General features: G+C 44.9%; 2 protein-coding genes across 8 annotated transcripts; one reads left to right on the forward strand and one right to left on the reverse strand.

The window, feature by feature from the left end:
* Positions 1 to 51736: 51736 nt before the first annotated feature.
* Positions 51737 to 59054, forward strand: LOC134539413 (presequence protease, mitochondrial). 7 transcript variants are annotated; one of them, XM_063381430.1, is made up of 3 exons: positions 51737 to 51859; positions 53147 to 53227; positions 54629 to 59054. In XM_063381430.1, exon 3 carries the CDS (start codon positions 54641 to 54643, stop codon positions 57704 to 57706), a length of 3066 nt encoding a protein of 1021 aa, XP_063237500.1. In that variant the 5' UTR covers positions 51737 to 51859; positions 53147 to 53227; positions 54629 to 54640; the 3' UTR covers positions 57707 to 59054. The 7 variants fall into 7 exon arrangements, with proteins under 7 accessions (XP_063237500.1, XP_063237502.1, XP_063237505.1 ...); XM_063381432.1 differs by having other exon boundaries at positions 53147 to 53222; XM_063381433.1 differs by having other exon boundaries at positions 51742 to 51838.
* A 4269-nt stretch (positions 59055 to 63323) lies between these two features.
* LOC134539414 (uncharacterized protein C19orf47-like) lies at positions 63324 to 114144 on the reverse strand. The gene is made up of 12 exons (XM_063381437.1): positions 113894 to 114144; positions 109180 to 109376; positions 107680 to 107773; positions 104776 to 104850; positions 101254 to 101325; positions 95587 to 95784; positions 92523 to 92665; positions 91229 to 91382; positions 78802 to 78936; positions 77490 to 77651; positions 69634 to 69740; positions 63324 to 63630 (listed from the first exon to the last, which is right to left on the reverse strand). Exons 1-12 carry the CDS (start codon positions 113919 to 113921, stop codon positions 63466 to 63468), a joined length of 1530 nt encoding a protein of 509 aa, XP_063237507.1. The 5' UTR covers positions 113922 to 114144; the 3' UTR covers positions 63324 to 63465.
* Between the last annotated feature and the right edge of the window lie 30035 nt (positions 114145 to 144179).

The raw sequence follows: 144179 nt of genomic DNA on the forward strand, positions 1-144179 counted from the left end.
ATCTTGTCGCAGTAACAGCACCGATGTTCGCTAGTTGTCAAATCAGCATCCATTGAAGTCTCCATCGAGGTCGTATCGTCGATCGTCGTGGTTTCCTGCACATCCAGCTCAGTAGTCATTAAGCTCTCTTCTGCTGGTGGTATCACATCTGTTGAAAACTCCTCCAATGTTGACGTCGTCGTTGCCAACGGGATCTGCACCTTCTCCATCGTAGCTGTCGTCAAGGTCCCCGTAGACGATGGTACAACCTCCGAGTTCGTCGTTAAAGACGGTAAAGATGCCATCGAGGTCTCAAGAACAGCTAATTGACACGACTTATGCACCAGAAGAAACAAACTAGGTGATCCTTACACCGCCGACGACAGTAACAAACTGAGCGTTCTGCTGTCTAGGACTCGCTTATATACATGCACCGTATGGAACAATACGCTAGTCAAATCAAGAACCATTTACAATAATACTAGAGTCAAATCTACAAATTAAAAAATAGGATCATTTGATCGAAAAAAATATCGATCTCTCCAATATACGCCAGGTTCCAAGAGCTACAATTCACGTCATCAGATCCATCTACATTTTGCTCCTATGCTTCAATTGACCATTAGCTGCAAGTGCTCCAACAGCTCCATCAGCTTCAACACGTAATGTACGCAATGTACACGCAATACATGCAATTTACACGCAATAAATGTAATGATTACACAGTACACACAGGAAACGGAATGTACACACAGTACACACAGGAAACTTAACGTACACACAGTACACACAGGAAACTGAACGTACACACAGTACACACAGGAAACTAAACGTACACACAGTACACACAGGAAACAGAACGTACACACAGTACACACAGGAAATGGGACGTACACACAGGAAACGGAACATACAGTACACACAGGAAACGGGACGTACACACAGTACACACAGGAAACGGGACGTACACACAGTACACACAGGAAACGGAACATACACACAGTACACACAGGAAACGGGATGTACACACAGTACACACAGGAAACGGGACGTACACACAGGAAATCGAAACGTACACACAGTACACACACAGGAAACGGGACGTACACACAGTACACACAGGAAACTGAACGTACACACAGTACACACAGGAAACGGAACGTACATACAGTACACACAGGAAACGGGACGTACACACAGTACAACCAGGAAACGGAACGTACACACAGTACACACAGGAAACGGAACGTACACACAGTACACACAGAAAACGGAACGTACACACAGTGCACACAGGAAACTAAACGTACACACAGTGCACACAGGAAACTGAACGTACACACAGTACACACAGGAAACGTAATGATCACACATACAGTAGCGGAAACACTCACAGGCTTAGTTGGAAATCAGAATACAAAAAATAAAAACATTAAATTTTTACTTTCAATATTTTATTACTTCTCAACATTACACAAATACAAGTAAAAGAAGCCATTATTGTATGTAGCCAGCTTTCCTCAGTTCTTTGAGTATGAAGGATATTTCTTTGATGCACGGATAGTTTCCTGCACAAAGCGAGCCATGTAGAAGTCTTAGCCGGTCAACCAATATGTTTGGATCTTTCCATGATGTGTAATCAATCTCTTATACCACCATCTTACTTGCTTGTTTATTATAAATACTTTTAATATCACAATCATCCCAGTGATCATAATAAGCATTATCAGATTTATTTATTATAACACGACGTTTCCATCGTTTCGGTCTCAGGACATCGCCACATTCTTCGATCTTGTCAGCTCTAGGTGCTTCATCACAGTCTATGCCTTTGTCAACAGCCTCAGAGTCACTGTAACAATCACTGTAGAAGACATCCTCTTCACCCAGATTACCGTATGAATTCGCTATCGATGATGTCGAAGTGTCTTCATCGTCTTCATGCTTCCTTTTTAGGAGTCCATCATTTTTACAAAGAATGGAGGATCTACTGAATATAGGCTTGAATATATTCTCACTTTTCACAGTGTTGATACTTCCATTAGTTTCAGTCTTCCCGAAGCCATTAGCATCCTTCAATTTATGTTCTTCCTCACGATCGGGTGAGCTAATACCATCACGCTCAGGACAAGGAAAATTATTGTCATAATGCAGATCACTCTTCTTTAGTCTAGTGGATCCATCGGTGTCCTCTATGCCGTAAGTAGTCTTGACTTTACATGTTCTACCATGTCTTTTTAAGCTGTCAATTCGTGTTAACAACCTGCTACAACGATTACAGCTTAACATGTTGCGTAGTGGGTTTCTAGCACAATCATTCTTCTCATGACGTCTTGCATTCCTTCTCATGACAAAATCCTTGCCACAGTATCTACAGCGGCTTCCTTCCGATTCAGCTATAGATAACAAACCACGATCCATGGTAGCTTCTGTGACTAATGTTAGATACAGTCAGTTTTCTCCAATTGGAACCATTTCTTAAATAGAGTTTTTGAAATATTTCATCAGCGAGAGTTAAGTTATCTAATGCAAAGCAAATTGATGCAAGTAGTTCCGGCTGTCGTCAACAGATGGCGCCACGTGTTGCTTGCAGGTAAATAATATATATTTCATTAATGTGGGATGCGGAACGCTCACTATCGATCGCAAAGGGAGGTTGGCTTCGATAGTATCCAAGGAGAAAAAAGTTCGTCCTTCCTGCTAGTGCTTCTCAGATTTCTCACGGTCCACAATCTTGGATTACGACGTCACAGCGGCCATATTGGATGGGTGTGACCTTGACCTTTGACCGAAACCGCAGGAATGATCGCAAGCACGCGGATTAACCATCAAAATATAGATAAGAATAAACAGGAGCACACAGAGAAAACCATCATAATATTGGCAAGAATAATCAGGAGCACACGGAGAAAACCGCCACAAGTTTTCTTTGATATCATTAAAATAAAAAAAATTAATAAAAAATAAAAACGAAAAAAAATTCAAACATTCTGCTAGCTTGTGAACTTCTCATTGATGAGCAAAGATAGAGTTCTAGTACAAGCCAGAATGTTTATTTTTTTTTCGTTTTTATTTTTTATTAATTTTTTTTATTTTAATGATATCAAAGAAAACTTGTGGCGGTTTTCTCCGTGTGCTCCTGATTATTCTTGCCAATATTATGATGGTTTTCTCTGTGTGCTCCTGTTTATTCTTATCTATATTTTGATGGTTAATCCGCGTGCTTGCGATCATTCCTGCGGTTTCGGTCAAAGGTCAAGGTCACACCCATCCAATATGGCCGCTGTGACGTCGTAATCCAAGATTGTGGACCGTGAGAAATCTGAGAAGCACTAGCAGGAAGGACGAACTTTTTTCTCCTTGGATACTATCGAAGCCAACCTCCCTTTGCGATCGATAGTGAGCGTTCCGCATCCCACATTAATGAAATATATATTATTTACCTGCAAGCAACACGTGGCGCCATCTGTTGACGACAGCCGGAACTACTTGCATCAATTTGCTTTGCATTAGATAACTTAACTCTCGCTGATGAAATATTTCAAAAACTCTATTTAAGAAATGGTTCCAATTGGAGAAAACTGACAGTTTGTATCTAACATTAGTCACAGAAGCTACCATGGATCGTGGTTTGTTATCTATAGCTGAATCGGAAGGAAGCCGCTGTAGATACTGTGGCAAGGATTTTGTCATGAGAAGGAATGCTAGACGTCATGAGAAGAATGATTGTGCTAGAAACCCACTACGCAACATGTTAAGCTGTAATCGTTGTAGCAGGTTGTTAACACGAATTGACAGCTTAAAAAGACATGGTAGAACATGTAAAGTCAAGACTACTTACGGCATAGAGGACACCGATGGATCCACTAGACTAAAGAAGAGTGATCTGCATTATGACAATAATTTTCCTTGTCCTGAGCGTGATGGTATTAGCTCACCCGATCGTGAGGAAGAACATAAATTGAAGGATGCTAATGGCTTCGGGAAGACTGAAACTAATGGAAGTATCAACACCGTGAAAAGTGAGAATATATTCAAGCCTATATTCAGTAGATCCTCCATTCTTTGTAAAAATGATGGACTCCTAAAAAGGAAGCATGAAGACGATGAAGACACTTCGACATCATCGATAGCGAATTCATACGGTAATCTGGGTGAAGAGGATGTCTTCTACAGTGATTGTTACAGTGACTCTGAGGCTGTTGACAAAGGCATAGACTGTGATGAAGCACCTAGAGCTGACAAGATCGAAGAATGTGGCGATGTCCTGAGACCGAAACGATGGAAACGTCGTGTTATAATAAATAAATCTGATAATGCTTATTATGATCACTGGGATGATTGTAATATTAAAAGTATTTATAATAAACAAGCAAGTAAGATGGTGGTAGAAGAGATTGATTACACATCATGGAAAGATCCAAACATATTGGTTGACCGGCTAAGACTTCTACATGGCTCGCTTTGTGCAGGAAACTATCCGTGCATCAAAGAAATATCCTTCATACTCAAAGAACTGAGGAAAGCTGGCTACATACAATAATGGCTTCTTTTACTTGTATTTGTGTAATGTTGAGAAGTAATAAAATATTGAAAGTAAAAATTTAATGTTTTTATTTTTTGTATTCTGATTTCCAACTAAGCCTGTGAGTGTTTCCGCTACTGTATGTGTGATCATTACGTTTCCTGTGTGTACTGTGTGTACGTTCAGTTTCCTGTGTGCACTGTGTGTACGTTTAGTTTCCTGTGTGCACTGTGTGTACGTTCCGTTTTCTGTGTGTACTGTGTGTACGTTCCGTTTCCTGTGTGTACTGTGTGTACGTTCCGTTTCCTGGTTGTACTGTGTGTACGTCCCGTTTCCTGTGTGTACTGTATGTACGTTCCGTTTCCTGTGTGTACTGTGTGTACGTTCAGTTTCCTGTGTGTACTGTGTGTACGTCCCGTTTCCTGTGTGTGTACTGTGTGTACGTTTCGATTTCCTGTGTGTACGTCCCGTTTCCTGTGTGTACTGTGTGTACATCCCGTTTCCTGTGTGTACTGTGTGTATGTTCCGTTTCCTGTGTGTACTGTGTGTACGTCCCGTTTCCTGTGTGTACTGTGTGTACGTCCCGTTTCCTGTGTGTACTGTATGTTCCGTTTCCTGTGTGTACGTCCCATTTCCTGTGTGTACTGTGTGTACGTTCTGTTTCCTGTGTGTACTGTGTGTACGTTTAGTTTCCTGTGTGTACTGTGTGTACGTTCAGTTTCCTGTGTGTACTGTGTGTACGTTAAGTTTCCTGTGTGTACTGTGTGTACATTCCGTTTCCTGTGTGTACTGTGTAATCATTACATTTATTGCGTGTAAATTGCATGTATTGCGTGTACATTGCGTACATTACGTGTTGAAGCTGATGGAGCTGTTGGAGCACTTGCAGCTAATGGTCAATTGAAGCATAGGAGCAAAATGTAGATGGATCTGATGACGTGAATTGTAGCTCTTGGAACCTGGCGTATATTGGAGAGATCGATATTTTTTTCGATCAAATGATCCTATTTTTTAATTTGTAGATTTGACTCTAGTATTATTGTAAATGGTTCTTGATTTGACTAGCGTATTGTTCCATACGGTGCATGTATATAAGCGAGTCCTAGACAGCAGAACGCTCAGTTTGTTACTGTCGTCGGCGGTGTAAGGATCACCTAGTTTGTTTCTTCTGGTGCATAAGTCGTGTCAATTAGCTGTTCTTGAGACCTCGATGGCATCTTTACCGTCTTTAACGACGAACTCGGAGGTTGTACCATCGTCTACGGGGACCTTGACGACAGCTACGATGGAGAAGGTGCAGATCCCGTTGGCAACGACGACGTCAACATTGGAGGAGTTTTCAACAGATGTGATACCACCAGCAGAAGAGAGCTTAATGACTACTGAGCTGGATGTGCAGGAAACCACGACGATCGACGATACGACCTCGATGGAGACTTCAATGGATGCTGATTTGACAACTAGCGAACATCGGTGCTGTTACTGCGACAAGATTTTCTCAAACAACAGCAATGCTCGGCTACACGAGAGGAGCGAATGTGTCAAGAACCTATATCGTAAAATGTTTGTTTGTGAGAAATGTCATAAGCAGTTTGCCAGAAAAGATAATATGAAAACGCACATGAAGGCATGCAAAGGTCCTGCTGTGCGGCAGAAAGTAAAGGTTTCGGCGCAACAACGATGCATTGATGTTCATAAGAGTATGCCTGGAAATGGTACTATTGTTGCAACGCCTGTATCTGGATCGGGTCTGAAAGGATCGTCTTCATCACCACGGTATCCTTGCAGCTACTGTGATACGTCGTTCGCATTTTCCCATGATGCACGAAGACATGAGCGGAGCAAATGCACGAAGAATCCTTCTCGCATGAAGTTACGATGTGATGAGTGTCATGAATGGTTTACTCGAATTGATAATTTGCGACGACATGCGAAAAACTGTAAAGGTGAAGTCCGTGTGCCTACTGCTGAACTACCTGTAGAAATTTCGACTCCTCGGTTTAGGTTGAAGGCTCGTGAGCGTACAAGCAAGAAAACCGATGTGCAGCAACCGATTGGTATGACGTCTGAACAGGAAAATAAACCTAAGACTGTGTTCGGCGCATTACAAGTGAACGATAATGGCTTCTACTTGGCGCAGTCTGCATTTCGTGGAACATTGAAGGACTACTATTATTTAAATACGTTAGGTGAGTCGAAAGACATTTGTAATTTTCTTGATGATATTAGAGAGGACATAATCAATCAGCTTACTGATGATGTAGCAACAAACGGACCTTTGAAATATAACTTGTGGTTGGACTGTATATATGGAAAGCCATATCCGTTCGATGACAAAGTGAAGAAGTGTGCATTCAAGACATCGGCTGCTGTAATTTACAGTTCTAACGATGTGAAGCAAACTGTTAAAGACGGTATCCAGAAACTCTGTCAAGAAGAGGTGGACTATGTCTGTAAAGGTTCTGGCTGGACTCTGTCTAGTATAAACCGATTGGAGCTAAGAATTAGTCATTTCACACCGCTGCGGAACTAAATGATTATAAGATTGCTGGCTTTCGCAAATGATCCTGTAGTAGAATAGAAATTATGTAATAAATATTATATTTGTAAAAAAACTTGTGGTGTTTAATTCCTCGAACCTGTTACTATTATGTTAAATTGATGTTATATTTAATTTTTTTTGCATCGTCCTAGATCGTACCAAGGACCTTAGTCTACCTAATCAATCAGTATATAGATTACAAATTTATTTAATAAATTTTGGAATTTTTCCTGAATTTCTAGCTAAATAATTACGGATTTTCAAGATGGCGGCCAAATGACAAGATGTCGGGTGTCACAGCAATAATAAATGATTACTGCACTCTAGCGGATAATAATTAAACTAACATGGCGTCAGCGCACAAACCCGACGATACACTGATGATGGCTTCCAGCAAACGAGGATAAGATGGCGGACATGACGTCATACTACCTGAAGATATATATGCTTTGAAAAAAAAAGTGGTGGGAGTCAGTATGCCTGCAGCCACCGCGGGGGAAGGATCGGTCGCCACTTTTATTTTTTTGCACTCGTCGGGTTTGAACCGAGGACTCCGAGCTCCGTGTCGTAAATGTTTGTTTTTTAAATATTTTTTAAAAATTTTATTATTTAATTTTTTTATAATTTTTAAATTTTTTTTCATTAAAATCGGATAATAAATTTAAAGATGGCGGCCGTAACGGAAATTGCAACGGTGACGTCATAATTCAAAATGGCCGATAACACAATGCCGGAATTTTCTAGAAAACAAAATGACGTCATCCAAAATGGGGGATCCAAGATGGCCGTCGGGGTCAAGGTCAAAGGTCAAGGTCACATCCTGATAGAGGCTTAACTGAGGCTTGAGTTAAGGATGCTTAAGCCTCTATCAGGACATTTCTAGCCGCTGGGATTTTTAAGGAATAAAACGGGAAATTTTCCCTCGAAACGGGAATTTTTCCCTCGAAAACGGGAAATTTTTTCTTAAAACGGGAAATTTTGATTCATTTTGAGTCATTTTTGAGGAATTTTGAGGAATTTTTGCCGTCGTGACGTCACAAATCCAAGATGGCGGACGCCGACACCACCACCACAGCCTGAAGCCTGATCTCGGATGCCCTATTATATACTACTGTGAACATGTAGTCTCTGCTCCTGCAGCGAAAGTCCGCCAAGTAACCTTTAATACCAGTTTTGAACTACCGCGAACATCGACGAATAGGGACCTAAATAAGAGAGAAACCACCGAAGGTGCTAGCGCCTTAGGCCTAACCTCTGCACAGCTCTGTGCAGAGGCTGTGGGTGGATCTCTCCCTTCTTTTGTTAGGAGAACCGTAATTGCCCCTCAGGCACCCCCTTCCCTCCCCGCCATGCACCCGGGCCCTGAACAGGCCCAGGCGGGGTTGTACGACCCTGAGAGCGCCAATATGGACACAACAGCTGATCCACACGCGCACAAGCGTAAGAACTCAGATGACACACAGGCGCACGAATGCAAACGCCTCCTACAGCATTCAGACGACTCGCAAACAAGCGCGCATGCCACAGCACACGACGCGAGCGGCCCGAGCGACGACAATAGCGGGCAGGACCAGCACCTCCCCCCGCCCTTCCGCTCCGCGCCAATCACGGTGCGCCACGACAGAGACCGCCCCTACGAGGGGCTCTATGACGCGCTACAGGCAGCCAACATTGCCTTCACGGCCCACGACACAGCTCGGGGCACGCAATACACGATGCAATCTATCCCAGACTATCATGCTGCACTGCGCATTATTAAACAGGCTCCGTACGAGCATTTCCTGACGCGACTTAGCTCAGAAAAGCCGCTGAAATATGTTATCAAAGACATACCAGCAGGTACCTACACCAGGCGAATTGAAGCCAACCTAAAACAACAACAAGTCCCAGTCATTGTCATTCATCAAATGCATGATCGGTACAGACAGCCTCTCAAAATGTACCAGCTTGACGTACCGCGGGACTACGAATCGGCGCACGCCATTACGCATATCCTTGGCCTGAAAGTGCGTATTGAAGAGTACCGACATCCCAGGGCCCCCTGCTGTGCGGCAACTGCTGTAGGATAGGCCATATTACTCCACAATGCGGTTTCCAATCTGTCTGCTGCTACTGCGCAGGACCACACAAAACAACAAATTGCAAAGCTAAAGAGCCTCAGTGTGCTAACTGTAAGGCTGCACACACTGCAACCTACAGGGGATGTCCCGCCTACATTGCTGCACTGCGCCAGCGTTTCCCGCAGCAACCCAATACACACTATCAGCAGCAACAGCAGCCGCGTGCAGCACAGCCGCGTAGGCAAGCTGCACCGCGGACCCAAGAGCCAGGAGAATGGCAAATTGCGACAGGCAGGCGCCGCAACAAGCCCTGGCAGCAGCATCAGGCAAACGCAGCACAACATCATGACTATCACGCACAGCTAAACTACAGCAACAGATTCGAGTCCCTATCAGCGGAGGACTACGAGACAAACTTTCCCCACGCCGACGACCCGCGGCAACGCCGCCCCCCGCGGGGAGGGACAAGACCGCCACTGCAGCAAGCACAACCGCGGCTGCAGCAACAGCCGCAGCATGCACCAGCCCAGCTACGAGCGCCAACCAAACAGTGGCAGAATCATCAACCGCAACGCCAGCAATGGCAGGAACAGGCGCAACCACGTGCCCCCGCACAGCCACAACGCACGCAGCTGCAGCAACGGCTCGCGACAATTCAAAACGATACACGCCCCCTGGCCCCCAAAAATGGAATAATGATGCAACAATCTGCAGCCATGGAAACTGTGACTGCAGCAGGGGAAGCAGAACAAGCAGCCACACAGGCTGCAGCAACTGCTCCGCAGCCTAACGCAGCAGCGACCCATAAAATCTCACTCCCACTTCCCCCCCCCCCCTCCAACAAGCAACCTGGAGGATGCGGCGAGTGCAGTGAACAACAGTAACATCTTGTACAACACGCTCCGTGCGCAAAAAGAAATTAATATGTCAGAGGCAGGTAATCGTTTCGCCATCGAACTTTGCAACCTCCTAGCAGCCTGGGCAGATCCCAAAGTGCAGCAAGTTCATAAAATCAAACTGGCAGCCGAACTGGCCATGACCATGTTTGGTATCATTGAAAATGCCAGCACGCACCAATGAACACCATCCTAGACTACAACTACACAAGATGGCCACGTGGAATGCCAGAAGCATCCGCCCCAAACTCACGGAACTCAAAGATTTCATCCGAAAACACGAAATACAAATCCTTGCAGTCCAAGAAACTCACCTCACACCGACCGCGAAACTCACCATACCTGGATACGACATCTACAGGAAGGATCGGCCTGCCCCTCTGCCCCCCCCCCCCCCCCCGCCACCCCACATGCCCACTTGCAAAACGGTGGTGGCGTGGCCTTAATCGTAAACCGGCGCATAAAACACCACGAAATACAGCTCCCAGTAATGGGCAAAATTGAGGCTGTGGGCGTCTCAACATGTATAAATGGCAAGCCCTGTACCATCCTCTCCCTCTACGCCCCTCCTGGCAAAACAATCACAACCTCTGACCTAGATTCACTCACTAAAAGTTCCCACACTTTCCTCGCACTTGGCGACCTGAACGCAAAACACCCGTCCTGGAATTGCGTCAGAACAACCCAGAACGGCCGCACCCTATATAAGCATCAAGAAAATAATCCCTATATGGTCTGCGCACCATACCACCCCACCCACATCCCCGATGCTGCGCACCAACAACCAGATATTCTCGACCTCACCATCTACCAAAATACATCCTTCATCTATGAGCTAGAAGTCCTTAACGAACTCCACTCCGACCACCTCCCTGTCCTAATTCTCCTAGAAAATGCCCACTCTGCAGCTACAGAAACATCACCGCAGCTTAACTACAGCAAAGCCAACTGGAATAAACTCAATACACACCTAAACCACCACCTCCGGATTCAAGAACAGCCTAACACACCGCGATCTGTCAATCAATCTATAGAACACTTCACCTCCTCCCTACAGGCTGCCATTCAACACGCAATCCCCCACATCAAACCAGCGACAAACACAGGCCAAGAGATACCGCAGCACATCGCCGTGCTCATTACTGCCCGCAACCACGCACGCCGCCTATGGCAAAACCACCAGATACCAGCCTATAAAACGGAAACCAACAGACTCCAGAAAAAAATTAAACAAGAAATCGCAAAACACAAAATCAAGACCTGGGACACAAAAATACAAGACCTTAGTGCAGCATCCAACAGCCTCTGGACCACAACAAAAGGTCTCATGCGAAAGCCAGTCGTAGTACCACCGCTCAATACAGGTACACCTACCACCCCAATAGCCTTCACACCACAGGCCAAAGCAGACCTACTGGCAGCTACTCTGGAACAGGCATTCCGCCCAAATGAAGCACCTTCATCGCCGAATCACACTGCCACTGTGCACCAGCGCCTGCGACAGCTACTCATGCGCCCCTTGCGGGACCAACCAGCCCCAACCACAAACTGGGAAGTTGTCAAGGAAATTGGCAAACTGAAGCCGAAGAAAGCCCCAGGCGCCGACGGAATACAGGCCATCGTGCTGAAGAACCTGGGACCCACAGCGATTGACGCACTTACACACTGTATAAATGGCATCCTCCACACCTGCAGCTGGCCCACGACCTGGAAGCCTGCAAAAGTGATCCTGTTCCCGAAGCCAGGCAAGGATGCCACAGACCCGCAAAACTACCGCCCCATCAGTCTGCTGAGCACAATATCAAAAGTGGCGGAAAAAATAATTATTACAAGACTCAACACACACCTAGACCAAAGCAACACTCTACCAGACGCACAGTTTGGTTTCAGACCGCGCCACTCCACAACACACCAACTGGTCAGGATAACAGAACACATAACTACAGGTTTCAACAAGAAACAATACACAGCAGCAGTCTTCCTAGACATAGCAAAGGCTTTCGATCGTGTGTGGCACGAAGGTCTGCTATACAAGCTCCACACCATCAACCTACCAGACTGCTACACGCGCCTGCTGGCTTCCTACCTGCAAGACAGAAAATTCCACACGAGTCTTCTAGGAGCCCAATCAGCAAGCAGGCCTATTCAAGCTGGGGTCCCACAAGGCAGCATCTTGGGCCCCACTCTCTTCAACATCTACGTATACGACCTACCTACACCAACACGAGCGCACACGGCCTGCTATGCCGACGACACCATGGTCTTCGCAAGCTCCACCAGGCCCTACCTTGCAGTACGAAAGGTGCAAGAGGCCCTTAACAAACTCGAAAAATGGCTCACTGACTGGAAAACAGCAGTGAATATTTCAAAGACAGAAGCTATTATATTCTCTCGCCGACTTGTCCCTGACAACCTACAACGACTACAGCTGTTCGACGAGAAAATTGCGTACACCAAAAGTGTTAAATACCTCGGAATACATATGGACTCGAAACTCACATGGAGCACAAACACACAGAAGAAGACAGCAGCAGCCTACTCCCGGATGGCGCAGCTCTACCCACTACTGAACATGAACAGCTTACTCTCCCACAAAAACGGCACACTGCTGTACACGACATGCATCAAGCCAATCCTCACGTACGCAGCACCAGCTTGGGGATACGCAGCAAAAACACACACTGCAAAACTCCAAGTTGCACAGAACAAGGCGATCAGGCGCATTGCGCAAGTGCCTAGATATTTTCCTACCAAGCCACTACACAACGAACTTCACATAGCCACAATCAGCGACACCATATACAAACAAGCAGTGAAATTCTACAAGACCACCCAGGGCCATGAAAATCCACTCAACCGCGCCCTAGGACAATACGACGAAACAATTCGAAGGAAATATAAGAGACCAAAATACATGCTTGTGCCTAAGCCACCATAGAAGCACTATGAAGACACAATAACACTCGCGTCTCCAGACAACTCAACTGAGCCGCGCAATCGAACTATATCTACTCCAAACAACCACGATTTAAATTATTAATTAATCAACAACTCACCCACAGCAACACATCTACTCGCCAAGGAACTTCCAGAACCACTCACACCGACACATCGCACAACACACCAGCACAACACGAGCCCGCAGCCCACGCAGGAAGGAAGGAAGCTGTGCAGCGAGCAGCGAGGACACCATCCACAGTGCGCGCCAGCCCTCACAGCTGTCCCCCCCCCCCCCCCCTCACCAACACACGACCTAGCCCGCGAGTGCACCGAGTGATTTCAGTGATAAACTCGCAATAAATCCCTATCAGTGCTAAAGCCTAGTCATTCACAACATAACATTTTATATCCCCTTTGAGTTCTCTCCACACCCACAATAATTACTCCCACCATCGCAGCCCAGAGACGCCCCCCACAGTGACTGGAGCACTCGTGGCAAATAAAAAAAAAAAATATAGTTTTTAAGTTTTTAGCGATTTTTATGTATTCTCTTCTGTTGCAGGAAGCGGCGGCTCGCCCCGCACAACATTACAACAGGCGCGCCTGCCGCCCCTACTGGCAGACTGGCCACAACTCATGCCTCTGCGACCCAAGTCCGCGTCGCAGGGGCACCACAACCCACCCATCTAACTCCCCGCTCCTATCATCCCACGGACTGATCGGGCGCGGTAACATCGCTGCATTCGGGCTACAGGTTTCCTCCAGTGCGTCGCTGGTTTACTGTAGCCATCCCACTTTGCTACAACCCCTAGACTGCCGGGGCGCTAATTGCCGCGCCCCTGCAGTCTCATAGGTCTCGCACTAGATGCTCGCGGGTCGCTGTGGCCTCTCCCGCGCGAGCGGGGGAGGCTACTGACCAATTTTACGATATTACGAAAAGCGTATAGGCCTTCCGCCTGGCACGTATTAAGAACCTCCCTTAAACTCACCCCCATCTTGAGGACCCACTCCTTCACAGGTTGTGTGGGACTGACTTCAGCGTGGAGGGGCTGTTGTCCTAAAAAAAAAAAAAAAAAAAAAAAAAAAAAAGTCCAGGCGCTTCCGTCCTGGGTGTCGAGTCTTGCGATTTTTGTTTCCCACTGGCTGCTTCACCAGAGTGAAATTTCATCGGATATTACTGTTTGTAATTCATTTATTCGGCGTTTCGTCTGCTGTGTGCGACGCCGTGTGTATTCACGCCGCAGTCGATTTTTTTATGAAATCAAGCTGCGGATGTATTCTGGCAGCTCGTCGTGTGCTAACCTAACCTCCTTTTCCGGGATGCACTGGCTTATACCATCCTGGATTTTGTTTGTTAACTCTAGGAACCGGAATTTAAACTATCGCCATTTTCAATGTTATTTTCGGTCGCATCAGGGAGATTTATTGTAAGGTAGTTTTTAAATCCTTGCCAATCCGCATTTCTGTAATCCCTGATTTTTCGTGGTGGGTTGGAATTTACGTTGGCGCCATCGAATATCAAATGAACTGGAAAATGATCCGATGACATGTCGTGTACAACCTCGAGTACGAATCCCGTGTTGACACGTTTGTTTAGGGCGATATCTAAAATATCAGGCATGCTATTCAGTCTGCTGGTGTCATGTGTGGGCTCAGAGGGAGCATGTACATGGTAATTTCTATTAAGTTGGTGGGTGTAGAGTAGTCTGCCATTCGCTGTAGTGCTCCTGCAGTTCCACTCTATGTGTTTTGCGTTGATGTCACCTACAGCGAGGAGGCTCGGGGCCGCCCCATACAGAGCGTCCAGATCCGCCACGCTGAGGGACCTACCAGGTGGAGCATACATAGAGACTAGTTTAATCGGTTGTCTATTTATGTTTAGATTGATTCCTACTGCCTCGAGGTGTTGGAAGTCGGGGAGCTGGCAAACAGAGTGTTGTACACTTGTGTGGACAGCAACATCCACTCCGCCGCCTCGCGCATCGCGGTCGCGCCTGTATATTACATAATTCAGTATAGTCAGCCTATCTGTCGGCTTTAGGTGCGTTTCATTTATCGCAGCTATTTTTATTTTATATTTATCCAGATGGTTTATTAGTTCCGGTATTTTATTTTTAATGCCGCGTGCATTCCAGAATAGGAGGGAATGTAACTTAAGACTATTGGCCAGAGTTGTGTGACAGCTCGGGTCCAGATTAGTTACTGCCATTGAGCTTGGCAGCAAGGGTTTGGACGAAGCCCATTATGGCTTGTATTTTGTCCGCCAGAGGGACAGATTGGTCGCACCAGATTACCATGAGCTGACACATGGGTATTATGGTCGCTGCAAGGTTTGAGTCGGTGGTGAAAGTCTTGGATTGCTCCAGGACTTTCATGAAGTCCGCGAGACCTAATTGCGGGGCCAGCTGTTCGCGGGGCGCGGGCGGGGCAGTTGGCTTCACTGGGGCCTCTTCAACCGCCATGGTTTCCACAGGCGCAGGAGCTGCCTGTGGCTGTGCAGGCGCGGGCGTGTGCCTTGTCGGGGCTGCTGGGGCAGTCTTGGCTGCCAGCAGTTTGTCCTGGGCAGGCTGGTGGGGCCTGTCCTCCGTGGGCTGGGGGTATTTTCCCTTGCCATTTTTGTGGCCAGTGGCATTTTTTTTGTATGTCCTGGGCTGGGGCTGTTTCTTCCCGCGCTGCCAGGGGTTGTTTGCCAGCACCGGGTAGTCCAGCTCGTTGTAGCAGGGCTCCCAGTGCTGCTCCTGCTGCAGGGGTGCAAACCTGTTGTCATTCATCAGCAGGTACTGACCTAGTGTCGGGGGCGGGGGGTGCCTTGGGGGCCCCCATGGGTTCGGTCTCGGTGGGCCGAAGTGTCCAGGAGGCGCTGGTCGCTGCTGCTGCGGGGCCTGCGCTGCCGCTTGCCTGTTGGCCCGCATGTCGCGGCGAGACTGCTGCTCGCGCGCCTTGCGGAACTGGGGGGAAGTTGCCTGCGACTCGCCCTCTTGTACTCCTCGCAGCCCTTATAGTTAGCGCAGTGCTGCAGCTTGCAGTGAGCGCACCGCTTGTGGTCTGCCACCCCCCCCTCATCTCGTGGGCAGTCGGGAGCGCGGTGGGGGCCGCTGCACCACCTTCAAACTGGGCTGGCATTGCAGCCCTTCCCTACGTGGCCAAAACGCTGGCAGTTACTGCACTGGTTTGGGCCGGAGGTGCGCTTGTAGTCGTCAACTCGGATTAACATGCCTGCGAATTCGCGCAGCGCATAGATTTTCGTGCTGTCGCAGGACTGCGGCACCTCGATTACGAGCGCGTCGCACTTTTCGCGCTTGTGATGGTTCTCTAAGAACCAGCAGTTCTGGATGGGTAGGTCGTTCGCGGCAAACTCCTGCTGAAGGAAGTCATGTGGAGTAAAACGGTGCACGCCGCGGAGCACGAATTTTTTTTTGGAATTTATCCACTCTGCAGGAGTACCGAGAGCTGAGCACCAATGGCCTGAAGGGCCTTAATCCCTCGGTGGTACTCCGCGATGCTAGCAGTGTTGACCTGCATCTCATCACGGCCGCGGTGTTGGCACGTGAATTTCTCATTGAGCGTGCCCTTCAGTGCAGAGTACACTGAGGGGTATTGATGTCCCTGATCTAGGAACACGAACAGGGGTTTCATTCGTGGAGCCTTGGTCGGGGCCGCGGGAGTCTGCGGTTGTTGCGGAGGGGGGGGGGGGGGGGGGCGGATCCCACCTCATCGTCACTGCTCGCACGACACCTCCACGTGCGAGCGCTTAGCCCTTTTTGAGGTGGCTAGTGTCCAGCCAGTTTCGTCCATGCCTGTTCCTGCGTGGTCCTCGCTGTCAGGGATGTCGTTCGTCATGGTCACCTCACATCTGGGTGCACCCACTGATCTTCCCCCGGGGCTAAGTTGGCCGGGTACGGGCTAGGCTGTAGGAGAACTAATCTCCGGGTGTCGCCAGGCTTTTCACACTTACACAGAAATACCTCTGCTTAACCTTTACCGCCTGTGCGCATGTAGCACACAGGCACCTTTCAAAAATCGCTGGGTAGCACTAATAAGTGCTATCCACAGCTTGGGCGGTGAGCGAAGGGCAGCACTAGGTGCTAGAGGTGGGTCGAAAAGTATCAACCTGATACTTTGTCAATGATACGCGCCTGTATCAGGAACGGCAAACGAGTACACTTAAAAATATCAAGTACTTTAGTATCAGTTAAGAATTCGCCTGGAACAACACCACGGCCAATGTGCGCGTGCGCAGAACCCGATCGCAGAATATGACGGTCACTTGGGCGGAGCTTGTGAAAGGGGAGGGAGCAGGAACGACGAATAAGGGATAAAGAAGGGAAATAATGTAGGGGAGGAAGTGCAGGGGAAGGCGTTGAAGGAGAGGCGCAAAGCGAAATTGTTACGAGTCGTTTGGTTATTGTTCCACATCAAAGTACGCTCAGTGCGCAGTGCGTGCACAGTCTCGTTCAATAATAAAACTAATGAAATTTTAATATTAAAAAGTACATTAATACAAGATATAATATTTATATTTGTGCACCTAACAGCTATGAAAATGCAAATAAATTCTCAGTTGACACTAATAACAGATGTAATCAACATATGGACTTTTTTTCCGAAAACAATTAGTAACTAGTGTTTTCATACATTAAAAGATTACGATTTTATCAAAAATTAAAAATATAAAAAAACAGATACGTACATTAGTGAGCATACTATATCAATGTTTACGTTTCAAATGTTTCTTCAGATTAGTCGATGATGATTTATAACTCAGTTTTTGTTTACAAAATTACAATTAGCAAACTCATTATTTTCCGTAAAAAAATTCCACACAAATGAAGTCTTTTTCCTGCACTTATCCATTCCTTATTTCACTATAAAGATACTAACTACAAAGCATGACAGCCCGCAACAATGTAGCCTACATGGTGGTAATTATTAATACACGGCCAGGACGAACTGCAGTGAATGTTGAACTGATTGATACTGGCTGTATCAGGCAGGCATGAGAGTAACAGAGGTAGAGAATTACCGGGCGTGATAAATACTGTATCAGAGACACCGATACCTTTTTACGCTGGTGATGACGGCACGGAGGATGTGTACCCTGTAACGAGAATGCTGATACCTTGTCGCTTCCTGGGACCGCTACTACTCTGATACAAAAATATCAGAGACTTGTAACTAGGTACATTACTGTATCAGTATTAGGTTGGAACAGATACCGAAAATTGCTGTAACAACCCACCTCTACTAGGTGCTAGCCACAGCTGATGCGTAGATCTGGAAGTTCTCGTAGAGCATAGGGATGGGTAGTTCGCGAACTACCAGTTCATTTTGAACTGTTCTGACGAGCGAACTAGGTGACTAGTTCGCTGTTACCAAAAACAATCGTTCTTTCGTTCTTTGCGTGTTTCTCATCTCCTTCTCTGTTTGGTCCTTACTGCGCATGCGCGAAAGATACCCCCCCCCCCCCCCCAATCCATGTCACCCAACATGCCACGTCTTTCTTTCTTCCTTTCTTCCCTCTCTTACGTTTGTTCTTTATTTGGTCTCATCCCCCCCCCCCTTTTTTTTATATTTCCCCATCACTTCTTCAGTTCCAAGTACTGATCTGAACTACGAAGACCGAAGAGAAAGGGAGTACATATACACACTGAACTAGCTAGTTCAAAAGTTTATTTATTTGCGTAGTTAGGCTGCCGGTCATTATTTTCGTTTCCTTCTTTCTTGCGAAATGATGTATCGTTTAACGATCGTGAACTCTTAATTTTTATCTAATATTCTTTAGACATTTACATTACATATTGGCATTAAAAAACGTGTCACGTAAATAAGTGTAATTACGTTAAATTTCAGATAGCCTATACAATCTGAAATTAAACTTTAATTACACATAGACCACACATTACAAAACTACACTAAAATTTAAAGAAACATAATAAAACTTACCTAATACGAAAAAAATCAGCTTAGGTTGTCACAGATGAGAAAACACTATACCATTATTTTGTTTTGTACACATGTGAAAATAAGCACTTTACTTGCAGAAAATAAATTAATACACATTCAAAAATGTAAGAAGTGTGTGAAAGAAAAACAATATGATAGTCGTTCATTTGTAATGGGAGATATTGTTTACAAGCATCGGATTACTGTGTGCCTCTTTTATTTATAGAAAAAGAAATGCCCATATAACAAAAAGTCCGTAACGATTGTGTTGGTGTCATGTATGGAATATTTTGTTTAAACATTGGAAACCACGATACAGTCCGCGACCGATGTAGTTCAATAGAATGGAACGAACTAGTTCTTTCCAAAGAACTATATTTCCCATCCCTAGTAGAGCAGCTCCGGGACACGTCCGTCCTCCCCTCGATAAACCAGTCTTTTTTGTTTTTGGTTTTCCTAACCTAACTAATTAAACATTGCTGGATGGTTATATGCCCCAGCTTTACAAATTGATCAGTGAGAAACCATTATAATATACGGTTATACATCATATCACAGCACCCTGCATATTATTCACTGAATATTTATAACCCTTATATAATACATATGACGAATAATTAGTGCTAGAGTTCCATTGCGGCAAAGGCACAATAATTATTTAGTCTGCTTGTTCATTCCTCGGTTGTCGCCATCTATGGGCGCTTGCTACACTAATGTCCAATAGAGGTGCCAGTTAGGAGATATGTATAATGTCTTTCAGACGGGGGTCTGTTCCTAAAAGGGGCGGGTTTACTGGCCGAGGTCAAAATAAGGGATAAGACAATTCGCCCCCCTCCCTCTGTGGCCTCGGCCGGTACTCTTGGTATCGTTGCACTTGCCTGGAGTCAGCACGCTGGGCTTCAGTCCCAGGACTGACTCCTCTACACAGGCCACTGCACTGGACTGTTCTCTTAGCTGATGTCTTGAGGTTCTCTGGGGGTTTGGCGGTCTTGGACAGTTCTGTTTTCTTTCTCCATGGCTGCAGGTGAATCCTGTTTGGGCAAATCCATGTTCCTCAATATTGAAAGGACTCTTTATCCCGGTTGCATCTTGCCTTTATGGAGGAGCCGCTCAGCGGCTGTCTCCATGACTGCATGGTCGATTTCCCCTTTGGGGTTCCTCCTTTCTGGCACCACTGAAAACCACTGCCTGAGTTAGTTTGGCTCAGCTTGGTTGTGGCAGAGCGTGGGGAAGAAGTTTCTTGGGGGCGCTGGTCCCCTTGCGCCAACACAACCATAGCGAGGTCTCTTTGTTGTTCCGTGCAGCTTCTACGATTAGGGTTAACACCACTTGGATTAGGAGCGTTCGATTCACACATTCCTGTGGTGCCCCAGTTAAGAGTTCGGCGGGACGTTCGTCCAAAGCGTATAGTTTTATCTTTGAAGTCCAATGTCGCCTGCTGCTGTGTGAGCCAATCTTGGCCCAGTACGAGTTCTTTTTGAAGGTCCTTTGCGACCAGACATGGGATCTCCACATCGGCTATGCAGCATTGTACCACAGCATTGCCCAGTAAGGTCATGGTGGATCCCTGGGTGGCAAGCTGGGCCATTTGGGATTAGGACTTAATAGGGGTCCCTGTTCTCTGCACAACACTCTCGCGCACAAAATTAGCGGTGGCGGCCGAGTCGATAAGGGCCTGAATGGGCTGTGAGTCCAGTTGCACCTTGACTCTTGGCAGTTCTTGTTGTGGGTGGTGCTGTATGCACAGAATGCCTGGGGTCGGTCTACTTTCGAGCCGAGCTTCGGAGTTGAGGTCTTCTGCCTTGGGTGTAGGGGTAGGGCTCGTTGGCACCACTTTTTCCCTCCAGGGGCCCACTGTGTTGAGGCTGTTACTTTCAGACTGTTTGTAGCAGAGCACTGGGTAGTCTTGATGAAAGTGTTGTTCAGGACAGTGCCAACATTTAGGGGTCTCCTGGCGGCTGGAAGGCTTCTCCTTCTCCTGGATACGAGGGGCACTTATTCTGCTTGCGGAGGTGTTTCGGGTCTCTTGGCAGTCATGCTGGACAGGCGTAGCTCGGACCAATCTTGGGGAGGTAGGTGTCTCAGGAATGGTCGCAGGTTGGGCCTTACCAGTTCTAATACTGTAGAAAGGTATTCCTTGGCATTCCGATCGGGGTGAAGGCGCTTGAATAACTTCTTGCCGATGAGGAAGATTTCTATTTCTTCGCCCTCCTTTTGCTTCTGGCCGAACAATTGGGCAGTGAGCGCAGCTACATGTTGTGGGCTACCAAAGTAGTTCGCAAAGCTAAAGGCGAAGTCTTCCCAGGTATCATATAAGCCCTCATAGTTCTTCCACCATCTAGCAGCCTTCCCCAGTAGTAGCCCTCCCATGTGGTCGACCCATTCGGCCTGGGGAGTACCCTGTGATCGCAGGGCCTGTTCCCAGTGTCGCAGCTGCTGGACGGGGTCCTCATGGTCCTGTCCTCGGAAGGGTCTTGGGCTATCTTGCTTTCGGTAGTTCGGGGTGGCTCCTGTGGGTGCCTACACAACCCACACTTAAAGGAGGAGGTTCAGTGGGGTGTCCTCCCAGCCAAGGCAGGACAGATGATACTCCCGACTGCAGCTCTGGCAGGTAGTGAGGGCTATGGTCCGGGGCGAAGCAGCGCCGAGGTTCCAATATGGGTTGGCTTCTTCTCCACCAGCTGCTGTCGGCAGGGATGGCAGATGTGGATAAATGCCTCTCGTTCAATTATTTGTTCAACCAGCCCCAGGCATTGTAGGTGGAACTGGGCATGGCAACATGCACAGCTGATACTTGGTCCCTCCAGGTTACTGCAGCGTGGTGCCATGCAGGTTCCGGAAGCCACCAGGTAAGTTGGTGTGGGCGCCACCAGGTTTTGTCTTCACTCTTGGAAGTAGGTGCTCCAGCAAGATCAGGTTGTGGTCCTCAGCTTCTCCAAACTGAATGGCCCCACGATGGAGGTGGTGAGCTCAGGTGTTGCCGAAGAGCTCCCATAGTCGAACAGCGAGTCGGGCTGAGGTGGGCTGCTGGCGAGGGTCTTGAGTCAGAAAAGGGGAGGGTAATTGCAATAAGAGAGAGCCTAGAGCATAATCCCCGAGTGCTAGAGGTGGGTCGCAGAGTATCAACCTGATACTTTGTTACTGATACACACCTGTATCAGGAACGCAAACGAGTACACTATTCAAGTATCAAGTACTTTAGTATCAGTGTAGAATTCGCCTTGAACAACACCACGGCCAATGTGCGCAGAACCCGATCGCAGATGATGATCACTTGGGTGGAGCTTGTAAAAAGGGGAGGGAGAGGCACGACGAATAAGGAATAAAGAAGGGAAAGAATGTAGGGGAGGAAGCGCAGGGGAAGGCGTTGAAGGAGAGGCGCAGAGCGAAATTGTTACAAGTCGTTTTGTTTATTGTCCTACTTCAAAGTACGTTCAGTGCGCAGTGCATGCTTCTTGCGAAGACTGAAGACTCTAGTTAGTACGCTAATAGCGATACAAGACCAAGGACACTGGTTCTAGATCCATCATCCTTAGGTGATAGATATGTGGATCCACGATCTAGGGAGCAAAGCTAAAACACCGTCTCGTTCAATAATAAAACTGATGAAATTTTGATATTAAAAAGTACATTAATAAAATATATAATATTTATATTTGTGCACTTAACAACTATGAAAATGCAAATAAAATGTCATTTGACCCTAATAACAGATGTAATCAACATATGGACTTTATTTTTTTGAAAACAATTAGTAACTAGTGTTTTCATACATTAAAAATTTACGATTTTATTAAAAATTAAAAATAAAAAAACAGATAGGTACATTAGTGAGAATACTATATCAATAGACATTTGAGTTACATCAGGCAGATAGCAGTGCCAATATCGATAAAAAAAACACTTTGCAAGTTCAGTCACTATTTAACAAATAGTATTGCATTATCACTCAGTTTTTGTTTACACAAATTACACTTAGCTAACTCATTATTTTCCGTGAAAAAATTCCACGCAAATGAAGTCTTTTTCCTGCACTTCTCCATTCCTTATTTCACTATAAAGATACTAACTACAGAGCATGACAGCCCGCAACAATGTACGTGGTAATAGACGGCCAGGACGAACTGCAGTGTATGTTGAACTGATTGATACTGGCTGTATTTAGGTGGGCATGAGCGTTACTGAGGTCGAGAATTACAGGGCGTGATAAATAATGTATCAGAGACACTGATACCTTTTTACGCTGGTGATGACGGCACGGAGGATGTGTAACCTGTAACGAGAATGCTGATTATCTTTTTACTTCCTGGGACCGCTATTGCTCTATCTGATACAAAAGTATCAGATATTTGTAACTTGTACATTACTGTATCAGTTTCAGGTTGGAACTGATAACGAAAATTGTTATAATAACCCACCTCTACCGTGTGCCATTCCAGGGAGAGGAAGGAGCCTAGAGTATTTTCCCCGAGAGGCCACTTCAAGAAGAATGTCCTAGAGCATAACTCTCAAGAGTTTGCTCCTGAAGATAAAGGATTCCAACTAAAACAAAATTTAATATGTTACATTAATTTCCCAAAAATATTCTGGGATAAGGATCTCTGACTGGTCAATTTTTATTTTTTCCTAACCTAACTAAAAACTAAGTGTATTTTGTTTGGGAGGGTCTGGGTTAGGGAAGACTCTAGGTGCGTTTCAGGCCGAAGCCTTTACGCCTATTCATGCTGGGTTTAAGCCATGCAGACAAGGGAGCATGCATCGTGTGCTTGTTCGGGGATTGGCCAGCCATGGCTGCAATTAGCACCATGACTAACTCCCCTTCTTAATACTAGACTATAACTAGATAAGTTGGGCCCAGGTAAAACCTCCATAGACAGAGGGAAAACCCTGGGCACTTTCATGCGGGATGCAAAATTTCATGCATTAATTACGAGTAGGTTGGTTACAGGAAACAGAAGGATGGTTCAGGAAGAAGAGTTGGTCAGAGTAGAAAGAGTCTACCATGCGGGGTTTGGGCGCTTGGACTGTTGTGTCCGCTTGTGTGGTTTAGTGGCACTGGTTTTTTGGGGGCGACTTAGTCATTTCCCCCCAGCTGCCAGCCAGCTGAAACTTAAGACTAAGTTGTATTCTAAATCTAAGTGACATGTGTTTTGCGCATGTGTGGGCATTAAATGTTTTAATTACGTGTATTATCCGCGAGCTGAGACATGGGCCTTACTCCGGAGAAACTATAGCTTCAGGTCGCCTGTCGCCTGTCAATGGCTGTCGGCACTTAGAGAAATTAGTTCGTCCGTCATTGCTTAACCCATTATCACAGCATCTACGCATCCAGAGCTACGAATAATTTATTTAAACAGTGTATCCGCGAGTTGGCGCGTCAGGAATCACTCAGGAAGAGGACACAGCGCTTGTCGCCTGTCGCCAGTAAGGGCAGTCGTTCGGTCGCGAAACTATCCAATTCCCTCATTGCGAGCCCTTTAGCCCCAACTTCTATGCTTAATTTTCTACGAGTTTGTGTGCGTGTAGTATTAACTGTAAATGTGTGTAAGAGCTGCCAGCATACTTGTGTGAAGTGCGCTATGATAACTGTGTATTTTAAAAACACGCCTGCCCTCGCTATGTTAAAGTATAGGGCAGAATTTTCTCGCCAGTCCGCATCCGTTTGCTCGGGGTCTGGCTTTTTCGGTTAAGCTGCGTCGAGCGTGGCCGGGTGGCCACGTAGGCGCGCTGTGATTGGCCGCAGGGTCCAGTCAATGAAAGGTCACTACGGTGGTCGGTGCGCGAGTACCATTTTCGGTCGCTTAAACTTAATTATTTCATCCGGGTCATATTGTCCAAGGGATGAAACAAGTTGGTTTTGGTTTGTTGCACATTTATCGTAAAATGTTTGTGTAGTTCGGATGTAGAAATCGTGTAATGTCTCCATGTCCGTTTCTCTATGGAGAGCCTCAACTGGGCAGTATCTGGGGGCGTCTGTAGCGATACGAATGCATCTGTTTTTTATTCGCTGCAGTTTTAGTAAATGTGTCTTGGCTGCTGTAGCCCACACGGGGGCTGCATATGTAATTATGGGTCTGATGAGGGCAATATACAGGGCCAAGCCATTGTAAATAGTGCCCCCCAGGCGCCTACTCATTATTGGGTAGAGGGAGCTCATTCGTCCATATGCTTGGCCGCGCTTGACGTCTATATGGTTTCGCCATAGTAGTTTGCGATCCATAATGACTTATAAGTATTTATCTGCGTCCTTGTGCGGTATATTTTCGCCAAATAAAGTAAGCTGTGGCCTATTGTTTGGTTGTGGCAGATTTTTGCGTGTAAATATTACTACTTCAGACTTAGTGGTGTTAATTTTAGTGTGCCATTTTGTGCACCACTGTTGCATTCTGTCTAGCGCGGTTTGCAGTCTAGTCGTAGCTAGGCGTAGATTATGTGATCTGCTATACAGAACCGTGTCGTCTGCATAGCAGCCTAGTTTCACGAGGCGGTGCTCTGGCTTGGGTATGTCACTTACATACACATTAAATAAGACTGGGCCTAAAATGCTGCCTTGTGGTACGCCAGCATTTATGTGTTTAAGTGTAGATTTAGTGCCTTCCGCAGTGATTCTAAACGTTCTATTGGCCAGGTATGATGCTATTAATTTTACATAACAGTCAGGGAAACCTGTTTCGTACAGTTTGTATATTAAGCCTGCGTGAAAGACTCTGTCGAATGCTTTTTCAACATATAGGAATGTAGCAATTACATAATCCTCGACATTGTATGCGCTAGTTATTTCCGCTGTGAGGCGGACTAGTGGCTGTATTGTAGAGTGCGCTGCGCGAAAACCAAACTGCTCGTTGGGCAGAATGTTATGTTCACGTATGTGTATATTTAACCTGTGTAATATAATACATTCGGCTACTTTTGACAGTGTACTTAATAGACTTATTGGTCTGTAGTTTTGCGGGAGGGATTTGTCTTTCCCTGGTTTATGAAAGACTATTACATTTGCCTCTTTCCATTGCGTAGGGAAGTGCTGTAATACTAATATGGCATTAATACACGCAGCTAAGTATTCCAGTGTTTCGTCTGGGAGTTGTTTTAAAACTATAGCTTGGATGCTATCGTTTACGGGGGCTTTTCTGGGTTTCATACGCTTTAGGACCCTTTTAATTTCTTGTGCAAATGTGGGAGCCGGTTCCACTACTACTGGTTGGTGTAATTTAGTGTGGTGTTCCCTGTATATGTGGGCAGTGAATTGCCTATCGCAAGGCTGGTTGTGCGGCTGGAATGCGGTTTCCAGTGTTTTTACAAAGGCTTCTGCCTTGTCCGCTGGTTTGAAAGCTATTCCTGTGTCAGTTTGGAGGGGAGGAATTTTCTGTGATTTATTGAGTATGCGTTTCGTCATAGTCCAGGCGCTATTGTCCCGGATTTTAAGTTTATAAATTTTGTGTTCCCATGTGCGGGCGCGCCAGAGGTCTATTTCTTCAGATATTACCGTCTGTAATTCATTTATTCGGCGTTTGGTTTCGGCCTGTCTGTGTCTCGTGTACCGTCTACGTAGGCGGCTTTTTTGTGCTATTAATTGTGAGATGTATGCTGGCAGCTCGTCATGCTCTAACCTAATCTCCTTTTCTGGTATGCACGCAGTTATCCCGTCCTGTATTTTTGTTGTGAGGTCAGCTATCGCTGCCTCCAATTCATTGCCTGTTGTGATATTAAGCTCTGTCGCGTCAGGCAAGGCATGTATTAAATGATTTTGGAAGCCCCTCCAATCGGCGCGGTGTTTTGCGGGGCGTGTTGGTTTCTGTGTTCGCATTGTCAAATATAATGTGAACTGGGAAGTGGTCTGAGGACATTTCATGTACCACTTCAAGTTCGAAACCTGTGTTAAAATGCTTGTTAATAACTATGTCCAGAATGTCAGGAAAACTATTTATTCGGCCTGTGTCATGAGTAGGCTCTGAGGGAGCATACACATGATAATTTCTGTTAAGTTGATGCGTATAGAGCAGTCTACCGTTCGCAGTAGTGCGCCTGCAGTTCCACTCTATATGCTTAGCATTTATGTCCCCGACAGCCAGGAAACACGGACCTATATTGTATTAAGCCTCCAGGTCTGCCACTGTAAGTGATCGGCCTGGTTTAGCATATATGGATACAATTTTTACTTGCTGTCTATTGATGACTAGGTTAATGCCTACAGCTTCTAAGTTAGTGAACTGTGGGAGCTGGCATTCTGTATGTTTAATGCGCCTATGCACAGCTAAAGCAACGCCTCCTCGTCTGGCGCCATTATCCCTATCGTGTCTATATATGACATAATTTAATATAGTTAGTCGGTCTGCCTGTTGCAAAAATGTTTCGTTAATTGCCGCGATATCAATTTTAAAGTTATTTAAGTGATAAATAAATGCTGATATTTTATTTTTAATTCCACGTGCATTCCAGAAAAGGATTTTGTATAGACTATTATTATTGCCGGCCGATTGTGTTTGGTTATGACCGGAATTATTTGCTGCCATTGAGGCGAGCAGTGGGGAGTTTTACGAAGCCCATTGTGGCCTGTATTTTATCTGGCAGCTCCGTTTGCGGGTTGCACCATATGGCCATGAGTTGGCACATTGGCATGATGGTCGCGACCAGGTTAGGGTCTGACTTGAAGGTCTCAGATTTCTCCAAGACCTGCAGAAAGTCCTCCAGCACTGGTGGTTGCTGTGGTGCGGGCGCGGGGGTGGGCTGGGGCGCCGATGACGGCCCAGGGGTGGCGTAAACTGCCATTGTGTCGGCAGGTGCAGGTGAGGCCTGCTGCGGCTGAGCAGGAGGGGCCTTCTGCGGCTCGCTGCGAGTTTTGGTCGGTGGCTGCGGTGCGGGTGGCGCAGGTGTGTTGCGTGGCTGGCGTGAAGAACCCTTGCCATTTTTGTGGCCGCTCGGGTGCTTTTTATCTGCGGTTTTGGCTGGCCCTGGTACTGTCGGCGTGGCCGGTAGTCGTTGGCATAGACTGGCCATTCCGTTTCACGGTAGGTCGGCTCCTGCGCGAGGGGCGCAAACCTATTTTGCACTGGTTGGGGAAAGTATTGTCCCTGGTGAGGGGGCGCTGGGGGGCCCCAGGCACGGTGCCTGGGTGGTCCCGGTGGGCCCGAGTGCTTGCGCGGGTTGCCAGGTTGCTGGCCTGAGGGGCCTTGTGGCTGGGGCGGTGTTTGCGCTGCCGCTGCAGCACGCCGATTTGCGCGCATGTCAAATTTGGATTGGCGCTCTCGCTCGCGTCGTTTGTTGGGGCCGTAGGTGTCGGCGTGACTCGGCCTTGTATACCGGGCAGCCCAGGTAGTTGGCCTCATGCTGCCCTTTACAGTTGGCGCAGCGAACATACTCGCGGCTGCCCCCGTGCGGGCAGTCTGGAGCGCGGTGCGGACCGCTGTACCAGCGGCAGACAGGCTTTGAGTTGCAGCCCTTGCCCACGTGGTTGAAATGCTGGCAATTGCTGCATTGATTAGGTCCTTCCGGATGGCGGTAGCTCTCGACGCGAATTCCCTGATGGCAAGAATTTGATCGCTGTCGCAAGTCTGAGGTACTTCGACTACAAGCTTATCGCATTTCTGGCGCGTGTGCCTGTTTTCCAGGAACCAGAACGACTGCACAGGCAGCCGCATGTCCTGGAAGGTTTCGGTCACGAATTCGGTTGGGGTCTCCCTGTGGACTCCCCTAAACACGAACTTGTTCGGTATTTCGTCCTTTTGCAGTAGGAAGGAGAACTGGGCACCGATGGCCTTAAGGGCCATAATCGCTGTTTCATATTCGGGCACGCTCGCGGTCTGGATCTGGAGCTGGTCGCGGCCACGGTTGTTACCGTGAACTTGTCCTGAAGGGACCCCTTCAGGGCGCAGTAAATTGCCGGGTAGTTGTGGGTGGCGTCCACAATCGCATACAATGGCTTGATTTGGCTTCTGCCAGGTTTGGTCGCTGCCTGTGCGGGCTGGTCGGTCGCTGCCGCGGGCGCAGGGGGCGGAGGGCCCTCGTCCTAGCCGTCCATTGCCTCATGGTGCCGCTTAAGGCGCTTGTCCGGCACTGTTTGCCACTCGCCGTCGCCAGTGTCTCTCGGTTGGGCCGCTGATAGTGTAGCGTCCATGTCGTCAGATGTCAGTGTCAATGACAGCCTAACCACACTCGCCTCACCCACTGACCGCTTCCCTGGGACTCAGTTAGCCAGGGTCGCGGCTAGGCCAAAGGGTGCTGCACCCTGGGTGTAAGCAGTGCTGCTGATTGCTGTATAGTCATGTGTCAACAGTACAACTTTTACACCTGCATGCTTAGAAGCGCTCAGGTAGGCTTCGGCGGGCTGTGTAGCACTAAGAAGTGCTAATGCAGCTTGTAGCTCTCTTCGACGCTTCACTCCACGCTGTGACAATATGGTCTCGTAGAGCAGCTCCTCTGGACATCCTCTCTGCTCGGCAGCCAGGCGACGACCTTTACCTCTTGACAAACATTGCTGAATAATTATGTCCCCCAGCTTTACAAATTGACCAGTGAGAAACCATTATAATATACGGTTATAAATCATATCGCAGCACCCTGCATATTATTCACTGAATATTTATAACCATCATATAACATATGACGAATAATTAGTGCTATAGTTCCATTGTGGCAAAAACACAATAATTATTTAGTCTATTTGTTTATTCCTCGGTTGTCACCATCTATGGGCGCTTGCTGCACTAACGTCCCATAGAGGTGCCAGGTAGGAGATATGTATAATGTCTTTCAGACGGGGGACTGTTCCTAAAAGGGGCGGGTTTACTGGCCGAGGTCAAAATAAGGGATTAGGCAAGTTTTACAGTATTTTTATGTAGCTAACCTAACCGAACGTTCATAAATTTGAACAGCATTTTAATAGTAGCTTGACGTCGACCCAGGTGGCTCCCCGGCTCCTTCAGGCCGTTATGCCTCGCCAGCGCCATCTCTTGAGCGTGTTGTGCGACGCAAGTGACGGTGACATGCGACGTTTGTTTTCTTTACAGGATTTGACATATTATTTATTTTAAATATATTTTGTTTTACATTTTTGTACATATTTTTGCTTATATTTTATTTTAATTAATTTTGTTTTGAAGGGTTTTGTATTTTATAAGTTTTAATTGTTCACCGGGCGCCAAGGCCGCGGCTTCCGCCTGTAACCAATCAGCGTGTTCCGCGGGTTCGCAGAGAAGGGGGGAGACGCGGGCGCTCAGGCGCGGCAGTGGAGTGGGAGGGCAGTCGTTGACCCGGCACGAGAGGCGACGGACGTGTTGGTGACGCCGCTCCAGGACGGTGAGAGAAACGGGCGCGGTATTAACAGTGGTTCTAGACTTTGCCATGCGGAGACGTTTATTTTCAACTTTGCAGTCGAACCTGTTAATTTGCTATTCAGTCTCGAGCTCTCATCGTACTATTTTCACGTATGTGTGTTCGGCTCTCAATTTTGGCGAGTCGCGGTTCATTTTCAAACTGATCATTCGTCGTCATAGGTTCTGTGCTGTTCGTTTCTTTCAGGCCAGTGTGCTGCACCGTCAGACAGACATCCTTTCGCGCGCGGGTCATAAGAATTATATTTCTTACTGTGGGAGTAATAGTCGTCCCGTAATTTTCTTAATCATATTAGTGCGCGGAACCGGGTTTTGACCCACAGAGAAAAAGTCACAGGCGGAAACGCGGCAGCCCCATGTAAAGTGTTCAGCGTCTTGAGTATAAAGGACCATCAAACTTTGTTCGAGTTGTTCTCATTTCATCTCTGGAGACTAAGTCCCTCGGCCACGCGGCCCGAACCCCCCTTTACCGAACCCTGAGTAGCCGGCAGAACAGCAGCATTGTCAGGGACTAGTCGACCAGACCACGACAAGCTAACCTAACTAGGTACTTGTTAAATTGATCAAATACTGGTAAATTACTTTAAGTATGAAAATTACCTTTTATATAATTATTTACAAATATTTCAGGAATTGAAAAAATAAAAATAATTTTTAAATTTTTATTTCAATATTTTTAGAAAAGAATTCTTTATGCTAGTATAACCGCCTAAGTTAGTTGAAAAAACTGCAAAATTATATCCGCGAACACGAACTTGCTACTGGAGTAAGGATTTTTTTTTTTTAATTATTCAAACAAAAATTTTATTTTCAAAATTTACATACAATGATACATGGATCTGTGAGATAGCATCATCAAAAATTATAATCATGAAAATGTATCTCAGCATTAACAATTAAATTTAGTTACTACTGAACACCAATACACACACACCGATTGGCTTGTAAGAAGCAAATACGACTAATACGACTATTACGACTAATTTAATCGATTAATATTAAAATAGGCCCGCCGCACATGGTACAATATTCCTTACAATATTATATGCTAGGATCGTACTGGCTCTACTACTTGTTTCTTCACTCGAATTCAAACTGGATACTAGTAGCTGTACTAGCTGGGCTACTGGTATTGCGTAATAGACTGCGTCCTATTTTCGTTGCTTGCTGTGTTACAATATGTAAGGAGTGGCCAATCAGAACTCACGAAAACAGCACGAGGGATTGTTTACACTTTTAAGCGTGCATGTCGTAATAAACATGGACGGTAATAAGTCGAATAGTGACCAACTTCTCGTTTTAATAAATGCATACAAAGAAGAGCCTTGTTTGTATGCAGTAAAAAATGTGAATTATCATAATACAAATTTGTTGGTGAGAATATTCTCTTAACAAAACTAGTAAGGCAGCTAGAATCGTGTGCAGCAGAAACTTGTAGCGCACCTAGTGTTTCAGCTTGTAGCCTACACAGTACAGAAACCAGTAAGCATTCTAGTAAGCCAACTAGTAGAAAATATTGTACCGTGTGCGGTTGGCTATAGTCGCGACTAACGATATTTTCGTTATATCGATTTAGTCGATAGTTTTTATTCGATTGTTCTCACCACTACTTATTAACATGATGTAAAAATTAGAATTCTATAGCTGCCAACCCCTGAGAAATTCTAAATCTTGAGGATTTTTAATTTGTGAATTTTTGCTGTGGTTTCGTGAAAATGCTTAAATATATATAACAACATACTATATTATACACACTGATGTGTATAAATGCATATTTCACGTCAACCCTTTTAAAACTGTATCCAACAATTAAATAGGTTGACGTCGTACCGACCATGGCCTTTAAGCCCGTGCTCCGCACCGCCAGTACCGTATCCCGTTTTCGGAGCGCGCCCCTTGCCCAGCCGGATTGAGTCAGGCGAGCGCCTCGGGCGTGACCCCAATAGACAACAAACCAAATTAACAGTCACCGCGGCCACTGGCCTTAATTAAATTGCCCGTGAATGTTGGAATCGGAGAAGTCCCTCTAAAACAATTCACAGTGGGACAACATGGTAGTAAATTTACAGTCGCCAACTTGATGTCACATTTTAAATAATTAAATACATTAAAACTATTGTTAAGCCTTAAGCACCAATTACCAGGTGCTATATTTTAATTGAGCACCTGGAACATGTTTTAACTGGTAATATAGTAAATTAAATTAATATAAGTTTTTTGACGCCGACTCACAAAGAAGAGAAAGTTTCTCTTCCTTGCGAGGCGGCCATGTCCGGCAGTCTCGAACCACTCCGCGCCGGGAACAGACGTGTGTCCGTGGGCAGCATCCAAGTTTCTTTCATTTTATTACTTTTTATTCTGTACTAAATCTTTAAATTTAAAACCTTTTGTTAATTCACCGCTGCCCACGTCGACTCGGCGCGTATTTTGCGGAGCCGGGCCTATCCCGACCGTCTTCAGTGTGATACCGCGATACGTCTCGTAGCACAAAACGTACGGTACTGGCCGACTCCAGCGAAAGTGTTTTTACTTAAGGACGCCGTGCATATGCCTGCCGGCTGCACACACGTAAGTGTTTCGCCGAATTTAGGAGCCCGCTCATAGAGCACCCCCTGCACCCATTAATGTTCGGCGCTGGCCATCTCCAGCGAGCATCGACCCGCGTCCCGCGAGACTGCCGCGGTAACCATTAATGTCGCGTAGCGTTATGCTTTTTCTGTATTAATCGTGTAACGGCTAGACGTCGCCAAGTGTTGGTGAGAGTGTTTTGTAGCGGGACTAGATTAAAGGTAATTCTCACCAACTCGTGTATACTAATTTTCCGGAGTCTCCCGTCCTCCACACGGCCGAGCGGCCTTCACAGTCAAGAGAGAACCATTCAGGGTAGATTCAGGCCGTGTACCTGGCGGGGCACGCGGGGGCAGAGTACCCACGACCCAACATCAACGGCCTAGCAGTCCGCTAGCCTGGCGCCCCTCCGGACAACAAGAGCACCGTGACGCCCGTAGCGCCCGTCAGGTACCCCCCGGGCCTTTCACATAGGTCGGGTGACGGCAAGGTACAAATGCAAACAACTTACCTACATTATATCATAAAGGGAAACCTTCACAGTTCACACATAGGTCTGCACACAAAATAATGTTATTTTAACTTGGTTACATTTGAAGTTTGTTACAGTACACCTCTTATGTACAAACAATTATGTAACTTTAAACTAATTTTGATTTTGAAGTTGTAAATTGAGGTTGGGTTAGTATTTCAGCACATGTATGGGCCTACAAATTAAATGCAGATAATTTTCACTTCTTAAATTACATGCATGTTGAAGATTTAGCCTTCTTTAAACAATTGGCATCAAAATTCTGTTCATAACAAAGTACTCCCTGTGATGATTTCAGTTTGACCAGTTTTTCTAGAGTTTCATCACACATTGATACTCTGAATTGGTTTATTGTTTTCTTAATTTGACGTCGTACCGACGCTACCTTCAGCCGGTTCTCACCCGATCAGTGACCCTCCCGTTCGGAGCGCGCCCCAGCCACATCCGGACCGAGTCAAGTGAGGGATTCGCCACCTGACCTACGTAACAATTAAAACATAAGATGCTAATTACCAGGATATTTGTCAGTGCCATTAAATGAAATCCAGGATCTCATCAATGTTAATGCTTGTAAACAACAGTCTTCCATGTAACTATATTTTCAAACAGTTAATTATTAGTGATAGAAATATTAAGCCCTCAGCAAACAGTTTCCAGGTACTAATTTTTAATTAAGTACCTGGAAGGATGTATTATATAAAATTATAACTTTAAGATAAAATAAAGGTGTTGGCGCGCGGCCCGGGGGGGGGGGGGGGGGGACGAGTCCTCCCAACCCCGCGTGGTGGCCATCTTCGGCAGTCTTCGAACACTCGCGGCCCGGGTGGACGTGTGTCCCGTGAGTAGCTTACATTTTAAGTGCACCAATAAGTCTTTATGTTCAGTAAGTAAATATATCACAACCTCGCTTTACCGCTGCTCACGTGTCCCCGGACCATTTTCGGCAGAGCCGGGCCTATCCCGACCGCCTTAACAAACACCCCGCGCAACCGCGTCACGGGTTAACTCGCGGTACTGGCCGCCTCCGGTAAACATACCGACCCGCGAGACTGCCGCGGAGATTAGGGTAGTTTGAGTAACGTAATCATGTAGTGCTATGTAGTGATATGTCATAAACGTGTACCAGTGCTGTGTGTCATTCGTGCATAATGGCACATTATTAAAAAAATTCAGTCCAACACGTGTGTAATTTCAGTGTCACATGTATAGGTATGCAGTCTCCTACACTGCCTAGGGCGCATCCTGTATTCACTCAGTAAGCCAATCACCACCGTAAGCCGACGTACCTAGCGGGCACGCTGGGGCAGCGAACCCACGAACCTCCTCACGGTCTAGTTCTTCCAAGCTAGCCTGGCGCCCACCGGACAACCAATCTAAAGCTACGCCCTTAGCCCGCTAGGCATTCCCCGTAACTATTCCATAGGGAAGGGTGGCGGCAAATTTGTGAAAAAACCCTTTCACACACTGGATTGATGTGAGGGATATAGAGAACCGCAAGCATTGGCAAGACAAACCAAGGCATGTAAACATTAAATTCACTAAACTTTAATGAACCCGCCACTTTGAATTAATAACACCGTGCAACACAAGTGCGACGTAGGAGTGCCCGGGTCACTCACGTGTAGCTTTCTACTAAAACAGCTGTGAGTGCAAACCTTGCGGCCTTCAGCCTAAATTCAATAGTGTAATATGTGATGTAACTCAAACCGCCCCAAATTAGCATTATCATTCGCCACTGGAGTAGTTATCAAGAAACAGACAGTCTCCAGTATGACTCTAATAATTCAAACTTATTTTATACCAATTTATTAAATGTCATTTCTAAAACATATATAGGTATTAAGTTAATCATTAAGTTTTATTGTATGAATTGAGAGCCACTTGCTTTATATTATTAATGTAATTTTTTTTCCGAATAACGAAACTTTAGAAACTCTGGTGCGCCAGGGTCAGACGCCAGTACAGCGCGACTCGCGGACCGGGACGGTCACATGTCCCACGGGGAGCCATCATCTTGACGTCGTCTGGCCGACGACCACCCCAGAGCCCGACCTGCACCCGCCAGTATACGCTCCCGCTAACGGAACACACCCCTGGCCATGGCCCACCCGAGTCAGGCGACCCGAACAGCAATCAAAGACAAAGCCGCGGAAACCTGAGTAGACAAGAGAAGAACCGTACCCATTCCTCCTAAAACATTAAATTAGGATTTTAGCGACAATAAAATCTCTTCCAGACACACCCGTTTGGAGTCTAGCGTAATGAGGTCACGCCTGGCGCGAGAGAGGCCGAGCCTCCCTCGGACGCCATGCCAGTTCGGCAGTTCAGCGCAGCTCACGGGCCGGGGCGGACCTACGTCCCACGGAGAGGCAACATCCTTTGTCTACATCGAAAGTAACGTCCGGTAAATATAGTCACTAATTAACCAAACCCCTTTTATTACTTAACCTCTCCGTGAGTACCCGGTCCCCTTTTTTCGGTCCAGGACCTAATCCGGCCGCATCAACTTAAGGACACCCCGCACCACACTTGGTCAACGGGGCGGCTCTTCAGCATACGGCACGGGCCGTCTCCCGCAACGTACAGAACTTTATTTAAGGTCACGCGCACGGCGCTGACCACAAACCCGCAAGGGAACTTAGACAAACTTAATTGCGGTGCGTGTTTCACCACAGTGAGCACAACCCCCGCGCCGAGACATTTGCATACGGGATTGGCCGTCTCCAATCGTCCACCCCCTTAATTCAGTGTATTTTTGTATCCCGTATTTTGTATTGCTAACTTACGTTACCCGAGTAACGAGTGCCACGTAACTTGTGCGCGCCCCCTTAATTCAGTGTATTTTTGTGTCCCGTACTTTGTATTGCTAACTTACGTTACCCGAGTAACGAGTGCCACGTAATTTGTGCGCGCCCCCTTAATTCAGTGTATTTTTGTGTCCCGTACTTTGTATTGCTAACTTACGTTACCCGAGTAACGAGTGCAACGTAACTTGTGCGCACCCCCTTAATTCAGTGTATTTTGTGTCCCGCCTTTGTGTTACGAAATTACGTTACCTGTGTAACCAGTGAGACGTATGAGACGTAACAGCGTCCGAGGCCACGTAACGCGGAACACAAACCATACGGCGCCACGGAATAACGAGTAAACCCCCCCCGGGGACCTCTGTAGAGTGTTGTATTGTGTACGACTCGTTCCTATGAATAAAAGGTACGACACCACCACCTCAACTCCACGCCTCTTATTTAAAATCATCTCACGCAACACCGCCGCCGGCCCTAGTGGGCCACGCAGGGGCACATACATCCACGACCCCAAACTCACGACTAGAACCGAGCTAGTCTGGCGCCCACCCGGACAATACGTAGCAAGAACCGCCTTTTCCCACTAGGAGCCACACCGGGACTCGAGCCCGAGACCCCGGACGACGGCATTTGGCGCCCGCTGCGTGGGGCAGAAAATAACGTGAAAAAAATTTTTTTTTTCCCCCTTCTGGACATTTTCGAGATAAATTCACCAACAGGCGACAGCGGAGACACGAAACAGCCATTTTGGACACAGGAAGGGTCGAAGGCCAGACAGACCGGCGCGACGAGGCAAGCGGACAAAGGACACTCCAACCACCCTCACCCCCGCACGTCATCACGGCGAGGCGAGCAACGGAGCGACGTCACCACCCCCACTCCGCGCGGACCGTTTTCGCCTCCTCTTTGTGCGGCTGTCCGGGCACCTGCCCCCACCTCGCCACCCCTCTTCACGCTCTCCGCTTCGGGCAACCATCCTGATACCCCCACTCCGCGCGGACCGTTTTCGCCTCCGTTTTGTGCGGCTGTCCGGGCACCTGCCCAGCCGGAGAACGCGACCCCGCGCACAGACTTGCACAGCGCGCACAGAGCCGCGAGTGAAAAACACGCATCGACACAGCTGAACACGCACGATAACAGGAGCACCAAGTGCGCAGAGATGGATGCGGACAGATGCATCGGGTGTTACCACCCCTGCCCGAGTGGGTACTTATACGGCAGGACCGCCGCTGGGTACGAGTGCGGCTATTGTGAAGAGTACCGCACATACGGGATGACGATGTGTGGAAGCCGGTCGTGTCCCGGAGGAAGTAGCGGGGGCTACCACTGCGACGAATGTGACAGCCTGTGGCATCGTGACTGCACCAACGAGCGTGACGGGACTTTGAAGCACGAGTCCTTCACGTTCACGTGCACGCGATGTACCGCAGAACGAGCCACCCAGGTGCAGTACAGGGCAGCGACGCTAATAATTCCTCCCCGACGATACGCCGTGACGATCCACGACATTCGGACACCACCCACGCCGACGCACGACGTACCACGAACGCACGTCCCGACGACATCCGCACCGTCACGTACCATGTTCCCACCACCTACCGTCCCGACGCCGACGCTCGGCTACCTGACGCCAGCAATCCCGCTCCCACCGCCTCCTGTCCCGGAGCCACCAACCTCGACGTCCCTTGTAGACCTGACGCCTCCCGAACCAAGTCTGGAAACACCGTCACCAGCAGGTCCACGCTTCATCGACCTGACGCCACTCACGCCGACGCACTACGCCTCACCAAGGACGCCTTCCGTCCCGACGCCGACGCTCGTCAACCCCTCGCCGCCAATCCTGCTCCCTCCACCCCCGGGCCCAAAGCCACCAGCCTAAACACCCCTCGCAGACCAGACGCCACTCAACATGACTGTGACGACGCTGGACCCGCCGAAGCCGACCGAACGACGCATGACGCCGACCGTCCCACCGCAGTCTGTCACGACGTCACGAACCCGCCTCGTGTCGGAGACAACTCACGACGCCGGGATGGCCTCGCCACCGCACCTGACCACCGTCACCGTGCCGCGAAGGACCATTCCGACGCAACCCGCATCGTCTCCGACACACGCCTCATCCGGGACGCCACCAGACTCGACAACGACACGTCGCGCCACACCGTCGCCACCGCCTAGCTTCAACGTCATGCAGCCGGCCTCACTGCCACATGAGTACGCGGTCTCAAAACAGCAGCTGGACAAGGCAACGCCCAGGGCCACGACGCCGAGACGCCTGTGCGAGGCCCCGCCGCCTGGATTCGCCCCGCGGTGCCCGCCTGGCTTCGAGGCTCAGGCGCCACGACGCCGCCCCTCGGCCGGCCTGCCACAGCAGCCGCCGAGGCGACGCGCGCTCAAGTCGCCACGACGCCACACCTCGGCCGGCCTGCCACAGCAGCCGCCTAGGCGACGCGCGCTCAAGCCGCCAGAGGCGCCACGACGCCGCCCCTCGGTCAGCCTGCCACAGCAGCCGCCGAGGCGACGCGCGCTCAAGTCGCCAGAGGCGCCACGACGCCACCCCTCGGCCGGCCTGCCACAGCAGCCGCCGAGGCGACGCGCACTCTGCGCTCCAGAGGCGCCACGACGCCGCCCCTCGGTCAGCCTGCCACAGCAGCCGCCGAGGCGACGCGCGCTCAAGTCGCCACAGGCGCCGCGCCACAACACCGTGACGTCACCGCGGCTACCGGGTCGCCTGAGCTCCCTGCATCTGCCTGACGCAATGCAGGTCGACGCCACGGCACCTGGACGCCCGACCGCCCCACCACCGCACGTGACCGCCACTCGGCCGATGACACCTGTCATCCGTCTGGCACGACGGGCCGCGAAACGCCCGCATGTCAGCAAGGCTGAGCCGGGCCGTGCCGAGCGCCGCCCGCGCTTGCTGCCCGCCTGCCGAGAGCCACCTGACCTTGGTCGCCGCCGCCCCTGCCGGCCGGCACCCTGGCCACCACCGCACCGCCGCTCGCTGCGAGACACCGCAGCCACACTCGGGACCACTGTCAACCCCCGAGAACGAGTCCGGGGAGGTGCTTAGGGCACAACCGCACAACGACCACGCCGACACCACCCTCATGATGATGGAACTGGACGACGGGGACGAGGAGGCCTCTACTCCAAACCCGCCCGGCACACCGGAACGGGAGAGGAGGCTGTACCCATCCACGCCGTACCAGACGCTGAGGGCCAACGTCAACAGGCCACCTCGACGAGTCGACCCCGGATGTTCGGCGTGGGACGGCCCGGGACAGGTGCTCGGGCCCTACCAACTGCGGCCACCGAGAGCGCCACCCGGGTGGAGCTGTTGCCGGAGCTAGGAGGCGCCACGACGCCGCCCCCGGCACGCCTGCCACGACGGCAACCGGGGCGGCGCGCACGCTGGCCCAGTCGGCCACGTTCACCAGGTCCAGTGCGCTGACCCTATCAGCCGCTGACCCCGCCCAGGCGCCACGACGCCGCCCCCGGCACGCCTGCCACGACGGCAACCGGGGCGGCGCGCACGTTGGCCCAGTCGGCCACAATCACCAGGTCCAGTGCGCTGACCCTATCAGCCGCTGACCCCGCCCAGGCGCCACGACGCCGCCCCCGGCACGCCTGCCACGACGGCAACCGGGGCGGCGCGCACGTTGGCCCAATTGGTCCACAATCATTAGGTCCAGTGCGCTGACCCTATCAGCCGCTGACCCCGCCCAGGCGCCACGACGCCGCCCCCGGCACGCCTGCCACGACGGCAACCGGGGCGGCGCGCACGTTGGCCCAGTCGGCCACAATCACCAGGTCCAGTGCGCTGACCCTATCAGCCGCTGACCCCGCCCAGGCGCCACGATGCCGCCCCCGGCACGCCTGCCACGACGGCAACCGGGGCGGCGCGCACGCTGGCCCAGTCGGCCACGTTCACCAGGTCCAGTGCGCTGACCCTATCAGCCGCTGACCCCGCCCAGGCGCCACGACGCCGCCCCCGGCACGCCTGCCACGACGGCAACCGGGGCGACGCGCACGTTGGCCCAGTCGGCCACAATCACCAGGTCCAGTGCGCTGACCCTATCAGCCGCTGACCCCGCCCAGGCGCCACGACGCCGCCCCCGGCACGCCTGCCACGACGGCAACCGGGGCGGCGCGCACGTTGGCCCAGTCGGCCACAATCACCAGGTCCAGTGCGCTGACCCTATCAGCCGCTGACCCCGCCCAGGCGCCACGACGCCGCCCCCGGCACGCCTGCCACGACGGCAACCGGGGCGGCGCGCACGCTGGCCCAGTCGGCCTTGATCACCAGGTCCAGTACGCGGAGCCAACCAGCTGCTGAGCCGCGAACCACGCCGGGATGGAGTGGCCGGAGCTAGGGGTGGCCCCATGTTAGCGGGACCATAAGCGGCGCAAGGTCGGGCTTCACAGGGGGGGGGCGTTTGACGTCGTCTGGCCGACGACCACCCCAGAGCCCGACCTGCACCCGCCAGTATACGCTCCCGCTAACGGAACACACCCCTGGCCATGGCCCACCCGAGTCAGGCGACCCGAACAGCAATCAAAGACAAAGCCGCGGAAACCTGAGTAGACAAGAGAAGAACCGTACCCATTCCTCCTAAAACATTAAATTAGGATTTTAGCGACAATAAAATCTCTTCCAGACACACCCGTTTGGAGTCTAGCGTAATGAGGTCACGCCTGGCGCGAGAGAGGCCGAGCCTCCCTCGGACGCCATGCCAGTTCGGCAGTTCAGCGCAGCTCACGGGCCGGGGCGGACCTACGTCCCACGGAGAGGCAACATCCTTTGTCTACATCGAAAGTAACGTCCGGTAAATATAGTCACTAATTAACCAAACCCCTTTTATTACTTAACCTCTCCGTGAGTACCCGGTCCCCTTTTTTCGGTCCAGGACCTAATCCGGCCGCATCAACTTAAGGACACCCCGCACCACACTTGGTCAACGGGGCGGCTCTTCAGCATACGGCACGGGCCGTCTCCCGCAACGTACAGAACTTTATTTAAGGTCACGCGCACGGCGCTGACCACAAACCCGCAAGGGAACTTAGACAAACTTAATTGCGGTGCGTGTTTCACCACAGTGAGCACAACCCCCGCGCCGAGACATTTGCATACGGGATTGGCCGTCTCCAATCGTCCACCCCCTTAATTCAGTGTATTTTTGTATCCCGTATTTTGTATTGCTAACTTACGTTACCCGAGTAACGAGTGCCACGTAACTTGTGCGCGCCCCCTTAATTCAGTGTATTTTTGTGTCCCGTACTTTGTATTGCTAACTTACGTTACCCGAGTAACGAGTGCCACGTAATTTGTGCGCGCCCCCTTAATTCAGTGTATTTTTGTGTCCCGTACTTTGTATTGCTAACTTACGTTACCCGAGTAACGAGTGCAACGTAACTTGTGCGCACCCCCTTAATTCAGTGTATTTTGTGTCCCGCCTTTGTGTTACGAAATTACGTTACCTGTGTAACCAGTGAGACGTATGAGACGTAACAGCGTCCGAGGCCACGTAACGCGGAACACAAACCATACGGCGCCACGGAATAACGAGTAAACCCCCCCCGGGGACCTCTGTAGAGTGTTGTATTGTGTACGACTCGTTCCTATGAATAAAAGGTACGACACCACCACCTCAACTCCACGCCTCTTATTTAAAATCATCTCACGCAACACCGCCGCCGGCCCTAGTGGGCCACGCAGGGGCACATACATCCACGACCCCAAACTCACGACTAGAACCGAGCTAGTCTGGCGCCCACCCGGACAATACGTAGCAAGAACCGCCTTTTCCCACTAGGAGCCACACCGGGACTCGAGCCCGAGACCCCGGACGACGGCAATCTCTTTGTATTCATCGAACTTCAATCTGGTAATTATAGTCACAACCGAAACCTTTTTTTAATACTCCCCTGTGCGCCCGGTCCTTTTCTGGTGTAGGGCCTAACCCAGCCGCCTCAACTTAACACGCCCCACACAACGCATTACGTGGGGTCGTGCCATATACGGTACGGGCCGACTCCCGCCACGACAAAACCTTTAATTAATTGCCAAGTGCACAGGCACTTGCTACATCCAATCATAGACGTGTTCTTAATTTAATAGCGAGCCGCGGTCCACTCAGGTGGGCCTGCGTGTCGCAGTTTACCAATTACAGGATTAGCCGACTCTAATCAAACACTCTCCCTCAACTGCAACTAGCGTGAGGGCATAACGTTAGTGACGGCGCGTCAGAGCGCCTCGTGTGTAATTTACAATGTACTTTATGTTAGGGAATTCGTGTGATTGTAAGTGCCGTGTAATTTGCAATCGTAATTAAAAGTCCACTCCGTACACTCCGTGTGCGATGTGTGAACGACAGTGCAAAGCCGTGTATATTATTTCTGAACCTCACCAATCCAGTTAGGGATCAGCGTCCTATGCTGTGTAGGGCCAGTGAGGCAACAGGCATTAAGGATCCCTAGCATCATCACCACCGCTGCCGTTCCTAGCGGGCAACGCAGGGGCGTCCGAATTCACGACCCACTTCGTGGCTTACCACCGCGTTACACTGGCGCCCTCCCAGACATGTTTCCCTACAACAGAACGGCCTTCCCACTAGGAACACCGCCGAGTCTCGAACACGAAACCCGGGCGACGGCATTTGGCGCCCGCTGCGTGGGGCGACAACAGAAATTCAAGACTTCCTTCACGTTATTTATAGAAGAAAACTTTACCGAAAAACATTTTTTTAGACCATTATCTATTAATTTTTTTCTTTCCGGCCACAACGCGGACACAGGACGGCCATTTTGCACAGAAAAGAGGATTAGTGTCAGACAGGCTGGCGCGACGCAGCAAGGAGACAAAGGGGCTATGACAACCCCCCTCCTCCAGCGAACATTCCGGCCCAGCTGGTGACGCTGCCACCGACATAACCACCAGCACCCCACCACACCCTTCTGCCACTTCGCCCGTTTTCCATCCTCCGCTTTGTGCGATTGTCCGGGCGTTTTCGCCCGTTGCTGCGCGCGACTATCCGCACTCCCTCCACCCCCCTAAGTTCACCCGTTTCTGCCCTCCGCTTTGTGCGATTGTCTGGGCGCTCTCTGCCAGCTCCTTGCACGCCCATCCGCACCCAGCCCGCGACGCGGCCGTTATCGGACTCCGTTTTGTGCGGCTGATCGGGCACCTCTCCAGCCGCCGACCGCCATGCCGCGCGCACACTGACCAGCCCGAGTGAACAGTAAACAATAGGCCAGAACAACCGCAAAACCATGCAGGCACCACCGAGAAGCGTAGTGTGCGCACACTGCCTACTACCCAAAAATGTCGAACTGTTGACGGGATCACTGCCATGGTACCGAACGTGTCAGTGCACAGCCCACCTGAACGAAGCACCCGATCACACCTGGGTCAGACCATGGGACGAGGCACCACCAGAAAAATTTCAGGTACCATTACCATGGCAGTGGGTACCACTCAAAACGGAAACCACGACCCACGAGACATTGGTAGACACGCTACCAACGACATGCCAGATGTGTACACACACCCACCCGACCGCTATTTTTGCCCGCAAGCCATCGTCACTCGCCGTACCACACACCGGCGCGTACAGTAACAGCCCCTGCTACTCAGGGAAGCTGGTGCTACCCGAGTTCAGCGGAGTCGGGCACGAGGACCCGAAGGAGTTCTTAACACACTGCGAAGCGAGGCTAGCACGGTCCGGCATACCGGCAGACGAGTGGTCGAGACGCGTCAGCGAGCAGCTGAAGGGAACCACCCGCCAGTGGTGGGTCTCTGGGGACGGTTCGCCATGCCCTGGGAAGAATTCGCGACGTCACTCAGAAACCGGTTCGACATTAACCAAGCGCTAGTCCAGTGCACCTCCCGATTTTACGGCGAACACCAACGCGACGGCGAACCTGCCAAACATTTCGTAGCTCAGAAGATCCAGTTGTTCAAGCGAGTCGCACCCACCACCGAACCGATTGCCGCTCTCACTACAGTGATGGCCCTGATGCGAATCGAACTGCAACCCCTTGATGCGGTGTTGCTGATCCGAGTCCATAGAGGCCTACGTACAACAAGCCACAGAAACTGAACGTAACCTCCAGGGACTGTGGTGCCGCAATATGCCAAACACGGGATGCGGGAACACCAGCCTCGCACTAGAGCCAAGGTCGCCTGTCAAGCGTGACTCCGATACAGGCGGGTACCCACCAACCACGCGGCGCCACGCCATCGATGGCGCACCACCGCACTGCGAAGCAGCGACACCGGGTCGGTACGATGGGACACCACAGCGAGGTGACCCCCATCTACCACAGTGCCGATTAGGCTGCCCCACCGGCACATGTCATTGGCACAACGACTGCCCCACTCGCCAGCAAACCCACACACCCCCCACCACGAAGGGAAACGCAACCCCGGGGGCGTAGCGCTGAACACCATGCCTCCGAAAAATCACGACCCAGCCCTCGCAACACGCGGAGGAGACGCCACCCCAGCTGAACCAGCTGACTCGCGCTCGAGACGGACTACTGCGACTCCCGGTGGAGGTCAACCGACACCCCGCAGCGGCCCTGGTGGACACGGGCGCGAGTCACGTCTTCGTGGCACCCTACCTGGTACCGCCCGGCATGCTGCAGCCACACCAGGCCGAGCTGAGACTAGCAACCAGCACCCAACCAGGAGTGGCAGTGGGACAAGCAGAGCTTAAGTAAGCCTTCGGGACTTCACCACCACAGTGACTGCCCTTGTCGTGGAGAACTTGCATGAGGAGATCGTACTAGGCCAGCCATGGTTAGCAGAGCAGGAGGCGGTGATAGAAATGAGACCCACGCGAGTCCATATAGGTAACCGCGAACGCCTCATGGTGTACGCTATCGGGGCCACCCCTGAGACACACACGGAGAGCTTAACCTTGGAGCAATTATGCCTCAATGTCCCTCCCGAGTACCAGGCAGCCGTCAACCGCGTACTAGCAGAGAGACGAGACGTCTTCAGTGTCACCGACCCCCTCAGGCGCACCACTGTCACAGAGCATCATATCCCGACAACACACGACAACCCCGTGCACGAGTCCCCGAGAGGCTACGGATTTATTGAACAGTGTGCCATCCCTGAACAGGTGTCGGACATGCTCAAGGACGGGGTGATAGAGTCTTCAAGCAGCCATTATAACACATGCGTGGTTCTGGCCCCCAAGAAGGACGGCTCAATGCGTTTTTGCATCGACTTCCGTCTGTTAAATGCCATCACGATCAGTGCCCCTTCACCACAAATCAGCGTCGAGGCCGCCGTGGCCGGACTCGGTCGAACGAGGGTCTTCAGCACACTCGACCTGAAGGCCGGCTATTGGCAAGTGCCCATACAAGCTGAGGACAGGAAGAAAACGGCATTCATGATTCCTGACGGACGGAAATTCCAGTTTTGCGCCATGCCCTTTGGGTTAAAATGCGCCCCAGCCACATTTCAAGGGATGATGACCCGAGTGTTAAAGGGCTATCTAGGTCAATTCACAATCGCTTACCTAGATGACGTGATTTTATTCTCCGAGACGTGGGAGGACCACATTAGACACATCGCGCTGGTATTGGAACGCCTTGCCACTATACCTAACGGTCGCGCCCCAGAAGTGCCACATCGGGACACAAGAAGTGGAGTTCCTGGGACACCTCGTGAGCGTGGCAGGAAATCGGCCACAGCCAGAGCACTTGCGTAAGATCGCGGCGGCGGAACCCCCACGAACACGCAAGCAATTGTAACGGTTCATTGGCCTCGTGAACTGGCTCAGGAGCTACATACACAAGTTTTCACAGATAATAGTCCCACTGACCGATCTACTATCCCCTCAGTCGCGGTACCGATGGAGTAAACACGCGCAACGTGCCTTTGATGGGATAAAATCAGCCTTCACCTGCTGCCACATACTCACACAAGTAGACCCCGGGCTCCGCCTCTACCTACAGACGGACGCCAGCGCACGTGGCATGGGCGCGGTACTCTTTCATGTGGGCCAGAACGGCGACAGGAAGTTTGTCGACTACGCTAGCGCGAAGCTCGGGCCAGCCGAACTCCGGCACCATAGTAACGAGCAAGAGTGTCTAGCTGCAGTCTGGGCCATGAAGAGGTACCGGTCCCACCTGGAGGGGAAGAACTTCATGCTGAGGACTGACAATCGATGCCTCACATGGCTACATACCATGCAGGGGAGGAAGGGCAAGCTAATCCGGTGGGCCCTCTTCCTCCAGTGTTTCGATTTCGACATCGAACATATCCCTGGCACCGAAAACCAACTGCCGGACTTACTCTCACGAGAATCTGTTGAGCAGGCGGAACTGATGGACACCGACGACTGGGAGGGCATACTACCGCCGATCACAGCAGACGACAGGACACGACAAGACTCGGCGTGTACGCACATCACAGCAGACGTGGACGGGGACGAAGACCCGCCCAACACAATGGCCGATGTACAGCACCGGGTCAGCCGGGCCCAAGGGACCTCACAGGACGCCGACCGACGCCGCCAACAAGCGATCGCTGGAGACGAAGTGTGGCACGTACAACTGGGTGTGATTATGACACGAACACCGGGAGAACAGGGGGACTGGCGGACCGACGTTCCGCCGGAGGCTCGCGAGACGATGCTCCGGTTCTTCCATGACCACGACCTCGTCGGATACCCGGGGACCGACCAAACACGATGGGAGATTGGCCGACACTACCACTGGCCCCGTATCGCATACGACGTACCTGAGTACATGAGGGAGTGCGAGGTCTGCCAGGCGAGGAAGGCACGACGACGGGACGGCGAAGAGCAACAGCGTCCTCGAGAACCCACAACCGCCTTCCAGACGATAGCCCTGGACATGATAGGGCCATACCCCCGCTCGCCACGCGGAAAACGCTTCCTCCTCGTAGTGACGGACTTATTTACCCGGTGGACAGAAGCGTATCCATGCGGCAACGTGAGAACGCCCACGATCATCGCGATACTAACCTGAGAGTTCCTGTCACGCTGGGGCTACCCCCAATCAGTCCTGACGGACAACGCGAGCCAGTTCCTGGGACGCCTTTGGAAGGGTTGGTGCCACGACCAACAAATTAGGCACCATACCATGCCCACCTACCACGCCATGGTGAACCCAACAGAACGGCATAACCAGGAGCTGAAGGCGCAGCTCCGCATCCGATTGGGGGCGGACCACTCACAGTAGGACACACACGTAGCGGACGCACTCTTCTGCGTACGACGACACCGTAATGCCGCCACCTGACTCACGCCCACCAAAATGATCCAGGGACACAACCTGCCATTGCCAGGCGAATGGGACACAACCTGCCATTGCCAGGCGAATGGGCCACACATGGCACCCAACATCCCGACGAAACCACGGAAGGGCGTGACCAACTACGCATCGCCCTCCACGACGGGGCACGGTGGCGACAGGAAGACTACGTCGCCAAGATAACGCCAATCACCAACCACCCGCAGTGCAAGTTGGCGATCAAGTATTCGCACGCATGCACCCATTCTCAGGACCACCCTGCAACTATTGCGCGGGGCTGGCCCCACGCTAGAGTGGTCCGTACACCGTACGACGGCGACTGGGGAGGACAACATATCTAGTCCGCACCGAAGGACGGCGCCTGAAGAAGGTCCACTGGGACAACATCCGGCTCGCCTCCATATCGAGGGAAAGAGTGGCAGAGGAGGATACCCCCCCCCCAATCCCAGACGACGACGCGACATGCAGGGAGGACGACCCACCGAAACCAACACCCACACATCAGCCGGAAACACGACGACCCCGCACGCTGGTGTTCACTAACACCTCGTTCATCAGGACAAGGGCCACGCCCCACGAGGCACCTGGGTCAGACCCCACAGAAACGGACTCCGAAGACGAGGCGAGGTCACGACCTCATCGGCAACGGCGCCTCCCTCGACGACTGGAGACATACGTCCTGGCCACAACACCAGGGAGCACCGTTGACACATCCACGGGCAACGTACCCGATCAGTCAGAGGAAAACATTCCTCCTGGGGGGACACCGAACGACCAGGAAGAAGGACCGCAGGGAGAGCTCCAGGGCCCCCTCATCGAGTGGCCCGCCGAACCAGACACAGAGGAACCCGTGATACCACCAGAGCAACAGGGCGACAACCACTGCATACTCTCCATCAACGAGCTCTCCCACACCCCCGGCACACCGACGGGAGACGACGATGTCGACACCACCCCGTGGTGACAGAGCCGGACGACGAGGCCGGGAAAGCCTCCAATCCGAACCCGCCCGGCATACCGGAACGGGTGAGGAGGCTATACCAAGCCACGGATTGCCCAGCATCAGAGGACATGCGGCCGCAGGCACCCGAAACCCACAGCGAGTCCCCGCACCAGGGAGACAAACCCAGCGACCGACCCCAGAGGACCCGCTGCCCGCCAGGTTACCTGGCTAACTATGACCAGGGGAAGGCACCGAGGGACCACGCCACCCGGACAGCACCCGGGTGTTCGACATGGGACGACCTGGGACCGGAGCGCAGGGCCTACCAGCTGCGGCCACTGCGAGCACCACCTTGATGGAGCTGCTGCCGAATCTAGGGGTGCCCCCACGTGGCGGGGTCACTAGCAGCGCAAGGTCGGGCTTCTCGAGGGTGGTGGGGGGGCGTTTGAAGTCGTCCGATCGAAGGCCACCCTAAAGCCCGACCTTCAACCGCCAGTATCCGACCCCGCTAATGGTACGCACCACTAGCCATGGCCCACCCGAGTCAGGCGAGCGCCGCGGAACTTAGGTATTTCAATGCCCTTCATGAATTGGCAAGACAAACCAAGGCATGTACACAGTAAATTCACTAAACTTTAATGAACCCGCCACTTTGAATTAATAACATCGTGCAACAAGTGCGACGTAGGAGTGCCCGTGTCACTCACGTGTAGCTCTCTACTAAAACAGCTGTGAGTGCAAACCTTGCGGCCTTCAGCCTAAATTCAATAGTGTAATATGTGACGTAACTCAAACCGCCCCAAATTAGCATTATCATTCGCCACTGGAGTAGTTATCAAGAAACAGACAGTCTCCAGTATGACTCTAATAATTCAAACTTATTTTATACCAATTTATTAAATGTCATTTCTAAAACATATATAGGTATTAAGTTAATCATTAAGTTTTATTGTATGAATTGAGAGCCACTTGCTTTATATTATTAATGTAATTTTTTTTCCGAATAACGAAACTTTAGAAACTCTGGTGCGCCAGGGTCAGACGCCAGTACAGCGCGACTCGCGGACCGGGACGGTCACATGTCCCACGGGGAGCCATCATCTCTTTGTATTCATCGAACTTCAATCTGGTAATTATAGTCACAACCGAAACCTTTTTTTAATACTCCCCTGTGCGCCCGGTCCTTTTCTGGTGTAGAGCCTAACCCAGCCGCCTCAACTTAACACGCCCCACACAATGCATTACGTGGGGCCGTGCCATATACGGTACGGGCCGACTCCCGCCACCACAGACCTTTAATTAATTGCCAAGTGTACCGGCACTTGCTACATCCAATCATAGACGTGTTCTTAATTTAATAGCGAGCCGCGGTCCACACAGGTGGGCCTGCGTGTCGCAGTTTACCAATTACGGGATTAGCCGACTCTAATCAAACACTCTCCCTCAACTGCAACTAGCGTGAGGGCATAACGTTAGTGACGGCGCGTCAGAGCGCCTCGTGTGTAATTTACAATGTACTTTATATTAGGGAATTCGTGTGATTGTAAGTGCCGTGTAATTTGCCATCGTAATTAAAAGTCCACTCTGCACACTCCGTGAGCGACGTGTGAACGACAGTGCAAAGCCGTGTATATTATTTCTGAACCTCACCAATCCAGTTAGGGATCAGCGTCCTATGCTGTGTAGGGCCAGTGGGGCAACAGGCATTAAGGATTCCTAGCATCATCACCACCACCGCCGTTCCTAGCGGGCCACGCAGGGGCTTCCGATCCTCATGACCCACCTCGTGGCTAACCACCGCGTTAGCCTGGTGCCCTCCTGGACACGTTTCCCCGCACCAGAACAGCCTTCCCGCTAGGAACACCGCCGAGTCTCGAACACGAGAAAAAAAGGTGGCGTTCAACCTCGTGGCTGCAGGCAGGAGTGCGTCGTTATTTCAAACTACCCGGGTTGTTCAGTTTTTTTTTCTTTTTTTTCCTAACCTAACTAATTACTAAGTGTATTTGGGAGGGGTCTGGGTAGGGAAGACCTTAAGTGTGTCTCAGGCCGAAGCCTATACGCTCTAAGCATGCAGGTTATGAACCATGCAGGAGAGGAAGCATGCATCATGTGCTAGGAGGGGATTGGCCAGCCATGGCAATGTTTTAGCCATGACTAACTCCCCTCACTGACTATTCTAGACTATAACTAGATAAGATGGGCCCAGGTAAAACCTGCATAGACACTTATTTTAATCTAAGGGTCAGTAAATGTCAGGACACATGTGTGTAATTCATTAGAGCCCCGCTGGGCCAAAACGCGACTGGTTTCATTAGAGCCCCGCAGGTCCAAATCGCGACTGGTTTCATTAGAACCCCGCTGGGTCAAAAACACGACTAGATTCAGCGAGCGGCGCGACGAGTGTACTGGGGGGTTGTGGGGGCCTTAATTCCAACACATGATGCTGCCAGCCTGGGCATTTCCACCACAAGACGTGGTCAGTCACATGGTCAGAATCCTATTGATTAATACTTAATGCTATAATTTAATAACAATATTCTGGAAATAGTAATATTCTTAAAATTAAATTGGATGAGCTGCCAGAAATACGAGTGTCTCTGTGCGTGCTACAGCATAGGCAGAATTTTCTCGCCAGTCCGCAACCGCAGTGTTGGGGTCTGGCCTCGGCCGCGCGCGCGCTGCTCTGTGATTGGCCGGAGCCTCCAGCCAATCGCCGGCCACTACGATGGCCGTTGTGGTTGGCCTTTCGGGGGGGGGGGGGGGGGGGGGGGCTGTTCAGGCCACCCAGGATGCCTTGAAATAAAAGGAAACTGACTGAAAAGACACTGCACTTTATTAAGGTTTGATACACTTGCTGGTCCAACCCTGGCCGAGTCTGTTGTCAGACCGTCTTAATTAGTGTTATTTGATCAGCCATCGACCGGGGTTGAAAAATATGAAATTATATTAAAAATTAGGGGTTGGTGATAGAAGGGTATTAATTTAGGGTTGTATGTATTTTTTAATGCCACATTATAAAAAAATTAAAAAAAAAAAATTGTCAAAAAAATGTTAGGAGTAGACAACCCTTATCACTTAGGCGTATGAAAAATATATAGTAGCCGATTCTCAGACCTACTGAATATGCATACAAAATTTTATAATAATCGGTCAAGCTATTTCGGAGGAGTATGTTAACTAACACTGTGACACGAGAATTTTATATATATATATATATGATATTATATTAATATGTATTAATATGTGTGAGAGTGCGTTTGTGTGTGTGTGCATCTCATCCTTCAGTAGACTTTTACTGACCTGAAGATCTCATCTCTGAGTTATGGCTGTTTGAATTGTATTGTTGGCCACATATTTTTTGTTTATAGTTTAGCCCAAGGTCATTAGATTGACCTTGAGTTTAGCCTAGAGATTTTTGATTTAGGTTATGATTGTTTATGAAAGTTCTCTACATTTGATCGACGGGCCTGGACCACCAAGATAGGTAGTAATTAGTTCCTGTCAGGTAAAATACCGTTCTCCTCCCATTGTTTTGTTGCTTGGTCCCTTCACTACAGCGTGTTGAGCCTTGTGTGCATGTAGTGATGGTTGTGTGCGGAAGCCAATAACCATTCAACGAATTAAAAATAATTATTATGATAGTGCAGAAGAGACCTAAGGAAGGTAACGTTAAAATAAGTAGAAACGACTTAAAATATTATAGTTTGCTGAAACTACTGAAGTAAGAACACACGTGTTAAGTCACGAACAATATTTGCTAATGCGAAGTGTGATGAATACATATACACACATATACTTAAATGGATGTTGGTATGATGTATGGAATTGATAAATTCCGACACCGTTTGACTGATTTCCATGAAAGTTGGCACATCAAAGTGGTTTTTCATAGAGAAGTTTTATACTAGGCGTATCCATTTTGCTATAACTCGCATCGTAGATAGTGCAACAGCACATCAACTTGTAGGTATTTGAACTCTGAGAATATTCTTGTTGTATCTATTTTAATACAACTCGCTACTAGATAGTGCTGCAACAGAATGAAAATTGGTGTATTGTGATTTTTGCTTTCCTTAATCCTCAATAACAATAAGTATTGATTGTGACTGTGATTGGTATTTGGTGAGTAAATAAACACTGTGGTGTTCTAGTATGTACACCAATCCCTCACTTAGCATGACTTAAGCGTTCCTAAAAATGTTTTGTGTTTTTTGAAATTGCATGTTCTGAAGCATTAGTTTCCTTAAAAATCAAAGCTAATTTACTTCATGTGTTTCTTCATGTGTAGGGAAATATTTTTTATGTAATATAAATGCGTAGATTTAACACTCAACGATAAATATGTCACACCATTTATCTTTATAAGCCTACCATCGAATACTTAGTTACTCAGTGTGACAAATACGCACTCCGTAATGGGAGATAGGTGGTTATGTACTTATCGTCGGTCAGCTGGTTGGCTTGCTCGCCATTGGCTAGACTGAAGTTTGTCACGGCCCGGTCTGTGGCCGGGTGACAACAGTATTGTCCGGCGGCATACGCGCGGACATGAAACACTTTGTCCTTCACACTCCATAGCCGCAATTTAACTTGCCATAGCTGATGTTTGTACCACAGCTGATAGTGTAGTCAGACCTGCGCGCACATCTCTTCGCCCCCTCGTATGGCTAACTGTATGCACATCTGTTGTTTACCGAGTTGAAGCAGACTCCCTGGCATCATGCACAATGCTTAATAATGTTCGCAGGCTTTCACGGCCATTGTCTGAAGTAGCTTGGCTTCTGGGTTGCAGCCGCGTCCTTGGCGAATAATTCACCGACGTTTCTGGCCGACATTGCAGTCACCATCATCAGGGAGCAGTTGCCTAGGTAAGGTAGGTAACAGGACACGGCTACAACCCAGAAGCCAAGCTACTTATGCCCAATGTTTATTTTGCTTGTGACGATTTTGTGTTAACTGAAATTTGCAAATGTGCTATTCAAGACAGGTGCAGTAAAATTAACATTGCGCTAAATGAATTCAAGCTATCTGAAGACGTGCTAAGTGAGAGATTAGTGTGTATAAAATAGACACGTGTGGCAGCCACTACTACCCACCGGAGAGCGCTGGTGTTTGTGTGGGGTAGTAACCCCTAGTCCCCCATTATGCTCCATGGTGGTTGAAAGTGGTCAACCTCGGGCATTTTCATAATTTCGACAAAAATGTCCTACAAAATATTTGGAATGTCAAATGATGATCAGGTTGTATTCAGTTTGGTGTGTGGGTGTGTGGGCCTACCACGGACCACTTAATAACACCTGTCATTGACTGTACTAGAATTTTTTCAAATGTACTAGAATGAACTGCACAGATTTACCAAAAGGAAACCTTGAAGTTGGTGTCCTCAGCCTGTACCCTATAAAATTGTGTGAAAATGTTTGCTTACGTAATTTTTGTTTAGGTTTTCATATTTTCAACTTGGGCACCATTTTGATAAATTTATATTTGTTTTCTGGCAAATTATTTGAAATGTAAAATTGAGTTTTCTGAAATTGCAGTTGATTCCAAATACGTTTTCAATAAATGGATCAAAATTCCATCAGTATGCGTCTTCATTTAAATTATCTTGTATCGAGCCAATGAGAAAAATCAAGATAAGTATCCGATGTGATATACCAGGTATCTACTATGTATTATCACGTTGAACCACATGCATCGTGCTGCTGTAGAAAACACGTCTGACGGCATGGTTGAAAAGCCAGGTCGTCAGACAGATGTGAGTTGGTAATTTAGACTGGCCCTTGCAGGCTTTAGCTGTTCCCCAGTTTCCATGACTTTTAAGAAATTTAGAACTTTACACTGGCATTGCCAGCATCAAATTGTTTGGTTAGGGAGTTACTTAGCTATTATTCTGTACTAAATAAAGTCGGCTCACGGCATTTTAGTTGGCTCAGGCTGGTTTGAAGCAGATTAGCACAGAGTCACAAAGACCTTTACCCAATTTTTTTATAGATAAAAACTATACTGCCGGTCTTCTGAACGAAAACAAAAAAGACTGATATGCACTGGGAAGTGAGATTTCAGTTGATTCATCGCTAATTGCTTTGAAATTGCATTAACAGAATTTGTTAGTGTCACAAACATAATTTCAAGGTTCATACTTAATTTAATCTGTTTTACGTCTAATTTTAGGTAAGCAAATGTATTCATTAAACCATATATAACTTAAATTCTTACATCCATCATTAATGGGTTAGTTTACGTGGAAAAAAAAAGATTTTGCATTTTGTTTTAGGACTGTAGTACAATGCTTCGAATCAATCGGCTACTGCCGTCTGCAAGGAAGACCAGCCGTAATGGAGTGTGCAGACGCCACAGGAACAGAAAGCTGTCGTCGGTGGCTCCGAGCGTTGCAGCGAGTCGCGGAGTGCCGAGGGAAGGGGAGGAGCTGGAGGGCTTCATCGTCCGACAGGTGGCAGCCGTCCCAGAGTTCCGCCTGAGGGCGTACCGCCTGCTCCACGAGGCCTCCGGCGCTCAGTACCTGCACGTGGGTCGCGACGACGGCAACAACGCCTTCTCGGTGGGGTTCCGCACCACGCCCGGGGACTCCACGGGGCTCCCCCACATCCTGGAGCACACGACGCTGTGCGGGAGCGCCCGGTACCCCTGCCGAGACCCCTTCTTCAAGATGCTCCAGCGGTCCCTGGCCACCTTCATGAACGCCATGACGGGGCCCGACTACACCATGTACCCGTTCGCGACCCAGAACGAGAGGGACTACCGCAACCTGATGTCCGTCTACCTGGATGCCGTCTTCCGGCCGCAGCTTCGGGAGTCGGACTTTCGGCAGGAAGGCTGGCGGCTGGAACACGAGAACGTAGAGGACAAAAACTCGCCCATCGTGATCAAAGGTGTGGTGTTCAATGAGATGAAGGGTGTTTTTGCAGATAATCAAAACATATTTCAGCAAAGTTTTCTGAATGAAATTCTTCCTAGTCACACGTACCAGTATGTGTCCGGTGGGCATCCTCTTAGCATACCAAAACTCTCATACGAAGACTTGACGAATTTTCACACAAAGTACTACAATCCCAGTAATGCAAGATTTTTTTCATATGGCAATTTTCCTATAGCAGACCACTTAAACTTTATCAGTAACAATTATTTGAGAACTTGCGAGTCATTGACTCCAGACATAGCGAAAGAGACCGTGGTTCCTCCGGAGCGGAGATGGTCGTCACCTCGGCGGAAACACGTGGCCTGCAGGCTGGACCCCATGGTCGCGGACAGAGACAAGCAGTCGACGGTTGCAGTTGGCCTTCTGTGCTCGGACATAACTGACATCCAGGGCACGTTCGAGATGCAGGTGCTCTCCGAGCTACTGGTCAAGGGACCAAACTCCGCGTTCTACAAGTCGCTGGTGGAGCCGAACATCGGCGCGGGCTTCGCTCCGGTGACGGGCTACGATGCCCAGACCAAGGACACGATGTTCGCCGTGGGTCTTCAAGGAATCAGCGCGTCTGATTTTGGAACTGTGGTAGAAATATTTGATAACACTGTGGATTCAGTTATCAGTAAAGGTTTTGATGAGAAGCAGGTTGAAGGTGTGCTGCATAACATCGAGTTGAGCATGAAGCACCAGGTCTCTGATTTTGGTCTTGGTCTTCTGTTCAACTTGACGCCTCTTTGGAACCACGATGGTGACCTCGTTACGGCACTCAGAGTAGAAGATCAGGTGTCCCAACTGCGCCAGAATCTCAAGCGAAACCCACACTACCTCCAAGACAAAGTGAAGTTGTATCTCTGCGATAATACACATCGTTTGGTCTTGACAATGTCGCCCGATGAAAGTTACGAAGCGAACCTCATGCAAGCAGAAGAACAGCTTTTGAAAGATAAACTCTCATCACTTACAGAGGAAGACAAAAATAAGATTTATGTGCAAGGCATCGAGTTGAAGAAGGAACAAGAACGGGCCGTAGACACGTCATGTCTGCCCACTTTGCAAGTCGGAGACTTGAAACAGATCATAGATGCGACTCCTGTAAAACATTTAAAGTTTGCTTCAGTTCCCGTGCAGGTCTGTGCTCAACCCACGAATGGCGTGTCTTATTTTCGAGGCATTTTGAATTCAAGCAATCTTAATGATGAATTGAAAGCACTGGTGCCATTGTTTTGCTATGTTGCGACAAAGATGGGAACTCGCAGGCATGATTATCGTGAATTGGACAGTCTGGTGCAGTTAAAAACTGGAGGATTGAACTTGAGCTCACACGTAGCAGAGGATACCCGTGACCTGGGCTTGTACGAAGAAGGTGTTATTTTTTCTTCACACAGTCTCGACAGGAATACGAAGGACATGTTCGACTTGTGGTCGGAGATATTCCGCGAAGTGACGCTGGATGACGTGAAACGGTTCGACATGCTGGTGAAGGTTCTGGCAGCCAACTTGGGCAATGGTGTCGTGAGCACGGGGCACATGTACGCAGTGTCTTCAGCCGCGAGCCTCATCAGTCCGGCTGCTCTCCGGAAAGAACTTTCTTCCGGGCTGAGCTACGTGGCCAAGGTGAGGGACATCGCGCAGATGTTGGACCCTACTCCCGTGCTCAAACAGGTCAAGTCGATATCGGAATCACTTCTGAACAAGAGACGTTTGCGGTGTGCCGTTAATTTCGACGGGGCTGACGAGAGCAGAGTCCTGTCCGAGGTGGAGAGTCTGGTGGGTGCGTTGCCGGGAAGCTGTGACCGGCCCTTCGTCCAGACGCGAGCGGCGACGCCGACGAACGGAGCCGATGCCCCGGCGACCCACCACGTCCTCCCCATCCCCGTGAACTACGCGGCCAAGTGCACGGCCGCGGTGCCCTTCTCGCACGAGCACTTCGCGCCCCTGCGGGTTCTGGCCAGGCTGCTCTCGGCCAGGTACCTGCACCCCCTCGTCCGGGAGCAGGGGGGCGCGTACGGCTCGGGGGCGTCCGTGTCCCCGGCGGGGGTGTTCAGCTTCTTCTCGTACCGCGACCCCCACTCCTGCAGCACGCTGGACGCCTTCGACGCGGCGCCCGACTGGGTGTCGGCCGACCGCTTCACGGAGCAGGACGTGCGGGAGGCCAAGCTGGGCGTGTTCCAGCAGGTGGACGCCCCGGTGGCCCCCGGCTCGCGGGGCATGCTCGCCTTCTTGCAGGGCGTGGACGACGAGCTGTTGCAGCGGCACCGGGCGGCCCTGATGGCGGTCCGCCGGGAGGACCTGCACCTGGTGAGCGGGCGGTACCTGGGGCGTGCCGGCGGAGCGAGGAGCTCCCGGGCCCTGCTGGGGCCCCGCAACGAGCGGCTGGCCGCGAGGCCGGGCGAGGCCTGGAGGGTGGTCCAGCAGGAGTGAGCACCATGTTGACTCTGTCCTGTAGCGCCCCTGTGACTTCAGAAAGTAAAGTGCATCCTACAACAGGTTATGTCTTACGGCATATTTATTCAGTTCTAATGCACAGTAATTGTTTGAGCGTTTGAGTTCAGAAAATTGGTTGTAGCTTACCAAAGAAAGATACAGGACAATAGTGTTTAAAATAAGTTAAAAGTAATAATACTCTGCTCTAGAGGAAAAAAATACAGATGAACAGTACTGATTGTTAGAGACAAGATTTTTAGGTTTCATTTTCATGTTACCGTATTTACTCGCGTAAAGGCCCCCTTTTTCCCCCAAATTTTGACTCCAAAAAAGGGGAGGAGGCCTATACGCGAATTTGGAGGAAAAAATAGATTTTTCTTTTCAAGTCGTGCGTCTTTGTTCTAATGAGGAAGGGCGGGGGAGGCAGCGACGCGGCAAGAGGAAGAGAGAGGCAACGACTCCGCAGGAGGGAGAGGCAGTGCTAAGAAAGGGGGGGAGAGAGGCAGAGGCAGCGCTATGGCAGGAGGGGAGAGAGGCAGAGGTGTGGCTTAACCTCCCTCCTGCCAGTTAGCCAGCCAACCAGACAAAGGAGTGTTAGAATCCTTGACCCACTTCCCTTCCTCCTTCACTTCCCCTCTTCTTCTCTGACAACACTCCACATCAACACAGAGGCAGCGCGCTAGACCAGCTTTCTTTATCTTTATGTCGTTTGAGATAGAACTAACTGCTTACGTCTGGCATGCCTCACATCCGTCTTACTGAGAACGGACAAACTATAATACCAGTCTCTGTATCACTGCCGCTTACAAAATCACCTCCCGCCGCTCACAATACATGGCTTGTTGTTTGATGCATGCCAAGCTGCCCTGCCCTCAGATAAACCCAGAAAAACACGGTTATTAATTTTTTTCTCAAAAATGTTTACAAAACAAGGAGGGGAGCTTATATGCGGGCGGGGCCTTTACGCGAGTAAATACGGTAATTTCATTTTTAAGGATGAGATTTCAGTGTTTTTATTTTTTAGGTTTCATGAAATCTGTTTATTAAAAAAGGTAGCTTATTAATGATTAAATATGATACTTAAATGTCTCATGATGCTAATTTTTCTAAAACAATTTCATTTTGACTGATACACAATGCAATTTTTTTCATTATGAATTATAATGACCATATCTGTGGGAAAAAAGCTGTAATGCAAAATGAATGGCCCAAAAGAGAGAAAAATAGGTAATTATTTGCAATGCATCCGGACGTTACGCCTATTCAGGAAATTTTTTTAAGTATTTCTGTCTTTGAAAAATGTTCTAATGTAAAAACAGTTGCAAGATTAAAAAATTTAACTTTTGCAGATCTCTTTTTATTAAATTGTGGTACAAATGTCATGCTAAATAAATTACTTTCATTGAATTTAATATTTTAAAGATAAGGCATTTGTCATGAGTTAAGTTTTGATTGAAAATGCTGATTAGTTTCATGATTTTAATTGCATTTCAGTATTTTTTGGTGTATTAACTTGAATTTCTTTGTTGTATGGTGTATTTGACATGCCTTTTAGTGCCTTTTTTTTTATTCAGTTTTTACCCAGTTCCTTGTATAATCGTGTCTACAGTGATTAAATAATCTCTGCTATCAAATTGCATCCATAATTCAGATCTCGTCTTAAAAAAAAAATTACAGATATGTAATCCACTAGAAAACAGGAAACTACCGAAATAAAAATCGATAGTATTGATAAACTATGAGTGAACCAAAAACTCAGGCAGCAAAGTACCGGGAACTAGCAGCCTAGATCAACAGTCAGAATCCATCCTAGAAGAATCTGAACATGACCGGCTTGGTTGTAGCTGGATTACAGACCTTTCGCTGTAGTATTACCATCCCCTGTAACAAAGATATGTTACGTAAATGGATGTGCATCTTGTATTTGCAGCGGGCAGGTGTTCATCCACCCAGGGGAAGTGATTCGCAAAACTACCGCCAGGTGGCATAAGCATGTACTTTTTTGGGACTGGAGTGGTGGCCTTGGCCCTGGCCGGTCAGTGCTCTGGCCAGTGTTCCCAGGAAAACTTGGAGAAGGGTGGACACTGCTGATAGCGGGAAAGAGGCTCTACTGAACCCGGAGGCGTGACTGCACGTTGGTGAAAATGGCTTGCGTCAGGCGAGGTCTTAGAAGCAGCCTGCCCCGAGAGCTTGCAGGACATAGCAGTTCTTGTCACGGCTCAGAGGCGAATTACAGGTGACATTCGCGCGCCAAGGCGGGAATAAAAGGATACACAGTCTGACTCGCAAAAGGCTCGGCAAAATCGGATCTAGGGCTGGGAAAAATTGGGGAGGCAGGTCTGACAAAGATATAACTGGAGTGTACAGTAGGAGGATCAAGAGCAAGTTCTTCCAGCAAAAGAATGACTGGAGACTTTTTTTTTAAAATTCAAATTTAAAATTGTGGCAAAATACTAGTTGGCGGCACAAAGTGCTGTGGCAAGAGACTAAGCTGTGTGTGAGCAACCATGCCAATAGATCATTTTAACAGGGGGATGTGTTCAGTTCTTTATGACGCAAGAGATTTCCGGCAGCCTACAGGAGCCCACTCTTCCAGAGAGCGTGTCCAACGCTCTGAGCAGACCAGGTCTGGAGGGGTCGAGGACCACGTCACGACCCTGTCGAGTTGTCTCGGCCGGGTCTGTGTGCCCGATAACCATTCTGCAGTGCCCAGGCACACACTATCCCCGTGACCGTGCAGGCTGTGTAAGGCCCCATGACACCAAACTTACACTTGAAAACACACAAATTTAAGATTATTTTTGATATGTAACACATTAGCTCTCAGTGTACAGTATTTGGGAGTAATTTCGTGAATGGAACAGAAACATGTAACCAAGCACTGCACTGCCAACTGTGGCAGGTGGTGCAAGCCAAAGTTCACAAAGACAAAGGGAAACATAGTTCTAACGGTTAATGAATTTGAACACAATGGGCATGCATTAAATATAATTCCTTGTCGATAATCAGTAGGGACACCTGTATTTCGCGATTTTATTTCATGTCAAGGTATTTCACAAAACACTGTAGCTTTTTCTAAGAGTCATGGCAAATTGTGAGGGTGCAGCAGTACGGTGACCACATTCTCATTGGCCCCGTCAAGAGCGGGACGACACCTCTCACCGACGTCAGCCAATAACCACAGGAGAGAAGCTACAGTATTTTGTGAAATACCTTGACACGAAATGTATTCGCGAAATACAGGTGTCCCTAATAATCAGGTCCCAAGTCTGAGGTTTAGTATTGTTTCACGTCTTTTTCACTATTATTGGAACCTTTTCATTATATAGTTTAAAATTTCACTCTGTAAATAGAATATTTCTGTAATCAACGTAGCTATCCCGGCAGCGAATTCTAGCTTCGAGTATGGAAACTACATGTGTTAGATGTTTCACATCTCTGTCGAGTACTGGAAGACTGGCGCACATTTGAAAAGTATTTTTTTTTTTATAAATGCTACTGAATTCTTTGCTTTTAGAGTGCAAAGTTTAAAAATCATTCTTACCTCAAACAACATCTGTGAGCACTCATTCTCTGCAACTAAAGGCGACTAAAAGGAAGAATAACACTACCGCGGACTGAGTCTGGAGCTCTTACAACTCCGTCAAACTGCGAGCTTCCTTTTAATGTCACGAACTGCATTAAGCTGTACTCAAGAGAAAACTAATTTAAAATAGTTTCATTTCCTGCTAGAACTGTGAGATCATATTTTGTACAGACCTAGTCTAGATTTACGTAGGTAAACTGTAATGTAGTCTGACAGTCTGAGGTTATGTAATTTATTTCTCAAAGGTTTATTCAGCATTTTTTTGACACAGGACAATATAATGGACATGTCACAAATCACTAGTGGTTAGTGTGCAACTAATGAACTCTATATAATTTGACTGTAAAAACATTTTTTTTTGTTTAATTAATATGTTAGACACTATAAAAATTCAATCATGTAAAATACACATAATAGAAAAATTACAGTTTTTATAACTAACAAAGTATTAAAACAAATGTACAAATTAGCCTTCTTTAAATAATTTCTTTTGACAAAATAGAGCCACCCAAACACAAATATTTGTTATTGATGTATCATGAGAATTTTAATATTTAGTTCATTAAATCCAACATTATTTCTTAACTTCCCATAATTTTTACAAATACTTATATTCATTATACTGATGCCGCATTGATAGTTTCACAATAACTTTAAAAATGAGTGTACAGCAAAGAACGTGAGCCATTGATAGATGGAATGATATGACCCAAAACAACATGTACCATTTTAGAGTGCATGCCATTTGTCAATCATCTACATACTTACAATGTGTGTTTCAATCTCTCAATCTATCAATTTCAAGATTTAAAAACTAAGAATCCAAAACAATCTTTTTACATTTCAAAATATTAGCACTCAAGAAAAGCATTCTATCAAAATTAGTTGTGAAGTAATAACTTGGTACATAAACTTGTAGTATCTCAGTAATATGGTTTGAATATTGTCTTGTACACAAATTCACTTTTTAGTATAAGCTGTTAATTAACCCCATAATTTATTATAATTTATTTCTTCTAATTTACCATTTTATAACGATATTGTATAAATGTGTTGTTATACTCTTTCTGTTGAAGCTTTAAAAAGTTTTGAGCTTGTTATGGAGCAATTTTTATACAATTTTTGAGTATTTTGTAAAAAAACTGCAATTAATTAAATACTTTACGTCTACATTTATACCTTATTTTAAGTCTAAGGGATTTGTTTTTTCTCTCTCAATCCCTTTTTTTTTTGTAAATACAGGTCAAATATTTTACTCGGATTATTTAACAGAATGTAGAACTTTTTCCTTCAGATTATTTTATTTGGTTGGTAATATGTAATTACAAAATATTGAAACCCCAACTGATAAATTTTCAACAATTATTAAAAATATTTAATATTTCTTGTGCACAATAACTTAGAGTTACTGTTGGCCAATGACGTACAATCAACAATTCATTTCCTATCTCGAGTGTAGGCAGACTCCTCTATCAACTGTCCTCAATGTCAGTACATGTCCCAAAACTGGAAACAACATAGCACCAAGCTCAAAATAAGCAGGTCTGGTTTTAGTTTAATGTTTTATAAACTCTACACAATCCGAAAAATTCCATGCTTTACAACTATGTTGTATTCACCTGCATCTAAAGTGAAAACATTTTAGAACAGAATCTGACCATACCCTAAATTGCAATATGTTATTTTGAGATTTTCACAATATTTGTTGCATGTCAGACATCAAATTCCCAACTGTATGTAGGTAAGTTCATAATTCATCAAAATTCGATAAAAAATATAAATTAATGTAAGTAAATTTGACTAAGCATTGTTAAACATGAGAATTCCACATATTCTGAATATGCTTACAAGACATAAAACTTTAGCATCACGGACATGTCTGAAGAATTAAATCCATCATTTAAAAAAAAAACACACACACACTGGTCATATTGGAATAGGCCACATGTAAATTAATGTTTTTAAATATATTTGAATGTTCAATATTACCATGCAGCCTATTATTCTATTTAAAAAGAACTGTACATATAAAATTAATCAAGTTCATTTGAGTACTTTACAAAATTTGGAAAAGTAACTACATGTACATAATCCTTAATGTTAACAGTATCGTACTTCACTGTGTACAAAATACACTGCACTCGACTAGCCACGTTCAGACAAAAAAAAACTAGTCACGGTTCCTTCCCAAGCGGTGGAAAACACTGCTTTTGTAGTTGGACGATCCCCGACGCTCAATCCTCACAGGCTTCTGATAAAAAATAGTTCTCGGCTTTTCGTTCGACGGACCGGACTTCTCCGGCGCTCCTATGACGCTCACTTCCCGCTTCTCGAACTGCAACATTGTAACAGGAGTTAACTCACTGCATGTGCACAACACCAAATGTACGGTTCTCAGACCCCAAGCACGGCATACTTAAAAACATCAACTATAAATCGAGCATTAAACTAAACTATTTTCTCTGTGGCTATCCCAATGTTGGTTTGTTCTGTTCACTAGATGTACTGCATTCACCCAAAAAGAATGTGGCACTGATTATAATGTGACCCAAAACTTAATGATTGTGAGTTTATGAAATGACTTCGCAGAACTTGAAAATGATTAAAATTAGTAAATTAATCCATATTTAAGAGACCTTTTCTGGTGCCATTTTCGTCAGCAGAGTTGGTTTTCACGGTCTCCTTTGAAACACCAAGCCGCAGTTACAGATATAAATAGTGGTTTACGACTGTAGTTCAAAAGGGGTGCTGTTCAGAAAGCAAAGCATGAGGTGACACGCAGTGGTATGAGACGGTGATGGGTGCCTTCCCCAGCCGCCTCAGTGAGGAGAAGCAGAGAACCCAGTGACCACTCTCCTTCATCCTGCATCTCTCATCTGTCAGTCCTTGCAGAGGTTCACGAAGCCCCGGGCTAGAGTGGCACAAGTGAGGCAGTTTACAGGCAGAGCGTGCAGTTTTACAACCAAGCTGTTCCCAACGGCGAGATACATGCAACCCCCACTTTCAATTCCAGCTGTTTTGGTAACATTCCTCACATTATTTTCAAGTGAATACGGTACATTCCAACTGATGTGCCAAAACATTAAAAATTAAAATTTTTTTTCCATATTTCATTCAAATGTATCACTGCTATGCTGAAAAAAACCGGTTTCTCCATCTGTGTGTACCTGTCTGTCATCTTTCTTTCGACGGCAGCTGTTCAACCGGACCCACACCCACACACACACACAGCCATCAGCTGCCTGGGTTCTGCAGCTACAGTGTGTTGTAGCTAGTATGTATTTTTTTTTTAAATGATCTTCTCATGACTGCACAAAATTCAACCAACATAACCTACGTTTCCTTTGTTTCAACTTCACATGCAGTCAACTCCTGTTAAGAAGTTTTTTTCAAGGTAATCTTCTTAGCAATTTAAACTAACAAAGAAAACTTATTACAAGGGTAGAATTGTACCCAATTACAGGTCAAAAGCTATATTTTAAGTTTATAATGGAAGAAATATTTTTATATGGGATTTTCTTTAAATATATGTATTACCACTATCATTTTTCACTTTAAGTCCTTTTTAATTAAAGAAAAACCTTGTTCAGATCAGTTGTAACACACTATAGACTGATTACATCGCAGCTGTCTTGCAAAAGAATACTGTGCGATTCTGGTGTTAAAATGTGCAACATCAAAGTATTCTTTTCCACTCTTAAGCTCACCGGACAAAAAATTAGTCACCGTAGTGCACACGCCTGTACAGACGGTGCAGCGAACGAGTCTGGTGTTCAACCACACGCGTACTGCCTCTACGCGAGCACAAGGCAGTAGCGATCAGTGAGAGACAGTGTACGTCGACATGGGTGGATGTAAGGATGTGACAAAGCGGCAAAAAGGGGCAATCGTGTTTGGCCGTGCCCGTGGCCATACAGTGTGCTAATTTGCTGGATTTGTTGGTGTTTCGTAGCGAACTGTTCAAAGTGTCTACAAGCAATGGTGGAAAAAGATCCTGACCGAGAGGGATCGGAAATGTCCTGACAGGAATTGCTGCTGTCAGTGAATGAAAGTCCATACCAACCTGTTAGTTAGAGAACATTGCGATGGGAACTGGCTGCAATTGACATCATGAACCTGTACATCTTCAATGGGCTATAAATCATCGAAAGTGAACAGTAGCTGACTGGCAGAACGTAATGTGGTGTGACAAATCAATATTTTGCCTGTATGCCAATGATTCACGTCGTAGAGTGCAGCGAAGGCCAAGTGAAGCATATCCTAGATGTGTGCAACGTCAGGTTCAACCTGGAGATGGGTCTGTGATGTTGTTAGGGTGTTTTTCGTGTCATGGATTGGGCCCGCTTACTGTGGTGACCACTAACAATAACATAAACCAGCATGTTTATTTAAACATTCTGGATGATCAGGTGTTGCCTTTCATTCAACACCTGCAGGATGAGTATGCCAGTGATACCCCGATGTTTCGAGATGACAACTGCGAAGTTAATCAGGCTGGACACATGTGTGACTGGTTTTACGAACATCTCAAATGGCCTGCAGCACCACCTGACTTGAAGCCCATCGAAGACCTGTAGGACATGTCGGAACAGCGGGTAAAATGCAAACATCAGCATCCACACAATTTAGTGGAACTGCGCGATCAAAACCCTAGGTTGAAGATTGACATTAAACAAAGGTCTTGAAAAGTACATCCGACAGGGGGTGAAGAAAATTTTCAGCAGCACGCGAAGGCTCACAAAAAAACGGGGGGGGGGGGGGGGGAATAGAGGAAAATGCATTAGAGCTGCCATGTTTATGGTGAGACTGGCCACAAATATAACCTAACCAGAAAGTATAAACTGATTACGTTCACCACTGCGCATAAATTACCGTAGAGTATGTCAGCCAAGGTTAACCCCTAGTAGCTAGCTGCTGCGCTGGCTTTCGACTATAGGGGGAAATCTAAAAATAAACCAGCCCACACAGGATCGGAAGCCTTCGCACCACCCTTCTCGCACTTCTTTTATTTTCCTTTCTCCACTTATCTTACCTCCCCTCCACATCACGACCGTGGCCCCAGCTGCTATCTTAGCTGTGTTCTGTTGCTCCCTCATGCATCAGACCAATTCATTCCCCATTAAAACAAAAACCATTGCAGATACAAAAAAAACCATAGAGACCTTTTCAATTTGCAATTTAATTTGCTACAGCTTTTATTCAATGTGTTTTTCAATAAAGTGCACCGTTTTCAAGTTATGGTGTGAAATTACAGTGAAACCCCGTATTTACGTTAACGGTATTTACGTTTTCCCGTTATTTACCTCCTTTGTTTTTGGCCCAATTTATTTTCCATAAGGCGGTATATGTCGTTTTCACGCTTGTTACGTCGGAAAAGTTGCTTCATTCCCGTTATTAACGTCTCGTTCAGTGTTTACAAACACCAAAACATGGCTGCCATAGAAGAAAGATACATCAAAAGCTGCGTATGTGAATGCGTTCGCGTCGTGAACAGTGCAAGTAACCTTGCACTATTCACAGTACTTCTATTTCCACAGCTTTCCGCTACGAGCGCTGGTAGTATCATTGGCTTTAGCGGTAAATGTATTTGACACATCTTTAACTCTTTGTCGTTATTAATATCTGTGAGAAAATGGAGAAAGTGAAACAACGAAAAACTATTACCGTTGCCGATAAAATCAAAATAATTGCCAAATTCGACGAATATGTTGGATCACGTGTGGACCTTGCGAAAGAACTTTCAATCCCTGTGAGTACTCTTAACACCATCATCAAAAGCCGAGAAACCATCACTGCAAATGCCGCGCAATGTGGGCCAAGTGCTAAAAAACGTAAATATGTGAAGGACTCGAAATTCAAACAGCTGGAAGATATTCTTCTTGAGTGGTTTTCTGGTGCACGTGCCGCAAATTTACCAATAAATGGTACAATACTGAGAGAAAAAGCACGTGTTATTGCCTCTAGGCTGGGAATTCAAGATTTCTCAGCTTCCAATGGATGGATTGATCGGTTTAAGCAGCGTCACAATATTGTTTACAAGGTGGTTTGTGGCGAAAGCAAAAGTGTGGATGTGGAGACTGTGGAACATTGGAAGGAAATGCTACAGGAAAATATTGCTGGGTTCGACCCGAAAAATGTTTTCAATGCTGACGAAACAGGGTTGTTTTTCAATGTTCTACCAGACAAAACCTTTAGTTTTAAAGGGGAAACGTGTCACGGAGGTAAGCTCAGCAAGCAACGGATTACTGTGTTATTGCTTACCAATGCAGATGGAAGTGAAAAATTCCCCCTTTATGTCATTGGCAAAGTGAGGAAACCTCGATGTTTTAAAAACATCAAGTCACTCCCAACAAAGTATGAAGCAAACACCAAAGCCTGGATGACCAATGCTTTGTTTCAGAGCCAGTTGCATGCATTTGATTAAAAAATGGCTTTGCAAAATAGGAAAGTTATTCTTTTCATAGATCAGTGCTCTGCTCACAAAGCAACCATCCAACTTCGCAACACTGATATTGTCTTCTTCCCAGCAAACTGCACGAGTGAGCTACAGCCCCTTGACTTGGGTATCATTCAGGCATTCAAGTTTTTGTACCGCAGATACCTAGTTTCAAGGGCAGTAACAATGCTTGATGTTGGAAAAGACCCTTCTTTGATGAAGATAAATCTGCTGACTGCATTGCATTTTAGTGCAAGAGCCTGGAAAGAAGTGAAAACATCAACAATTCAAAACTGCTTTGCAAAAGCTGGATTTGTGTTCCCAGAAAAGCCTTACACTCTCAGTGAAGAAGATTACAGTGACATTGAAGATTTTGAAGGACATGAGAGGGTGTTGCAGGAGAAAATATTTCAAGATTACGTGGATGTGGACAGTCAGGTGATCACTTCGGAAGTGCAATGTATAGAAGATATTGTAGAAAGCCATGTCAGTACTTCTCAACAGGATACTGACGAAGATGATGATGATGATGAAGAAGTGACAGCACCCACGAGTAAAGATGCTCTTGCTGCTCTTCAAACTCTGCGAGACTACATTGGAGTATCTGCTGGTGAAAACTGTGATGGTGTTTTTGATAATTTTTATACTTTAGAGAAGCAGATCATGTGCATGAACACTCAAAGATGCAAGCAAACCAAGATTTATGATTATTTTACAAAGAAATAGACCTAAGTTAGGCATGAAAGTTTTTGCACATAAGCCTACAAAACATTTTTATGGTAACATTTTATCATGGCACACATTGCTTCAGTGTTGTATTCACACAATTTTATAAGTTATATGTTGTAAATTTATTTTGGTTTACATAGGCCTAATGAAGGATTTTTTAAGATATTTCGTTCACTGTGTCTTTTTTTGATGTCTCTGACTACTGAAGTAAAAGGAGTGCATTAAACCAGGTATGTTACATTTTAAAAATATGTTTCCCTCAATTTACACTTTCCTGGTATTTACACTTTTTGACTCTGTTCCCCTGAAAAGTGTAAATAAGGGGTTTCACTGTAATACATTTTTAGAAGGTTCAGGAATCTTAACTTTGACTTCAATTTCTATTATTCGGTTATTACAAGTTGTTACGTTATTACAAGTATTCGTAATTACGAGGATTTTTCCGCCATTATCAGCTCTCGTAGAACGAGGTTCCAATGTATTATTTTCCTTTGTAGTTTTTTGTTAGACAGTGCAATGGGGTGGGGAAGGAGATAGGAGAGACGAAGGACGGGTTAGACAATACGCAGACACACAGACCATCAAGACTACACTTGTATTCTACACGAGACAGATATATGGTACGACCCATATTCGAGGGTGACCCTTACGTTGAAAATTTTAGTTTATTATGCTCAAAATTATAGATGCAACCCATATGGAGGGACAACCCTTCTGCAGGTAAATACGGTACAAGTGCCGCATTCGGTACTACTGTTGTTTGGCTAGCTCTGAAAAAGCAATAGTATCATCTTGTTAACATAATTATAGCTAGGTTTTAAAAAGTGAAAAAAGTTATTGTTTCCTCCTAAAATTAATACTTTTCGTATATTTATCACGTTCTGCGTTATTTAAAAGAATACTACGTTGAATTAAGTGTCATAGTTTAGTATCATAAGATTAATTGCAGCATGATAACAGATGAAGTTGCTTATTACCGAGGTTAGATGTTTATACAAAATTGGCGAGTACTGAAAAACTGACATTTTTTTCCTGAAGCTCTACACACGGTATGTGTGTATATGACGCAACAGCGACGTGAGTACCTGTCTCATAAGCTGAGAACTTGCACACTTGCACATACGAACCACACACAGTGCTCCAGTACGAACGTCACGAGTGCAGTGCTCTCACCATGACTCGCTTCTTGTCCGGCCCCAGCTGCGACGAGCCGGCAGGCAGCGTGCAGCCAACACCCAGTCTGGCCTTCACACTTATCTTCTGGTTGTTCACAGGGGCAGCTGCACAACACATTCTTATATACGTCACTAATAACACTCATTTTTAAATTAATATCAATGTGTATTTATGAATAATACTTATTGTAGGCATTTAGATAGCATAAACAACAACAAAACAGAAACCCAAACCCAAACAAAAAAAATCAGGCATGTTATTTTAAAAATATAAAGTGAAAGTCGAAGGGAGGATGATCTCACGGAGAGAAACCATGTAGAACAATTGAGCCATAAAAAGAAAAAATTAAATGATAGTTAAAAAAATAAATCTTGTTTTTCAGATCAGTAAGGACAGGAAAAACAGGCTTCATTTACCTTAGAAGGCAAAATTTTTACAGGTATATAATTATTAAATATTGGTTCGGTTCCAAAAACATACCAATTCTGATTTCAGTTACAATTCTCATACAGTCAAACCTCTCTGAAACGACCCCTCACGGTTCCCAGGAATAGGGTCGTAATAGAGGGGGGGTCGTAATAGATGTTTTCCAAAATTTTCAGTTGATTTCCACCCCCCCCCCCCTTTTTTTTTCCCCCAAACCGCTACTCGCTAAGAAACCAGCCGTACAATGGCAGGATGCTGTCACTCACAATGCTAGACGGCTTTGCTTTAAACCCACTTCAACCTTCATGACAAGTCCGTCGCCCTACAGGCCACCTCTAATGAAAATATGTCAATAGACAGTTTATTTTTACTGGTTAGTTTACATGTTTGTACGTTTTCTGCTTGCCGTAGTTAAATACACTAGAACCCCGATGTCACGAACCCCGGATTTAACGAAGCAGTGATTTTACGAATACATTCACGGGAACCGTCAAAAAAATTGGACATTTTGACCAAAATGTGAAAATCAGAAGAAAAAAAAAACGAAACGAAAGATCATTAAAATATGATAATTTTAACACACAGCGTATTTTTGTGTCGGCTTTAGTACTTCCAATAATGTTCATGTAAGAATAACAAAAAAATAATGGGAAATTTCCTTTAAAAATACGGCAGCAGTAGCTTGTGCAACGTAAGTGGGAGCGCGGGAATCTCGTCTAGACAGGCTGGCGGCAGCAGGCGGCGGATGCATGACGTCATACGGCTTACCTCTCCTTCCCTTGCCCAGACTTCAAGGTTCATCCCTCCCAGGAATACAAACCATCGTGTCTCTCTCCCCCTTCTCCCTCAACGTCTTTTGGCATGTGAAAACTGTCAACATCCTTCCTCCCCTTCTCCAAACTGCGTGCAACGAAAGCAAGGTTTGTATAGTCCATTTCTGGTAAAATGAAAAATTTTTAAGGGCCCCCGCGACAGTCATTTACCGTTAATTGTTTTGATACAATTTGTTTGTTAGTTACACATTATTTCTGCTGGAAAATCACCGAAACTTCAAAATTTCTTTAATGGAAAAATTTAGCTGGGCCGTAAAAGTATTCATTTTTGCCACAAATGAACTATACTCGCCCTTCCTGCCGGACAACATTCTCGGCGCGTGACGCATGGCAACTACAGTTGTGTGCCGCGCACAACCACGAAAAACCTACGCGATTGCCAAACTACACTAGATATCCGACTGGAGTCTGCTTACGAAAAGCATTTAAGAATTTGTTAATGCCCAACTGGTTCTATTGAGATAAAATGGCTAAAAGGCATGTTTTCGAAGTTTTAGGTGTAAAAAACCCGTTACAAATTTATTGAAAGTATCATAGGGAAATGCATTACACCTTTATCTTTATTTTTCCGCCATATAATGTTACGATCACCGCTCAAATTCCACAGTTATCTGACGGGAACGAGATGACTGCGCGCCAGTTCAGAGCCTTGCACTTAGAGGTTTTACCGCGCTAGAACTACCATTGAGCGTCGCTCTTATCATCCCGCTTCACTAACACACACGCTGACCAGACGGCGCCCTAAAGCTGATTAGAGGAAGCATGTAGAAATGCAAGGCAGGAAATTTTTCCCGCTTATCAACCAGGACCCGGGCAAGTCTTGACTATCAAGCTTTTCACATTAAAATATAAGAGACTTGTATTGTGTAATTTCGGTGTTATTTAGCGGTTTTTCTTAAAAATCACTTTTTTCGCATTTTCCATATAAATTCGCGGAAAATTTCGCGATTTCGCGATTCACCATATAATGGTGGCCCTAGTTATTGCTCGCGCGAGAGGCGAGACATGGAATGTTAGAAGAAAGATAAATGCGGGGTAGACAGACGGCAGCCAGTGTGTTTCCTGCGCGAGGAATAAGTGCGTAGCCTTTTTTTTTATTCTGGGTGAAGCGACCTTTTTCTATCAACCCACGGGAAAAGATAATTGCTTGAGCTGTCAAAATAAACATCGCTGCGGCAGTTAAAACAAGTCGAGGCGGGCGTGCATCCAGTCGGGTCGCTGTGTATTGTCAACCGATAGTAATCAAAATCAAGAGAAATCCAGCAGGTAGCTTTGCCTTAACCCTTATCCGGAGACGTGGGGTCTCCGTGACCCCAGCAAAACTTTAACTTGCTGCCATCTATGTGCTGTTCAAGGCACTTGCTTGTGGTACCATCTACCTTTCGCTTGGATATCACATAGTCTCCTCCTGCAGTGTCAGATTTGTTTACGCTGTCTGGCGCTAGATATCAGGTCGCAAAGATAACTTGGGGTCGTAGTGGCACCACGTCACCAGTTATGTTTCTATCTCAGAAGTGATAAAAAGGCTTCTAAACGAACATGTGTACGTGTGGGCGATCCAGATTATGACGAAACTATTTCTAAGTGGTTGAAATATATTTTTAGTGACTTAAGTGATCAGTGTGTGTGGAAAAGCAATGTGTGATGATTGCAGAGCAAACAAATACTCTACTACAGAGTGACTTTTCGTACAAATTTAATTTTTTCAAACAATGTTCGGTTAATATATTTTATGTAAAAATGCCATTTTCAAAATATATAAGTATGCATGTGCTTTCTAGTTAGCGAGATTATATATTTTGTTGTGGTTTAAGCATTGGTTATGCAAGGAAAATATTTGGAGGGGAAAAAAGTAATTTCTTTTTTTGGGAAAATTTATCTGTTGTAGATTTTATGAAAAAGTCTTATTATTCATATAAGTTTTCTAGATTTTGTTTTGTCATTATATCTATATTGAATAGCAAATAAAACTTTTAGGCTACCATCTGCTTATTTTTTTTAAAAAAGCAATTATTACAAATAGGCATTTTTAGATTTATTTGAGCAAGCACCAATAGAAAAAATTGTATTTTATAATTGGTAAATAATTATTTACTAATTTATTTTTTAATTTAATTAATAAGTATAAAAATGCATTAAATAATTTTACATGGAACAAAAATAATTTCTAATCAGTTAACTTCTACAAAACATTTTGGGGTCTGAGGGGCACCACGTCACCAGATATGTCAAATATTTTCACGTCTCCGGCTAAGGGTTAACTGCGTACCACACTAGACACTCGCAAAAAGCTAAACGTAAACACGTTGCCACAAAAACCTTTATCTGCACCCTGCCGGCAAAGGGACGTGGAATGGGGGTTGTTAAGCGCTGACAGCGGTCGACAGGAAGCACTCGGCAAGAGAAACGCAGTATCACGCTACTCACCACAAAAAACTTATTTTCTGTCCGATTTTCTTCGGATTTTCTGCAATTTTTTCACGGTTCCTCGAAATCGGGTTGTAATAGAGAGGTGGTCGCAATAAATGGGGTCGCAACAAAAAGGTTTTACTGTATTTGGGTTTCAATTTTGATCCCATGTTCTTTATGAAAAAAGTATTTAAACTACTACTAATTTATGTACTCAGACACAAAAACCTGTTTGATATTTACAACATTATAAGGAGCAAATTTAAGTTTTTCAGAGGGAAAATCAAAATATAATGGACCAATTTCAAGAATTCTTTGATTGTTATAAATTTATATTATTTCGGATAGACATAGGCTACATTTTATTTTAAAAATCATTTAAAAAATTCAAAATAAAATTCATAAATATAAACGTAAACAAATACACCATAGATAAATGTCATTTGAACTAACTAGCTTGATATGTGGGTGATAGTTTAATTAACCGGAAACCATCTGATCAATCAGACTTAGTGATGGGTCGATTCCGATTCCGGAATTGGTCGGTTCCACCGATTCCAGTATAATCGTGGGATTCAGAATACAATGGTTTTGGAATCGACCATGACCGATTCCTGCATTGTTTTTAAGTTTGCAAAATACATCTCCTACGCAATGTAAGAAAATATTAAAATGAATGCAAAAATAATTTTTAAACTACATAATACAATCTTTTTTTACGGAAAAGATTTACGAATTACTGTGATTAACGTATTTATTTACTTGCACCGCCATTTTCCCTACAGTACAAATGCAGTATCTACTTTCCCGCTTTAAGCGAAAGCATTTTTCGGAAATTACGTTGCAGCAGCACTGCATTTAATAGTAAACCTTCCAAAATAATTAGACAAAACCATAAATGTTTAAAGAAAATTATGTAAATGTAAACGGCAAGTAAAATAATGTAAACGTTAACTATTTGATCATGGCAGCTACATTTGCCATTGTAAACAAGCTAATTTTTTTTTGTGCTACCTGCCATGGTAAACCATACGGCCATGAACAAAATCTTTGGTGACGTGAACGTGAAAATTAAGATGTTTCACATCTCTGCACTTTAAACTTTAAAGAACTAAAATGAAATAATTTTTGATTGAGATTTTACCTAAATTCACAGTGGATTACTGCGACCATATTAAAATAAGTTTAAAAGCAACATAACCAAATTGCTGTAAATCAGCGTTCTTGTGAATGTTCAGCGATGCTCGTTTTACATTAGATATATTTTGGAAAGGCAGTTGGCTAATCTGAATTTCCAAACATTGCTGCTGAAACGTTCGTAAATGTTTATTACCAAACATAAACAATCTTTTGAAAGTAGTTGTGTTAGTTTAACAGACTTGTTTCCGATAAATTTCTGAAATGAATTAAATTTTAACACGCGATTATTTGAAGAGTTTAAATATTTTGTGTAAGAAAATCTCACCATAAAATGTGGAAATTTTGAGATGCTAAAACATGCACAGAACTTTCTTACTCAAGAACAGAAAATTTATTTTCTCTTTACGGTTGTGAAGAACTGCAAGACTGGATGGATTTATTCTTTTCACCAAGTGAGATGATTAAGTTTTAGGTAATATATTAAAACGCAAGCATCGCTGACATTTTATTTTAGTGTGGTCCATATTTGTTTCTTGTCATTTACATAATAATGAGATAATAAAGTTTTATTTTTACATTTCCCTCTTTTGATTTTTTTTGCCCTGGTCCCTTGAAATATGTATAAACGAGGTTATATTGTCATTTTATTTGGATCATTATTTAGTAGTGCTTGAAAATTAAATTCTTAACCTAACCGTACAAACCTCTTTTTTACAATTAATTAATTAAGTTGATAATGTAAGGTATCTAAAGTTGGTTAAGTTATAACATTATTTACAATTTACGTCATTAGACATCTTTGATTATTTTGGCAGTGTTTGAACACGTGTTTCGTCTAACTATATGCAAGGTTAAAAGGCCAAATTGTGCTAGAAATTCAAGGTAGTGTAACTTGATGGTAATGAACATACTTTTTAACATTATATAAGCTGTATATAATGTTAATTTCAGCACATGAAAATGTAACACAACACAATTACAATTTTAAAATCATAAACAACCTTTTTTTTTCTTAGTATATTACGCTGTTGAACATTGTCAGATAAAAATTAAGGAATCGGAATCGGATTCGAAGAATCGACCCTTTAATTTAAGAATCGAAAATGGAATCGGAATCGGTATATTTTAGGAATCGGCCCCAACACTAATCAGACTAAAATCCTTATTTAAAGTACAATAAATCCTTGAGAAAATTCTCAAGGTACTTAGAAGTTTTGACTTATTAACAGAGAAATTTTATTATATTAAAAGGGTTATATTGTAAGCTACAATAATTATATGGAATTTTTTTTTACAATATTTAAATTAAGAATTTTTCTTTATTTATGCATTTAACCTTATTTAACCTAACCTACCAACCACCCTTGCAATCTATTTTACAAAAAAAAAATGTGAATCTTTTAAAACTGCTGCATTCAAACAATTTATGATTGAGCTCATGTTTAAATATTTAAACCCTAGTTAATCACAAGTTTTCATTTATAACGGTAGCTAGGTAAATTGTATTTTTGTTCAGCAATACTATAAAAATAAATTTGCTAATTAAATCTGGCATATCAAACCATTTTTTTTTACTTATTTTTATACATATGAGTCACAATGTCTGTTTTGTCATAGATATATTGTAATTTTATACTAATATTATAAGGTAAACTCTTATGTGTTTCGAAGCAAAATGGAACCACTTGAGTTGTCACTCTATAATTGTATTTACTTATATGATATGAATTATAGTTACTATATTAAGTTTATATGGGCGCCACACTTTAACATTACTATATTAATCATAAATGTTTACTATGCTATAAGTAATTTTCCATTGCGGCTTATGCCCAAGGTTACCTATTTCGACACTGAGAAACTAGGTTGCTTACCCATAACTCATTAAAAATCACATAAAATATAATTTATCTATAAAGTTATGTTGGGCACAACCAAAATCAAAAGTTCATTTGTGATAAATAATAGTATTTAAAGTGAATTAAAAAATTAACTAACTCAGTTACTTCGGAGTACACTAGAATCTTTAAATCGGGACCACTAGGCGAAATTCAAAATAATTATGTTGTGCCATAATGAAAACCAGAGAAATAAATTACTATGCCGAAACAGTTAATAGGAGGGGCTCACCGAACACAAAACTTCAGTACTGAATACATTCGACTTTTGGTACCTTATATTTCAGCAGATAAAAGTAGCCCCGGTAATTAAATATTACCATAGCATTCGCCCTGGCTCAGGGGCACAACAGTTCACTTATTCAGTGAACTATCAGCTGAGAATATAGCTGATACCAGCCACTAAAACTTCCTTCTTCATTTTATTCTCTCAACCTTATATCGTTAACAATCCACACTCCTTTCCATTTTTTTTAAAAGATCCGCCGATCCATAGACAAAATCACCTTCTCTTAGTCACATATCTTTGCACAACATTAAACATAGAGAAATAAATAAACCCTAAAGATAATTACAATTGAAAGACATATAAATAAACACTGAAAAATAGTTAACCTAAAGTTTCAGTGTTCTGAGATAATTAGTATTATCACAATATACACCAAGTAAACTGCTACTGAATCACATGGTGTTAGATAAAATTTGACTATCGATTTGTACGCCATTGAAACTATGACGATATCTTCTTTTAATGCATCTCAATGGAGTGTCTGTATTTTGTGGTGTTGTAGTACATGGTTGTTGACTCTTTTTTCTAACTTCTGCTGTGTGTGATGAAAAGAATACAAATAATTATTTGTTTTCAATTTTGAAACAACAAAATGCAGTGTTTTTAATTTATGTTTATTTTTCAGTAGCAAAAAAATTCTTCGAATACTTGTTGCATGTTTAAAACGTCGCTTACTGTTCAATTTTTTGATCATGAAGTCCCATTAAAAAAAAAAAAAAAAAAAAAAGAGTATTCATACCGCACAAATGACTTAAATCTCAGGAGCGAAACTTGGTACATGACGAGAATCACGAGGTATGCTACGTCAAGTATTCGTTACTTCGAAGCGTCAGCACAGGCCTAATGAACGCAAGTTACCCAGGATGCCCTGCGTGGCCCGGTCCCTGAAGACCTGCCGCATGACGGGCTTGTCGAGGGGCGCGGCCGACTGCGAGGAAGTGCGCAGGCGCCTCGCCACGGGGGCTGCCCCCGCCACCTTCAGACACGCCTCCTGGTCGGCCCGCATGGTGCAGCCCTGCCCTGCACACGCACGCACACACACACTGTACTGCCGTCCACAGCACCGACACTCGCCGGACCCTCGGCGCACCTGGCTGTGCCTCGTGCACACGAACCTCACACAAGACAGTACCTCGCCCTCAAACAATCAATACAATCGGAAAAAAAAGGAAAAGAACAGTAAAGCGTAGCGATGTGTACGTCCCCGGTTCTCGGTTCCGCCCGGTTCCCGGCAAATTAACCGGCACCGAGAACCACAAGTACAATCCCGGTACCGACACCACGGAAAGCGTAATAGCTAAAACCTTTCCCCTGCAAAAAGTACAATAGACTTCCGGCAACACGTCTTTCAAGTTTCACTTTAAGCTAAATCTGACAAGTGAATGATTCTTAATAATTGAAAATTGCAGGCGACAACAACAAAGGGCCATTTCCCCTTTCCTTCCTTCACCGCCTCACAATAGCCCGCACCGATGGAAAGATAACCCCGCCGACAGGAAGTGTCCACACGTAAACAAAGTTCTTTGTGCTAAGATCCCGACACTTACTTTGTCCCTCTTTTCAATAGCAGACACGGATGATTATTTCACCCAAAAGTAGACCTTTAGAAAAATAACAGTCTGAATATATTTTAAAATTTATCTTAAAAATAACGTAAGCATTATAAATACATATTAACTGCAGGTATTACCTAAATTTTGCAGAGTTACATTACTTATAACTAGAGACATGGAAAAATCTCAACTCATGAATAAGCAAAAAATTACAAAACACTATTAAACACTGGGTAGTTGTCTTTTAATCAAAATTAAAAATTAAAAGTGTTTTAAACCGAGAACCGGTACTGACCCATCCCTAATTACTAGATATTTCTGCACCACACAGCTGCTCCAGCATCTAAACACTTGTGAAGCAACTGTTCTACCTAAGGGGCTGGGTGACTTTTTTGTGGTCAACCACACCATTCATTAAAGCATACTGTATCTTTGGTGCGACTGGAAATCGTGTGGAGGTTAACCTAATACTGAGAACCGAGAACCAATTTTTACCGAGAACCGGCACATCACCATTATTTACAAAAGTTTTGAATGTGTCTTGTATCGGTTATCGTATTTGTTGAAGAAATGTCCGAGTAATTTGATCGGTACTCGTACTGGCCCTCACTAGTTACCCGGGATGAGGCGGCGAACCCCAGTCCTGGCCACGGGCAGGATGACGGTGGTGACGCTCGGAGCGACGCTGGCGGCCTTCTTCCGGACCGCGGGCTGCTCCTCCTGGTCGGCCCGCATGGTGCTGTTGCCGCCGGCTGACAACAGGCCAACACACAAAGATGCTTTACGTTCAAAATATTCATATACATATTTATGAATTACTTCAATACTATATTTGTTTTTTTTGTTAATCAAATCATTAGTTCAAATTGTTTATTTCAGAACAAGAGTGTTTGTAACATTTATTATACCTCAACTACACTAGAATCTTGTTATAGCGAGCACGGTAATAGCGAGAACACAGCTATAACGAGGTCTTTTTGAGGAATTTACGGCGTGATCGCGTGAAGGGCGCTTTGGTTGTTTGTCTGCTTTATCTCCACCAGACCTGCCAACATTCAAATTTAAAAAATCATGAGGTCCTCGATAAAAATTTTCAGGCCCATAAATACAAATTAGAAATAAAAAACAACAAATGAGAATCTTTAAATTTAAGTGACATACCTGTACATATGTTACATGGTCTCTGCTTCAAAATTTATTTCAACAAATTATAGATTGCAGATTTAATTTAGATGAACATAATTTAGCGCTGTCGTGTAGTGATCATGCAGGGCCGCAACTAAAAAAGATGTAAAATAACATTCTGCTCGTGTAACACTATTATCACTGTTCACAGCAAAATTAATCTTTTTATTGGAAGCAATACACTTCACGTGTTAGTTGTGTTTTTTTGTAGCGACATGTTTCACAATGTCTCCTCTTCCACTATGCAAGATAGAAAAATCAGCACGGCACATGCTACAAAACGCAAAATTGCTTCCTTTACGTGACTCGAGTATTGATGGAAACTCGTTACTGTAAGCTTTCGTAAAACTTGTTTTGTAACTTTTACAAACAAAATCTTGGGGCCTCAAAAAATCGTGAGGAAACACTATTTTGGCGTGAGGGCGTGAGATGGACCTTAAAATCGTGAGCCTCACACCAAAATCGTGAGAGTTGGCAGGTCTGCTCCACCCATCTCGCTCGCCACTAGACATTGTGCCGTTGACACCTGTCACATTCTTCAGCCTCGCAGTCGCCACCTAAGTGCGTGGCTTTAAAAATAGAATCCTGTCCTTTCTTTCTTTTATCAAACTTCCGTTAGTTGTCTGTTCATTAATATTGTCGCGTAGCTCAAAATTATCATTAATTTATTTAATTAGTTTATTTGTTGAAAATACAATTTTAAATTCTTTTCGCTAGTTCGGGACTTGGTTTCCCTCAAGCTAAGATGGGGTAACACCTTTGTTTGATTTGGGTCTCCGCGGGGCTGGAAGAGTGCGAGTCTTGCACGTCTTTGTCTGGGAACGCAGGCGTGACCGCGTTTCAGCCAGGCCAGCTGACACGTTGTTTGCTGCAGTTCCAGAGAAATGCGGCGCAAACTTGTTTTTCGTTTTTTTTTTGAGGCCAGCTGGGAATGAGGTTGTGCGCACACGCTTGGCGCAGAGCGAGTGTTGCAACCTGGTGGCAGGTTTTCTGACTACGTGGACAACCCGGCGCGGCCGACCGCGCGGCCGGCTTGTTGTAATAACTTTACGTGTTTGTAAAACACAGGAAAACTTCCCGTCAGGATGTTTTCCCCGTAGGGGTTTTGCGGCCAAGCAAATAGCTTAAAAGAGATGTAAAATGTTTTCGCGGGGCGGTAATCCAGTGGAAGGCTGTCATGCTGCCCGGCCGTGCGGCGACTTGGTAATGGTTATGTGAGTGCTATCGGAAATGGCGCCTGAGTGATGCCGGACTCTTAGCCTTCAGTGTTTCTTCGTAGTTAACTTTAAAAATTCTCGTTTGGTGTATTATTTGCTCTTATAAATAATTTGTTCTTAGAAACTTAGTGGTTTTAACGTGTAATACGTTGAGCACTACAGTTCCCTTTTTATTTTCAAGTATAACTCGGTAATTTGTTTGCATCACGATCCTTGTCTTTTCATGTAAATGATGACGTTATAAACTTAAACTAAATAATTTCTAAAATCCGTTTCGAGGTAGTGGATGTTCTTAATAAATTTTAAAAATGCAGTTGTGGAAGAGCTAATGAAGCTTGGTATCACTGGGTGGCCTGGAGGAAATTATTACGATAATGTTAATGTGTTAGTACTACTAAGAAAATCTTATATGGTTTATTGTTTTTCTGTCGGAATATCTATAAGGCTGGTAGCGGACATGGAAGGTGCCTCATTATTTGTCAGCTCTATTTAATTGTTATAAATAAATGTGATTGTTCTATTGTTTTTAGGTTTCTCTTATTTTTTTCTCAGTATCCTGATTTTCTATTCTTGTATAAGAATACACCTACTAAGATTCAATCCTCAGTGAGATGCTCTATGGCTAGTTAATGTTTTGAGTTCCTTATTTTCTGAGCTACATTTTTGAAGAATTGAACCCCCCCTCTGAAAGTGAGACGTGACAATATTATTCTATTCCTGTGAACTCAGTATAACAAATGCTGAACATGCTGGGGATATGTGCGTGTGTAATGCAACCGCTAGGCTACAAAGAGTGCAGTCCCTTTCTTTCATTTCTGACTACGTCGCTACAAGATAAGCCAGCTATCATCCAAACACCCAAACTCGGTGCGTGCGTGCGACTTCACAGTTACAGCATCACTGGCTGGCTTCAAGGCCAAGGTATGCTCGACTCGAATAAACCAAGCCTTTGAATATAAATATACTTGTACACATTTCTTATTATTTAGAAAATAGACAAGATCTATTTTTCCCCGCCATTAAACGTAACAATGTGGACTTTTTTAAATATATATGCTCTTAATTAATTTGTTGGGACATTTTCATTAACGAATAATAACATTGTTTATAACTATGTTAGGCCAAAAAGTCTGAGCCGTCTTTATACTTGTTGCTAATTGATCGCGTTAATAATACACAAATATTTATAAACTTGTTTGGAATTATTTCAGTCGCGACACATTTACAATCACGTAACGTTATTTATTTACTATCCGACAAATAGTAGGCTCTACCGTATTTATTTTCCGAATCGCTAGGACAGTTTTCTTGTAACTTTTGTTTCGGTCAGTTGTTGGGGTATCTGTCCGGGAAGGGGGTGGTGTTGGTTTGAGTTTAATCCCAAATTTATTTTCTAAAAAAGTTTACATGTTTCTTTAAATGAAAAAAGTATATTTTTCCAGCGACTATTTCGTTTGAGTTTTAGGCGTACGTGTGTTGTCACACTCCTGCTTTTTTGTAAGGAATTAAATCGTCGCGCTACACTAGCGCTGCCTGTTAGCTACATCCCGAACCAACAGACAGCCCGCGTCAACAATAGATGGCAGGACAATGCTGCGTCGGTCGCGGGCCAAGTCGAGTAGTCGATTGCGGGCTGAGATACTATACTTACGTGGCGTGGTAGGGTATTCTGGTTATTTTGACGCAATCGGTGATTGCATCTGTACTTGTGGGGTATTGTTTTAAAGAGAATTCACACATCTGCTCACAGAAATTAAGATTTTGTTAATATAACCTGTTATTTTACAATTATACAAGTTTAAACCCAATTTTTTTGCTATTTTCGGTTAATTTTTATTTTTTGGGGGCCAAAATGTCCAATTCGGTTATAGCGAGGATACGGTTATAGCGAGGATCAAACCCGGAACCGTGACACCTCGCTATAACGGGACTCTAGTGTAGTTTTTTGTCAATAGGGCAGTAGCCTAAAACCATGACTTCTTGTTTGAATTACAGAAGAAAAAAATATATGCAACTAATTTAAAAATAAAGTAAGAAGCCAACCACACACTCTTAGAAAAAAAAAAGGTTCCCAAACTGCACAAAATTTACAATAATAATTATATATATATTTTTTTGTTTTCAACTATTACAAGGAACTTGTGTAATTATAATTAGGAATACTAACATTACGGCATTTACATGAATAAAGGCCAAACTTGATAGCATATTCTGCTTACATTTTGCTGTCCCATTTGTCGGCAGAGAAAAAAAAATACATATGGCCTGGAATTTTTTGTGATCGCGAATTTTGCGAAAATTCGTGCAAATTTTGCATGAAAGCACAAAAAGTAAGCACATTCACGAAAACCACAACATTTCTATATTACACTGCAAATATATCCCCGAAAAGTACCATTATTTGCAGATCACTAATACTCACGCAAGGTTAAAGTATCCTTTAACCCAAGTCTTGTGTTTCAGCATAATTACCTTATTTTTTCATAAGCCATGTTCGTGTATGGTTTTGATGCTCAAAATTGATCTCGGGTATAGAGCCAAGATTATATGGTTTTATGCAAAATCGCGAATTTTCATGCGAAATTCATCCCAAACCGCGAAAAATGCGAAATGTTTTCTAACCACAAATAAACACCTCAATATTGATTTAAATCGTTAACTACCGACTATTGGTTGATTGACAAAAATTCTCTATCTGTTTGTAGAAGAAATGGTCGTCATCCAACTGCAGTGTGGTGGTTATTTAATGCGTTAATTATTCATCTTAAAAAATTACAAGATATCACAAAAATTGACGATTTCACGAACAAAAAAAAGATCATTATCGGAGTTAGGTTAGGTTTTTTAAACGCATCTAGCCACTAGAGATCACGCAATATTAACAACTGACGATCGTAAACTAAAATTAACAAGTTAACAAACACAACAACGTGAAAAATCTCAGCGCCTTGTTGGCTGTATCCTTTGAAAAATACACGTAAACAAAAACTGCATTCATTAAATAAATACGTATGAAAATAAAATAAAAGCGAACATTGATATTTAATGATCACTTGATATTTAATGGAATTTCACTGCAACGCAATTTTGTGTGCTTGTTGAATAAGCAGTTTACCGTGAAGCCTTCATTTTCATTTCACACTTCACAGGCGAGAGAGCCAAAATCGTAACATAATCGAAGTTTTCCGATCGCTAATGAAAAAGCACCATATTGCAAGGATTTATTTATTTTACGGTCATTAAATATTTTAAATAACGCTTACCTACCCAACCCTCCCGGAAAATAAATAAAAACATTTATTTCACTGACCTGACATAACCTAACATTTTACTTCGGGTTGAGTATATGGCTCTCTCGCCTGTAAAAAGTAGGCTTCCCGCGGTTTATTTTTTCGCTACAACTTCAGTAAATACTAGTTTTTGGTACCTCCGGGCTTTGTTTACAAATTACGTGCATAAATGAAAGCTAAATTTCTTAATCATGCCGAAAAATAAAGCTACTGCGGCATCACGTGCTGACGAGTTTAAGAATGAGGGATTATATGTCAGTGACGGAAAAATACTTTTCTGTAAATACTGTAATTGCCGTTTGGAGCATGAACGTAAGGACACGGTAAACAAGCACATAATTAGCGACAAACATGTAAAAGCTAAACGATCCCCATGCACTTTGAAACGACAGCTTTCTATCCCAGAAGCAGGAGTGGCGCAAATATGCGCAAAAAAACAAAAGGAAGATTTTGTTCTCGAAACTGTTGAAGCCTTTGTAGCTGCAGGTATTCCTCTTAAGAAACTTGACAACAGCAAGCTGACTGCATGGATGCAGAAGCATGTAAGTGGTGCTGGTGATCTTCCAACAGCGGATTGGATGAGGAAAAAGTACATTCCCCTACTTAAAGAGAAAAAAGAAGTGGAAATCAAGCAGCAGCTCTTGGGGCAAGATGTGGTCATACTCGCAGATGAAACCACTGACAAGAGTAATAATTGTGTTTTCAACATCTTGTTTAAAATTCTGAAACCAGGTGCTGAACAAGATGTTATCTTAGGGGCTTCTTGTGTCCTTGATGAAGCAAATGCTGTTTGTTGTTCTCGGGCAGTGATTGATGTATGCTCCAAATATGAAGTCAAGGAAGAAAACATAATTGCGTATGTTACAGATAGTGCCAGGTACATGACAAAATTTGCTGGTACCCTTGAAGGTGTATTTGGTGACCACATGTACCACATACAATGTTGGGCCCATAAAGTAAACATTGTTGGGCAGATCTGGCAAAACAACTTGGAAGAACTGAACCTCTTCGTTTGTAAGGTAAAGATGGCCTTTCTTAACACCAGAAAGAGGAGGCATGCATACCTTCAATTTCTTCTCCAGAAACATGGAGAAAACAAGGCTCTGGTCAAGTTATTCCCCATGCCAGTTGTTACACGTTGGAACACATGGTTTGAATCTGTATCATACCTCGCACTCCATCTGCACGACATTGTGGAATTCTTTGAGCAGCTTAGCGAAGATAACTCTGGTGTTAAATATATCAAGGGACTCCAGAAGGAAGAGTTACAATGTCTTGAGGCCACTCTTACATTTGTGGCTCAAAACTGTAACACCTTTGTAGAGCTAATTAATTTTCTTGAAGGAACAAAGTATCCTACTGCTCATCAGTTGTGCACAAAATTGAGTAAACTTCAAACTACTCTTGATGTCTTGGCTAAGGGAATATTTCCTGAAAATGTTGAAGACATTTTGGCTGAAATGAAAACTGTCAACTCTGCAGCCCTTAAAGAGCAGTTCAAGAACACAGCTAAACTCAGTCTTATAAAACTGATTGATCTGGTGAACACTGATCCATCTCGTCAACTATTTCTGGGAATCAGCGCTCTAATGAATCCTCAAAATGTAGGAAACATTTGTGTGGAGGAAAAAGAATTCCAGAAACATATTGGGAACCTACCTTTCCTTTGCAAGGTGCAGAAGACCTCTGTAGCGACAGGCTACATAACACTCCAAAACCTGGTTTCCCAAGAGCAGAAGAAACCGCATGTGAACTACGTAGACATGGTGGACATACTATGTAAAATGAAAGCGGATTATCCTGAATTTGCAGCTGCTGCTTTAAAGTTAATATGGATACCTGCAACGAATGTGGACTCAGAAAGATCTTTTTCTAAGTATTCTGTAGTTGTAAGTGACAGAAGAAGATCTCTAAAACCAGAGAATGCTGAACTGCTGACAATGGTGGCTTTTTCCTGAGCTTAATTATATTGCATTTATAGAACAAAAGTTTAACTGTAGTTTCTATTTTAGTTAAGTTAGACTCTCTCCTGAACTCAGGAACAGTACTTACCTGCATAAGAATACTGAATATTTTAGTGGTTAATTTTTTATGTACTCTCAACATAGTATTCTTTAATGTGCATATTTTAAGTCTCTAACCACGAATTATTGAAGCATTTGATCAAGGCAGCTCTGCTAGGTGTGTAAATGTTATTACATGTGTTTTAATTTTTTATGACGATAAAGACGAAATCCACAATTCGTCAATTCTTAATGACGAAAAGTCCTTTTTCATAACACCATAAAATCTTGGCTCTAGGTATAGTTCACACTAAGTTTCTTCTCATTTGTGCGCCGTGGTTTGTTCAAGTGGCAACCCCGTGTTCCTCCACTCCATTATGCCAATACCGTATTTATTGAATACAAGAAAACTCAAAACTTTTGCACTCTACGAAAAATAAAAATAATATGATTACGAATTCTAAACTACTGTGCACACTTGGCCGGATATGAGAACGCATTTATTGTATTTTGCGAAAAGTGTATAAAACATTATATCAAAGCAAAAGAATAACCTAATATCTTGTATTTATCCAAGTTGCGTCATATACTGTAAAATGTAAACAAAACAAACCTGGTTTGTCCAGGTTAGCCAACATTGCTTCTAGACATCTGCGAATTGTGATTTTTCTGTTCGAATCGAATTCGAATCGAATTTCAAAAAAATTCACGAATTTCGAATTTTTTTCGAATCGAATTTGGGAATATTTATTAAAATAACATAGATCATTAAAAATTTTTTAACATAATTCACAGTTTAAATCAAGTAACTAAAATTAAAGTGAGACTATATTGAAGTGCACAACCAGATTCTCTAAAATTAAAAAAAAAAAAAAATTATATGTCTATAGCACTAACATAAATCACTTCGCTAATCATTTCAAATTGTCATGGAGAAAGGTGAGTTCACCTACATGGTGCGGCAACAACAATTCTCTGTGGCTGGTAAATATGTTGCCTGCTGTAGAGAAAACTCTCTCACTTGCCACCTTATTTAGCATGTTTGACTTTCAAGGATAAAAATATTAATAAAAATTTCACAGCATAAGGAAGTGGTACAAAAATAAAAAACAAATTTACCGTTTTTATCGTGTAAGCATTGCACATTTTATTCTAAAATCAAGTTTATAATTTAGGGGTGAGACCGTGGGTTCACTCTTAGCTGAGTTTTGAAATAAACAAACACCGTCGTATCACTGCGCCGCGTCAGCAAGTGATAGGCTGAATTAATCTTGCGCGCCAAGCAATAGTTGCAACACACAAACTTCAGTACAGTCGGTGCTAATAAAATAACGGAGAAGTAATATAACAGGAAGTACCGTAGCACTTTGTTCAGCGTTGGTGGTTCATTTGCGAAGAAAAAACTATGCACTTTACGCCTAATAGCCGTCTTTACAAAATCATCACAAGTTTTGATAACAGGATACTCAAGTTTCCTTTTCTTCCCGGGAGTTGTTAATGTCCCAGTGTCCTGTAATTCTTTCCTTGCACGAAACACACTGCTCTTCGAAACACTCGTAAATTCCGCAGTTAAACTCGCGATATCGTTCACACAACAATCCGGATATTTGTCTGAAAATGTTTTAAAAACATTCAACACAATAGTTTTCTGTGCACTTTTCAAAGGCTTTCCCGTTCTGTGCTTTACAAAACTCAGTCCGGCATCAGCCATAACAAACCGTGCGCGCGCGAATCCGAAATACAGTTGTTGCGCCGGGCATCAAACTGTACACACAGCGTCTGCTAACATAATAGTAAGTAAATACTTGCTGACACGTTAAACTGTATTGGATATTAATGGTGAAACGCTATAATGCTGTATAACAATTTTTATAAAAAAGGGAGTGTAAAAATACTTACAAATGGTATGTAACCAAGGAACTATTTCTTGCGCACGAATAATGTGTGCAGCGGCCAGCAGCCAATGAAAATGTTTGTTTACAAGAGGCTTTGTTTATTCCAAAACTCAGGTAAATATGAACGGATAATACTATTATGCAAAAAAAATGTAAAGTAATCCATAAAAACAAAACCTATTCATGGAAAGTACGTTTTTTTAAAAAGTAGACTCTGTGAAAGCAAGCTAAATAATTTAAATTAATGAGTGATGCAATAAAACCATTTTATTCAACGAAAAAAAAAATAATAAACCTGTAACAAGAACGTGATTTGTAACTATACGCATAACGATCGTGCGGGTTAACTCGGTTCCTGACAGAGCGCGCGCGTGCATTCAGTCTGTGAGCTATCGATATCAATCTTAGACTACGTGCGCGCTCTCTATAAGTTAATACAGGAATCAACACAACCAAACTGGCGCTGCTTACGTTTCTATAAGCGGTATAAAGTGACTCCCGAGACGTTAAAGATGAAGTTTTTAACTTTTAAAAACGTCTTTAAAACACAATTTACACATCAGATTACTTTGTAATAAGATTAATTAAGTTAGTAAGCAGTTTTATCAGAACGAACGGCGTAAACTGCGTAAAGCAATAGGCGCGTTGTAAACAACGGGAATTCATAGCATTACATCAAATGAAGTTAAAACGGGACAGAAATAAAATGGTTAAATAACGTGAAAACGTAAATAACGGTTACGTAAATAAGGGGTTTCGATGTATAATTTTTTGTAAGTGGAAGATGTAATCGCCCGTTTACATTTCTTTTAAAATTGGGAGAGGGGGATGTCATATTAGTGTACCCGGGCCAGATTTTTCAAGTCGAATTATTGTAAAATGAATTCGATTCGAAATTACGAATCGAATATCAAAAAATTCGAACTCGAATTCGGAAATTTCGAAAATTCGCAGAACCCTAATTGCTTCTACTAAGTTCTCACGTAAGCGAATGAATGCTTCCTTAACGAAGATCATACATTTCCCAGACTGTGAGAGAAGTTTTGTTTTGTGTAAAGCTAAACACATACGTTAGCGGCTAACGAATTTATCTTACCGTAGTTGTTTATTTTCTGTAACTTCGTAAATAGCAAGAGAATAAGCAAATAATGATTTTGCAGGTACGAAATAGTCTGCACAGCGAGACTGGGAGTGTGCGGGCATGCGTGACTATTATGCAGCCAGCATCTGTTGTTGACGCCACGAGCCGCGACAGCGTTCCCAACGTAGTGGCATTCCACTGCTGATATTTATTTGCGCGCCAAGTTTAGTTGATTGTTTTCGTAACAGCCTGTATGTAGTATGTTGCAACATATTTCTGTCTAGAGTTTGAAAATGCTGAATAATACTTTGAGTGCTCGAGACCAAGCATATCAGTATCAGAAACATGGGTTTTATTGTACTGACAATAGCACAGTGATGTGGAAATTTTGCAACTGTAAAGTTTCATGGGAAAGAAAAGATTGACAAACACCTAAAGTCGGCTAAGCATGTGGCATCCGTGTGCAAATGCAGACAGCGAAAGGTTTTTTTCAAAGTATAACATTGTTCTTTCTGATCATCGCCACAGCCTCTCTCAGGAAAACTTACAATTACTAAGTGAAATGTGTTTTGAAGTATAAAAGATTGTAAAGTACTCTGCTTTAACACTGTGTTTTCTATAGTTTGCACATATTAATTTTTTTTAAATATCATTTTTGTGTAACTGTTTTGGATTTAATTGGCTGTCATTATGCATATTAGTCTATTCCTAGTATACATGGATTTTTTATTAAATATGTAAACTATTATATTCAATAACTGCAAAATTTAGTCAACATTTAAAATACTGGTAAAATTTCCATTGCATAACGAAAATACGGACTCTAAACCACAGCTTTTCTAATCTGAAAGTACCGTAATCACTCGTGTAATGTCCGCAGTAATTTGACCACTTTTTTGGCCAAAAAAATGGGGTGCGGACATTATGCGAGGAAAAATAAAAATTACAAAATTTTGTGTCTTAATTATTACTAAAAAGGCACAAAACGTATCTAAAATCAATTTGGATTCACTAGCTACGTATTTAAAAAGAATATTGCTGCGGGATCGCTTGCAAACAACCCGGCTTAGACCATGTTTACTTTGCTGTAATTGCCACCGGTAACTGTCTCGCACCCGCCGGAACATTAAAAAAAATTACGCGCTACACTGAAATAAGTGTGGTTACGTGTGCCTTATTAATGTGATTAATATGTGATGGATTAAAACGGCTATTAACGGCACGGCTGCAATATTTTAGCCGTACCATATCCTTACGTGCGGCGCGTAGGGAACCAGCGAGCTGGCAACAGCGCAGTGACTCACCAGTTCCACATCTGCTGCGCACTGTACTCCCCCCCCCCCCTCCCGGCAAACTGATGGCCTTCGTGACGTAGAGGAGGAGGAAGGGGAAGGAAACATTTAGAGCATGAGAATGGCCAAGGGAGGGATTCCAACCAAATGTAAACAAAGAGGGGTTCTGTTCTGTCCTGACACGTAAAACAGGATACACACTAATTAAAGTTGACGTTTCTTTTACGCTGCGCTGCGTGTCTTACCTCAACAGAAAACAAGACTGATCCATGTCAGCAAATGCGATGTTAATATTTTTTTTCCCCGCGCCTTTACTTGAACCATTTCATACGAAACAGCACAGGCATTACTTCTTAATTCACGTATATAGTTTAAAACTTTAACTTCAAGTTCTGGGAACTTCCCAGCCTTGGGTCCGCGAAACGCACGCCGTGTTGCATTTGTTGACTGCAACTGTTCTTTTATTTTCCGCCACTGACCAACACTTTTTTCGTGCACTTCAAACTCCCTTTCAGCAGCCCTGTTCCCATGCTCTTCAGCATAACGAACAACTCTTAATTTAAACCGCGCAGTGAAGGATTTATATTTACCCATTCTGTACTCTACACTACAAAACTCGACGCGAAACTCATGCCTTGAACTTGCGTGCGTGTTGGTCAGCTGTGTTTACCGTTACCGTGCTTTGTTCAGTTCAACGAATTTCCCCACCCTTTCAGGACAGGAGAGAAAGGACAGCTGAAGGTCACGGCTTTGTTTACAGAGCCGTCAACTTTCCATTCGTACTGTGTCCTTTAGGGGTGGCCAAAGTTGTGTTGCCCGCCGTAGACGACTGGTGCGGACATTATGCGAATTTTTAATTTTTTCTTTTAAGGATATATAAATAAAGGGTGCGGACATTATGCGAGGGCGGACATTACGCGAGTGAATACGGTACCATTTTTGGAATACTGAAAACACAGAAATTTTCCAGGCCATAGGCATACAGCATTTAGCAAAACTTAGTACTTAAATAGAAAAACCATAAAATTGTGAGCATACCAAAATGCCAACCTACCGTAACACAGAGCTACACAGTACTCACGTACAACAGTAGATCTTGTAATGATAATTTTCTTGGTTTGCTGCTTGAGGATGCCGTGGTAGGGCTGCTCGCCCTGGGCGGAGGTCTCGCTCGCAGCAGTGGGGGCTGTCACCTGCAGCGACTTGTCGCCCAGCCTCGCAAACACCGACGACGCCTGCGACCACGCGCCAGCACATCGCTACCACACAGCTGCTACGTACCAGGCGTGTTCTTTAAGCATTCCGCGCATTCCTACACCTGTCGGCCAGCCACTGTCGCCATTACGGAAACATTCCAGCGTGATTAGGTTTGGTCGAGAGTATTTTAAATGCCTCCGTCGATAGAGAATCCCGACTGTGAAATATGCGCTGTGATTGGTTTTCTTAGCGCTAAAAACATGACAGCGGCTGAGTTCATCTTCAGATCAAAAAAGTGTATGGAAAAACACATTATGACACATGGAATTTTATGGAATTGGGTAAGAACTTTTAAAAATGAACAAATTAACGATTATGACTGGGAACAAAGTGGATCACCTTCTGCCATTTCTCAATGTTTGGTGCAGAAAGTTGACGAAAAAGTGAAAGAGAACATATTTTTACAATTTTGTCATTACCCGAGTGTTTTCTCCACACACTTCAGCCGCTGTCACGCCTTTAGCACTAAGAAAACAAATAACAGTGCATATTTCACAGTTGGCTGGATTCTCAATCAGCGGAGGCATTTTAAATACAAAAAAACGCAAAACACGGTTGAAAGTTTCCGTAATGGCGTCTGTGGCTTGCCAACACATGCCAAGCGCAACACTGCAGCGGCCTGATTTCAAAACGGTACTAATGTAAAAAAAAATGTCTCGTACTTACGGCGTCTCACACACCGTGTTGGTTAATTATCATTCCTATCATGTTTGGTCATAACTTTCAAAACCAGGTATACAATAATGGTTGTTTTCAAAATGTACGTTACGCAAGTGATCATAGTGATGTTTTAAAGTTAATAAAAAACATTTAATTAAAAACTATCAAAAATTTAACAAAAAAGAGGACTACTGTGATATATTTACACTAAAATACCTTGAAGACAGTGACCGTTCTTAAGAAAGTCCCACTTGATAAAATTCCCTGCATAGGTACGGTTAAAAAAATAAAACAATTGACCTATCAATGCATACAATTTTATCCTTTTAATAGATTTCCCCTGTCCAAATTTTTAAGTACTTTGAGAAACTTCCTAACAGGGATTTACTGTAATTGCAATAAGAATCAATCAGTCCGGCGAGTGCTGATCAGAAGCAGCAGAAGGCAAGGGAGTGCACCTTGGAGCCGCCGGCAGTCGGGAAGGGGGCGGAGTCCAGCCCGGTCACCCGGAACGTGGTGTCCGCGATGGGCACGGGCGCCGTGTCCTCCTCGCCCCCGGCGCCCAGACGCTCGAACACGGACTTCTTCTGCGCCGTGTTCACTGCAAGGAGCCCAACAACCACGCCCTCGCACGCCTCCCTTGGGGTGCGCTCTTCTGAGGCCCACTCGCCGTGTTCACGGGACATTTGTTTCAACAGCTGTCAGGCCGTAACATTTTCCCCATCGATTCATTTACAATTTTGGCTTCATTGAAGCATTGCACGCAACTTAGTTAGAGCCAAGATTTGATGGTGGTGTAAAAAAGCAGTTTTCGCATTCAAAATAGTGAATTTCGTATTTATTGTCATTAAAAATTAAAAAGCATGTAATAAAAGGTACTTATAAAGCACCATTATGTTGATCAACTGCCTTAACAGTACTTATAGTAAGAAAAATTAAAAAGCATGTAATAAAAGGTACTTATAAAGCACCATTATGTTGATCAACTGCCTTAACAGTACTTATAGTAAGATATTTAAAAACTAAACTTAAGTAATTAATAATCGTAAAGAATCAGATAAATATTCATGTATTTACATGGTGAATTAATGACGTGCTTTATAAATAAATAAATATAAAATATAAATAATTTATACATGAATAAACAAATCAGATGTTCAAATTCAAACACCAAAATTGGAAATAAAGACGGTCATTTCAGTAGCTGACCCAACCTTAGTTTCAAGCACTCAGAGACTCAACCATTTCAGGGTGTCTGCAATACCTGCATAACCACTGAAGGACATTTCCAGGACCTGTAATAACATTTACTTATAAATTTTTTAAATCAGAGGGTCATTTTTCCATGTAAGAAACCAAACTAAACTATTTACAAAGTTGATCTTTTATTTGCAGAAATGTGCCATTTTATTTTATAAAGATATCCTCTTTTATCGCATAATCGTCAAACCCATTTTTTAGGGCATCAAAATTTGGATAAAAAAACCTTTCGCATAAACGTTGCATGATGTTTTTGGTCCCGCTATTAGATTCCGAGCGCTTTGTGTGGGTATTTTTTCCATATAAAACAACGTATTTTAAAATAGAAATATAATATTTATTCAAATATTACTTCTTACTTATTTAAATAACGGAAATACGAAGTTGTCTGATGTGTAAAATTTCTTTTAAAGACTTTACCTGTTTGTCTGCTTCGCCGCGGTGTACCGCTTACAAAAATGTAGCCAGCACTAGTTGGCATCATTCATGTTTGGTTATGTTGCTTCCCGTAAAGAGCGTGTGCATGTAGTCGAATATCGATATCTCGCCGATTGCATGCAATGTGCGCTCTGTGTCAAAAGCTGAGTTAACTACATTTGATGGCCCGCACTCTTTCATGGTGTGTATAACGACGATAGTTACGCGTTCGTTCAGGCTCACATTGGGATCACAGATTTTGTTTTTCTATTTAAAGTTGAAGAAAGGTTTTTGTTGCATGACTTACTAAAATAAATTGTTTGGCGTGCTCTTTTATAGTTCACTTTTTAAATAAGCGTATTTTCCATGAATGGGTTTTGTTTTTATGAATAACTTTATCTAACAAAAATTTTTTTCTCTCGCATAAACGTCGCACCCCTACTTTTCAAACTTGATTTTAGAATTAAATGTGTGACAATTATGCGATAAAACACGGTAAAACATTTCCAGAGATAATTTCCATGTGCTCTGAATAGGGCAGGTTTCAACCATTTATGCTGAACGTGGACTTCAAACTGAAGTGAGGCATCAAACACAAAATACAAGTTAGCAAAAGGCGGCTGAAAATTTCAGCATTACACTGTATGTGACTTTTGTGACCTGTATACGTACAGTAAAACCCTTTGTTAAGACCCCATTTAAAATGACCAACTTTCTATTACAACCCCTTTTTGAGGAACAATGAAAGATCTATGTTAAAAAGTCAAAAGTTTGAAGGAAGTCAGCCTAGAATTCGTTTCTCTTGGCGAGCGCTGTACCACACATGCCGCTGTAGACACCCATTCCACCTATTCACCATCCTGCCACAGACACCGGTTCCGTGACGCCAGGCATGTAGTACTGCTAGCCAGCTGGCAGTTCTGCACCAACCACTGTGATAATCCACTTTCTTTTGGACATGCTACCGTCTCTGTTTCTGCTTTAACTCGAAAAATAAGGCGATTTGCAATGCTCTGAAGTTGAAACACCTTTCCAATTTTTTTCGTCTTTTACATTAATTCCTACAAATATAGATTCTCATTTTGTGAATATTAAGTAATCAAAACTTTCTCATCAGAAGTAACTGAAAACAGTGTATCGTAAAGGAAAACATTCAAGACCAAAAAGTTTGTACCAATTATTAATTTTATAAGCAAATCTTCATACACCCTGATGTGCAACTGTTATGTACTTATGCGGTAGCTTCAAGCCCTTCAAACCCTTTACCCTAGCTTTAGAAAGAGCTAAGTTGAAAAACTGCACGACCTGTGTCTAAACTCAGTTACTCATGCGGATGACACTTTTGACTGCCTCCTAAACAACAGATGTGACAGATGAGACAGGATAATTCTTTGAAATGCCAATGGTAAGGAGGGTAGGAGGTTTTGTGCATGTGCGTGCATACGTGCTCATGTGTAAGCATGCATGTGTGTGCGCATACATGCATCTGTTTGTGTATGCGAAGTGACCACAACTGCGCAAATGAAAAAAAAAATGGTATACGCTAAACATTTTTGACCACTCTGGCGTGGTATGTAGTTACTGCCAAAATCCAATAAAATATTTTAGTGAAATTTCCTTTCATTATTCTTATGAAATCAGTGTCAAATTTTCAAGAGCTTGTTAAAAGATAGATCACGTCACACATTTCACCGTGTTTATACTCATTTTGGTATCAGCAGGTGGTCGAATGTGCTTTTCTTGGGTTATCTTTACTGTTCGGAAGACGTATGCTATTAACGTAATTTTATTTTGGAAACTCGTCACTTTCTCGCCAGAGACGGCCGAACAAGGACTTGGACTCACTCAGGGCCTTCTTCTTGAGGATCTGCTGGGTGCGGGCGGTGGTCCCCGCGGGCATGGTGACCTTGTAGCCGCCCTCGTGCTCCGGCAGGACGCGCCTCGCCTTCTTCGCGGGGAGCTCCTCCCCCGAGTGCTTCCTCTTGGCCACGGCGCCCGCGTCGGGCCCGGAGCTCCTCGCCGGCTTCTCCGCGGGGCCGGCGCCTGCGGGCACTCGCCACGCTCGTGTCTCCGCTTCCTCACCGGCACTTACGTATCAGCGCCGCCGCAGCCGCCTCTAGTTATTGTGGACCGTCTGTCGGGTTCAGTGGCGTAGCCAGGATTTGTGTATGGGGGGTGTTAAGAAGCATGCCCCCCCCCCACCCCGTATTAAAGCTGGGGGTCCAGGGGTCCTCCCCCGGGAAAATTTGGATTTTAAGGTGTAAAATGGTGCTATTTTAGCAGTTTTCGGTACTTAAATTTAAATATTGTAATATTAAAAATTTTATTAATTTTAATATGAAATTTGTTTGAGTGATGAATAAGAAATTAATTAAAGATTTGGTGCTAAGGGGGGGGGGGGGGGGGGTTGAACCCCTAAAACACCCACTCTGGCTACGCCCCTGGTTGGGTTGGTATAGCAACATTCAAAATACTGTGAAATCATGTGAACTTTTGGTTGGGTACGGATAGCCACATCTTTAATTGGTAATTCCTCAGCAACCATAATAAATATTTTACAGTTTTTTTTAATGTAGCTGTACTAACCCAACCAACCTCCACAATATTTAAAGGTAGCTGTGGTAGCGTTAATATGTAAGTACAGGTACTTTTATTTAAGGGTGTATGTCCCGTTCCAGGTCATGCTTTTAGATTTGGGTCATTCCATATGAAATCAACCAGAGGCCTTAACCTCTACACCTTAGATTTTCATGTTTTTTTGTACATTGGTAATATCAACTAAATACATTATAAATCTATTTTTTCTAAAAAAAAATTTTGAGTAGTTTTTTTTTGTATAAATTTTTGAAAATTGCAAAAATAGCCAATTTTAGCAATGTTTTATATCACTCAAATACTTGTAGGTTTCCAACTAATGGTGCTAGAAGGCTGTTTGACAGCTCATTTTAAAGGTCATTAAATGGGCTTCAAATTGATATGTAACATGACCAACTTTGGAAAAAAAGATAATTTTTATTTGTTTTCAAAATTTTTAATATTGAATTTCTAAAAAACACCATTTTCAATTTTTTTTTAAAACAAGTATGTTATTCCTACATATATTGGTTAGATTTGTGCCAAATTTCAAGGTGGAGAATCAATGGGATCATGAGTAAATAAAAATGAGAAGTTTAGTAGATGCTTAAGGGGGGCATGGTAGATAAATAAATGCTTTAAGCGTCAGTTGGACGTTATGGGTTTTTGGAAGACAACAATGATAAACTGCAAAACAAAATCCTACATAATGTTATTTGCCAACTTTATTAGCAGACGTCCTAAAAAGACAATTCTCGAGCGTTGTTTCTTCCGCAGCAATTAAATGTTCGAAATTACCAAGGCAGAAGTTTTGGCTTCAAGTAATCTTCAGTTTTTAATTAATGCATTTAGCTCTGGTTTAGATACCATGCCGCCTTAAGAAATAGTTGCAGCAAGGAAGAGTAGCATAATTTTACATAAAATTTTGACTTAGTAAAGTATTCAAGTTTTATTTTTATAGACAAATTTTTTTTACAAATTATAAAACACGGATAACAAATCTTACCTTACATTCATCCAGTGTTCTTTGATTAAAAATTTGTTCAATTTGATAATACAAAGCACGTGATCTTGCTGAACAGATGTAGCCTAAGTTAAAAGCACATGATCTTGCTGAAAGGATAGCCTAAGTTATAACTGACAAAACATGTTACTGTGAAATACGATAACTTTTGGTGGCTTGCATGTATATTGGCAAAAAATAATGATAATAATGAAGTTAAAGTCAGTTTTTTACATCCCAAAGGACCTGCTGCTTCCTTTTTTTATCCAACACCAAGAACCGATATACTAGACATTAGAACTGAAGATCTTCTTAAAAAGGTTGAACCTTGTACAGCAACTGGGAGAACTTTTACACTCACTAAAGAAGAGATTGTAGAGACATCACACCTGCTTGAACGAAGTATGCCACAACCTAAGTGAAAACTGTAAATAATTAAATATATACTGAACAGATTTTTTTCATGAGCAATTATATGTTTTGTCAGTTATAACATCCTTTCAGCAAGATTATGTGCTTTTAACTTAGGCTACATCTGTTCAGCAAGATCACGTGCTTTGTATTATCAAATTGAACAAATGTTTAATCAAAGAACACTGGATGAATGTAAGGTAAGATTTGTTATCCGTGTTTTATAATTTGTAAAAAAAATTTAGTCTATAACAATAAAATTTGAATACTTTACTAAGTCAAAATTTTATGTAAAATTATGCTACTCTTCCTTGCTGCAACTATTTCTTAAGGCGGCATGGTATCTAAACCAGAGCTAAATGGATTAATTAAAAACTGAAGATTACTTGAAGCCAAAACTTCTGCCTTGGTAATTTCGAACATTTAATTGCTGCGGAAGAAACAATGCTCGAGAATTGTCTTTTTGGGACGTCTGCTAATAAAGTTGGCAAATAACATTATGTAGGATTTTGTTTTGCAGTTTTTCAATGTTGTCTTCCAAAAACCCATAACGTCCAACTGACGCTTAAAGCATTTATTTATCTACCATGCCCCCCTTAAGCATCTACTAAACTTCTCATCATTATTTACTCATGATCCCATTGATTCTCCACCTTGAAATTTGGCACAAATCTAACCAATATATGTAGGAATAACATACTTTTTTTTAAAAAAAAATCGAAAATGGTGTTTTTTAGAAATTCAATATTAAAAATTTTGAAAACAAATAAAAATTATCTTTTTTTCCAAAGTTGGTCATGTTACATATCAATTTGAAGCCCATTCAATGACCTTTAAAATGAGCTGTCAAACAGCCTTCTAGCACCATTAGTTGGAAACCTACAAGTATTTGAGTGATCCAAAACATTGCTAAAAATGGCTATTTTTGCAATTTTCAAAAATTTATACAAAAAAAACTACTCAGAATTTTTTTTTAGAAAAAATAGATTTATAATGTATTTAGTTGATATTACCAATATACAAAAAATCATATAAATCTGAAACATGAAGTTTCTAAATTAATTTTTCTTTGGTTGATTTGATATGGAATGACTCATTTATATTAATCACTGATCAACTTTTAGACATTTTCAATCGTTTAACTTTCACGAAATGAAAAATATATATAGTTGCATACTTTTTGCATAATTTGCTGCCAAAGTTACATTTTTAACCTTTATGGGTTGTACAAATGAGAATTTAATTTATTGCAGAGCTGAAACTTTAGGATTAACTGCAATGCCACTGCCTACTTCAAGAAATGGTTTGCATTTCTATCACAAAAACTCATTTCATGTTTCTTGGCTGTCAAGATCATAAAAATTTTGAGAATTTTGAAATGTCAGGTAAAATTAATTAATATTTTCTGAAAGAAATGCAAACCATTTCTTGAAGTAGCCAGTGGCATTGCAGTTAATCCTAAAATGTTTCAGTTCTGCAATAAATTCAATTCTCCTTATTTGTACAACCCAAAAAGGTTAAAAATGTAACTTTGGCAGCTAATTATGCAAAAAGTATGCAACTATATATATTTTTCATTTCGTGAAAGTTAAACGATTGAAAATGTCTAAAAGTTGATCAGTGATTAATATAAATCTAAAATCATTACCTGGAACGGGACATACGCCCTTAAGAGATATTTTTCAAATTTTTAACTCGACACCTCCTTTGCATTTGTTGTTCCGTCACAAATATTTTCAACACACATTTACTTAATGTAATGTAGTGGCAGTATGAAGTTGCATAAGATTTTCCTGATTAAATTAAACTATGTCAATATCTGTTGGAAATATTTATGACACAACAAATGCAAGGAGGTATTGAATTGAAAAATTAAAGAGAGTCCTTGAATAAAATAAGTGACAAAAAATTTAAAAATAAAACAACATGCGAGACAAAAAGCCTTAACAGTTTATAATACTATTTAAATCCCAATTTGCCATCTAAAATCTCATGTGCCAGTTCTTTGAATTATGTAAAATTGCTGTATACAACATTCTTCAAGCAACTATGGAACCAGACTTGACCCAGGATTGGAACAGGAAGTTAAAAATGACAAAATTTGTTTTGACATAGATTTTTCCAAAGGATTCAAGATATTTTTTTAGAATTTTCAAGAACTATTCAAAAGTACATAAGTATTTTCTAAAGAACCAAATGAATATATAAACATAACATATTTATGCATTTTTTTTTTCAATTAAAGCCATTTACATAAAGCATTCAAGTCACTAGACAATGATATTTTCATAGTAAAAAAATTGCAAAAATCAGTTATAGAATAAATACATTTTCATGGTGTCCACACAAAACTGTAGAAAATTTTCCTGACTTTTCCATAGCCTAAATTATAAATTTCCCTGAAAACCTTTAAAAATAATTTTGATATTTTCTGAGAAAAATACAAACCAGCCCCCACCATCCCTATGGCTGCACTAATTCACACAGAACCTCACACGTGGCATTTTACAGTGTGTGTGACCACGCACTAAACACACCACCTGGGTGATGTCATAACCGAGCATGATGTCCCCCCTTTACATTACAATCACTGAGAAATTTCCATGACTTTTGGACTGTAAATTCACTGACTTTCCGTGGCATAGCCAGGATTTGTGTATGGGGGGATGTTAAGAAGCATGGCCCTCCCCAGTATTAAAGCAGGGGGGGGGGGGGGGGTCCTCCCCCGGGATAATTTGGATTTTAAGGTGTAAAATAGTGCTATTTTAGCAGTTTTCGGTACTTAAAGTTAAATATTGTAATGGTAAAATTTTTATTAATTTTTAATATGAAATTGGAGTGATTAATAAGAAATTAATTAAAGATTTGGTGCTAATAGGGGGGGGGGGGGGGGTGTTTGAACCCCCTGGCTACGCCCCTGCTGACTTTCCCTGACCAATATCAACTTCGCTTATTTCTCCCCGACTTCCCAGAATGTGGACACCTTGATTGTAGGTGGTATAAACAATGATTGTGAATGCTCAGAACTCTGTGGTTTCGCTGTGTTTTTAAAACATATGTATGTTTAAAGAAAATACCCTTACCCAATTACAAGGCGACCTTTATCCTTCATCGCTAAAAGGTCCCCCTGGCTGGGATTTACTATACTACAAAGTTAAGGACTTTCAAAGACAAAAACAAAGCTGAAATTTGGTTGTTTTAAACAATGCAAAAATTAACTACATTTACCAAATGATTAGTTGTGAAGACACATCAACTATAACAACTGAATACTCAATAACTAGTTTCATTTTTATTACCAGTCTTGATAAAAATCTAGCACATTAGTTGAAGACGATTTACTGAGTATGCTCCTAACGTAGGTGTCATATTCTAGTTTTAATTCATTCACTGTTGCAAAACAAATAAAATTTTTAAAAAAAATACGTACAGAAAAAATAACCACCAGTCTATGCCAGTTACAATAAAAATGATACTTCTATACTAATTTATTTTCAAGGTATTCACCTTTCACCCTCACTTACCGTTGGAAGATCTGGTCTCACGGTGAGATGAACTTTTGACACGATCAGATAAGGATGGACTTTCACGTACATCTGAAATGTGAATGAATATATATATATATATATATATATATATATATATATATATATATATATATATATATATATATATATATATATATATTAGTTCTGTGTTAATTAACAATTTCTGAACATTTATTTATTTAGTTGTAACATGCCTACCTACGGCAAGAATGCCTTATATCTTATATGGTAGGCATAAAACATATATACAAATAAAATTACAATAAAAAGAATAACAAAACCTACATATGAATAAACACACAGGATAAAAAAAAATCCAAACAAAGGACACAAACAGACAACACAAAAACAAGAACAGGACAATATAAAATATTATAAAGTAAATACACAATGATTTAAACATGGATTATATAATATAATGAACGAAGGTAAAGAATTACTGTAATCTATTATTTTCTATACAGTTAATTAATTAATTATTAAATAAGGGAATTAAGCTATTGAATTTCTAGAAGACAACTACAACTAAGTTTATTATCATAGGAGTTACTTTGAAATAGTGCCTCTAGCATAGGTAGCTCTTCTTGACGAGAAAGAACCAAAAAGGGAGTGTACGTCTACAATGTTAGTGAAATTTTTAGTTTTACTTATAATTTTGATTAATTTAATTTGTACTTTCTCAAGTGTATCACTATCAGCTTTATTTATGATGTTTCAAATGATAGAGCCATAATCTAGTTTAGATCTAACAACGAATAAATAAAGACTGAGAACAAAATCAATATTAGATACATTAGATTTAATATATTTAATGAGAGCAAGAGTTCTGTTCGAATTGGATAAGGCAAGTTGAATATGATAATGTAAAAGTGATTTAGAGTCGAACTCGAAACCTAAATCTTTAATATATTAGAAAGATATTTTTCTAGTGTAAGTTGTGGTAGTTAGTTGTTTCATTGTAGTTCATTAAAACTACGTTACATCACAAATTACAAATGCACTTCATCCTGGAGGCTGATTTCACTAACAGTCTCACGGCAAAGGCTGTTCTGTGATCTGATAACCTTATAATTTGGCAAGATGGCGGCAACAAAAACAGTAGAGCTCGATTAACTTGAGATTCCATATTATTCAAGCTGATCTAATACACCATTATCGGTAAAGACTGTTGAAACATTTACTTGAGGACCTAAGATAATCATCAAACTGTTGTCAAAAGCCTAAAGAGAATTAACCTCAAAGACGGCATTCACTGGTTGGATAAATCATGGAGTATCGTGAAATAATCTACACCGAAATTACGTTGGAAAAATATCACCCCTAAAAAGATACCACTGGGACAAAAGAAAATCAAGACTGTTTTCTTATTATAACTGTTTTATCCAAAATTTTGCTTATCCAAGGTTACCCTGGTCTACATTAACTCGGTATGCTTGAGTATGTTGCTATCATGGACAATGATAACTGCAGTACAGAATGAGCTGAACTAACTTCCACGAGAGGTGTAACCTTCAACCACAGACTAAGGAAAAAATATAGACCAATTTTTATCTTCCGCCCATAAGGCCAGCATTGGCTTACGAGAGGCCAAGAGGCTGTTAAACTCAGCCAATGTAAACAATGATATGCACATTTGTTTGCAACACATGTGTATGCCAACCTGCATGCAGTAGGTGCACACACACACATTCATGAGCATGTACACACACATGCACCCACACAACCACCTTACACACATATAGATAATTATTTAAATATATAATTATAGAATTATTAAATCTTTATCCATCTGGATTGGATTATGTATTTATTAAAAACTGTTACTGTTCAAAATTAAATTGTAAGTTCATTCTTGATAATACTGGCATTAGAATTCCCCAATTTTACAGCCTTTTAACCATCTACCCTATGTACATACCATAAAAAGAATGATATATTTTTTGTCTCATTTCTAATTTCAATAAAATTGATAGTTATATTTTAAACTTTATTTGTTTGTTTGTATTTTGTTTGTATTGTTTATATGTTGTCCTTGTATATATGTGTCGTGCCACCGCTAAAGCCCTCGGCTGTTGGTGGGCATGTTACAACATTAATAAATAAATAATAAATAAATATTAAATTATTTAAAATTTAAAAAAAATTTAATAACTTAATATATTACATTAAAAACTTATTATATCATAAATGATTATATTAAATAATAATGTATTTAATACAATTAAATACATAGTTGTATTTCTCATTCATTACCCATCTTGACTTTATCCTGCAGTTTGTCCAGCCCCACACAGCACACAGAACCAACCTTACAGCCTACGTCATACAACGACCACCTTGATGTGACCTAATTAGAGAGACGACGTATGTTTCCATCGGCCATAACCTTGCGACTGGCCTCCCATCAACGTGATCCACATCCAAGAGTCAGTGGATCTGGATTGGAAACAGCGGCTTTGCTGAGAAACCACCACTGTCGTTCATCTGCCACTAACTCGGACCGCAACGACAGCTACACGGTCATGCTTCATGCCGACCCTACATCAGGCAAAACACCATGTGGGCATGCTACTCTTCAGAAGCGAAACTTCTTTGCCCCCCCCCCCCCCCCCCCCCACCATTACAACCCCTCAAACATCAAATTCCCGCACGTCCTAACAAGACAAAGGAGAGACTTATTTTTTATACTTGTGTTCCCCTTTCCTCCATTGTATATAAGTTTTTTACCAACCACGGTGGCAAGCTACTCTTTGTCAGTTCCATCCATAAAAACTAACACACAGTTTACCGCAATGCTGGAGGAATGTACAAGATGCAGTGATGACTGCAGTTTCGTCACAGTATGCTATATGTAGTTAAAAGCATGGGAAATCTCATTCAAAAACAATAATGATTGGACACAGTTGCATCATGAAGACCTGTCAAGATAGATACGTTAGTTGTGTGGGTGTCAGTTCACGGGACATTCACAAAGAAAGGGAGGGGACACCATCAACACTGCCATATGGCCTCTCGCACGTGCACACATGAACACACTCTTGCTCTCTCTCTCTCTGGCTGGCTTATTTTTATATTTTCCTCTCCTCTCCAACACAGCACAGCAGACGCGTCACCTGTCAGTGCCGGTCAGGTGGTGGACACAGCACATGTACAATAACTGCGCTGTTTTACAGAACTTCACGACCGCCGAGATATTTTAATTAAAAAATTTATACTTACTCATGGAAAACCAACACAGGTTTAGATATTCACGCACATATCCAACCACACAATACAATATTATATTTTTCAAACCAAAATTTGCATATGGATCAGAGTACATTTTTTTAAAGGCAAAAAATATGTGACCTGTACAGGGGTAAATATGGTACAATCGCCCCACGATGTTTGTCAGATTGTGAAAAGAGACACCAGCACCCAGCCAATGCTGCAGTACGACATACTCCATGACGTAACACAACAGACGGGTCCGGCAGGAAGACGAGAGGGACTGCTCACCTGCGGCACGGCCGGGAGAGCCCTCCGCCGCGGGGCCGGACCGCCGCGCTCTGTGCTCCTGCGCGCGGGACACGGCTGCAACACCACCACACGCGCCGCGCTTCAGCCGCCTGCCTCGCCTGCCAGCACCCACGAGGCGTGACACCCGGTCCTCGGGCTACCTCACTCTGGTCTGGCACTTCTGCAGCCACGGCCATTCTCAATTCCCACCAATATTGCTCAGCTATTGAATGTGAATATAGGTAGTTGTTTAAGGAATACCCCTCTCCCCCCCCCCCCCTTCTCATTCTATATATATTATAGAGGTAGAACGGTATGTTAAAACAAGTAGTAAAAAGATGTAGAAATTTAAAAAAATCGTTACAGAAATTAACCCGATAAATTTGAAATGCAACCCAATGGAAAACATGACAAACTGTACAGAAATGAACTGATAGCAACAATCCCTACTAATATTATAAACGTGAAAGTGTATCTGTCCGTTTGTCCTTCTTTCACGTAGTAACAGAGCAATGAATGAACATTATTTTTTTTCCATGTAGTTAGTTTATGGGCCGGAGAGTAACATAGGCTGCATATAATTATGAAATTCCATCCCTAAGGGTGTAAAAAAAGGGGTAAATTCAGTTTCATAATAGAAAATCATAGGAGTTAGGTCACAGACGCACAAACAGTGAGTTTGTGTCGTTTCTCCATGTCCGCCACAGGCAACTTCCTATCATTCTTGGTGAAACACATCCGCTTAGTGAAGCTCGCGGCTGCTAGCCAACTAAAGGTTCTAATAACAGTTTAGTTTATAACTTCATCAATAGATGGCGTTGCTTTGAATTTGTAACGTGCTATCGTTTGGTGCGTCCATCATGTCTTGCCTAGGGATTACCTGCCTTCCCACAAAATGAAACTGAAGATTGGCATCACAGTTTTGCTGATGCGTAGTCTTGATGCACCGAGATTGTGCAATCAATGGGACTTCAAAATCAAAATTTCCCATTTTTCAAATGTATGTCCTACAGACTCGCAACTTGGTAGTGATGTTCCTAATATTATGACGTGTTTAGCTGGACTAGTTCACACAGAACATGGGATACGCCATTTTACAGTGTGTGTGTGTGTGACCACGAAATAAACACACCATTCGGAAAAAAATATATATATTAAAATCTGGGTGATGGCATACTGAAACATGGCATTTGGCCCTCAAATTACTATCACTGAGGAATTTCCATGACTTTTACATGTTTTAAAGTACCGTATTTACTCGTGTATAGCGCGCCCTCGTGTATAGTGCGCACCACGATTTTTGCAACTAATTCCAAAGAAAAAAAAATGAAATTTTTTTTTCCCATAAATAAATTTTACTAACATTTTGTGGTACCTGATTATTTAAATTGATGTGTGGTGATGCGTCAGGAAAATACATCAACTCTGCTGTCTAAACGGAAGATAATGAAGCGCTATATCGTCACAACTGGTACGTGGAAGGAAGGAAGGGAGGGAGGCGTGCCGCGCTACGTTGCTAAGCTGGCGCGGAGAACTAGATGACTCACCGGTCGCTGCTGGGAAGAGGAATGGAGGAAGCGAAGAAGGTGGCCGGGGGGGGGGGGGGGGGGGGAGGGAACTGGTGACAACATTCTCTCTTTCTCTCTCTCTTTTTACTAGCTTCTGAGCTGGCTTTCTGTAAAGGGGGGAGGTCTAAAAATAAACAAGAGACCATGATGTGCGAGCTTGCGCGCGCGCTTGCGTGTGTGTATGTGAAACAGAGGCCTTGTTGCTTGTGCGTATGTGTGGGGGCTGGCCAGAAACGTCACCCGTCACTTAACGACTTCCACTCCTCCCCGCCCCCCCCCCCACCAAACTTTTTTTTTCCGTGTATAGCGCGCATCCTTATTTTTTTCCTTTACTTGAGGGGGAAAAAGGGCGCGCTATACACGAGTATATACGGTACATGCTCTGACTTTCCCCTGACCAATTTCAATTTGCCTGACTTTCCAAAATGTGAGCGCTTTGTACAAAGACCTGTCTCTGCCACTTTAGATGAACGCTCAGCGGGTGAGCGATTGATCGACAGCTACTAAAGACCTTGATGCAGGTCGTCGTATCGAAAACCTTTTAAAGAACACCCTAGTTACCAAGATCAACTAATTTTGCTCTTGACCTACAGGTACACAGCCATTTGTCCACATTAAAGAAATATCCTTGTTGAGTACCAATTTTCAAGTCACTTCATAAGCTTTTTTAAGGAAATAGTTTCCTAAATTATTTTGCACATATAGGTATATCTTGAATTTTTTTCTTCCATTAAATGGAATTCATAGCATGATTATGGTTTATTATTTCTAATAAACTCTTTTGTCAATTTAATAAGTGTTTGTTTTATGGTTACAAAAAACATTTAGGATGTATTTATATTTCAAAATTAGCATTAACTGAAAAAACATATTTATGTGGCATGTAGAGTTTTGAAATACCCATTTGTAGTCTTTGCCTTAAAAATGTTTATTTTTAGGATTTCACTTTATCTCACCAAAATTTTTTTCACTTTTTCGTTTTCCTGAAAAACTTGAGTTTTCAATAACAATGTTGAACTTTAGTTTATAAGTATTTTAAACATTAACTTCAGTTGAAACAGAAAAATTGTAACGAAATAACTTAACAGTTATTTTTAACATGTGTATGTTCTAGAAAATGTCAATTTCACACAGTAATTTTTAATTGGAATAAATAATGCACAACAATCAATAGTTTTTATAACTCATTCCTTAAGTATACAACAGGTTTAATGAGAACCATGGCTTGGCTTGGAACGTGGCTCTCAGAAGTGTTACTTGAGGCTGTTGGGCAAGACGTAAACCTAGCAGGTGACGCCACACCGCAGAGGCGTAGACGTGTCAGTAACACACTCACGGCTGCTTCTCCTTCCAGACGACACCTTGGTGGGTCGCACGGTGGCCGTCTGCACGCTGCTGCTCGACTGGCCGATGACCTTCTCCAGTATCTCCTGAAACAATCGAGAGCACTTCCGTCATCTCCCTGCAGTTTCATTTACACGCCTGCCAGCAGAATACATACTTTCGGGGCAGACGCAAACACAAAATGGATAAACAGGGTAGTCAGTGGGCCCTGCAATCAGGGTAGCCACCACATCCAGGTAGGACTCTACAACAAGTAGCTGCTACACACAATGTGGGCACCACCAACATGTAGGCACCACCCCTTAGACAGACACCATCCACTAGGACAATACAAGACCACCACATAAGGTGACTACTTAGATACAAAAAAAAATACATATACACACCATAACAATGAAAAAGTTATGAACAACAATAGCAGTGTTGTTGATGCTATTCCAAATTATCAACCCCTATTCAAGTTTAGAAATAACTACAGCTGTATAGAGAGAAAGGTTGGAATCAAGATTTGTGCACAGGACTGTACCTCTGTGGTCTTCAGCTCTGCGAGTCAACTATAAGGAATTAAGATTCATTGTCACAGTGAGTACATAATTATTATTCTGGTGTTCAGCTTTATGCATTGCTGTGGACCAAAACCAAAACATGTACATGGTTGGTATTTAAATCATCCTTCTGTGAGTATCACAGGATATAATATAATTATATATTGTTGAAGGGGGTGACTGGAAACTGTCTGCCCAAATAATCGTTATGTATGATAAATTTAACTTATTTTTTAAAAATATTATTAAGTTAATGTTATTTACAAATATAATTTAGAGTGGTTTTTGTTGAAGAATTTGTATTTAAGTGGACTGTTTCTATTCACTCTACCGTTTTTACTCATCCTGTTTAAGATACTGTCACATCATACTGTTATCATTTTCCTGAAGTCTAAATTTCCAATACAGTACGCAGCATGGCTCCAAACATATGCAACTGTCGGAATGTTATGGGCCTGTGTAGGCCTTTAGAGTTCCTAAACCAAATTATTACAATTTGGTTAAAACTAAAAGTAATTGATAAGTAAGACACCAAACTGTCAAAAAAAAAGACTTAGAAACACAGTTACCTGCAGAATTATGATATATAACAAAATAAGGCGTTCACTTCTGTTCGAACGAATGATTTATGGGCTTAACGTCAGGTTAAGATTGAGGTCATCAGATATGTTGTATTAGAATGTAACATTGACCGAATGAGTGGGTGGTGGAAAATAGTGCTCCTCAAGATATCCTACCAGCTCACGGCAACACATGCCTGTTTCACAAATGCGGAAAATAAAATCCCAGTTCACTCTCTTCTGCAAACTGAACCTGGATTCCCTTGCATCTCTCACCCCCGCATTCCTTCATTCAGCCCATTCCCCTCCCTCCTTGCCCTCCTTGTCCCGGGTGAAGGGCGAGAAGTCTACACGTAACCCAATAAACACATGCAATACCCTTATTACCTCCTCGTACACTTCCTTCGCGTGTCGCAAGATGGCTATTATGTCTCCCATGCACGTCACGCCCATGTCGCGAAGGATGTCTTTGGTGAGATCTTTTATCATGTCTCGCTTGATGCGGTTCTCTGCAAACTTGTTGGCGTAGGAGGCCGACACACTCTCGGGAATGCCGGCGTTCGTAAAGAACTTCAACCACATCCCTGGAACAATACAGGCGGTTGGTTACAGCAAAGACTCATGCTCTAGATTCTGCAGGCCCTGTTCTCTTAGATTCTACACCTTGTTCTACTGTATGAAGCTCTGAAAACGAAAGATGCTGCCAAAGTACAGTAAAAGCTTTTTTGTTAACCTCTACTGAATTTCGAAACACTTATAAGTACTAAGATCTATGAAGAAAAGGAAAAATGTGTGGTTAGATGTATAACAAAATAATAAATGTAAATGAAAAAATTTAAAAAATGGTTGAAACTTAAAATCTTGATATTAAAAAGGAATGCAGAAATTGTGTGTGTGTGATGTGTGTGTGTGTGTGTGTGTGTATGAGTCAGGTCACAGTATATGTTTTGTCACAGAACGGCATGATAACAGCTCAATCATAATAATTACCCGAGTATTATAAATATTAGTTAGGAAAATGTTTTGAAAAAAATGTTAATTGATAGAATGGTTTGACATCAGGTTTGCTTTTTAATATATGTAGGATTAATTTATAAAAATGATAATATGTAACATCACGGAAGGACAGGAAAAAGACATACTGTTCGCTATTCAATGTGAAATTACATTTTTTACCTCTGAATAGAACACTAATTTAACATATTCCAGGTATGTACATCATTTTACATACAAATAAGTTTTTATGTTTTCATTTAATAAATATTAGTTATGAAAACACTTCAAGTCAAGGGCTTAATAAATTGTTAATATTACATAGCAAAATGAACAAACAAATGTTAGAAGCAAATTAAGCTTCATTTACATCAGTATGAGAGTTAAACTTGTAAATAACACTATCACTACCAATACAACATTCCATTAGTGGATCAGGGAGTACAAGCAACACATCACTTCTTGAAACTGTAAATATATCACTTTCATCATATTCCTTTGTTGTCTATTGCCTTCAACCCCATTACTCGAAAATCACTTGGAGACAATAATTCTTTAATTATACACCAGTAACAAAAAATGGAGCTCTTCCCAAAAATGACTTTGCGTAGCACAAATTTTCCTTGACTTAGTTTAGAGCCTTCAACTTCCAAACTAATATTTTATTGTGAAGATGTCTCTGTAGAGTTTTTGTAGTTTCCTGGTACTACAGTGTTAACTAACATTCTTAATAATATCACAACATACACACCATTACTCTCACGTCCAGAAAACCCTGAGTTTATTAACAGCAGAACACTGTTGCCATTTTCAGCCGATGGAGTTCGAGCACTGGAAGACAACTTTCCAAACGATGCTGTAGCTTGAATGCAATATCTGGTATTTGAGTTTCAATTTACAATTTAATGATATAAATTGTTTTGTTATTTTGTTTAATAAAGTGTTTACAAGTCACAAAACACTAATTACTTTGTAAACCTATGTATCTCAAGATTAGGTAGTATACAATTACTCAGACAGAATTAAATATTATGATTGACTTCACATGAATTCTGTGGAATTATCAAAGTTAACTCATACATGAACTGGGTTTTTTGCCAAGGGCTAAAATAAATGTCAAAACAAATTCAAGTTATTTTAATATGTTAATATTTTAATATGATTGGACATTTCCTTACAAGACAAAAACGGTTCTTCCATGACAGTAATTTTTTTTTTCCAATAAAAATGTTAGCCACTAACTAATCAGATAAATTTTAATTGTACTTACCTTGTCATTATCATGTCATACCTTGATAATTATCAGTATTTTCTCTTAAAAAAAACCTTGAAATGGTTACGTAATCTTGTTATATTTATTTATACTTACATGTTTTTTCCCCCTCTTGTACACTCATACAAAGTAACATAGGCCTACTATGAAATATTTGACAAAATGGAGATTGGAATTCAATAAATTATAAAAAACTGTTGTCCTTCCGTGACCAAATATATTATGATTTTTAAGTTAGAGCAAGTGTATCAAACCAACGGTTTTGCTAAGTCCTTAATGCAATTTGTCTACAATAAGTTTAAAGCCTGATGTACCAATTTTTAATATTTTTCCTGAAGTAATATATAATATTAAAATATGCAACTATGTCCCAATTTATTGTGGCCCGACCCATATACATACATTTTTTGAGTCACTTTCCATTTTGGAATTTTAATTTCTACTTTTTTGAAAGAGAAAAATAACTTTCTTTCAAAATTTCTTACGGAATTCCTAATTAAATGTCATTTAAGCTGGACTCTCAATGATACGTCTCACCTGTCCGTCAATCACGTGACTTGCAGCCAATCAAATGGCCCAGAAAATTCCATCTGTCCATTCATCAAAACCTTACGAGTTTTAACTTTAGACAGATGAAATAACCTCTAAAATGTTAGCAAAATACCTATATTTGACAACCTTTACTATCTTAAAAGGTTATTAAGTGTATTTGTTTGGCCGCTTCCTTTAAAATTTTTAACTTATGTTTTATTTAACATATTATTACTAAATTTGATGTTTGATACAAAAACTTTTTCTACACATAGAAGTGTAAGAAATTATGTATGTAAATCTGAAAATATATTAATAAATATTAGGGTAGAAAAAAAAGTTTAATGATTTACAGTTTCTTAAATGTAATGATTGTCAACCTATACAATATAAATTTTTACCACTAGGCCTTATAGTCAGTTGGCAGCATCAAAGCGGAAAAGCATTTGACAGATGTGTGAATCACTGAGAGTCCAACTTCATAGTATTTTTAATGTAGCTAACATATCCTAACTAATTTTAAGATGGTGAACTATTTGTAATATCACAACACTATTTTATAAAATTATTTTTATAAATGTCAGTAGCTAATAAAATTCAATTTCTAATTTTTTTTTTTTAATCGACCCTTCGCTTAATTATTACCTATAATACCTAGTACTTAAAATATAATGCCACTTACACATTTTAGGCCTATTTATGAAAGATATTGTAAAATAGGATAAAAATGGGTCAGTTGCAAAACGTAAAGATTGATACAACAGAGAGGAATGATAGTGTTAGACAGTAAATTCATAGAGAACAAATGCAAATTTTGTTCTACAAATAAACCACTGCTGATCGTAAAAAGGTTTCCAGAAGTTTAAAGCAGGCTTAAACTTTGGAAGTACTACATAATAGCTGCTACGTCATTTTTTTGAAAGACATAATTTAGTCATGAGAATTATGCAAGAAAAGAATATATTTGAATATATTGTAATAGACTTCTGATTAACAGTCAAATACACAACATTCTAGTGGTACACAACGAACTACATAGGTAAATATTTGTATGAAGTCATTGGAAATAAAACTTACTAACTATAGAAGAGGTCCGATAATACTACGAAAGTTTATGAAGGTCGTCAACTAGACACATCCGATACCACCAGAAACCACACGTTTTATATCTGCGGTTGAACGTGCAGAAGCAAGGTCCACATGACGTATTGCTCTCAACCATTGTGTATGAGACTATGGGGGATTGCTGTTTGCTGGCAACAGTAGCAAGCAGAGACAGAAGACGCTATTATCCGTCACCTATAAACAGACTGCCGAAGTTATAACCTATGAACTGTTTGTTACTACATGATTCAAAACACTACTTTAAATGAAATGTAAAAAAAAAAAAAATTACTTTCTTAATTCAATGACATTTGGGCAAACAACCAACAGAAAATATAAACAATATTTTCCTGCAACTGCAATACACCGTCATGTTGACAATGTGGGTAAATTATAAATGGTGGTGGCACCGTCCATTATAATGAAAGTTGAAAGTGTTTTCAGAGTAAATACAGGAACATCTCTAGTGTTATAAAATAATTGTATTTTCATAATTTTATTTTAATTTGTGAAAAAGCCGCAATGTGAGATATTTACCAAGAGTTAAATGCTAGAAGTTAGTTGCATCATTAATTTGCTCTAACTAAAATATTTACAATATTTTGTTAAGATTGCTTGTACAGATTCAAAACTCAACATAAAATTACAACATAGCAAATTACAAAATAATATTATTCATTAGTTAAGTAGTTAGTTTGTGACTTGAGATTATGATTGCTACAGAACCATGAAATAATTCAGATTTTACTTTCCATAGTTGGCATAGCCAAACTGAGAAATATATTCATGTTTGTAATTAAGTCCGGCTTACTAAAAGTTTATATTTAAAATATTGGTATCCATGTGAACCAAAGCAGATTATAAAATATAAAAAAAATTTAAGATAATTTTGAGTCCCCAATCACTTTTGAAATATTTAGCTTTATATCAAAAAATGGTTTTTAGATGAAACAAAAAAGTAAAAAGAATAATAATTTCAAAGGATTACAATACATAATTAAAGCATATGTAAATGTCAAATATAGTCTGATTAACGTACAACTTGCAATATTTAATTTTCATGAAAATTTCAACTTCTTTATTGTAGACATAAATGTACCTAAACTTAGAAAGTAATAAATACTAGTAAACGATGATAATATAATGTCTATGTTTGACTAAAAGTATTAGGTCAAAAAAAAAAATATTTAAAAAACTCACCACTTGAAACTGCGATTCTGCTTTCCATTTTTAGCTTAAGTTTATTCTTAGAGCAATTGATTCCACATCTGAATTAGACGTAAAATTATTTAATTAACAAGACTTTAAGTACTCTGGTCGCAAAACTAAATATCATAACATCCAGTAAGAATACTAACAAACATTAATAATACCATTTCTTTAATCAGACCAAGTTTTAGATATGAAAACAAATCGGAAAGTAGACAAAGTCATAGAACCAATATGGATATAGATCCTTCGAGCATATAATATATTATATCACAGTGCTTTTTCGTCTTTTGTTAAAAATAAGATCTTAATCAACTTGATATTTTGTGATTGCTGTGTTTACGGAAGATGGTAAACCTTGTTTATATAAATATGTTAATTAATGAATGTGCATTTCACATTTTGATTAAATGTGAGTAAAGTATGTGGACATTACGTTATTTAAGGCAGGCCACTGTAGCATAATCGGATGCACGCCAGCTTACGGTGCGAGGAACCCTTGGTTAAAATCCCGGGTAAAGCATGTGTTTGACATTAAATTTCAGATATTTGTTGAACATGAAATGATCTTAAGATTGCATTAGAGAATAATGACACTATGAGCGTGGGCTTCGTGCTGAACACCATCCACCCCCATCCGCCCCCCTTTTTAAAAAACCAAAACAAACTCATTTAAAAATTTACTTTAATTAATTCCGCCAATGAATTGTTTATATTTTGCAGCCAATGTTGAATTCATTATTATTATTTTTTATATAATTGTTGCTGAGTATGGCAGTACAAATTCCCTAGATGACCACCAGAGGTATCATTATGGATTTCTTTCAACACTTCAGCCACTAGACTCCTTGGAAGGAGTAGTTTTATGGTAACTACTTTTCCATTTTGACTCTCCCATGCCCTAATTAGCAGCCCATTCACCATCCTAAAGGAATCCTTCTTGCCCAGTAAGCTTTCACAGTTTCGGTCACTTCGGTCACAGTCTACCTTGCAAGGTCTTCGGGAAAGGGTATAGGCATTGCTGTAAATTCGGCTTTTCCTGTGTTCTATCCAACAATCATATTGATGTTTCTATTCAATCCACCTAGCAAGTTGTCCCTCGGGATTTTTGAACTGTAGTAGCCACTTAAGTGTGGCATGGCCAATGCACAAAAGAAACTTTCTCCCGTATAAATATTTGTAGAAATATAGCAGGGTCTTCACTCTAGCCAAGAGTTCTCGTCCTGTAACACAATAGTTGCATTCGGACGTAGACAAAAATTTGCTGAAGTATGCTATTGCTCATTCATTTCCATCTTGAACCTGGAAAAGGACAGCACCAAACCCATCTCCGCTTGCATCTGTGTCGAGGGTATACTCACAATTTTGACAGGGGTAGGCAATTATGGGACTAAGACACAGGTGTTCATTGAGCTCTTGAAAGGCAGTCTCGCATGCCCTCATTGTCCCTTGTCCTCGGTCAGCTGATGCAATGGTTTTGCAATTTTATAGAACCCAGGCACAAACTTTCTATAGTAGGTACAGAGTCCCATAAAACTTTTTACTTCATGCTTATTCTTAGGTTGAAGCCACTCCTTAAGATATCGGATTTTCTCAGGATTTATCTGCACTCAATCCTGCGATACAATATGTACCAGGAATTTTACCTCATGCTGGAACAAGAACCATTTTCTAAGACTCAACTTAAGTTGGGCATGGCAAAGTCTGTTGAATACATCCTGCAGATTACACAAATGTTCCTTCGCTGTATTTCCCACCACGATAATGTCGTCCTGGTATACTAGCCATGCAGGATAAGTTCTCTTAACCTCTCAAAAGTTGCCGGAGCATTACATAACCCGAATGGTAACACAGTGAACTGGGACAGTCCACTCCCTATTGTGAAAGCAGTCTTCTCTTTATCCTCTGGGTGCAGCTCCATTTGCCAGAAACCACTCTTCAGGGCCAGTGTAGAGAACCATCTGGTGTCAGAGAGTAGATCAAGTTTGTCAACGATACGTGGGATGGGGGAACCTGTCCTTTTTGGTGACAAAATTCATGTTCTGGTAGTCCACACAGAACCTCAGTTGGCCATCCTTCTGCACTACTAAGATGACTGGGGAAACAAAAGAGCTTGCTGATGGTTCTATTACACCACCCTCCATCATACCGGCAATGAACATCTCTTCTTCGCCTTGTTTTGTTAGAGTCAGCTGCCATGGTGCAGTCGGATTGGCTCCGCATCACCTGTGGTCATCGGTGGTAGACCAGGCTTGTTCTCCCAGGGTTCAGTATATCCTAAGGAAAATACATTCTGGTTGCTTACCAGAAAAACTGTGACTGCTTCTATTTCTTCATCTAAGAGATTATTTTTGGCAGCACTTTAGTGTGCCGCCAACTAGTATTTTTGGCACAATTTTAAATTTGAATTTTTTTGAAAAATTAAATAATGTCAGCAGTCATTCCTTTGCTGCAAGAACTTAAACTTTTTCCTCCTCCTGTACACTCCATTCAACCTTTGTCAGACTTGTCTCCCCAATTTTTCCTAGCCCTAGATCCCATTTTTGCCGAGTCTGTGGTCAGTCAGACTCAGTATCGTTTTATCCCCACCTTGGCGCACGAACGTCGCCTGTAATTCGCCTCCGATCCGTGACGAGAACTGCTATGCCTTGCAAGATCTTAGGGCAGGCCACTTCCAAGACCTCGCCTCGCGAGCACTTTTTGACATGATCGCGAATCATCTTCGCCAACGTTCAGTCCCACCGCCGGGCTCAGAAGAGCCACTTTCCCACTGTCATCAGCAGTCCCCACACCCTCCACCTCTCCAAGTTTTCCTGGGAACACTGGCCCAGAACGATGACCAGCCACTAACCCCGGCCAGGGTAGGCCTGGCCCCAAGGTCATTACACTAGTCCCAAAAGTACATGCTTATGCCACCTGGCGGTAGTTTTGCAAATCACTTCCCCTGGGTGTTTGAACGCCCGCTGAACACCTGCCCTCTGACTTCTCCCACAGTAACAGAACCGCGTAGTTCCTTTCCCAGCCACCCGAGTGCTGGCCTAGTTAGCTCTATAAGCCCAATGCTTCTGCCAGCCGACTCGTGCGAGTCGACCTCTACTCGGTTCAGCCACACCTCAGTAGGTCGTGCTGACATCGGGCAGTACCACCAACTTCGAGATATCGATGTCTGCCTTTCTCGGCAAGCACCTCGGTAATCTTCGAAAACTTTTGGTTCGAAAGCCGAAGCCTCCCACCTTTCTTTCTTTAACATTGGCTTTTTAATTACGAATTACAGGAACTTATATTTGGTTCGGGGGTAAACAACACCACCTCATCATCTTTAATATGCAGTACCTGTCCTTCCATGTCAATTACAAATCCGTATCGATCCTTGATGTCCACTCCTAAAATTACCTCATTGGTGATATCAGCAACAAGAAAGGTCTGTGATAATGTGCAAGTGCCAATCCTTACCTCTAAATACAGCTGACCATATACAGGTGAAGTGTCTCTGGTGGCTGTTTTGAGTCTATATGGGATGGGTGTTCACTTCAGTTTTTCTCTACTTACAACTTCTGCACGAACTATAGATGCCAATGTCCCTATGTCAATGGTATGTAAACACTCTGCCATTGATCCATCCATTAAGCAACAAACTGTCAAGGTCTCTACAAAATACAGATAGAGGAAAAATTCTAGGGGCTGCCATTCCTTGTAGAGCTGACACGCACCCCCTCATACTGCTATAGTATGTTTCCCTGTTGATCTTTCTGTTTCTCTTCCTGCTGCGATGTCTTCCTGCATGTCGGGAGTCCCACTGGATGTGCCTTGGTTCATTCCAGACGAAGCACCGCATTCATCGTCCTACTCTTCTTATCTTGTTATTCTTCAATGCCCTGAGTATATCTACTTAATCAGTGATGTTTCTGGCATTTGCTTCATTGAAGAGCTCCAGTCCAGCTCTTCTTGTTCTGATGCCTGTGTTTCTTGAGGCACTGTGTGCTGCCTCGATTTCCAGGGCATGGACCAAAGCCTCGCAACTCTTCTTGTGTGTCGGGCCAAATGAAGAGTTTGCTGAGCCCATCTATAAATGCACTGGTGGCTGGCTGCTGCTGGAACTCTGTTAGTGCTTCTGGGTAGGCGAGGTGCACAAGTCGCTCAATGTCGACTTCGAATTCTTGGAGGATTTCTGTTGCGCCACTCGTTCGGTGGCCTGCTCGAGTTGAGCTAGCTGTTGCTCCATCCGTTCTTCAAGTTCTGCTGTATTCTGCTCCAAACACTGCACTCTCCCTTCCAATTGAATACTGTTTTTTTTTTCACCTTCTGCTTTTATTCTTCTTGAGCAGCCACAAGTTCATTATGCATATCTTCCTGACCTCTCATCATCACATCTTGATTCTTATTCATGTATTCGATCTCGGTCGTCATGGCATTCTTGATCTCTTCTTCGCAGTTATCAATTTTTTTCTTCATTTCTTCTTGGACATTATCAATTTTATTCATCATCTCTTCTTTGCCATTCTTCATTTTCTTTTGGCCTCTTTCTATTTTATTATTCATTTCGGCCAAGAAAGCCATTTATTTTTAATTTCGTCTGCAGCCGTCTTTTTCGTCGATATACAATACCAGTCTGTCACTATCCCTATGTACTATAATGTACTGTGTTGCCGTCACCCGGACCCTGTAGAAGGCCCGGAAAGTACCTGACAGGCGCTACGGGCCTCGTGGTGCTGCTCTTGTCCATTGGGGGAGGAGGGGGCAGGCTAGTGATGATGGGTCGTGGGTACTCTGCCCCCGCATGCCCCGCCAGTTACGCGGCTGGAAATCTACCCTGAAACTCCCTACTTGGCTGTGAGTCCACTCGGCCACGTGGAGAACGGAATGGTGCGGAATAATCGTAGACGACACAGTTTATATTAAATTGGCTTTTAATCCACAGACTTCTCCGGTGGTATGCATGGGTACGCTGTAATCCCTACACATACACTATGCGGTGGCAGAACCTCTACAAAAGTGTGCCGGAAATTAGGCATTTCGTGTCCTTTTTTAATTTTTCTATAATTTTAAAATTTTTTGGGAATTCTTATTTTTTAATTTAAATGGTTGTTAAGGGGGTGATTTACTTTTTGTTAGGCCGGTGTATGCCACGTGTTTAAACTTTGTGCCAGTAGACCGAAGCCCCTTTCTCAGGGGGCCAATCTGATATTTTGCTGTCTAATGTGGACGTGGGCAGCCCGGTTGATTTTCTCTCGCCTGCAGTCACGTCGCGAGTTTGTAATTTTATTTCTCTTCATGACCAAAATTGCATACAGCAGCTTCTGGGCTGCAAGCTGCTACTTCTGAGAGGCCTGCTGAGAATAGCAAGTCTCGTCACGAATGGGGCTCCAGTGGACCTGTGTTCCCAGCGGAGTGGCGTTTTCTGTCCACCCTCCCCTCCCCCCCCCCCCACCAATCATCGTTAGTTCTGAAAAATCAAGCTAGGAGCAGTGACCTGACGGGAACTTAGCCAAGACGATGGCCTAATTCAAGGACATTCTCCCTGGTCTTACAGATATGTCCCCGACATCTAACAGCGAAAAAAGGAACCGCGGGCCTGATCGCCAGCGTGCAGAGCTCACCCTCGTGACACCTGGTGGCAAGTCAGCTCACCGCCTCAGTTAGTTCCCATTTACGCCGCTAGAGAGCAGCGCCGCGGCGCCATATGGCACTATGCTTTCTTCTCGTGGCCTGTAGAAGTCGATTGTTTGTTGCCTTCTGTTCTGGCCGGTAGAGAGCGCGCATGTCGTGTTCTTGTCACGCCCGCCTCGGACTCCTTCGGAAATTTTCGGCTTAGAACCGACACTTCCCCCTCCTCCCTAGGGCTTTAGCGCCCGTCTTAATTAGAAGCCTTGTCCGCCATAGCGGGACTCAGTACTCTGACCTCCGCTGCTGTCCACGTGTTCTCGGCGTCCTCTGTGCTAAGAGGCTTTCGCGGGAACGGCGATTTTCGGTTGCATAAAAGATGTAGTCAGTTGCTTAAGGGATGCGATCCCATTTGTACAGTAGCCAGGCAGAGGTAGTTTTTAGAAAAAGTCATGTGTAGTTAAATTTTTTTATATTTTTTCTTTAAATCTGGTTTCCTTCGCGCATCCGCAAATTCTCGGTACGCGCCATGCTGATGTCGGCGCGAGACACCTCGCAGGTCCTGTTTCCACACCCTGTTTGGTGAGTAATCCAGGTTTTTTTCTTCCCCATATTCCCGTTTGTTGGCCTTTCGCGCCGACTGTGTATGACTGTCTGGAAGCAGGTCTAATTCGTTTTGAATTTGGCTTGTGTTTAAGACATGGTCAAAGTTTCCGGGGAGAGAAATGGCTCCCCGCATGATCTTCGGGACCTCCAGCTGATTTCCCCCTTTAGAAGAGTTTTCCTCTCGGTCCGACGTCATCCTGGGAAGACCCGGGTGATATAAGCTATATATATATTCCAATTGCATAAAAGGAACTAAATTCATTAACAAGATACCAGCGAGCAGTGCTTTAAGAATGTAATCCTCAGGAACATGTAAAATCAAGGAAACTCATATATATGTAATCGTTGGGAGAATCAAATTTCGGTGCTATACTTGAAATTTCGCTCCGCTCCGCGAGAAGTAGCACGGGGTCCGGGTCGCAGCGTGGATGAAACGTTCGTCTACCCACGTGGTCGTCCAGGCTTTGACAGGATTCCTCGCGATAAGCCTTGTTAACAAGATCGTGTCTTCGTAACTCCGCAACTCATTCCGCCTGAGACACACACAGTGCACGTCTGGACCTTCCTACTCTCTTAATCTGTATATATCGTTATAGAGTCGTCTACGCATACGTCACGAGTCGCGTAAGTGCTACGAAGCACCGCTGAACTTTTCGTATCCGGTACGATTCGCTACGGGACCGCATTCACTGTTACGCCGGTTCTCATTTTGTCTCCAAGTGTTTGTTCCCGGGAGTCCGGGTCGCGGCAGAGGAGGATGCTCGTTTCGCGACGTGCTGGTCAGGCTGCGACAGGATTCTTCAAGGAATAAAATGAGCTCGTGAAAACGGACATCATCGCATTATCCTTGTTACCATTTACCATTCCTTCCACATACGCAAAGTTCCCTCCTGGTCCCTTACTTTCCGGTAACGGCCACGTTGGCCTGAACTCACTTTCTCACCGACGAGAGCTACATGGGCAAATCAGGACATTTCGCAGACAGGAAATTAGGGACAATAGGCCGAGGGATGTCAAAATTGTTATGTCCACCAGTTTGGCCTCGGTTGTTATGATAGCGCAAGCCCCAAGTGCGCCACCCATCCTACATAATCTATGGGGAGGAAAGTTAGTTCGCCACCCGCCCCTAGATGGCAGACAAAGGATAATGTAAATTAAGGAAACTTTGTCAACCTGCTCAGCATAATTCAGGACAAATATGTAAATACGCAGTGTTGTAACAAGAAGCCTTTGAATTATACAAGTGAATGTAAATAATATTGTAATTCTACTATGGATGCACAGGAATGGTACAGGTGTGCACACCCTGATGAATATGTACATGCTAAGCCAGGGAGAAAGCTCTTCCCAGTAATTTCTGGGGAAATAAAATTGGCATTATACTTGAACAGTATTATTTACGTAGCATCCTCCCTGGAGGACTGCTCCTACTCCTACCTCCTCTGACAGGCAGCGACCTTGCTCAAGGACCACTCCTACTCCTACCTCCCCTGGTAGGCTGCACCCTCTCTGGGGGACCGCTCCTACCTCTCCCTGCTCTTAGGCAGCGACCCCTGCTCGGGGCCCGCTTCCGCTCATCCCCTCTGCCCCTCCATTCCAAAAAGGGCCAGCCGCAAGCGCTCTTGCTAGCAGGGACGACCCCGGAAGGAGACATCGGAGGAGCTGCTGAAGCCGTACCAGCTGGGCTACTTCACTGGACCGGCGGAACCCAGCCCTACCTACCATCCCGAATCCCTTGGACAATACTCCCCTGTTCCCTACTCCCCAGGGCACTCGCCCTCTGCTCAATTCCTGTTCCCTCATCCCCCTACCACAGTCTCACCCACCGGCTCTCCCGCTCCTCCCCTCATCACCATCGAAGTTCCTCCTCTCCCCGACCGCCACCCCACGAAGCCCCATACGGACGGTGACAGCCCTCGGGACCCGTGGCCGCAGCCCATCTCGGCCAGACTTGCTGCACGGCTGCAAGAGCTCTTCGGCCCAGACGTCTGATCGCGTCACTCATCGGGGTTTTTTACCCCCACCTGAACCACTCCAGGGTCTCTCGCAGATGCCCGGGACAAGTCAAATTTGCGCCCAACGTGCGGCCAGTCAGCTTGGACAAGCTGAGGACCACGCCCTGCCTCTACTAGAGGTATCAGCACAGCCGGAGCAAACATCCACTTCCAGGAGTAAAGACAACACCTGGTGGTGCCCAACAGAAATACCACAATGGAGGCTTCACCGTGTGCCGCCCCAGATTGCAGTACCCAGGAGGGACCACAAACCCCCTGTGTGTGTTGCAGGACATTATTCCACTTGCAGTGTCTGGGACACAATAAACGAAACATCGATCCCCAAGACTTCATCCACATATGCCAAACCTGCCGAGAACAATTGCGGGACTAGAAGCCAACGTCAGTTGTACCACGCCGATGCTTCGCCCGAGACTGCCCACGGACTGCCCTAGTGCTTACCACCTGAAAGAGCTGCTATCGGGAGTACCATCTATCCTGCCTAGGCTGGGATGACACCCCACTGAACCTCGCGGATCTCTCTTTCAAGTGTGGGATATGTAGGAACACCCCAGAAATTTCCAGTGGCACCGAAACAAAGATTACACCGAGGCCTTCTGGGGACAAGACCATGAGGATACTGTCAAACAGCTCCAGCACTGGGAGCAGGCCCTACAGACCCAGGGGATTCTCCAGGGCGAATGGATTGACCATGTTGGAGGACTACTAATGGGAGAAGCTACTGGATGGTGGAGGAGTAATGAAAGACTTTACGACACCTGGGAAGATTTCGCCTCAAGTTTCGCCAACCAGTTCGGCAGCCTGCCACGAATCGCGGAATTTACTGCCCAGTTGTTCAGCCGCAAGCAGAAGGACAGCGATAGAAATGTGAAGGAATTCCATCCTACGGCACTGGAATTGGTCAGACCCAACCTACGGTCATTCCTCAGACACCCACCTCCCAAGGATTGGGCAGAACTACATCTCCGAGCAACCACAGTACAATGGCACTTTCAAGAGACCGGAGCACTCCCACGGGAAAAGTGAACGCCTTCCCCACTTGGGAGGAGATACCCGTCAGCCGCCAGGAGGTACCAAAATGCTGGTACTGCCCTGAGAGGCACTTCAATGCAGAATGCCCGGTCCGACGCCAACAGCGGGACACCCAGGACAAGAAGCCCTTGCAGGGAAATGCCTAGGGGGAAGGAAACCTACCTCCGGAACCTTCCCCAAGGGAATGGAGGAATACAAGAAACCTTTTGCCATATCAAGAGAACTAGAGGGAGCTGGGCAAGTGTCTAGCATCCAGCAGGACCACCCTCGGGTCCTACCCCGCCTTTCCGTGCAGCTGGGCCATCACCAAATCTATGCATTACTGGATTCTGCAGCCACTACCAGTTACGTAAAAGCCAAGTTGGTTCAGCAGACTGGAGCCGCCATGACCCCACAAGTACAGTATGCCCAACTGGCACAACGAAACACCCGTATTATACTCCAAGGCAGGACCTCCTTTAAATGCCACATTGGAGACAGGGAAGTGCCAGTTTCCTGCTGGGTAGCCGAGGACCTCCATGAAGACATGATACTGGGGCAAGACTGGCTTATTGAACAAAAGGCTGTTATGGATTTCGAAGCAGAGCGGATATGTTTTGGAAGAGCTCCAAGCCAAACCCTCTACTGGGTAGCCCGGCGAGTAACTGAGACATCACTACCGGAACTATCATTGGCAGACCTGCAACAAGCCTTCCCTGAGTCTCTTCAACAACAATTGGTTGATATGCTCCAGCCCTATAGAGTTGTCTTCATGCCGAATGGAAACCTGCCACGGACATCAAGTGCATGTCACCAAATCACACTGAAAGACAACCGTCCCATCTACTGTAGGCCAGGGGATCCCCCACACCACAAGCGGAAGTTGATTGCAGAACAGGTGGCTGAAATGCGGGAGGCGGATATCATAGAGCCCAGCCGGTCTCCATACAACTCGAAAATTTTCATAGTGACAAAAAAGGACAAGACACCACGCTTTTGCATTAACTTCCAGCCGCTGAATGAGGCGACAGTCAGTGCAGCGCCCCCGGCAGTAAATATCCACGAAACGCTTATAGCCATTGGGACAGCACGGGTATTTTCCACCCTGGATCTTAAATCAGGGTACTGGCAGATCCCCATGCACCCAGACTCCAAGCATTTGACTGCCTTCACCACTCCGACAGGGGAGCGTTATCAGTTCAAAGTAATGCCCTTTGGCTTGAAGAACGCCCCTAGTACGTTCCAGCAAATGATGTCACAGGATGTATTACCGGACCTCATTGGGCAATGCTGCTTTGCCTACCTTGATGACATTATTATTTTTTTAACTCTTGGGAGGAGCACCTAACCCATCTAGCACAAGTACTGGAACGGTGTCAGTTACACCATCTAACTTGTCATCTAAAAAAATGCCTCTTTGGAAAGAGCCAATTGGAGTACCTGGGACACATCGTATCAGCAGATGGAAACGAAGCTAATCCAGAGAAAATACAGGCCATCATGGAAGCTGAAGCGCCCAGATCGGTACTTCAAGTCCGGAAGCTATTGGGTCTCTCCAATTGAGTCAGGGAATTTGTACCACATTTCTCTAGTATCTGCCAACCCATTACCGATCTGCTGAGCCCCCAAATGCGCTTTCACTAGGGGGCTGAACAAGCACAAGCCCTGGCAGACCTCCGCAAGAAATTCTCCCAGATCAAGAGGCTAGGCCGACCTGACCCAACCCAGCCATTCACTCTACAAACAGATGCCAGCCAAAAGGGAAAAGGAGCTGTACTATACCAGGAACCGACTCTGGAAAACCAAAGGATCATCTCCTATGCCAGCACCAAACTATCACCGGCAGAACAAAAATACCACAGCAATGAGCTGGAGTGCTTGGCCATCATGTGGGCCATCAAGCGATTTCGGCCATACCTGGAAGACCAGCATTTCATGTTGCGCACTGACAACAGGGCACTTACGTGGCTGGGATCCATGAAGGACAGTAAGGCGAAACTTGCCCGCTGGGCATTGGTGCTACAGGAGTTCGATTTCACCATTGAACATTGTGCTGGGAAGGACAATGAGTTCGCAGATGCCTTGTACCGAGCACCCACAGAGCCACCACTGGAAGATGACTTCCAAGACTACGACAGGATGGTCGCAGACCCAAACCCACTCCCTCCAACAGCAAAGGAAGGGATGAGCCTACAGCAAAAGGAAATCCCAGGGGAAAGTCTCTGCCAAGCCGTAACACAGGGCCAACAAGCAGACCCAGGCATTTGTATGATGGCGCAGCGCTTGCAGCGCATACATAATACCCCACCTTCTGAGCAATCGCCCGCTGATCAACAGTTTGCTCGCACCCAATGCCTCCACCCCGCTGGCCTAGTAAGATGGCCTGACAAGGGGGCAAACCCACAACTATTAGTTCCCCGAGCCTTAAGGAAAAAGGTAGTAAGGGAATACCATGATGCGGATCTCGCCGGCCACCCCGGCATGGCGGAAACCCGGAGGGCAATCCAAAAAGGATATACCTGGGACAGGATAAAGAGGGATGTGGAAGAGTATGTAGGGCAATACTATCGGTGCAACACGGCCAAAGCACACCGACCTGCGGGGCCCGACCACCTTCATCCTCGCCACCCAGAGAAACTCTGGGAAACAGTAGCAGCCAACCTCATGGGGCCATACCCCAAGAGTGCCCGAGGAAATCGATTCCTATTAGTAGTTACCGACCTTTTCTCCCGATGGGTGGAGGCATTTCCCTTGAGAACCTCTAAAGCACCAAAGTTAATACAAACCTTGGAGAATGAAGTCTTCTCACGCTGGGGATATCCCAAACAGATCCTTACAGACAATGGGAAGCAATTCACCGGAGAACAATGGGACAATGCCTGCAAGCGATGGCGAGTGAAACGATGGACCACCGCACTGTACCATCCCAGGGGGAACCCCACAGAGCGAAGGGATCAAGAAATTAAAAAGGGAATACGGATTCGGCTTGGGGAAGACCACCGCCAATGGGACTCGCATATCCCATCGATATTATTCTCCCTTCGGACAAGATACAACGAAGCGCTCGGCTGCAGCCCCGGCCATTTGCTGCTGGGAAACGAACTTCCCCGACCTGGAGAATGGGAGTTACCCACTACCCAACCCCAACAAGCCGAAGAAGCACAGGAGCAAATTCCGCACACCGGAGCCGAAGCCGAAGCCCGACAACAAGCCGCCAGAGAACATCAGTCTCAATACCACCAAGGAGTACAAGAATAAACACTCCAAGTAGGGGACTGGGCCTACTGGCAGACACACCCAATGTCCTCCAGGAGGATAACTTCTTTGCCAGGCTCTCCCCTAGGTGGCAGGGACCCTACCCAATCGTGGGGAGACGCAGGCAAGTTCTCGACCTAGAAATGAATCCTCAGAAGACCATCAAGGTCCACAAAAAGGACCTACGAAAATCCCCACTAAGGGATCCCACCGGAAAACCTAACCCGGGCCCAGATAACCTCACCAAATCCCCATCATTAGGGACAACGTCATCAGGCCCCCAGGACACTCTGCAAGAAGAAAACACCACTCCAAGAAGACACTCCAGTCCATGCCAGAGGCTACGACCACGGGACCGCCTCACCAAACTGGCACGGTACAGGTGGTCATAAAGCAAAGTGTAGTGGCCAGTGTAGAGGAGCCAGCCCTGGGACTGAAGCCCAGTGTGCTGACTCCCTGCATGTGCAACGATCCCAGCCAAGGCCACAGAGGGAGGGGGGTGAATTTTCATGACCACCAGTTTGGCCTCGGCTGTTATGATAGCGCAAGCCCCAAGTGCGCCACCCATCCTACATAATTTATGGGGAGGAAAGTTAGTTCGCCACCCGCCCCTAGATGGCAGACAAAGGATAATGTAAATTAAGGAAACTTTGTCAACCTGCCCAGCATAATTCAGGACAAATATGTAAATACCCAGTGCTGTAACAAATAGCTTTTGAATTATACAAGTGAATGTAAATATTATTGTAATTCTACTATGATTGCAGAGGAATGGTACAGGGGTGTCCACCCTGATGAATATGTACATGCATTGTATATTTACTCTGGCTGAGCCTTAGAATTAACTTAAGTTAGGGGAAAAAAAATTCAAGGGAGAAAGTTCTTCCAAGTAATTTCTTGGGAAATAAATTGGTATAATACTTGAACAGTAGAGATGAGTGAAATCGTTACATTTCAATACTGGAAACGGCATTTACGGTTCCATCTCAATAACCGGTTATTAAACGTAATAATCTGTCTTCCATCCCACACTAATTCATCAAATTATGGTAATTTTATTTTTTTAATGATAATTTTAGTTACGATTGTATATAAAATTATATACAATTTGATTCAAACACATTGATTATTTGCATGATTATGAAGCATTGTCAGAGTGACAATGATTGAAACCTTTGACAAAATTTAGCTCATATTTCGCTAAAATTTAATGTGTATATGCTTTATTTTAACCTACCTGCTACTTCCTAATAGTGTTAGATAATCAAGAATTGGTTAAAATGTCGACCGCGAGCAGATAACTCCTGCGATCGCGAATAAAGAACTATTTCGGGCTATCGGGAAATAAGAACTGTTTCGGTGGATCGCGAATAAATAACTCTTTCGGGCTATTGGGAATAAATAACTGTTTCGATTAATCGCGAATAAAGAACTGTTTCGGGGTTTCGGGAATAAAGAACTGTTTCGGGCTATCGGGAATAAAGAACTGTTTCGGGCTATCGGGAAATAAGAACTGTTTCGGTGGATCGCGAATAGAGAACTGTGTCGTCCCCAGGCCGTGGCTCCTTCCCGATCCCCGACGTGCGACTATGAATTTAGGTTGTAATTATTTTGGCCGACTAACTCAGTGAGAGGTGGGGGTTCGTGCCTACTGTGGCCGGGACCGGAAGCTGGGGAGAGCGGGAGGTGATGAACCGGGCAGGCGTATGGGAGTGGAGATCGAACCAGGAAACGTCCGCTGTTAGTCTACAAGATGTTTTATTTAGTCCTTTTCCCTGAGCGCGCCTGACCCACAACGATGTTACGGGACACGTCCCCCGCCGCGCCGTGAACGAATGCAAATTGCAGGTCATCCACGAAGGTGCACTACCCCGCAACTGAAGATGTCGAACGTGGGAGCTAACCGAAACGACGATAGCGATGCTAGCAACGCGCGTGGCAGAGGGCCTGCGGACTCGCGGAGCGCAGCGATACAGGACCTCCCTTGACGGCAGCCAAGCGGCGACTGACGACTCCTCGCCCCGCGCGGCCGCAGCGCCGCGCGAGAGGAGGAGGGGGGAAGGGTGGAAAGCGGCACGGAGGGTCGCGTGTCCACTGCGGGCCAGGTGCGGCCCCTGTACAAAGCTACACGATTCAAACAAAACACATAACTACCCTATTTGAATACACAATTTTAAGTTAAGTTTTTACAAATAATTATACAAAGATGTCCGTCCTTGAGCGGTCCAGAAGCGAAATTAGGGCGCACGCGGGTGCGTCCCTAGCACGGAGCACTCACTGCACTGCACAGGGGGGTTTGGGGGAAATAGCCCCCCTCAGTTACCCGGCGGTGGGCAGAAACGGCCTCTAAGTCTATGAGGGCACGATGACTGTCGTCATATGCCCCCCTCTCCACGAGGCCGCTCTGCCCACCGACGTCGGCTCAGGCCGGCAGGCGCTGTCGAGTCTGGTTGTTAGTTTGGTCAGGTGTGTGCTCATCGCTCGTCTGAGGTCGAGCGAACCGCGGCAGCAGCTGCATGACGCTGCAGCGCAGTCCACCCCTGTCCGTCCGTCGTAGGTCGCGGTACTTGTACTGCCCCTCCCACTCATAGTCCCGGAGATAGCGAGGGGCCTTCACGCAGCGCGTGGACCGGCGTACCTCGGGCCCATCTCCCGCGTGCACTACCATCGTCGTCTCCTCAGGGGGCATGTCAAGCACCACGGGCTGCGCCCGGTCCACGTCACTCTCCCCGCTGAGGAGTCGCACCGTCACTTCGTCGGCCGTCGTGTCGCTCGTAGTCACCGGCCCGCCCCCCGGCCGTCGCTCCCTCAGGCGAGTGCACCCCCGTCGGCGTCTCGTACCATGGTCAGAGGGGGTCACCGTCGGGTCGTTCAGGTCGACCGGGTCCCCGGGGATGGTGTCGTCGGCGGACACCTCCTCGATGGTGACGTCTGACCTGCGCGTTCCGTCATCGTCGTCGTCCCGGAATATCGTGTCCACGAGGCGCTCCAGCTTGTCCAGGCTCGCACCCAGTGGTCTCCCTCCGTCTGACGCGTCAGATGTCATCGCTCCCCCCTTTGGCTCCTGAATTAGGCCGACGTCCCCCACCTGTTCACCCTCAGGGATCGCCTGGAACTGCAAGGCCCGGTCAGGCTCTTCCGCTGGGTCGTCGGCGGGTACAGGGGTTGGTAGGTCGTCATCGTCGGTCGAGTCCGCCAGTCGGAGGTTGTCCCTGTGAACCTTCGTCGTGCGCCCATCAGCGCGACGGACGAGGTACGTCGTGCTCCCCAGACGAGCGACCACCTCCTGCCGCCCCGTCCACTTGGGCGCGAGTCCAGCGCAGAACCCCCTGTCGCCCGACGACAGATGGTGGCACCGGACGTAAACCCACTGTCCTGTCTAGAGCCGACCAGGGGGCCGGGTCGTCTGGGGTGTTCGTTGTGCCAGGAAGAGCTCCTGGTGTCGTCGGGCATCGTCACGTAGCTCGTCAACAGGTGTCACATCGGTGTCGGCGAGTGCTTGCGCCTCCCCGGGCAGGGCGAGGTTGCGTCCCTGCACCAGTTCAGCTGGGGAATGGCCCGTGACCACGTTCGTCCGTCGGCGCAGGCAGTACAGCAACGTCGGCAGGTGCAGGTCCCACTTGGTGTGGTCCTCGTCCAACCGTATGCGAAGCTGAGTCTTTATGTCCTGGTTCCGCCTCTCGGTCGGTTTCGCGTGCGGGTGGTAGTTGGGCGTCGTGCGATGCTCCACCCCCCACCGCTCACAGGACATTCGCCAGTGTCTCCCCACGAACTGCGCCCCGTTGTCCGTCAGCAGGACCGCGGGGTACCCGTATCGCGGGAAGAACATGCTCTCAAGCAGGGCAATCACGGTGCCGGCCTTCACATTTGGCACTGCGAACGCCTCCGCCCAGCGGGTGTAGACGTCCGTGACCACCACGATAAAGCGCCGGCCGCGGGACGTGCGAGGATACGGCCCCATGATATCCACTGCCACAGTGTTGAAGGGATCCCGGGGCCGTCGTGGGACCTGCTGCTCCTCTCCGTCGGGTCTCCGGGACTTCCGCTCCTGGCAACGCTGGCAGGCCCTGACATAACGACGTACCTCCGCCGCGTCCCCCGGCCAGCGGAACGTCCGTCGGATCTCCCACAGTGTCTGCTCTGCACCGGGATGTCCAGCCAGGGGGTGGTCGTGCAGGTACCACAGGGCCCACCGCCTGGCCTCTGGCGGCACGTGGGTCCGCCACCTGCCCGTCTTGTGCGGCCCCCTGGTCTGGAGCACGCCGTCAAGACTCCAGTGGCCCGGTACCTCTTTCTCCTCGCACTCGGCCAGCCGGGACTGGGTGTCTGGGTCCCGGAGCTGCTCCGCCCGCACCCGCGAAAGCAAGTCGGCTAGCGTCTCCGGTGGCGTGTCTGGTTCGGGGACAGCGGGGCCGGGCAGCGCATACAACTCGCACGGCCGCGGCCCTGGGTTCTCGACGACGGGCTCGTGAATCGGGGGAAGCACCTCCTCCCAGCCCTGGTCGTCGCGGAACACACTCGTGGGATCCGGATTCCTGGACAGCTCGTCGGCCAGCTGATTTTCCCGTCCCGGGACGTGTTCCACCGAGAACGAGAACTCCTGAATCAGCATGGCCCAGCGAGTGAACTTGGACTTCCGGCCCTGAGCGGAGTCCAACCAGCGAAGGCACTGGCTGTCGGTCCTAAGCGTGAACGAGCGGCCTTCGAGATGGTGCCGATAGCGCTGAAGAGCCCAGACGACTGCCAGGCACTCCTGCTCGTTCACGTGGTACCTCCTCTCAGCCGGCCCAAACTTCGCACTGGCGTACTCAATCACACGCCGGACACCGTCGCCGTCCACCTGGTACAGCACCGCACCCATCCCCTCCTGACTGGCATCCATCTGGACGAAGATGGGTTGGTCAGGTTTCAGTCGCGACAGCGTGTGACAGTTCCGGAAACGGTCTTTGACCTGGCGCAGGGCCTTGTCCGCGGCGGGAGTCCACCGTAACTTGGCCTTCGGCGACAACAGGTCAGTCATCGGGGACGTGATCGTCGCGAAGTCAGGCACAAAAGACCGCAGCCAGTTCAGCAGTCTCATAAGCTTTTGGAGCTGCTTCCTAGTCTTCGGCGCCTGCTTCTCCTCGATGAGTTCCAGCTGGGCAGGACGCGGACGGCACCCCTCCGCCGTCACCAGGTGCCCCAGGAACACGATCTCCTCAGCCCCGATGTGACACTTGTTCGGGGCACAAGTCAGTCCATATCTGGCCAGCCTTTCCAGGACCAGCGCCAGGTGGTGCGCATGGTCCTCCCACGTCCCAGAATAGACGATGTCGTCGTCCAGATAGGCACTGGCGAAGACGCCGATGTACCCATCCAGGACGCGCACCATCATAGACTGGAACATGGCCGGGGCATCCATGAGCCCGAACGGCATGGCACAGAACTGGTACCCGCCGACCGTCTGGCGCAGTGAACGCCGTCTTCGGACGGTCGGCGGGGCATACCGGCACCTGCCAGTAGCCCGACTTCAGGTCCAGCGTCGTTAAAATTTTTGCGTCCCCCAGCCCGGCCAAGGCGTCAGTGATGTTGATCTGCGGGGGGGGGGGGGGGGGGGGGGGGAGCGGGGATCGTCAGTCTGTTGACGGCCTTAAAGTTTACGCAGAAGCTTAAACTCCCGTCCTTCTTAGTGGCCAGCACCACCCTCGAGTTGTATGGGGAGGTGCTGGGCTCGATGACCCCGTCGCGCAGCATCTCGTCCACCTGGGACTGGATCGCCTCGCGCTCCCGGGGCCCGAACCCATGCACCCTCTCAAACGGCGGGCGGTGCGGCACCATAGGGATACTGTGCTCCGTCAACGTCTTGCGCCTTAACTGGTCCGCCGCCGCAAATACCTGAGGTCGGGACTCGAGGGCCCGACTGATGGCGTCAGCATACTCTGCCCGGACGTTGTGCCGGAGGTCCTCCAGGCGGGTGACTGACTGTGGAGAGGGAGGGGGGCTCTGGTGGATGCCGTACACCGTCCAGCGCCCGCGGGTGCCGAAGTGCATCCGTCCGGCCCGCACCTCCACAGCGGCGTCGACCTCGTGCAGCCATGGTGCTCCCAAGATCAGCCCCTCGCGCAGGTCGGGGACCACCCAGGCCTCGATGCGACTAACATGACCAACGATGTTCAGTGTTACCTGGGTTGTGCCCCTCGCCGTCGTGCTGGTGTCCCTGATGGCCCGCTGCACCTGCTCTGGGCGCGGTACCACCTCCACCTCGGCGACCAGGTGAGCCGCGACGAAGGATCGGCTGGCTGCGGTGTCCACCAGGGCCAGCATCTCCCGGTCGTCGGCACGAACTGGTATCCGCAGCAGTTCTGGTTCCTCGGGTCCAACTCGCCCCAAGTGGACTGGCACCTGGCCCACCTCGCTCGCGAGTACCATTTCATCCGGATGTGGGGAGCCCCCCAGGAGGGGCTCTGCTGGCAGCTCCGGCACCAGTGTGTCGTCCCCTCGGTGAGCTTCTCCGCCGGCGGCAGGCCGCCGGAGAGACACGTCCGGCTCCTGGACGGCTGGTGACGAGGCGTCGTGAGTCGGGGTGGCACTCCTCTGTCCCGATGGCGACCCCGGCACGGGGGCGTTTGGCTCAGGCCGCGCCCGATCCCCGCCGTCGTCCGACGGCGCTCGGTCCTGCTCCGCAGGCGGCGTCCGAGTCTCCGACGGATGCCATAATCGGTGGATTAGTTCTGTCGCTGGTTCCGCTGCTGGTTGACGCCCCGGGGCGCGGCGCCCAGCCATCTGTCCGCCCCCGGCTCCGCGTTTCCCGCCGACGGCGCGCCTCCCTCGCGCGCTCCCTCTAGTGCGGCCTTTGTGGGGCACAAGCGGTGCCAGTGTCGCTCCTCTGTCGGGCAGTAACGGCAGCGTGGTGGCCGCTCATCGCTCTCCTCCCGACCCGTCTGGCGCTACGACAGGTCTGAGGGGGCCGACTGTGATGAGCCCCCTCCTCGTGATGGTCCTGCTGCGTCTCTCTGCTGCGGGTGTGGGCGGACGTAAGGCACAACAGCACGTGCGTCCTCTAGTGGCAAGGGTGCGGGAGGCGGTGCTGCATGCCGGGAGTGTACCGGGCCGCGCGTGTACTGCGCGGCCTTGAGGTCCTCTTCTATGTCCCGTGCTAGTGCGAGGAAACTGTCCAGGCTTCCCCCGGCTGCCCCCCGTAGAAACGGGCGTAACTCCGGTGTTAGCAGCTCGACAATACTGGACAGCATGTCCCCAAACCGGCTGCCCATCGCGAGGCGTCTGTGGAGGTGGAGCTTTTCGTGCACGAAGGCTTCCACGCTCTCGCCGCGGGTCTGAGCACGACAAAACAGTTCGCGCTGGCATCGCGCGCGCGCGCGAGAGTCGTTGAACCGCGACTCTAGGCGGTGAGTGAAGTCGCTCCAGTCCATGTCATATTCGCCCGTCTGCTGCCACCAGGCGTGGGCTTCTCCTCGCAATTGGCAGCTGACGCGCTCCGTCCACTCGTCAGCCGCGACGATGTAGCGCATCAGTTTGTCCTGACACACACGTGTGAATAAACACGGGTCCTCATGTGTCTGCCCAGCGAACTCTGGAAGAGTGATTGGTCCTATTGCGATGCGGGAGATCGGCAACACTTGTCCGTGAACCGCCTTGCTTGTGCGTTCCTCGCACCCTCCGCACATAAACAGGCCGTCACTAAAGTTCAAAAACTCTCGTGCATCAGTGCATGCACGATGTTTCATGACGCCGCATTGGTGACAGCGTGCGGTCTCGTCGGTGCGCCCGTGACACTGTACTGCTGCGCATCGCGCACTAGCTCTGTCCTCTACACTGTCCGCCTGGTGTTCGGCTTTGATGCGTTGCTGGCACATGCAGTATAGGTAACAATATTCCTCGGCCGGGCAGATGACCGCGCGCGGTTTCCGGCAGTCCCTGCATAAGTCCTCCATGTTAATAGTTATGTGCGCGCCGTCTTGCATTACGCGATTCGTGGTTCCGACCAGGGCGGCGGGCCGTAGCGTCGGTGGCGGGCGGGACAAGTCGGGAGGGAGGGTGAAAAAAAAGCCCCTTGTTTGGAGAGCACTACCCGAAAAAAAAAAAGCGGGGGAAGAGCGTGCGGCCAAGTCACTGGAATGCCGCACTTTTACCTCGCAAACAAAGGGTGCGGGTTCTGCCGCCCCCTTCCGTTAGGCCGCCCCTATCGCTTTTCCTAGCGAAGCCGGGCGCGAGTCCTGCCGTATGTACTCACTACTCCAGCCTCCGCCGAGCTACTCAACGAATTTGGCGAATTTTAGTTACACCTTGGCCACTCTAGTTGGGCGCCATATGTCGTCCTCAGGCCGTGGCTCCTTCCCGATCCCCGACGTGCGACTATGAATTTAGGTTGTAATTATTTTGGCCGACTAACTCAGTGAGAGGTGGGGGTTCGTGCCTACTGTGGCCGGGACCGGGAGCTGGGGAGAGGGGGAGGTGATGAACCGGGCAGGCGTATGGGAGTGGAGATCGAACCAGGAAACGTCCGCTGTTAGTCTACAAGATGTTTTATTTAGTCCTTTTACCTGAGCGCGCCTGACCCACAACGATGTTATGGGACACGTCCCCCGCCGCGCCGTGAACGAATGCAAATTGCAGGTCATCCACGATGGTGCACTACCCCGCGACTTAAGATGTCGAACGTGGGAGCTAACCGAAACGACAGTAGCGACGTTAGCAACGCGCGTGGCAGAGGGCCTGCGGACTCGCGGGTCGCAGCGATACAGGACCTCCCTTGACGGCAGCCAAGCGGCGACTGACGTCTCCCCGCCCCGCGCGGCCGCAGCGCCGCGCGAGAGGAGGAGGGGGGAAGGGTGGAAAGCGGCACGGAAGGTCGCGTGTCCACTGCGGGCCAGGCGCGGCCCCTGTACAAAGCTACATGATTCAAACAAAACACATAACTACCCTATTTGAATACACAATTTTAAGTTAAGTTTTTACAAATAATTATACAAAGATGTCCATCCTTGAGCGGTCCAGAAGCGAAGTTAGGGCGCACGCGGGTGAGTCCCTATCACGGAGCACTCACTGCACTGCTCAGGGGGGTTTGGGGGAAATAGCCCCCCTCAGGTACCCGGCGGTGGGCAGAAACGGCCTCTAAGTCTATGAGGGCACGACGACTGTCGTCAACTGTTTCGGTCGATCGCGAATCGAGAACTGATCTGTCGATCTCGAAATTATAACTGTTTATGTGATTGCAAGTACAAAAATGTCTACTTCAAATAATAGCAGATAGCTCTGTTCGGTTTATAACACTGGAATCTAACACTTGTAATTTTAATTTCAAAAATAATTATTACTTACATTCGCTGGATTAATAATTGTTACATTTACAGTGCTGGTAGTTGAAGTAGGTCTGCTCACTGGTAAAATTACGATATGTTTCAGACGATAGTGTTTTCGTAAATTATTTGTAGTACTTTTGTACCGCATCTCATGCTTACAAATTTTGCACAGTGCATGCTCAGTACTGACCGGAATAAAAAAGTTCCAAATGTTACTTGTTTTCCGTCTGTTGTATTTAGTATTCATTGTATGGTTGTCTCAAAAGCTCTTTAAAACATCACGTTAGTACATTACCGAAAATAATAATACTTTAAAAAAAAACTGAAGGCAGTTTGTAACTGGAACTTAACTATTTGAAGAAGATAAAAAATAAACTGCTAAAATAATTTTGTATAACCGAGAAATGTGAATAGATAATGTATATTAGACAGTTTAATTAAAATACTTGTAGTTGTCTGAATATCGATACTATCGATAGCAAGAACTGTGTATGTTCAACAATTCCCAAGAATTCTAAACGCTAAACGATTATTAAGTACCGAGAACTGTTAGGTAAATTATGGTATCGACATTTTCGTTAAAATCGATATACCGGTATGAGATCTTTATATGAACGTTTTCCAAGAAATACTTTTAACTATTCGTTATTAATTATAGCAAATGAGTTTTGATTACTCGACATGGGATCGTAAATTAATAAACAAAACTCTGATTAGTGTTATTATGTTCAATTATCATAACTCTTAATATGAAAAAACTTCGTTTCAGCAGGTTTTACGCAAAATAAATGCACATATGGCGACATCTAGCCTCCTCCTTGCTAGCTACTACACAAAAGTTAGAATCATAGTATTGTATTTCGTTGCTAGATCGGACGATGTGTTCAACCACGCTCAGTTTATATTCTCTCGTTCTTGGTAACCGGTTATCAGAGATCCAGGAACGTAACGTAACGGTTATTTTTTCGTAACCGTTATTTTTACCGGTTATCGGTAATATCGCTCATCTCTATTGAACAGTATTATTTAGGTAGCGACCTCCCTAGAGGACTGCTCCTACTCCTACCTCCTCTGGTAGGCAGTGACCTTTCTGAAAGACCACTCCTACTCCTACCTCCTCTAGTAGGCTGCGCCCTCTCTGGGGGACTGCTCCTACCTCTCCCTGCTCCTGGGCAGCGACCCCTGCTCGGGGCCCACTCCCGCTCCCCCCCTCCGCCCCTCCATGCCAAAAAGGGCCGGCCGCAAGTGCTCTCGCCAGCAGGGACGACCCCGGAAAGAGACATCGGAGGAGCTGCTGAAGCCGTACCAGCTGGGCTACTTCACTGGGCCGGCGGAACCCAGCCCTACCTACCATCCCGGATCCCTTGGACAATACTCCCCTGTTCCCTACTCCCCAGGGCACTCGCCCTCTGCTCAATTCCTGTTCCCTCATCCCCCTTCCCCAGTCTCACCCACCGGCTTTCCCGTGCGTCCCCTCATCACCATCGCAGTTCCTCCCCTCCCCGACCGCCGCCGCCCCCCGAAGCTCTATACAGCCGGTGACAGCCCTCGGGACCCGCGGCTGCAGCCCATCTCGGCCAGACTTGCTGCACGGCTGCAAGAGCTCTTCGGCCCAGACGCCTGATCACGTCACTCATCGGGGTTTTTTACCCCCACCTGAACCACTCCAGGGTCCCCCGCAGAAGCCCGGGACAAGTCAACATGTTAAATGTATACTTTGTATACTTACCTTTGTACCCTTTCTCATGTTAGGCCACACCACATCCCGTGTGTAGGACCATTCCTTGTCACCTTTAACTAAGCTAAATAAATTGTGCCAAATTATGAATTTTCTTCCATTTCTCTATTTTCATGGTTTTATCAAGTTTATTGGAAAAGGCACCAAATATGATTTCTTTTTCATCCCTTATTTTCTGCAATAATATGAGCTTTTTCTCATTAACTACTACAATTGGCGCCATTTACATACAAATTAAAATAAACAGAACTTTCGACCACCTTAGCCAAAACAACTACTAGTAAACTTTTATCAGCTGACTTGTTAAACTCCCCAAAACCTACAATTAAATATGATTTTATTGTGAAACGAAATTTACAAGCACTTGTGAGCTTTTTCTTGTAGCTTGTGAACTTTCTCTTGTAGCTTGTAATTTGTAAACATTGTGAAACGACTACTAGTAAACTTTCATCTGCTGACTTGTAAAACTCCCCAAAACCTACAAGTAAATGTGATTTTATTGTGAAACGAAATCTACAAGCACTTTGAACTTTTTCTTGTAGCTTGTCATTTGTAAACTTGTAGATTGTAAACATTGTGAAACGGGCCCCTGGAGCTCCGCAATCTGTCACCTGCGGACACGATCGGTAGCAGGCAGTCACTGCGCCCCTGGTACCCGGTCTACACAATGCATTTCACTCCCCTTCCGCGCCGTCAGAGGCAATAAACTCCCAGGCGGAGCAGTCAGACAGCTGCATGCGATGTGTACACTGCGAGGACCAGCGCCGATTTGAGCTCCGCGCGGGAGGCGAACTAGTTTTGCTGGAGTGGGGTCGCGCGCAACGCGCTGTGATTGGCCGACAGACCTCTCGGCCAATCTTGCGGCACTATGGCGGCCGGTGCGCCAGGAGTGACTTCGGGCGTTTATACTGTAGAACGTGGTATATTTAATTATTGACATTGGGCGCCTAATTATATATATTTTAAAAGTAATGCCAAAGGTTATGAATTTTGACGTAACTAGTTATACCTTCCAAAATATTAGTTTTTTTATTATTACCTTGACTTAACAGAACAAGCGAACATAAATGACATCTATTTAGGTAATCAAATAGTCTCATATATACTATATCAGGATAGTTATCTGTATGCGGACATATATTCCTAGAGAGCCAAAATCTAAGTAAAGGTATTTCATACTAGTAATGTCTCGATTCACGTAACCTTACGTCTAGTTCAGTTGTTCGGAGACACTGCAAACTCTGCAGCACTGGACCTCTGGATAGCGGTAACCAGACCAGCTGAAAACTACGAAATACTACTGTTCTAGTTGTAAAATTAGATGACGACAGTCCAGCATCCTCCTCTGATCCTGAAAAGTCTTTATAATTAATTTGAAACGATCTCACCGACGTAGACCACATGGAACCTTGGATGTATGGTCGTCATGGTTGTGTCGGGAACTCAGGCCTCAGAATTCTTGTGACAGCGACTGACGGCTCCGACCATCGTCCTTCAGGGATGGAAAGTACGAAGATTCGAACCCAGGATGGTTATGAATGTAGATATCAACCGAAGAGTAAGATCATTCTTGAAGTTCGGAAAATCCATAATTCTGTCAAATTAATGCAGAATTTCATGAACCCAACTTGACGTCTACCAAAATAACGGAACTCCGCTGTAGTCTCTTCTTGTGAGCTGAACGGAAATCTAAAGAGAAGTACGACCCTCACTCAGTACGTATCTTCCTATCCAGATAATTTTTTCTTATTTTATTTGTTTTTTTTTACACATCCATATTCCAAAAACCACTATCGAACGAATACCTGTTTATAGCAAACATAGATGAACTAACCAAAGCTGGAATTGAAAATCCACAGACTTATGCAAGTAGGAATAACGAGAATTTAAACCGCGCTAAAATATAGTAATGGTTTTATAAATGCAATAGCTTTGCAATAGCATCATTAATTAGATTTGAGGCTCTCTATTCACATCTTTCTCCTACTGTTTTTAACATAAAACCTTTTAAATAAATTACATCAATTTTGCACTCATAATCTCATTTAAAAAAGGAAAAATAAAAACTGTAAACATAGTGACGGTTTACAATACTTCTGTTCTATGTCCGGATCATAGTTCCCTAGAGAAGTAATATGTGGATTAGACTATTTATGCATTTATCATACAAAGTCTGAGTTGTAGAAGTCATGCAAAGTTTCCGACCTGGTTTCACGATGCAATGCTACGACAGGGCAGTACACTGGGGCGTCTGTGGCGATTCGAATGCATCTATTCTGAATTCGCTGTAGTTTTATTAAGTGTGTCTTTGCTGCAGTGGCCCAGACAGGGGCTGCATACGTAATCGGTCGTATGAGGGCTTTGTAGAGCAGTAGGCCGGTTTTAACTCTGCTGCAACTTCGCCTACTCATAACTGGGTACAAGGAGCACAGTTTAGTCTGAGCCTGTGCTCGCTTAATGTCTATGTGATGGCGCCATGTTGGTTTCCTATCCATGTGTACACCTGTCCTAAGTATTTAACCACATCTTTATGCGGGATGTGTTCGTTAAACAAACTCAGTTGTGGCTTACTGTCTATTGGCGGGAGGTGTTTACGAGTGAACACCATAGCTTCTAACTTCGTTGTGTTCACTTTGATGCGCCACGTTGTGTACCACCGTTCTATTTCAGTGAGTGCAACTTGCAGTCTATTCGTGGCCAGCTGAAGGTTATGTGATCTGATATATAGGACAGTATCGTCCGCATAGCAGCCTAACTTGACGAGTCTATGTGCGGGACGTGGCATGTCTCGCACGTATACATTGAATAGAACAGGGCCTAGGATGCTGCCCTGTGGCACTCCTGCTCTTATCTGCTTTAGGTCTGATGTGGCTCCTTCAGTTGATACTCTGAAAGTTCTGCCTGCTAGGTATGACGTGATTAACTTGACATAGCAGTCAGGGAAATCAGCTTGAAATAGTTTATAGAGAAGCCCTGCATGAAACACTCTGTCGAAGACTTTTTCTACGTCTAGGAATGTCGCAACAACATAGTCTCGTACGTTAGAGGCACTAGTGATCTCTTCAATGAGACGCACTAGCTGGTGAACTGTCGAATGAGTACCTCGAAAGCCGAATTGCTCATTTGGCAGCAAGTTGTTTTCGTGTATGTGGCAATTTAGTCTATGCAATATTATGCTTTAGGCTATTTTCGATACAGTACTAAGCAGGCTTATTGGTCTGTAATTCTGGGGCAGTTTTTTGTCTTTGCCTGGCTTGTGGAAAACTATTACGTTAGCTTCCTTCCACTGGGAGGAGAAAATACTAAGCCTGAGCATTGCATTAATGCATTCAGCTAAATATTCCAGGGCTTCATCTGGGAGCTGTTTGAGAACGATAGCTTGTATGCCATCATTCCCAGGTGCTTGTCGCGGCTTCATTTTCCTGATAGCTCGTTTGATTTCCTGTGCCTGAGTTAATAGAGGCTCAGCAATAGTGGGCTGGCAAAATTTTTCCCGTTATTCACGGTAAATTTGTGCTGTGTATTGCCTATCGCAAGGCACCATGTTTGGATGAAAGGCTGTTTCCAGCGTATTAGCGTATGCTTGTGCTTTGTCTAGGGGTTTGAAGGCTAGGCAATTATTGGTTTCAAAGGGCGGAATTTTTTCAGATTAATTAAAAAATCGCTTCATCATGGTCCAGGCACTCCCGTCCTGAATATTTAGTCTATCGATTTTTGCTTCCAACTGGCTGCTTCGCCACAGTGAAATTTCGTCTGAAATAATTATTTGTAGTTCGTTTATTCTTTGTTTTGTTTGGATAGTGCATCGTCATGTGTATTTATAACAAAGTCATTTTTTGCGCGAGATCAAGTCGCGTATGTATGCTGGCAGCTCGTCGTGTACTAACTTAACCTCCTTTTCTGGGATGCACTGGCTTATACCATCCTGGATTTCCGCAGTAAATTTAGTTATTGTGGTGTCTAACCTTTCGCTATTATTTGTCAGCGATGTCTGACAAATTATGCGCGACTTGAGTTTTAAATCCTTCCCAGTCGGCGTGTTGTAATCCCGAATTTTACGTAGCGGGTTGGTTTCTGTGTTCGCATTGTCGAAATGTAGGTGAACAGGGAAATGGTCGGACGACATGTCGTGTACGACCTCGAGTTCGAATCCCGAGGTGACACGCTTGTTAAGCACGATATCTAGGATGTCTGGCAGCTGGTTCGGCCTGCCTGAATCGAATGTGGGTTCAGTAGGAGCATGGACTTGATAGTTTTTATCAAGCTGATGCGCACCATTTGCCGTCGCGCGCCTGCAATTCCACTCCAGGTGTTTCGCATTTGTCACCTACAGTGAGGAAGCTCGGAGCGGCCCCATACAGGGCATCCAGATCCGCCACACTGAGGGACCTACCTGGTGGAGCATACATTGAGATGAGTTTAATGTTTTGTTGGTTAATGTTTAAATTTATTCCAACAGCTTCTAGATTTTGAAAAATGGGTAGCTGGCATTCAGTGTGTTTAATGCTGCGGTAAACTACAAGAGCTACTCCTCCCCACCTATTTTGTTCTCTATCGCGCCTATAAACTGTATAGTTTAGTATTGTCAGTCGGTCGGTCGGCTGCAAGTGTGTCTCATTAATCGCAGCTATTTTGATTATATATTTTTCCAGGTGGTGTATGAATTCTGGTAATTTATGTTTAATGCCACGTGCATTCCAGAAAAGGAGGGAATGTCAACTTAACCTATCGGCTGGGGTTGTTATGCAACACGGGGCCTGTTTAGTGGCTGCCATTGAGCTTGGCAGCCAGTGACTGGACGAAGCCCATCATCGCATGGACTTTTTCTGTTAGTGAGACTAAGCTGGCGCCGGGGTCGCCAAGGAAAGACATCGACGGCGTGCCGACAATGCTTTAGAGATCCGCCTCGACTGAGATGTTTCCCCTCCTTGTTTCCTTACCTCGTTTCCCCTCCTTGTTCCCCCTTCACCTGGTGTAGTGTCTTGGTTACGTGGCAACGTTTCCCCTCCGCGCCTGCGCTGTTAGTTCGCCGAGCTGTGAACATGATGCTTGAGAGGTATGGGGGTGTCTTCTTGGGCGAGCGGGGAATGGACCAACATGTGGAGGTAGCAGCAGGGGATCTCTTTTGGACTGTGGGCACAAGGACGGCGTGCCATGTAAGTTGACTTAATAGATTGCGGCCTTATTCCAAATTTACGTTTGGCACCATCCTTCTAAATTCCATTTTGAATTAATGTCTGTCTGGGCCATGTTTCTTCAGTCTTCGGTTAGTCATGCAAAAACCTACCCCTGCTCAGTTGTCCATTGCCGGAAAGGCTAACTTTCATTTTTACTTAGTGGCTGCGAGGTCTTAGAGGCCTGTCACTTTAAATTGTTCAGTAGGATTCGACATGCGCTGTCTAAAGGGGACCTCTTAATTTACTGGGTTTTTTCATTGCCGCGAGGTTTGGGCCTAGCATGAATCATTAATCTCTGCATTATTTTCATTCTATATTTATGATTTGTATTTCCTGTATTTAATGAGGCCTCATGGTTTAGTAATCATTACTGTAATTTGGGATTGTAATGTCTGCAGCTGTTAATATTGTTATCAGTCACGTTCTTAATATTTAGGACTGAGATTTGAATTGTACGTACAATTTGCTTTGTGTCTGCTGTGCAGATGTGCTCTATGCTCTATGTGCACGTGTTATGACCTGTTATTAGAAAATATAAAGCTATTTGCATGGAACCCTCTTTGTTTCTTTACAAGCAAGTATGAACTAGCTTGAGTCCTTTGAGGCTCGTCACTATAATGGTATGTGAATCAGGAAGGGCGTAAGACCGTGTTTCGTTCTTGTCTTGGCCTAGTATTCCCTTCGCTGGTTCAATCTGCGCAACTCTGCTGGCTAGTTCTGCCTGTTGTTTGTTTTCTGTTTTTTGTTTGAGTATCGAGCATGGAACTGTCGTGGGTTTACACCGTGACGAAGGTCGAGCTCTTACGTTTCCTGGAGGACGCCGGTGTCGCAGCCGACGAACGAGACAACATGCAAGAGCTGTGGCGGAGAGCGTTGCAGTATCTCTGCTCAGAGCTCGCTACCGCGCCGGTGTCGGATGCCTCATTTCCCCCTGATGTGAGTCCGAACCATAACGCCTTTGGTCAAAAACTTTTTTTCAAGTCTTTGCACTCCCTTCCCATGCTGTCAACCTTGGATCCTGCGTCCATTCTTGATTTTCTAGTAGCGGCCGGGAAAATTGCGGAGCTTAATTTGGTTTCGGAGAATAATTTTATTTGTTCACTATTGACTAAATGTTCTGGGTACTTTTTGCAAATCTTAGCTGAGGTTATTAAATGTAACGGGTCATTCAAGGAATTTTCACGGGAAGTACTTGGGTACGCACGCCCTCCTCGTGTTCGGGATAAATGCAAGTCGGATTGGGTGTTTCGATTTCAGGCTCCTCACGAGCCTTTAGTGGATTTCATTCAGTCAGTTGTTGATTACACTCGCATCTTGGAGGTGGGATTGTCTGAGAAGGAACTGGTGGAAGTTATTCTCGGAAATGTTTCTCCCATGACTCGTGAACATTGCATTTTTACGACTGTCCCTCAGACACTGGACGAGCTTAGATCTTTAGCGAGCGAGGTGGAAAATCGGTTGCTTGCCACGCGTGAATACGCGATGCAGTTTCCGGCCGTCACTCCACGCGTGCGTGTAGCAGGCTTGGCGACGCAGCAGTCAAGTAGGGCCCGGGCGGCCACAGGCGTGAGCCCG

Source organism: Bacillus rossius, chromosome 15 (assembly GCF_032445375.1).
Source record: "Bacillus rossius redtenbacheri isolate Brsri chromosome 15, Brsri_v3, whole genome shotgun sequence".
NCBI lineage: Eukaryota > Metazoa > Arthropoda > Insecta > Phasmatodea > Bacillidae > Bacillus > Bacillus rossius.

Coding starts and splice junctions, on each gene's coding strand:
- LOC134539413 (XM_063381435.1), top strand. CDS start 54,641: ATGCTTCGAATCAATCGGCTACTGCCGTCTGCAAGGAAGACCAGCCGT.
- LOC134539414 (XM_063381437.1), bottom strand. CDS start 113,921: ATGGAAAGCAGAATCGCAGTTTCAAGTG. Junction 104,851..107,679: donor GTCTGGAAGGAGAAGCAGCC/GTGAGTGTGTTA, acceptor GTGGTGTTGCAG/CCGTGTCCCGCGCGCAGGAG. Junction 77,652..78,801: donor GGTTCGCCGCCTCATCCCGG/GTAACTAGTGAG, acceptor GTGCGTGTGCAG/GGCAGGGCTGCACCATGCGG.